At 44.5% G+C, this 144179-nt stretch overlaps 4 protein-coding genes across 5 annotated transcripts in view; 2 read left to right on the forward strand and 2 right to left on the reverse strand.

The window, feature by feature from the left end:
• Window positions 1-6758: 6758 nt before the first annotated feature.
• On the forward strand, window positions 6759-35682 carry scn4ba (sodium channel, voltage-gated, type IV, beta a). The gene is made up of 5 exons (XM_078559024.1): window positions 6759-7023; window positions 26679-26857; window positions 29315-29534; window positions 31751-31880; window positions 33750-35682. The coding sequence occupies exons 1-5, from the start codon at window positions 6936-6938 to the stop codon at window positions 33835-33837; spliced, it is 705 nt and encodes a 234-aa protein (XP_078415150.1). The 5' UTR covers window positions 6759-6935; the 3' UTR covers window positions 33838-35682.
• Window positions 35683-44832: 9150 nt separating this feature from the next.
• On the reverse strand, window positions 44833-95718 carry tmprss4a (transmembrane serine protease 4a). 2 transcript variants are annotated; one of them, XM_078533048.1, is made up of 13 exons: window positions 95597-95711; window positions 69301-69385; window positions 67307-67417; window positions 65670-65822; window positions 65456-65585; window positions 63991-64092; window positions 62106-62146; window positions 60572-60731; window positions 59682-59851; window positions 58350-58445; window positions 54798-54940; window positions 49948-50097; window positions 44833-46813 (listed from the first exon to the last, which is right to left on the reverse strand). In XM_078533048.1, the coding sequence occupies exons 1-13, from the start codon at window positions 95672-95674 to the stop codon at window positions 46802-46804; spliced, it is 1431 nt and encodes a 476-aa protein (XP_078389174.1). In that variant the 5' UTR covers window positions 95675-95711; the 3' UTR covers window positions 44833-46801. The 2 variants fall into 2 exon arrangements, with proteins under 2 accessions (XP_078389174.1, XP_078389175.1); XM_078533049.1 differs by lacking the exon at window positions 69301-69385 and having other exon boundaries at window positions 95597-95718.
• Window positions 95719-115727: 20009 nt separating this feature from the next.
• Window positions 115728-133926, forward strand: LOC144671079 (small integral membrane protein 35-like). The gene is made up of 5 exons (XM_078533055.1): window positions 115728-115836; window positions 122325-122426; window positions 123577-123690; window positions 128251-128284; window positions 133308-133926. The coding sequence occupies exons 1-5, from the start codon at window positions 115833-115835 to the stop codon at window positions 133462-133464; spliced, it is 411 nt and encodes a 136-aa protein (XP_078389181.1). The 5' UTR covers window positions 115728-115832; the 3' UTR covers window positions 133465-133926.
• A 7994-nt stretch (window positions 133927-141920) lies between these two features.
• Window positions 141921-144179, reverse strand: part of LOC144671009 (interferon alpha/beta receptor 2-like) — a 19108-nt gene continuing 16849 nt past the window's right edge. The window contains exon 7 of the mRNA XM_078533050.1: window positions 141921-142582. Coding sequence (XP_078389176.1) covers window positions 142004-142582 — 579 coding nt within the window. The 3' untranslated portion in view covers window positions 141921-142003. The remainder of the gene's footprint in view (window positions 142583-144179) is intronic.

Here is a 144179-nt window from a genome sequence, read left to right on the forward strand (position 1 = left end):
ATACTTCCAAATTTTGTGTTGCCTGCAAATTTTAAAATTGTGCCCTGTACATCAAAGTATAAAAGGATCAAGAAAAGCAGTGGTCTTGGTACTGACCCCTGGGGAACCTCACTGTACACCTTCTTCTAATCTGAAAATTAATCATTTACCACCACTGTCTGTATCCTGTCGTTCAGCCAATTTCGTATCCATACTGTCACTGTCCCTTTTACTCAATGGGCTTTGACAAGCCTATTATGTGGAACTTTATCAAATGCCTTTTACGAACATACTAATTAGGAGTGGGAGTAGGACAGTCAGCCCCTTCAAGCCTGCTCCGCCATTTAATAAGATCATGGCTGATCTGATTGTGGCCTCAACTCCACATTCTGTCCACCCCCGATAACCTTTCTCTCCTTGTTAGTCAAGAATTTATCTACCTTTGTCTTAAAAATATTCAATGACCCCGCTTCCACCGCTCTTTGGGGAAGAGAGTTCCAAAGACTCAAAACCCTCTTTTTGCAAGTCCGTAGACATGACATCAACCGCATCACCCTCATCAATCCTCTCTGTTAACTCATCAAAAAACTCAAACTGTGAATCTTTGGAATTCTCTATCCCAGAGGGTTGTGGATGCTCTATCATTGAATGTATTTAAGGCTGGGATAGACAGATTTTTGATCTCTCAGAGAATCAAGGGATATGGGGAGTGGGCAGGAAAATGGAGTTGAAGCCCAAGATTAGCCACGATCATACTGAATAACAGAGCAGGCTTGATGGGCCGTGTGGTCTACTCCAGCTCCTATTTCTTGTGTTCAGACAGGTCACATAAACACGATTTGCCCTTAACAAACTCATGCTAGCTTTTCTTAATTAGCCAACACTTATCCAAGTGGCTGTTAATTTTGCCCCAGATTATTGTTTCTAAAGCTTCCCCATGACTGAAGTTAAACCGACTGGCTTGGCGTGGCTGGACAAATATAGACATGTGCAGGGTGACAGCGCTACCTCAGGTCACAGCCAATACTAACATAGATTTTAAGTTACTTTTTTTTTAAACTTATTTTTGAGTGCATTCCATCACTTACATAAATATTTTAACAACAATTCAGAACGACAAATCCCAAATAGGTGCTCTTTAAATCCTTCACATTCTCCTGAAAGTGCAGTGTCCAGAATTGGGCGCAATGCTCCAGTTAAGATCAAACCAGGATTTTATGAAGGTTCATCACAACGTTCTTGCTTTTATGCTCCGTGCCTCTATTTATAAAGCACAGGGTCCCATATGCCTCTGAAATCACTTCCTCAACCCGCCCTGAAACCTTCAATTATTTATGCAAATATAGCCAAGGTCACTCTGTTCCTGCACTGCCTTTGGATTGTACCATGGACAGACTGTGGGCTCTGCCCCAGATTTGGGTAGAGAGTAAAAATGCATAGCTTCACCACTCTGAGAATAATAGCAACTTTGAGGCATGATATTAGTATTGGAAGTGTTAATCAATTTAAAATAAATAGCCCGAGTGCGGCCAATAAAGAATTAAAGAAAAGAATTTCAGATGCCTGTTGCTGCATCATTGCTAATAGACATAGGAACATGTCTGTTACTTATATCACACCTTGTAATTTCAGCCATTTTGGGTGTTTCTGGTTGAGTTTATTTAAGTCTATTAAGTTAAACTGCCTATAGTTACTCTACAAATGCGGACCAGATTAGAAATGATTGGGTAATTTCCCCCATCAATCACACCCAGAGACTGCGCTGCTTTAATGATTGACGTGATACACGTAACTTTGCATTATGTAACTCCACTCACTGCATTTTGCTGGAAAAATAACCCTGCTTTTACTGGGACACATTGCTGTAGTTTTGGTTATATGTTCTGTTTGCTGTAGTTTGTAGAGACTCTTTTTAAACAGAATGTCTACTGAGTAAATAGACTGTTTGCTGGGAGTCCTGCCATAAGTCCCATCAACCAGCAACAATACCTTGCAATTAGATAGTGCTTTGAGTCTGTTAAATGTCTCAAGGAGCTTCACAGGTGCATTATCAAACAAGATGTAACAGCAAGTCACATAAGGAGATATTAGGACAGGTGACCCAAAACTTGGTCAATGAGATACAGGTTTTAAGGAACATCTTAAAGGAAGAGAGAGAGAGAGAGAGAGAGGCGGTGAGGTTTAGCAAGGGAACCCCAGAGCTCAGGGCCTAGGCAGCTGAAGGCACAGCTACCAATGGGACAACAAAGAAATTTGTGATGCGCAAGAGACAATGATTGGAGGAGCGCAGAGATCTTAGAGCTGTGGGGCTGGAGGAGATTACAGAGTTAGGAAAGGGCAAGGATTTAAAAAGAGAGATGTATATTTTAAAATCGGAGTGCGTCCTATCTTTAACTCATTGGCTAGCATGTGTTATCAACACTCACTTCATTAAATTAATTTCAAATGAATTGTGCTCTGTTGGTTAGGTTTATCTGTTAATTAAGCTGGTTTTGACCTAATTGGGTAGTGCTGGTTAAGTTTACAGGACCAGCCTCTCAGCTCTCCCTGGTAAAGTGCCAGATATGTATCAGTCTTAATTCAATGGGTAGCATTCTTGTTCCTGAGTCAGAATGGTGTGGATTCAAGTCCCACTCCAGAGACCTGGGCACATTCTAGGCTGACACTCCAGGATAGAATCGAGGGGGTGCTACACTGCCTTTTGGATGAGACATTCGCCAATGCCCTGTCTGCTCTCTCAAGTGGATGTAAAAAATCCCATGGCACTTCCAAGAAGAGCAGGAGAGGCCTCCCAGTTATCCAGCCCAATCCCCCAACCAAAATCATAAACAATTGATCTGGTCACTATTGATGTTTGTGGGGTCTCCACCTCACTTTAATACAGTGTGGATAACGGATTGCTTTGATAAGAATTGAACTGCTATCATGAGATAGTCTTTGAACATAACACCCATTGAGAATCCAGGAATGTGACCGTTCTTTTTAAATCACAGCCCAGTCTAGTTACACTTCAAAGCGCAAAAGTGAGATGAATTTACTGAGAGTGACAAGTGCAGCTGCACACTGGCACTGACCTTTACATTCTCACATGCAGGACGTCCTCCAGGCATGATCCCAACAAAGCTGTCTTCATATTGGCACCAATGCAATCCCTTTTTGATTGATGCAACTCTCTAACACTTCATTAGCTTAACACTTCATTAGCTTAACACTTTAGTTTAATTCTTCTTCTCCTTATCATTTTTTATCTTTCTAGGGCACTATGTCATACACTCCCACATCACTCCACACACTCTGTGACTGTTTGTGGATCAAAATGTTGAGAGTGGAGCCTTGAGCACATCAACTAGCACTGAATTTCAGGCTGGGTTTGTGTCAGTGTTATATTGAGCTGGAGATATGTTGATTTTTGCATTATTGGACTAGTCTGTACCCACTGCACTAGATGCTAGTGTATTCTTGGGCATATCTTAACTGGCACCAAGTCTCGTTCACCTTTCACCCCGGTGTTCACTGACTCCCAGTCAAGCAATGTCTTGATTTTTAAATTCTCAACCCTCCCAACCTTTCTAATCTTCTCCAGCCCCACGGGATCCCTGCGCTCCTCTAATTCTGGCCCCTTGAGCATCCCGATATTAATCATTCCACCATGGGTGACCGTGCTTTCAATTGCCTAGGCCCCGAGCTCTGGAATGTTCTTCCTCCACTTCTCTGCCTCTCTCCCTCACTTTCCTTCTTTAAGTCACTCCGTAAAGCTGACCTCTTTGACCGAGTTTTTGGTTATCTGACCTGATATCTCCTATGTGACTGTGTTTCATATTTTGTTTTATAATGTTCTTATGAAGCACCTTGGAAATTTTTATGACAATAAAGGTGCTATATAAATATAAGTTGTTGTTGCTGTTGTATAGTTTTGTGTTATTGAGTCATTAGGCTAGTGTACATTGGGCTAGGGTACTACAGAACTGGTGCATTATTGGCCCTAGTGTGATATTCGGGAAGTGTACCATGTGGCTAGTTCATTCTTTATTCAAACAAAAATCCCCGGAGAAATGGTTGGAAGCTATCACTTTTTTATATATATAAGAAGATAAATCAGGAACTCATTATCTCATTCTGAAGCAGCTGATCTCCTGGAACTGCAACTACTCATGACAGAGCGAGAGCATCAAGATAGACAAAAAGCTCAAGGGAAAATGAGTTGAAATGCATGCTTATAATTTAATGATGCAATTAGGCAGTTGCATTTCTTTTATAGTAATTTACTCTCAGAATTTAAAAGCACTGCTGTTTATATAAACATTCACACATCCTGGATGAACTGTGAGATTACCGAAGGAAGTTCTAAAGAAACATTTCTTTAACTTGTCTAATTTTTGGTAACATGAAATGTTGTTTGATGAAGCAGGAAATTTGAAAATTAGTTTAACTTTTTTTGTAAGCTTTGTTTATTTTTAGGATTTACTCCGAAAAGCCATGTCCTTGATCGGTGGATGTGTCCCAATCTTTATGTAGAGATTTATTTATTGAGTGCAACGTGGGAGAGAACAAATTTATTTTTCCACCTGAAATGAAAACACTATTTACCTATTCTTCAGAAACGAATACAAAAAAAAATCATTTCACCGTCTTTGGAAAATCTCGTAACTTCTTCCTAAATTCTTTCAGTGAAGATCTTCATCCTTCTCTCACTACCATGGTTACATAAATCCTCATACGACAGAAAAGATGCATTTTGATGACCCCCATTTTAATGCACAGATTAATTTAAGTAACAGTGGTGTACAAACACATTTATGTATTTATTTAGCTATGTACCTACCTGCAGTGGGTAATGAAAGGACCATTTATTTATTTTCTGCAAACCAACCGATTACATTGCTTTGAGAAGATGAGGAATAGGAACAGGAAGAGGCCAGATGGCTCCACCAGTCTACACCACCAAGCAATAAGGTCAAAGCTGATCATGGAGGGGGATGGGTTGTCGCTGATGGGGGTGGAAGTGGTGATGGGGGCTCAGCTGTGATTGGGGAGGGGTGGCTGTCTATGATTGGGGGAGGAGGGTGCTGGGTTGTGACTGGGAGAGAGGGGGGGGTGGGAGGCTCAGGCCATGACTGGGGGAGGGAGATGTTCTAGAGACGGCACTCCTTTTCCTCCTTACTACGCCTCCTCTGGATCAGTATCACACCACTACCCCCTCCCCCCCCCACCTCCAGAAGCTGGTTTAACTCAATGGTCAACTCATCACTCCCCCCCCCACCGCCTCACCTCCCCACCCCCCCCCAGCTGGGGGCTCTGACAAATATTGCAGCCATTAACCTGAACCAGACTGTTTATTTAAACAAAAGCCCAGCCTCCATCCTGTGGAGGTTCCTTCTCTGAAGAGCAGGTTACCACTGGGACACAGGGAGAAGGGGGTGGGGTCGAGGAAGGGTGGGGTGTTAAGTGACAACAACAGCAAATATTTATAAAGTGCTTTTGATGTGATGAAACACCCCAAGATACTTCATGGAAGCAAATCTAAGACAAAGCACGTCACCGAGCCACACCAGGAGATATTAGGTCAGAAAGCTTGGTTATAAGGGTAGGCTTTAAAAAGGGGGTCTCAAAGGGGGAAAGTGAGATAGAGAGGCAGAAAGATGTAAGGAGAGAATGCCAGAGCTTGGGGCCCAGGCAACTAAAGGCACGGCCACCAATGGTGGAGCAATTATAATTGGGAGTGCACAAGGGGCCAGAGTTAGAGGAGCGCAGAGATCTCAGAGGGTTCCTGGTTTGGAGGAGGTTACAGCAATGGGGGGGAGGCAAAGTCATGGAGAGATCCAAAAACAAGAACGTAACCGCCCCCAGTTTAACTGCCCCAGGCCGGGTTTGAGCCAGGCTAGTGGAGAGGGTGAAAATCAGAGGCTGACTGTCTAAACTTGACACCTGATGGATGGTCACTTGGCAGGAGTGTCAGGTGGCGGCTGTGGAACTCTAACCCAGTAAGGGCTGGTGTCTTCAGGCGAGCAAAGAGAGTGAAATGTGAGTGATGCAGCTTTAGGGTAGTTTCATATCCTGTAGCATGTTCCTGAGACAGGGAAGCTGAGATGCCGGAACTGTTCATTTTATATAGCTTTCTATTTTAGCATGGCACTAAAATGAGGGAGCTGAGCACTGTTACCCGATACTATTAAATTCACAGTGACACTGGGCTAGAGGTTACATTTCCTAACCTGTACTCGAACCTTAATGATCGCCGCATAATGTTTAAAAAAACATTAGAATTATACTCAAGTTTCCTCGGCTCCCCCTGAATGGATCTTAACTCAGCGAGTTAGTCAGAAAACAAAGTTCAGAAAGTTTTTAAACTTTTAAAAAGTTTAAAATATTGAAAGCTAACATTTTACCCAGATCCGGAGCATCTACGTTTCCAAAGTTATTTGTTGTAAGGCTTTTTTTTTTATTATTAATCGCCAGGTCTTGAAGACTGTTGTTTTGCTTGGACCCGCTGGGTGATGACGAAGGCAGTTTTGTGACTGCAATGCAGAATTTGCAGGAAAAGGAATAGGAGGATCGCTGTTCACTCCCATCCCGGCTCCAGGACCAGTCTTCCGCAGTGTGTGCGGAGATTGAGAGAAAGAGAGAGAGAGAGAGAGAGGCAGGGAGAGGAACCAGAGCAAGTGGGAACACACTCAGATACCAAGAATGCTGCGCAGATACGCAGTGCCTCCTCTCCCTCTGTTATCACTCACAGTGCCAGCATTGAGGTGCTAAGTACAGATCCTTTCTGCTAAACCCAGTGAAGCTTCTTCTGGAACTGCTCATCCCTTCCCTCCCTCTCCCTCTCTCGAGTTAACAGCCGCCAATTTCTTCACTCCCTCCTCCAGCCCTAATCAATTTCCCTCCTCCTCCTCCTCCTCCCCCTCAAAAAAAAATCCAGTCATCTCAACTGCAGCCATTGCCTCAACTCCCCCAGAATGAAAGCTGAGAAAGTGCCCTTGGACTTCCATGGAGTCGAATCAGCAAAAATCTCCCCGAGGAGACTTTTAGTGGCCATTCTAATCGGTAAGAGAACAAACCCCAATTGATCATGTTTTGTGATGACTGTAAATCAGCAATAACTTTTATCAGTGATTTATTTACCAGGTGGGTGAATTTCATGATTTTGAGTTTCCTGCATCTGCAGAGAACATGTTTTGCATAAATCTTAATGTTTATTGCTTAACTTTTTACTTGCTATTTCCTTCTTTTGTAAGTGGTCTTTGGTGTTGGCATTTTGACTCTTCGCGGTTTTCCCCAGTTTCTGGCCGATTTTAGTTTTGTGTCTGGCTCAATTTTCAGTTCTTTCCTGGTTGAGAGGGGGGGGAAAAAACGCACTAGACTGATTCTTACAAAACAGCCTGTGTTTTTGTAACTTTTACTGAAGTTTAGATGATACAGTTATAATGGGTTTTGGATATGTCAGGGCTGGTTGGTATCTGGTGCTGTGACAGTTGCCAAATGTGTTTACTTGGGAGTTTGACTTTACTTGGGAGACTAGAATCAGAACCCGTCCCGCAGCAGTTCCGAAAATAAACCAATGTCAGCATTTTCACATTCCTCTGACCGCACGGTGGCTGAGACTCGTCCCATCTCCCAACCTCTGTCCTCATGACAGTGACGGTCCAAACCCAAACCCTGTTTATCTTAGAATTTTGATTTGAGATGTCAAGGGACAGTGGGAGTTTAACACAAAAATAACCCTGATTGAGGTTGGCATTGAGATTTAAGGAAAGCGTAATTTCCAGGTCGAGAATTTAGATTGGAATCAGACAATGTCAATAACTCGGGAACGATCCTATTGGGTCAAAATATAGGTAGACGGGAAATCCCAAGCTTTTTTTCCTCCAAGATTTAGATTCAGAAGTTCACATCTCCATGAGGATTCTTCATCAGTTTGTGCCTCTTGTCCATGCACCAGGTGCCATCTTGGACATGGCAAACCACTACCCGCCACCATGCTAGGAAGAATGTAAAATATTAATTAGTTTTGTTCATCTTTAAAAGCATTTTCACTTGGGTCTGTTTGATGCGTCTTTGATCATGTATGTTAATGACTTAGACTGTGGTGTGCAGGGCATGATTTCAAAATTTGCAGATGTTATACAAGTTGGAAATGTCAACTGTGATGAGGACAGTCTTGAACTTCGAAAGGACATAGACATGATGGTGGATTGGGCAGACAGGTGCCAGATGAAATTCAATTCAGAGAAGGGTGAAGTGATTCATTTTGGCAGGAAGAATATGGAGAGAGAGAGTAGAGACAAAGGGAGAAACTCTAAAGGAGGTGCAGGAACAATTGGATCTCAGTGTATATGTACATAAGTCATTGAAGATGGCAGGGCATGATAATAAAGCATATAGTAACTTAGGCTTTACTAGTATGGACATTGAGTACAAGAGTAAGGAAGTCATGTTGAACTTGTATAAGACACTAGTAGGTCACTACTTAGACCCTGAGGGGTATGGACAAAGTAAATAGTGGGAAACTGTTCCCACTCAAGACAACATCAAGAACTAGAGGGCACGGATTCAAAATAATTGGCAAAAGGAGTAGATGTGATGTGAGAAAAAGTTTTTCCACCCAGAGGGTGGTTGGAGTCCGGAACAGAACTTCCTGAAAGGGTGGTGGAGGCAGGTTCGATCGAGGTATTCAAAAGGGAATTGGATTGCTACCTGAAAAGAAATAATGTGCAAGGTTACGGGGTTAAGGGAGGGGAGTGGGACTAGGTGGAATGCTCTTTCAGAGAACCCGTGTGGACTCGGGCTGAGTGACCTCCTTCTGCACTGTAATGATTCTGTGATTCTGATTGTGATCAGAGTCACATGGCCATCTGGATCAATGCTTGACTTTTCAAAGTGTCCAGTTTCCCAGTGGCCTCATTGTGAACTGTGAGGACGATAGTGTTGAACTTCAAAAGGACATAAACAGGTTGGTGGAATCATCAGGCAAGTGGCAGGTGAAATTTAATGCAGAGAAGTGTGAAATGATTCACTTTGGTAAGGAGAACACAGAGAGACAACATAAAAAAAAGAGTAAGGGTGTACACAGAATCAGAGGGACCTGGGTGATTATGTGCATAAATCATTAAAGGTGACAGGACAGGTTGAAAGGGCAATTGATAAAGCATATAGGATCCTGGGCTTTATTCATAGGGGCATAGAGTATAAAAGCAAAGAGGTCACGTAAAACTTGTATCAAACACTGGTCTAGCCTCAATTGGAATATTGTATCCAGTTCTGGGTGCCACATAATGTGAACACATTAGAGAGAGTGCAGAAAAGATTCACTAATATGGTTCCAGGGTTGGGGAACTTCAGTTACGTAAATAGATTGGAGAAATTGGGACTGTTTTCCTTGGAGGAGAAGGTTGAGAGGAGGTTTGATAGAGGTGTTCAAAATTTTGAGGGGTCTAGACAGAGTAGTTAGGGGGAAACTGTTCCCATTGGTGGAAGGATTGAGAACCAGAGGGCAGAGATTTAAGATAATTGGCAAAAGTAGCAATGGTGACATGAAGAAAAACTTTCTCAGGCAGCAAGTAGTTAGAATCTGCCTGAGAGTGTGGTGGAGGCAGGGTCAGTCAAGGTATTTAAGAGCGAATTGGATTATCTGGGAAGGACAAATGTGCAGGGTTACAGGGCGAAGGTGGGGGAATGGCACAAAGTGAATTGCTCCTTCAGAGAGCCAATGCAGACACGATGGGCTGAATGGCCTCCTTCTGTGCTGTAATCATTCTGTGCAATTCTAAATAAAGCCTCTGTACATTACATTGATTCTCTAGTGGTCTCATGGTTGTGGCTAACCTCTGGTGATATACAGATGATCTTTTCAGATACCTGAGACTTGAAAGTCCAGGTGAGGGGTCTTCTACCTGTGACCTGAAGGTTGTGCATGACCCTGAATCCTGGCAACCCAATTCTTGAGGCTCAGAAACCTCAGGCTGATTAATACTTATATTGCTTATTTGTTGATGACAAAATTCTTGTCCTTGTTTTCAAATAAATGTCATCATGGCATGACCATCTCTGTCATGTCCTCTGGCTCCACAACCCTCTGAGACTTCGACATTCCTCCAATTCAGATCTCGCATGTGATCACTCCACCATTGGTGACTGTGTCTTTGGCTGCATTGGCCTAATCTCTGAAATTTTCTCCCTAACCCTCTCCACTTCTAACCTCAATCAAGGTGCTCTTTAAAATCTAATATTTCAACTGTGCTTGTTCTAATATTTCCTTATGTAGTTCGGTGTCATATTTCATCTGATTATCCTCATGTGAAGTGCCTTGGATCGTTTTATTACACTGGAAGTGCTGCATAATTTCTTGTCTGTTGTGTTAGAATTTTGAGAAGCTTGGCATTTGGAAAAGACTTTTGCTACACTAATGGATAAATCCTAAATCAGGACACTGAGATCTGCTAGAATCAACAATTGCAGTAAAAGAGGAAGAGGGATTTGAACTTGCAATGTGAGCTCTAAGCCACAATGTTTCAGGAATAAGTGAGCATACAAAGATCTATGAACAACACTGCGTTGCAGTGTGAGTGCCCATTGATGCCCACCATCCCTGGGGAGAGGCAGCGATCGTACCATGTACCATTTCCCAGACTCTACATAAACACATCCAGTGATATCGTGGACTCTTTAACAATGTTACATTTCAAAAGAAAATTGGATAAATACTTGAGAAGGAAAAATCGCAGGGCCAGAGGGAAGAGCAGGGGAATGGGGCTAATTGGATAGCTCTTTCAAAGAGCTTGCACAGGCACGATGGGCCGAACGGCCTCCTTTTGTTTTGTAAGATTCTATGACGTGGAATGGAGTGGGCAGGCACAACCAAGAGTTTATGCATATGTATCATTTCAGCGGAAGTCACTGAGCGCTGATCAGGAGCAGAAACCCTGGTTTATCTTTTTGCCCATGCCTAGTCCAGCAACAGTGAGGCTGATTGTAGATTAACAAACAGCATAGAGCAGGCAGGCGTGGCATCTGGTGTTTTGAAGGTCTGTGTGACTTAACCTCACCTGAAAATGGTGTACCTATCCAGTGAGACTAACCTTGGCAATGTCCCTTTAAGAGCATTTCATGGAATATTAAAAGGTGGTGAGGTGATGCAGACAGAGCGCTGGTTTAGGAAGCTAGGTCGGGAGAAAAAAGCCACCTTCCTGACTGTGAACAGAATCTGTTGGCAGGACAACATGATTCAGCTTCCAATTGCGATGTAATTTTGCTAATAGTGGTTAGGGTTGGTGCGCTGACAGGAGGGAGACTCATAGAAACTGCCTTTCTGAAAAATTTCAGTTGCAAAAGATAAAAGCCTAACTATCAGTGCAAATATAGCTGGATCCCATCCGACTCTGACTTGCACCTAGATTGATGTGATAGGATCATTGGACTGTGGCTTGGACTGAACAAGGTGTGTAGGAGAGCGGTTGCTGACTGTGGGTTGTCTGGAAGGCTTCAGTAATGGTGTTCTTACATTATTGAAAAGAAAGACAGAACTTATATTTATATATCACCCGTTGCAAATTCAGGATATCCAAAACACTTTACAGCCAATGAAGTATTTTTGAAGTGTAGTTAATGTTGTAATGATGAAACACAGCAGTCAATTTATGCACAGTAATCTCCCAGAACAATAAGATGATAACAACTAGAATGATATTAGTTGAAGGATAAATGTTGGCTGGAACACTGGGGATAACTGCCCTGATCGACTTCAAAATAATGCCACAGGATCCTTTACATCACTTGAGAGGGAAGACAGAGCCTCGGTTTAACAAAAGACAGCATTTCTTGACAGAGCAGCACTCCCTCAGTACTGCACTGCAGATGTTATCCTGGATTTTTGTGCTTAGGTCTATGGAGTACGACCTGAACCCACAAACCTCTGGCTCTGAGGCAAGAGTGCAGAGCCACAGTAGACTCCTCATGAGCAGCCGCGTTAAGAGACCAACGTGTGTAATTCAGGGCATCATCAAAGGGTGAAAAGGGCAGGATCCACAAGGAGGCTGGTCAGAATGGAATGAATTATGGGTTGCCAGTTAAGTGAGATGGTGGTATAGTGGTAATATCACTAAACTAGTAATCCAGAGGCCTGAGCTAAAGTTCTGGAGGCATGGGTTCAAATCCCATTCATGGCAGCTGGTGGAACTTAAATTCAGTTAATAAATCTGGAATAAAAAGCTAGTCTTGGTATTGGTCACCATGGCAACTATTATTGATTGTCATAAAAACCCATCTGGTTAACTCATTTCCTTAGGGAAGGCAATCTGCCATCCTTACCCGGTCTGGCCTACATGTGCACTCCAGACCCACAGGAATGTGGTTGACTTCACAAGAAATGGCCTGGCAAGCCTTTCAGTTCAAGGGCAATTAGGGATGGACAACGAATGCTGGCCTTGCCAGCGATGCCCACATCTCATGAAAGAATAATGAAAAAGAAAATGGTGACAGGGTAAAACTTGAATTTTGAAAGCACTTTTGGAGGAGGTGTAAGGCGAGGAGAGGAATATGAAGGTAGATCAATATAGTGTCATTTGATTTTCTGTGGGGATCAGGGAGGAGGTTAAATGGTTGGGGCATGGGGAAGATTCCACACTGGGGGAGATTCTGTGCTGGGGGAGGGTTCGTTGTTGGGGGAGATTCCGTGGTTGGGGGAGATTCTGTGGCTGGGGGAGGGTTCTGGTTGGGGAAGGGTTCTGGCTGGGGGAGGGTTCTGGCTTGGGGAGGGTTCTGGTTGGGGGAGGGTTCGGGCCGCATTTGTTAACCATGGGTGGTTCAACCTTTTCATTGAGTCCTTCTTTTTGACCGGTGCTGGTGTATAAGTTGTATTTATACAAAGGACACAGCAACAATGATATGTTGGATGTAAGCTTCGCTGGCTGGGCCATTGTCCTTGAGAAGGTGGTGGTGAGCTGCCTTCTTGAACCGCTGCAGTCCCTGTGGCATAGGTACACCCACAGTGCTGTTAGGGAGGGATTTCCAGGATTTTGACCCAGCAACAGTGAAGGAATGGTGATATATTCCCAAGTCAGGATGGTGAGTGGCATGGAGGGGAACTTGCAGGTGGTGGTGTTCCCAAGTCTCTGCTGCCCTTGTCCTTCTAGATGGTAGTGGCTGTGGGTTTGGAAGGTGATAGTGTGTCAGCAAATAAGGCCCATGCAAAGACTAATAGATTTAAAAAAAAAACACCCTTCATCTGAACGCACAAAGCATTCATAATAGGATAAAATGAACTAGTGGCACAAATGGAAATAAATTATTTAGATCTAATTGCCATTACAGAGACATGGTTACAATGTGACCAAGGTTGAGATATAAATACTCTATGGTACACAACATTTTAAAAAGACAGACAAAATGGAAAAGGAGGAGGAGTAACCCTGATAATAAAGGATAACATAAGGACAGTAATGAAAAAGGATCTTGGCTCAGAAGGCAGATAGGTGGCAGATGAAGTTCAATGCGGAGAAGTGTGAGGTGATGCATTTTGGTAGGAAAAACATGGACAGACAATATAAAATAAGGGGTGAAACTTTGAAGAGGGTGCAGGAGCAGAAATACTTGGGTGCATATGTGCACAGACTATTGAAGGTGGGAGGACAGGTGAAGAGAGCAGTTAACAAAGCATATAGTATTCTGGGCTTTATTAATAGGGACATAGAGTACAAGAGCAGGGAGGTTATGCTGAATTTATATAAGACACTCATTAGACCTCAGCTGGAATATTGTGTACAGTTCTGGTCACCATATTATAGGAAGAATGTGAACACATTGGAGAGAGTGTAGAAGAGGTTTACAGGAATGGTTCCAGGGATGAGAAACTTCAGCTATGAGGATAGACTGGAGATAAGAAGGCTGAGGAGATTTGATAGAGATGTTCAAAATCATGAGGGGGCTAGACAGAATAGATAGGGAGAAGCTGTTCCTGCTCATTAAAGGATCAAGAACGAGAGGGCACAGTTTTAAAGTGATTTGCAAAAGAAGCAAGTGTGACGTGAGAAAAAGCTTTTTCACACAACGAGTGGTTCGGGTCAGGAATGCACTGCCTGGAAGTGTGGTGGAGGCAGGTTCAATTGAGGCATTCAAGAGGACATTGTTTCTATTCAAATAATCATCCAGTATGCAAAGGTACAGGGAAAAGGCAGGGAAATGGCACTAGGTCATAATGCTCATTTGGAGAGCCAGTGCAGACATGATGGGCCGAATGGCCTCCTTCTGTGTCATTAAGATTTTGTGAGGTTTCAGGAAGTAGAATCAATATGGGTGGGGATTAGGAATAAGAAGGGTCAGCAAACGCTGGTAGGACTAGTTTATGGCTCATTGCTATACTACTGTAGTTATACAATTGGACAGAGCATTACACAAAAAATAATTGTAGCTTGTAGCAAAGGCAATGTAACATTCATGGGAGTTTAATCTTCATATTGAGTAGACAAATCAAATTGACAACGTTAGTTTGGAAGAAGTGTTTGTAGAATTCTTTCACAACAGTTTCCTGGAACTAACGTCATGGAACCTACTTGGAATAAAACTCTTTTAGAAGCATAGAAACTAGGAGCAGGAGTAGGCCATTCGGCCCTTTGAGCCTGCTCCGCCATTCATTATGATCATGGGTGATCATCCAAAGATCTAGCATTATGCAATGAGGCAGGGTTAATTAGTGATTTCATAGTAAGAGATCTGCTGGGGAGAAAGTGATCATAATACAATTGAATTTCATACTATGTTTGAGAGTGACAGACCTCAGTACCAAACAAGAATGTTAAACTTAAACAAAGCCAGCTACAGTGTCATGAAGCTATTAATGTATATAATATTATTGGAAAATATTTTTCTTTTAAAATAGAGGTTTAGTCTGGGTCTTTCTTAATTGGATTAAAGCATGCTAGTCTGGGAGCTTTGATGTGTACTAGTTTTGCTACGTAAGAGAGATAGAGTGTATTTGCATTTTTTGAATAAAGCATTTAAGAAGTGGGTTGAAATCTGGCACCTAGCTAGCAGAGACCAAGCAATATGTTTATATTACTAATAAAATTGGCACTATGAAAGGGGTTTTATTGTTAGAAGAGATTGGTGATGCAATGAGAATTTACATTCAATGGGCTGTGCTAGGTATAACAAGACAACTGTTTTGTCTGTGCAGAGCAGAGGCAGTGTGAGATCAAAAGCAGCTGTAAACCTTCAACTGTCTCCACAGGAACCAAAGTGAAAAGAACCTCATTTTGAATTTGTAAGGTGAAAATGCTTTGCCTGGTGCCTGGCTAAGTCTATGGGTTGTTGTTACCTTAATGGAGGTTAGTTTGGGAATTTGTTAAAAGCTGTGATAGTAGCAATTTGTAGCCATGTGTATATATTTTAACCTGTGTAAATTGATAAAATGTTTCATTTAGTTTAATGTAAAACCTTGAGAACTGATGGTCTGATTCCTGAGATTAGAGTCGCATCTCAAACATAACCACTTAGAAATATAGGTTATGACAGTTGTTTAAAATTTCCCTCTGGGATTTTAATTTAAAAAATCTGCTTTACCAACTGTTTGGTCATAACAGCTGGGCGTGGTTTATTAGATAAATAGACTAAAAGGTATTGCAGTAAATAAATAGTGGGAAACATTTAAAGAAACAATGCTGAAAAGAGAGACATGCTGTTGAAGCTTTTTGTCTTGCACTCATTAGGACAGATGTGCAAGAATACTAATAGTATAGGGAACAACAATTTATACTGAATGAGAAGAGAGCACTGAACTATTTCCTGCATTATTACATCTGTCTTTTGTGAGGGAATCATTTTTTAAAAAAATTTTTGTCCATGTGTTTTTGTAAGTTAGCACCTGTGGGGGTAACCTCTGGTAACATTTAAGGGGCAGAATGTACCCAGCCTGGTTACATTGGACCCTTTCTAGGAAGAGGGATAGAACCCTGTTGGGAGATATTAACAGGTCACACAGATGAATTCAAGGGACAGAGTGAACATCAGCCCATAGGGAACAAATGAAGAGGAGAGTTGACTCCATGCAGTTGGAGTGCTGCTATTGACTCCATGCTGCTGAGGGAGCTGAGGCTCAGAGAAGCCCTGTTTGGGGGGGGGAGCGGGTGTTGTTGGGAATGGTGCGTAGTAGTGGTGGCAGTGATAGCTCCATGAAGCTGGCTGTTAGGGAAAAGGACAGCCTACGAGCAGCGGGGTTCTACTCGGAGTAGCTAGAGGGCTGGAATTGTGCTGGTGACTTGATGCTAGGGTGCAGCCTCGGGAATCCAGTGGGCAGAGTCGCTAGACAAGAGATTGAGCAACTGTGAAGCGAGCAGTCATATGAGGCAGTCTGAGTTGGAGCACCTTTGGAGGAAAATCAGAGGCTAGTTCTTTGAAAGAGAGGAGCTGAAATCCCTCAGGAGGAAGACAGAGTTTTAAAGAATTTTTATGACTCAATAATGCCTGGGTAGGTTGCTGAGAAAATTTGGGGTACCTGTCTTGGTTGTGCCTGCCAATTAATGCACAGCTTATTGTGTCTACATCGAGAGTTTGTCTGTCAATTCATGTTTACCTCATGTGAATTCTGGATATTAGAGTGTAAAATAGGACATAATGACTGTTGCTTTATTAACTCATGTATATAAAAATTTCTTCTGTTTGTTAAAGCTATGGAATCTTATGGCTTTATTCCCTTAGTGAGTAGTGATCAGGATCATAACACTTTCCAATAAGGTGTTTTACCAAGGCTCTGTCTATCCTCTCAGATGGACAGAAAAGATCCCATGTGCTATTTTGAAAAGAGCAAAGGAGTTCACCCCACTGTTCTGACCAATACTTATTCTTCCACCAACATCACTAAAATAAAAAGTGCAGATTATCTGGTCATCATCACCTTGTAGGAGTTGTGGGAGTTTGCTGTGCACAGATTGGCTGCCACATTCCCCACTTTACGACAGTGACTAAACTTAAAAAGCAATTCATTGGTTGTAAAGCATTTTGGGTTGCCCTGTGATCATGAACACGGCCATATAAATCTAAGTCTTTCTTTTCTATTACTTCATAAGAAATGTCTTAAATCTATTAAAGGACAAGACCCTCTCAGTGAAAATGGTGCAATTGGAAGGACAGTGATAAATTAACATGAGAAATATGGGATTTGGGCTTTGTCAGCAATTTCCACCTGTCTTTTGGCAGTGAATTCATTTATTGGAGCTGACAGAAATCTATAATTTAACAGCATTTACTGGTTTATATAAAACCCTCCTCACAAAGATCAATCAATCTCAGTTTTTAAATTTTCAGCTGACCCCCTCCCACCGATCCCCCACTCCCCCCCCTCTCCCCCACTCTCCCCCCCTCCCCCTCCTCCACTCCCCTCCACCCCCCCGCCCCCCAGCTTTTCGGGGAGAGAATTCCAAATTTCCGCAACGCTTTTTCACTGATCTCCTGCCTAATGCATTTTGTAACTTTTTTTTTGTGTAGTGCCTGGAGATCCAGTTTGTGGCTCAGGTGAATTTAATTCCTGGGACTGAAATGCGAGTCAGACCATCAAACACGTGCTGTTTTATGCCCCTTGAAGACTTTTCCAGTTCCCAGTGCTATTTGTGAGCATCTGGCACCAGACAGGCAATATACAATCACTGTTCCAAAACCAATCCAATCAAATCCTCAGAAATAGATAACATTCCACTTAACTGAGCTGAAAAATAACTCTGTACACTTACGCAGTGACTAATGCTGTCAGCTGTAGCTCAGTGGGTTAGCAGTCTTGCCTCTAACTCAGAAAGAAGGTTTTGGGTTCAAATCTCACTCCAGGACTTGAGAACAAAAATCAAGGCTGACACTCACAGTGCAGTACTGAGGGAGTGTGGCCCTGTCAGAGGTGCTGATTTCAGATGATATGTTGGACCTGAGGCCCTCTCTCAAGTGGATGTAGAAACTCAATGGCACTATTTCAAAGAAGTACAGAAGAGTTTTCCCAGGTAGACCCGCCCAATATTTATCCCTTGATCAAGACAAAAAGAGTATCTGGTCAATGTTACACTACAGCTTGTGGGAGCTCGCTGTTACGCGAGTTGATTTCCACCTTTCCTATTTTACAACAATGACCACACTTCAGAGGTACTTAATTGGCTGTAAAGTGCTTTGGGACGTCCTGTGGTTGTGAAAGGTGCTATAGAAATGCAAGTCTTTTTTCTTTTGAACAAATAGTAACTCTGTATAGTTACACAGTGACCGATCCTTACCCTGAATGCACAGAAACTCTGTACAGTTACACTGTGAGTACCCCTTACTCTGAATACACAATGGGCAAAATTCTCCCATCCCTCCTGTGGCAGGTTTCAAGGCGGGCGCAAGCAGAGAATCCAGCGACAGGCAAAAAGTTGCAAACCCACCATTGTAAGGAAAGGTTGCAATTCTCCCGATGGTGTGTTCATGGCGGGTCAGTTATCCAGTCGGCTTCTGCTGCGAATGCCATTTACATCCATGAACATGTCATGAATGCTCATTAAATCAGCGGCTCGCCAGAATCCCGTCACGCCTCCCAATCTCGCATCACCCCAGCGGGAATTTACTTCGGCCACGAAACCCATTTGAAAAAGGGCGGCGTGCACAAGTCAGACCTCAGCTCATTGGTAACTTCGAGTTGAGTGCAACGTACATGGCCTGGCCGCCATAGAGCTGCACCGGTCTCGCTGCGATGAATGCCACGCAGCTGGGGCTGTAGGCTTGGTCTGCGCCTGCTCTTTGCCCATGCTGTCCCGAGGGACACCGCTGTGCTATGGTCCTCGTGCAGGCCTCCACTTTCGGATACTAGCAGGGGCGGGCTGTGAGGGGAAGGTGAGGCAACGGGAAGGGAAGGCTGTGGAATGGCCTTTAGGGGAAGAGCGAACATGAGGGGGGGGCAACAAGGAGGGAAGTCTGTGGGATGGCAGGAAGGGTGAACACGAGGGGGGCCTTTCTGGGGTTGCCCTCTAACCTCTTGTTGCCGCAGGAGTTGCTTAGAAAGAAAGGAGGAAGGCCTCCTTGCGATGAAAGCTACTGAAAGCCAATGGCTTCATTAGCACAGGTAAAGGGCAGCTCAGAACTCAGAGGCTTCACATCACAGTCGCTGCATCTCAAGAGGAACACAGAGGAATGGTGAATTGGAGAATTTGGGAATTCAGGCAATAGTGAAGGAGGTGCAGTTGTTCATATCTGGCATTCCATCAATGAAGGCCTGTCACGTGGTCACCAGATGTGAAGCTCCTAACGGGTTAAAGGGCATCCACTCATTGGCCATGAGCAACTGATTGGTCATTAATATCACATCAGAGATTGGAGCGCTGAGCTAGGTTGGGTCACTCATCTCACCAACACTTTAGCATCCCACACAGGGCTCAAGATTTTACATCTGCGATGCCATCTTGATAACCTCGATGTGTGTTAGTGTCTCAGGGACAAGGCAGCTTCAGCCACCTTGCAAGTAGGGCAGGAAAAACTATGGACCCTCACAGTCTCTGAATGTATTATCCTCCGGGTTTTGTTTTCTTGCCCCTTGAATCATTAATGTCTTCAATGTTTCCTTTCAGAGAGAAGACAAAAGCAGATATGGATCCAGGGCTCAATGCTGCCTTTGTCAGGGTCCGAATGCAATGGAGGAGGCGAAGGAGTGAGAGGCGACTCTGCACACAGCTCCAACAGGACGGACATGGACAAGCGGAGCCAGAGCATGAACAGGAGTGTCAGGAGGAGAGATCCAGACAATGGGGGCGACTCGCCAGACCGAGGGTTTATCATAGAAGAGTCTTCTATTTACAAATGAGTGACAGGCAATGCCGTGCATGTCTGCACTTGTCCCAAGATCTGGTGCCTCACATACGCCACATTCTTTGTAAAGGCCTGATGCCACGTAGAGTTGGAGGGTATCCCCTGCCAGTGGCTTTGAAGGTGAGCGCAGCGCTCAATTTCTTTGCCTCTGGGTCTTTCCAAGGATCAACAGGGGACCTGTGCGGCATCTCTCAGTCTGCAACACATCGATGCATAAAGGAGGTCACGGATCCCCTTTACAGGAAGGCCCATCATTATGTCAGGTTTGCTCTGGATGAAGATAGCCAGGCTGTGAGATTCACCGGCTTCACTGCCATCTCAGGCTTCCCAAGAGTTCAGGGTGCAATAGACTGCAACCATGTGGCTATACAGGCTCCATGGCAGCAGACCCTAATGTTTATAAACCGCAAGGGCTATCATTCCATCAACATACAACTGGTGTGTGATCACTGGGAGCACATACTGCACGATTGTGCACAGTACCCTGGGAGTGGCTGTGACTCCTACATCCTGATTCACTCTCAGGTGCCTGAGATTTTCAAGGAGCCATTACATCTGCAGGGATGGTTGCCTAGGGATAAGGGGTACCCACTGAAACGTTGGCTGATGACACCAGTGCGTCGTCCTCAGAGTCATTCCAAGGAGAGGTACAACGCTGCTCACAGCTCCACACACTCCCTTATAGAGCAGACCATAGGGCTTCTAAAGATGCACTTCAGATGCTTGGACCGTTCAGGTGGCTCACTCCAAGACACTTCCGACAGGATTTCCTGCATCATCGCAGTGTGTTGCACCCTTCACAATCTGGATGTGCAAAGAGGTGACCCCCCTGCCAAAGGATGGCCTGGTGGAGGATGAGAGCTCATCGGAGGATGAAGTTCCAGAGGCCCAGGAACCTCAGGAGGCTGCTGAGGGTCAGTATGTGCGTGATCATGCCATGGAGGAAGGAAGACGTGGGAGACATGCCCGTGATACGTTAATGGCTGACAGGTTCCAGGAAGAGTAAAGTTAAGTGAGGAAATATGGCCACATCTCTCCTAGGCCTCAATGCCATTTACTTTCACCTCAGGGGATGTCCACCCATTACAGCGAGGACGAGTCCTACATTCACACTTGTGCATTCTGGCCTCAAGAATGGCCAGGCCATGATCTTTGCTTTGGTCCGTGGGACCCTGTGAGTGATCTCACTCTGGGAACTGAGTCCACTTAGGAACAAGATCAATGCGAGAGAAGACTTGAAGCATTTGCCACCATCTAATGATGCAATTACTGCTGAGGCTGAGATGTGGACGTGCCTGGGGGTCTCCTCCTCCCGTGCATGTCTTCTCTTCTGCCACTACCACTGAAGAGACACAAATGCTGCTACAATATCAATGCTGATGAGTTGCCCTCACTCAATGGTGTTCCTTGAGGAAGAAGAGTTAGAAACACTTGCATCACACACTTCAAATAAAGATTTAAACACATCTCCCTGACATCAATAAGTGTGAGGTGATGCACTGGTGCAGGACAAACAAGGCATGGGAATACATGATGAATGGTAGGACCCTGGGAAGTACCAAGGATCAGAGGGACCTTGGCATGCATGTCCACCGGTCCCTTAAGGTAGCAGGACAAGTAGATAAAGTGGTTAAGGAGGCATATGGGATACTTGCCTTTATTAGCCGAGGCATAGAATATAAGAACAGGGAGGTTATGCTGGAACTGTATAAAACGCTGGTTAGGACACAGCTAGAGTATTGCGTGCAGTTCTGGAATCCACATTAAAGGAAGGATGTGATTGCACTAGAGAGAGTGCAGAGGAGATTTACCAGGATGTTGCCTGGGCTGGAGAGTTTTAGTTATGAGGAGAGATCAGATAGACTGGAATGTCCTGAGAGGAGGCCCCCGGGGTTCCAGCTGATGCTCATCCCCCCTGTGGGTGTCCAAGGGCCCCACCCTGACTCCTGCAGGAGATGGTTCACCTGGAGGGGAGTCAAGTTGCCTCGTCCTCATGTCACCTACATCCTGATGGTGCCCACCAGAGTGTGTGTCCATGGAGTGCAGGGCCGAATGCAAATCCGGCTAGACCTGCTGGATAAAGGTCTCCATGGTGATCGCCAACCTTTCCATGGTGACCTTGAGGCGTTCGCATGTCAGAGCCATTGACATCAGGCAGAACGCAGACAGACTCCTCCATCGTTTGCTCTGGTCTGCTGAGTGACTGTCGAATCTCTGCCTGATGTTCCGCCGCCTGTTGTTGTATCTCCAGCATAGATTTGGCAGCTGCTTCCAGAGGCTCATCATCTGACTCGGACTGAGAGGGTGGCTGGTCTCCAGAAGCCCTCTGAGTGCTAGAGACCTGGGCTTGTCCCTGGCTCTGACTGCTGCGGGACATGTCAGTGAGGTGTTCCCCAGAAAGTGAGCCCAAGCCTAACCTACGTCTGTGCCCCACCGACATGTGTGTCTCTGAGCTGGTGGAGGGTGTGTGTGAGTGTCATGATGGTTCTTCCGGAGCTTCCTCTTCGGATGGAGTCTGTGGGCTCACATTGGTGCTGGACTGGCTTGGGGGCCTTGATCTGCTGGTGCCTGGAAAATAGAAAATAGAGTTTCAGTTAATGAGCATGAGCTAGATAAGACTGTACTGTGAATGTTGGGATTTGATGAAGTGATGGAGCTGTAATCCGTACTGAGTTGCTGTGAGAGGCCGATCTCCCCTTCCCCACAGGAGCGATCCCTGTCCTCCCCAGCCTCCTTAACTGTGGGGGCAATGATGTTGGCCGTCTCTCCCCCGGTCTGCGCTCTCTCTCGCGCCTGTTGTGCGCCAGCTTGGCCTGTATGAAGCAGAAAGAAAGGCAGGGGATGAGAAGGGATGAAGCAGAGGTTGGGTGAGATGCATGTCCCCTGTGTGTGGGGAACCCTCCCCAAAAGGGCCAGAGGATGGAGTGTGAGAAACATGATAGTTGGGATGGTGGTAATGTGAAAGTCTCGGTGAGAGAATGAGTGTTGATATGTGTCCCCCGCTAATGGTTGTGTAGGATCCCTGAAGAGAGGAGCAGTTTGAGTGCATGATGCCCTGATGAGAGTTTGATATTGGAGGGTGTTGAAGGATGACTTACCCTGGAGGAGCAGATGAGCTCATTCATCCACTTCCTGCACTGGGTGGCATTTCGGGAATGGTTGTCAGCCACACTGACCTGCTCCACATGGCCTCCCAGGCCAGATAGGTAGGGCTGCTGTGCTTCCTACAGCCACATCCCTGGGATACAGCACATGCCTTTGTGCCTGCACCCCTCTGACCAAGGTCCGGAGGTCCTGGTGCACGAAGCAGGGTGCTGCCTTCTCCAGGCAGTCGGCCTTCCTCTTCTGGCTGCCAGACTTCCCTGGTGGGCTGGAGAGAGTGAGATTGTGAGAGTCGGACTGGCCTTTGAATATGGCGCCCGTACCTTTGAACCCAGCAGCTGACGGCAGTCACACGAATCAACTCCCAACCTGCCAGGCGATTCGGACTGATACGCGCCTTTGCATAATTAATAAGGCTCCAAGCGCAGAATTGGGCGCGAGTTCCTGCCATTCCAGACAGCGGGGTGAGGGCTGCCAAAACCATTTGCCTCCGCACTTAGTCTCACTTATGGAGAATTCTGCCCCGTAACTCTGTACAGTTTCACAGTGAGTACCCCTTACCCTGAATACACAGAAACTCTGTACAGTCTCACAGTGAGTACCCCTTACCCTGAATACACAGAAACTCTGTACAGTCTCACAGTGAGTACCCCTTACCCTGAATACACAAACTCTGTACAGTTTCACAGTGAGTGATATTTACTGTGTTGATTAAATATGCACTGATTCTCCAAAGTATTCATCCACCATCCACATATTTGCTGTTCCACCATCGCCTCCTGTCCTCCAATACCACCTTTGATCAGAGAAGCTGAGGAATTATCATGTCCCAAAGAGTATTTGATCATCCCAGTCTGTCCCTCTACCTAATCTTCTGATCTGATTTCTAATCAAATAGCTCCCATTGGAAGGAGTTAATTGACTCAACCCTTCTCTGCTTCTACAGGGAGATTGATCCACAACTGCTGCTCCGTGTGGAATTAATTCTTTTCTGAATTTCAGTTTCTCGCTGGCTACACAATGAAACAGTGACTGGAGAAACCAGCAATAGTGAATTGCCATCCAAAATCCTTGTCTAACATTCGAAATCCTTGTTCATCTTCCCAGATCCTTGCCCATCATTTCAGACCCTGTCCAGCTTCCTTTGCCTTGGAATCAGTTGAACCTTGCTGTACTTTTTCAAGTTCCCCAAAAGTACTCGCTGACAGTGCAAAAAATACACTGAGGCACTCAGCTTTTCCTCTACTGCGCTGCCCCCACCAGCTCACACACACAGCGTTTACAATCACTTCACTCTGTCCGTAAACCAAATGCAATAATTGGCTCCACGCACAGGGGGCAGAATTCTCCACTCGGCGTGCGGGTGCGCGCCCGACATGCTCGATATTCCGACACGCATGATATTTCAGTCAGCGAGCACGCGCGAGAGTCCACAGCGCGAGAGTCCACAGCGCGCTCGCTGACAAGAGACCTGTTAAGGCCATTAAAGTATCAATTAACATGGATTTTTCGCTACTCGTCCAACCCTACGGTTGGCGGGTGGGTGAATCTGCCGGGCGGCCTTTGCATTTTTCAGGAAACCTCATCCAAGGGCGGGATGAGGTTCCTGTGATTAAATTTTTTTAAAAATCTGTGCATAGAATTTTTACACCATCCACGCTTGGGTGACTCATTCTGTTGCATGGACACTTTTTCAGGGTTTTAAATTCTGCCTTTATAGATTTTAAATTCTCTCTGCCTTCAGGGAGCTTTCCTTCCGCGCTCCCCCACCCCACGCCCTCGCTGACTGCAGCGCCCGCCCTCCTCCCGTCCCCACCCCGGCAGCGCTGAGCCTTTCGGCGCGCCTTTCACACTCGTCAGTCGGCCAGCCAGCGTGAAATCACGGCCGGGGACGTTGGCGGGTGGCAGCCTTTTCCCCCAGCTGCTCCCGGACCCACCAATCGCAGCCGCCCGCTGACCCGAAAATTCTACCCATGACCTGCTGAATCTATACTTATTTAGGGTGAGAAAGGGAGGACCAAGAGAACCAGCCAATTTGATAATAAAGAGAAAAGTGCCCAAAGTAGACAGTAGGTTTGCCAGCATTGAGAAAGGGCTGCAGGTGAACACAATAACTGGGAATGCTGCATCAATAGTGACAATTTATGTAGTGCCTTTAACACTGTGAAAATGTCCCAAAGTGCTTCAGATAGACTTTTGACGCCAAGTCACTTAAGGAGATATTAGGACAGACCACCAAAAGCCAAAGGGGTAGGTTTCTAGGAGTGACTTTGTTAGGGGGAAATTAAATATATATATTAAAAAAGGAGAACACAGTAAGAATTTGCTGAACATACTTAAAATGTCCAGGCAGCCATTGATGCTAAACCTATTGACAGCTGAGGGTAAGCAGATGGACATTGCACACACAAACAGGCTTTGAGCTTTTGTGTGATTTACACAGTTTCAAGAGATGAGCTAATGTCCAGTCACAGGCAGGACAATTCCAGTGGTGCAACGATGCGGTGAAGCCTTGAGAGCTGGACTGGAGACAAAACATGACATAAAGTTAGATTAAGTGTATACTCCTCTCTCAGATAGGGAAGGGGCAGATGGTTTAGCTTAAGATATGGGAGGACATACAATAGACAAAGAGGGGGCTTTGATGAAACACAGACAGTCTTGAGTTGTGAGAACCAAGGTCTTTGCGTACGTGTTTTAATTTTGGTTGGATAATATAACTATGTGTACATCCTTTAGAATAATTGGTTAGCAAAATCACATGTTTATGTACTCAATAGGATAGTTTTAACATGGGTGTGTGTCGGTTACCGATTGGATGTATTCAAATGTACTTAAATGTATCGTGATAAGAAAAAGTACAAAAGTAATGAAATGTAATCAGTCTGGGATCTGGCTCTTCATTCTTAGGAATGGTTGCAGCTCCCTTGCATAAGCTTGAATAAAACCGGTTAAAGGAAGCCTGAGTCTCTGTGGTCGCTGTGTGATCGGGGATTGTATCATCTCCTCTTCAACTGGCCTATGTGGTAGTTGCTGGATTGGAGGGGGCACCTTCTTCAGACTTAAAAGAAGGAAGAAAAGCAAAGAGGGTTTAGGGAGACGACTTCGCAGCTCAGGGCCTGGGCACCAGGAGACATGTCTGCCAATGGTGCGGTGCTGCAAGAGGCAAGACTTGGAGAAGCATGGGGTCAGGGGGTTGTGGGGCTGGAGGAGATTTCAGAGATGACAAAGGGCAAGGCCATGGCAGGATTTGAAAACAAGAGTGAGAATTTTAAAATCAGAATGTTGCTGGGCCAGGAGCCAGTGAAGATCAGGAGTGGACACAGGAGTGATGGGTGAATAGGACTTGGGAGTTATGGAGGAACAGAGTTTCGGATGAGCTCAAGTTTACAGAAGGCAGGTGACTCACCAGGAGAACAATAGTGTTGTCGTGTCCATCGGGTAATGCAGATATTGATGAAGGTTCAGAATCATTATCCTAAGAGGTTGTTGGGTAAATTCACTGCAGGCCAAATAAAATCAGTGTAGATTGACACTTCTGATGGCATTCAGAGACCCCCATCCATTTGGGCATGCCTGGGTTTTGAGAAAGGACAGGGATTGACCTTGGTTGGATACTTCCATTCCCCTCGGATTCCTTGAATTCTTCTAATTCTCACTGGGCTTGCAGCTGAGGGATGGTCACTTTGAGTGAATGGATCTCAATTTCAGATACAGCAGGGGTGAGTGGCGAAACCTCAACTGTTGACAAAGGATTGTGATATTTGATTTTTTGACTTGACTGTTTTCCTTGGCAGGTTTTGTTCTATTTCAAGTCAATGTAGCGATTGAAGTTAACATTGGAAAATTGCCAACGATTGAGGTATTGAATGGCACCGATGTCATACTCCCCTGTACCTTCTCCAGCTGCATGGATTACAAAGACTCCAGCTTCTGGTGGACATTCCAGAAAAACAGGACGGAAAAAGCAAAGGAAGTGAGCATTGCAACTTCACATTTCCCCCTTGCAACCACCACTCCCTGGCAAGAAATTTGCCTCCACCCTGAAATTTCTGTGGGTATTTTTGGGCGGTGGAGCTCCTATCGGTAGCCACTGTGTAATACCAAGGGACCCCAACTCCATGATCCAGTCTCCATGTCACCTGTCTCGCCGTTGCAAGACTGCCTTTTAGAATCCTTCACTTATCTCTGCTCCCCCTCTCCATACCCTCACTGTGTTAAAATGAAGACCCATTACCTGAATACATTTTGTGGAGCTCCTTACTTTCTTCTATGTTTCTCTTCCCTTAAGTCCAGCACTTGGTCTTACCCAGGCATGATTTATGACTTATCTCCTCATCCTCCTATTACCATCCTAGGTAATGTGTGCTGGCCGGTGATCCTGGGCTTTTCATCTGGTTCCTCGATAAAATAAACAATCTATGGAAAGCACGTTTGCCAATTTGGGAGATTTTTAGGAATGAGACTGAACTGGATGGGGTGGTGAGGTGAAATTCATCTCAGACAGTAGCCAATGGAGAGCACACTTTTGACTCTACCAAATTTTCTATCCCATTGGTCCCTCTGGGCTGACTAATTGTACCTCAAGCACATTCATTTGAAACAAACATTAAAATTGCAGTAATAATTCTACTCAAGGAAAGGAAGGTAGGAACAGAGGGTGCCATTCAGTCCCTTGAGCCTGTTCCATCATTCAATGGGATTATAGCTGATCTGTGATCTAACCCCATAAACACCTTTTCACGGTATCCCTTGATACCTTAGCTAAAAATCTTCAATCTCACATTTAAAATTCACAATTGATCAAACATCAATTGCCATTTGTGGAAAAAGGAGTTCCAAACTTTTTGTACCCTTTGTCTGTAGGAGCATTTCCTAACTTCACCCCTGATAGGCCTTGCGTTAATTTAGGAGTAAATTAGGAGTAGCTTTATTTCTGGCATATTAACCAGACTAAGATAAAAATGTAATAAACAGCTTTAAAATCAATGAATTTTGAACATTTTCCTTCTGTCCGGTTCACCCTCCAAATTTTTAACATTTCAAAGTAGATTTATTTTAATTTTTAGATCAAACCCATTGCTCCTGACATTTTTTTTGTCTAAAAATCACTTTGGAGACTGCCTCTTTCCTTTCACTCCGTCTTTGTTCCTCCTGTGCCTTTTGATGGATGTTGGGTGTGGATAAAGTAATGCAGCTGAATAGCCTCCTGACTGTCACTGGGTGAGCTGGCCATTCTTCAGTGAGCAGTTGCCAGCATGGAAACAGAGACAAAGGGGCAAGATTTCCCCATGGGCTTTGAGACCCCTTTGTTGGGAGAAAATGGAGGCCCCATGCCTCTGACAGCAGCGAGACAAGCTCAACAGCCCCCCTGGAGTAGACCCCTAATTGACTGCCTCTGTTCCCATCATCTACTTGTGGGCGCTCGATGCTGCTAGCCAAATCAGAGAGCCAGCGGCCCTGAAGCCTTAGCTGCCCCCTCAGGAAGAGGTGGGTGCTGCTGAGGCATGTTGGAGACCATGGGGGCACCTCAACATGGAGGATGCATGAATTTAAAATAAAAATTATGACGGCTCAAGCTGCAAGGCCTCTCTGAGTGGAGGGGAATCCTCTCCGGATGAATTGTTTGGGCCACAGGCCCAAGCGGCTGCAGCCCACTCACCACTCATAGAACCTTCAGCCATGGTGTCTCCCCGGTCTGCTACAGGGAAGCCACCTCGATTGAGCTGGCAGCCTCCCCATGCTGCAGGCATGGGATCGGGGTTGGGGTTTGAGGGGCATCACTCAGGTGGTGGCAAAATGTTGTGAGGCTGCAAAATGGTCGTTGGCATCTTAATCAGCTGCCCACCTGCATATTGTGAGGAGCTAAACCAACTCTCACTCGCCCTGGCCAAAGTGCCCCGGCAGCAGGAATCTACTGGGGTGAGGTCCCAACAAACCTCCTCTCCATTTTCCCTGCCCCGCTGCCACCATGTTCAACTTGGTAAAGCTGGGAAAATTCAGCCCTAAACTTTTTAACAGAAAAGAAGAGAGAGCCAACGTTCGGCTGAGATGATACGCCAAGGCCCTGTCTACCATCTCACGGACATAAAAGATTCCTCCCACCACACCTCAAAGAAGAGCAGGGGAGATATCTCCAGTGTCCTAGGGCCAATATTTAAACCTCAGCAAACATCACTATAACTAAACTATTTCACCATTATCACCCCACGGGTTGTGGGAGCTTGCTGTGCACCAGTTAGCTGCCACATTTCCTACCTTACAACCGTTCCAAAAATATATTTCATTGGCTTTGAAGTGCTTTGGGAAATCCTGGGTTTCCATAAATACAAGTCTTTAGGGTTGGGTAAAGGGGCAGGTGGATGGCAGAGAATAAAAATGTTTTTTTTTTCAAAAAAAAATGTTTTCTAACTATGATTTTTTTTCTGTACAGATTATTCAAATTAAGCTAAACGATAAGAGGCCCCAGGTCACGTTACCTGACGAGGAGAGCAGGGTTACGCTTGTTGGGGACATTAAAGATAAGAATATTTCCCTTTTGCTGACAGATGTGGATTTTGAGGATACAGGATTGTACACTTGCTTCTTTAAAAACCCACAGGAAATGAATCAAGAGGCTAATGCGACTCTACAACTAATTGTTGTCAGTGAATGTGAGTGTCCTGATATTACTGAAAGATTTCCCATGTAAAATTTCTCACTAGTGGGAGACATCAGAACCCTCCCCCCACCTTTAACAACGGCCACCCCCCCCGGATGAATGAGTCTGCCTCATTCTACCTCAAGCAGGGTTCGATAGGGGAGATGTAGAGGAGTGGTTGGGGGGGGGGTGGGGGGGGGTGCGCGGTGGAGACCAGAACTAAGGGTTCCTAAATATAATAGTCACTAATAAATCTAAAGTAAATCCCAAGGCAACTTTATACTCAGATGTTAATAGTATGTTAATTATATTGTTCAGATACATAGGTATAGATCATTATTTTAATTAAGTACCTGGAGCACTTATAAAAGAGAGACTTAGGTTCCTTTAAAACTCTGTTTTCGTTACAGTGCCCTTTATGGGGCTATCAATTGGTCCAATTGGCTTTTTAATTGGTTAATTAGTTAAATCGGTACTCAAAAGAGTATAAAGAGAGACTTAGCTCCCAAAAGAGCATTTTATTTTAATTCGATAAGATACCTTTATTTAAAAATAATCTCCTTTGTTACCATGCCCCATTAAGAGGCTGTCAATTCAATTCAATTGTTTAATTTGTCTGGTTTAATTCATGGGTACTCAAAAGAGTACAAAGAGAGACTATGTTTGAGGCCTTCCCTGACCAGTGGGCATCACGGGAGCTGTAATACTTCCTCAGTCCCCAAAATGACATTTTAATTTAACTTGATAAGATTCCTTTAAAAATTGTCTCCTTTGTTACAGTGCTCCTTCAAGAGGCTGCCACTATAATTTGATTTTGTTATTGGTTTTCTTTCCCCTTGTTAGATAGGTTTACCAGAAGAGTATAGGTGACTGCTGGGACACTGGGGTAGTGGGTAGGAAGCAGATATATGTAATGTTCTAATTCTGTGGAGAAACCTACTGTCAAGAACAGTGTTAGCGTCTAGTTTCATACAACACCAACTGGCTTTGGATGGAACAAACACCTGGCAATGGTTGCCGAGAGAGAGTGGAACTCGCTATCAGATGAAGTAAGCGAGGCAAATAGCATAGATGCATTTAATGGAAAGCTAGGTGAGTGAATGAAGGAGAAAGGACTAGAAGGTTTCGTCGATCGGGTGAGATGGAGGAGGCTCGTGTGGAGCAAAAGCACCAGCTCATTGGACGGATGAGTCTGTTCTTGTGCTGTAAATTCTATGCAATTGCCCCTCAATCCATTCTTTCTCCTGAGACACACCACAGCGTCTCTGATGCTGACAGGGATTCTTGGGATGCAAGTGGAGAGTCAGGGTTATAATTTTATAGCTTTATCTACAGCCCACACTCCGTTCTAGTGGGGGAATGTAATAGCAGTCTTGATCTGTAGAATGGATCTTCACCTCCTACCCCTTTCAGAATATCCCTGAGAATTCAGTCACCAACTCAATAAGCAGACTCTGATTAGATGTTAAAATATTGCATGTTTGGGTTTAGATTAAAGTTACTTTTGAAATATTTGTTTCCCATTGTGTAGCCTCTGTATCCCACTGTCTTTCTGTGTCTCTCTATCCCTGTGTGTCTCTATTCCATCCACCATGTGTCTCTCTATTCCACCCCCCACCAGACCCACTTGATGGTGAGGCATAACATTCCCCCTATCTGTTGATATCCCCACATGTCTCGATATCCCCGCATGTCTCTATATCCCACTGTTCCCCTGTGTTTCTGTATATTCCCTGTGTTTCTGTATATCCCAGTATGTGTCTCTATATCCCCATGTGTCTCTATATCCCACTGTTCCCCTGTGTTTCTGGAAATCCCAGTATGTGTCTCTATATCCCCACGTGTGTCTCTATATCCCACTGTTCCCGTGTTTCTGTATATTCCCTGTGCTTCTGTATATCCCAGTATGTGTCTCTATATCCCCGCGTGTGTCTCTATATCCCACTGTTCCCATGTTTCTGAATATTCCTGTGGTTCTGTATATTCCAGTGTGTGTCTCTATATCCCACTGTTCCCCTGTGTTTTTATATATCCCAGTATGTTCCCGTGTTTCTGTATATTCCCTAGATGTCTCTATATCCCCATGTGTGTCTCTATATCCCACTGTTTCTCTACATTGTTCCGCCATTTGTTTTCACTGTTATCCCACTGTACCTTAGCTATTTTATTATGTATCCATCTAGTGATTTCCATTGTACTAATTTCTAAAACTTTCCCTTTGTGTTGCAGTGGTAGAAGTGGACAATACACTGACATTGATCATTCTCTCTGTTGTCGGAGGGGTGATAGGATTCCTCATTCTAATATTTATTATTAAAAAGCTTGTAAAATTTATAATTAAGCAAGTTGGAAAGAAGAAGTAAGTAAGATGCAAATATACAGAAGATTATTATTTTTTAAAAACATTTTAAAGCAAAAGTTTGTAGAATGAGAATATCAACTAGCTGATTAACTGTATGATTAACTGTAACATGCTCTGATATACCTCATACCACTCACTCGAATAGTTGCCTTTAGCTTGAACATCGTTCTCTGCATTATCCTATATTGATTTTTTTTTAAAAAACAACAATGATTCAGTCATTGATCAGGAGACACTTCAACAATGGCACATGTCCTATCATTCTGTGTAGAGAGAGCATTTCATTCTTTGGTTATCTAAGGACTGAACAAGATACAATTCACAGTGTGTACTGTTATACATATATATATATATACTCTGCTAATTCTATGCAAGTAAGAATAATAAGATCCTTCATATGATCACTAGAAATATTACTCATGTCTGAGTTTTCAGCTTTGTAGTAATACACTTTCACTTAACAACTCATTTCAGTATTGAATTATAATCCATGTATGACATGCATATGTCCATATGACAGAGTAACGAGGATTGATTGTGCACTTCCTGTTGATGTCTAGAGCCTAAATGATTTTAGAATTGAGCCATAAAAACCTTACCTGATCAGGTAGCATCTGAACAGCCTTGTTTAAACCATGCTTCTCAGTGGGAGCGGTGGTGTGTCATATCTTCAGGGATTTGTGGCTTGTCAACAGTCTTTCTGATTACGAGCTGACACTTTGCATGCAATAATATTACTCTTGCCCTTCAAGTTTATACATTATTGCATCACTCTCGGATTTCCCACTGCTACATTCAGGCATAATATTTTTCACCCTCTTCTGCTCCCCCAACCCCCACCCCTCACCAGACACTTTGAGTTTGTTATTTTTTATAATGTCAGGACTTGGCTAAAACTGTAAATGATTTACTTGCTTAATTGTTAAATTCCCGATGTGTGCATCATTTTAATGTCTGACATGGTCCATTGGAGGGCAGGATCTTCCTGTGCCAAGTCACCCAAATCTGAATCCTGACCACCCCCTCTCTTTCCTCACCCAATCCTTCAGCCATGGCTCCACCCCTCCAGTTAATTTACCCCCTTTATCATTGTTTTTTTCCCCTGCTTGTACCCCTCTCTGCTGTGTCTCCATGCGCAACACTCTCGCCTCTGAGTCATGGGGTCACGTGTTCAGGATCCTCTCCAGAGACTTGAGCACAATATCCATGCTGACACTCCAGTGCTGTACTGAAGGAGTGCTGCACTGTCTGAGGTACTGTCTTTCAGACGAGGCATTAAATCAAGGCGCTGTCTGCCCTCTCGGGTGGCCCTAAAAGATTCCTCGGGGCTACTTTAAAGAAGAGCTGGGGAGTTCTCCTTAGCAAACCTGGCCAATGTTTATCCCTTAATCAAAAGCACTAAAAAAAACAAACGATACGGTCATTTTTACATTGCTGTTTGTGGGAACTTGCTGTGCACAAAAGGCGCTGTCATGTTTCCTACATCACAACAGTGACTAAACTTTTTAATTGGCTGTAAAGCACTTTGGGAAATCCTGAGATTGTGAAATGCAAGTCCTTTCTTATTTTTTTTGAAAATAGGCCCAGGATTTCCTGGAAGCTGTTTCCACTGCATTGCGGTACCTTCACCATAAGAGGTGACGGACACGTGGCCCTTGCCGCTCCGCTCAGTGGAAGCTACGATGTCGTTACGCTGCAGTTACCGCAGCGCAGTGAAGGGCAGCTTCTGAGGAAATTCAGGACCGAAGCGTTTTAACCGATTGATGCTGCATTTGCTTGTTTGTATCCCCTGTAAGAAAAAGTGTTTACTGTATAACACCAGTGGGTAGCTGGTTCTATTCATGGTGCTTGCTGTGGTCTCTTTAGGAAGGAGTGCCTGGTAAACTCCTGTGCCAACACTGAACGTGGACATTACGGTTCCAAAACCGACCTCAAAACCCCAACAAAGGCTTGAAGATTGCACCGATTTTAGCATCAGTGCTTAAAGACATGTGCCGTGCCTATACAAACACTAGCGGGTACACACAGTTTATAAGGTAACCTTACTACACCTGCAACAGGATGGGGGAGGGGAGGGGGTGGATCGTACACAGACTGCACGGGAGACTTGGGCCATCAGTGCGACCGTTTTGAGACACCACAGTTATGGACTTAAATTCATTTCCGACTGCCCAGCTCACACGTACTGTCTACCTCTCCCTTCCCCAATCCTCGTTACTGTCATATCATGCTCTGAGATGCTAGGGCATGCAACTTATCTGCCTTGCAGCATGCACATTCTGATCATACAGAGATTGACACCAGCTGTGTAGCACCAGACTTGTATCGCATGTTGCCTTTTACCCAGTGTGTTACTGGCCTTTTTGACTCCTTCTTATTGGTTTGGTGTCCCCTAGAGAACTATTGGCTCTCCTGTACATCAACTGAAGTCAACAACTAGCTAAACCCCACTAGCGAATCATCACTTCTCTCCTGACTGATCCAAAATTGTGCTGGGCAGCCCCAGAGGCTGGTGTGAACTTGAAGTGACTCTGGAACAGCTCTATCACTGTGCTGTTGGAAAGATATTTAGGGACTTCTTCTGTTTGCAGAGAGGTAACTAGCTAAACCAGGAATATGATGATTAGATAAGCTTTTTACCATTAATTTCTGGTAGCTGCTTGTAGGGAAAAATTTCCAACTCATCTTGGCTCAAAACCCTGAAACTCCCTTCCTAACAGCACTGTGGGTGTACCTACACCACAGGGACTGCAGCGGTTCAAGAAGGCAGCTCACCACCACCTTCTTAAGGGCAACTAGGGATGGGCAATAGATGCTGGTCTAGCCAGCGATACCCACATCCAATAAATGAATTTTTAAAATTAACTGGGATTCATGTACAGCTAACTCATTTAAACTGGTCAGCTGATCATAGTTACAGCTGTGGTTAACCAGTACAGGACTAATTCCTACTGTCAAGTGGAACTATCAGGGTCATTCCAGGTGTATTATAAGGGTTCATCTCAGGAGAGTCCACTCTGAGCCTGGAGCATGGGTTCCGTGAGACTGTAGATTGGGCACCAGCCACAGATGCCAGTGTCCCTCACTCACAATGTTCCTCATTCTCTAGTCATTGAACATAACTGGGAGTCGAGTGTTGTAAAGGTTACCCTGTAATAGAAACATAGAAAGTCTTACAGCACAGAAGGCCATTTGGCACATTGTGTCCCATTTTCCAGCTCTTGGTCCATAGCTCTGTAGGTTCAGGCACCTCAAGTGCATATCCAAATCTTTCTTCAAATGCAATCAGGGCTTCTGCCTCAACCACTCTTTCAGGCAGTGAGTTCCAGACCCTCACTACTCTCTAGCTGAAAAACTTACTCTTCAAATCCCCTCTAATCCTGCTATCAATTAGTTGAAGCCTATGCCCCCTGGTTATCAATCTATCTGTTAATGGAAATGGTGTAGGTTTTGGGTGGCAGTGCCAAAAAGCCCCAGTGTATTGGCATAGTTGCCACTCACACCTCAGCCAATTCATTGGCACAAAACCACATCATCAGCGTAGGCACAGAAGGAGGCCATTCAGCCCCTCAGGCTTGCTCGGCAACTCAATTAAGTAGTGATTGATTTGTATCTGTAACTCCATCTACCCATCATTGCTGCATCACCTTTGATTCCCTTCCCTGACATTAAAATCTCCATTGTGACAATTTTACCTGACCCCCCCAGCATTTACAGCATTTTGGGAAGAGAGTTCCAGATCTCCACTACCTTTACGTGAAGAATTGCTCCCCGATTTCACTCCTGAATGGCCTAGCTATAATAATCTGGTTATGTCAGTTCCGAAGAAGAGTCATATTGGACTCAAAACATTAACTCTGTTTCTCTCTCCACAGATGCTGCCAGACCTGCTGAGTTTTTCCAGCACTTTCTGTTTTTATTTCAGATCTTCAGCATCTGCAATATTTTGCTTTGACCTAGTTACCTTCCCCCTGCCCTGGATTCCCCGAGCAGGGGAAATAGTTTCTCTCTATCTACCTTATGAAATCCTTTATCACTTTAACGACCTGGGTCATAGCTCCCCTCAACCTTCCAAACCCAAGGGAATACAAGCCAGGTTTATTGAACCTGTCCTCAATATTTCAATCCTTTTAATCCTGGTATCTTTCTGGTGCATGTGCACCGCACCCCCCACCCAAATCCAATATATCCTTCCTGAGACACGGTGTCCAGAACTGAACACAGTTACTTCAGACAGAGCGTGACTAAGGCTCTGTTCAACTGAAGTAGAATATCCCTTTGTATTCTGACCGCCTTGAGATGAAGGCCAACATTCTTGCTCGGCAACTCAATTAAGTAGTGATTGATTTGTATCTGTAACTCCACCTACCCATCTTTGCTGCATCGTCTTTGATTCCCTTCCCTAACATTAAAATCTCCGTTGTGACAATTTTAATTGACCTCCCCCCCACCCCCACCCCGACTCCCCAGCATTTGCAGCATTTTGGGAAGAGAATTCCAGGTCTCCACTACCTTTACGTGAAGAATTGCTCCCCGATTTCACTCCTGAATGGCCTAGCTATGATAATCTGGTTATGTCAGTTCCGAAGAAGAGTCACATTGGACTCAAAACATTAGCTCTGTTTTCTGTTGGTCTTTGTGATCATGTCTTGTATCTGCCCACTTTAGATCTTAGATTAATTCCAGCTCTTCCCTTGTAATAGGTACCACAAACCCCGCCCTTCCTGCTCAAAAAATTGATTCCCTTCTTAATACAGATAAGTTGGATATATTTTCTTTTAAAAGTCCCACAAATGCATTGGAATGGGATGTCTGTTCTCTCATTGTTGTTTGACATTCTCCTTCCTCTTTGGTTCTTTTATCTGTTTTTCTCTGGTGATTTTCCATTTTTTTCACCCCCATTCCTGCATTGTGGTCATCAGTTAACCAGTTAACTGGATATCTTATCAAAGCAATTGCGATCAGTGAATAGGCTTGAGGTGATGGAGAGGGGAGTGTTTGTAACAGGATGTTGGGAAAGGAGAAAAGAGACCCTCACTTGGAAACATTGGGAAAATGGAGCTTATGGATGTTGGTGTGGGAAATTTGGGTCCTACAGATCATGGCTGATTGTGAACACATCAACCTTAACATGGCTGATCTTACCCAGGCTAGTGATATTAACGATTTCAATGCTGGGTGCCAGGATGGGTCAATGAATGAATGGATGGATGTAGAGGGAGTTCCTGTTCGCCCAACCCTCCTCTCTCTGCTACCACCACCCCCGTCCCCCAACAATTGTTTTGAGCCCCTTGCAGTTAACATTTGACTTCATGGTCTATTGAACCTGCAGTTGATGTGACAGGAGCACAGTAAAAGAAATGGTTCTCTTTAGGGGAAGTCCACCATCAGGAAAGAGTCTGCCTGGAAAGAATCTGACAGAGGGACATGCATTGGTGTACAAATTGTGATTTTTCTGAAACTGGGTGACTGTTATTTCAGCTTTCCATTAATGCAACAGCAGGGCTGACACTGAGTGATACTGATGCTCTCTGGTGTGTGCTGATATCAGACCAGATAACAGAATATTTATTAGAATTTCAATCAAGGCTAAGTAATATCAAGTTAGGGTAAAGATTCAAGGAGAGGACACCTTCTTCCTCACTCCAGGTGATCTTTCTGGCCTCTTAATCTCCCGTCTGTGAACAAATGAGGATATTTGTGGGATATTTGCACAGCTTGAAGAGAATCCCTTGGCAGTAGGACAATGGAGCAAGGGGTCGCAAGGCAAGGTCAAGACCAGTGTCAGAGTTCATCAAGCAATGAGAATGGACTACTGGTAGGGTGGTAGATTCAAAAACCTTGGAATCATCAAGAAGAATGGTGGATGCTGTGATGAGGTCCTTCTGGATAGAAGGACCAAATGATTGTCCTCATCTAAATCTATCTCGAGGTTCTGGTGTTTGAAGAGGGAATGGTTGCCTTCTGATTGAGATTGGCTTGCATTAACTGTGCCACCACTGAAAAACACCCAATTAGCTTTTCAGAAGCACATGATTGATGATCGTCCAAAGCCATGTAGCACCAGATTGTAAAACCAGATGTGAATGGGGGGTGGGTTCCACGGTACCTGAGCTAATGATAATTATCCAGTCTAAGACGTTAATTCAGTGGTGCCATGTCTAAAGAGGAAGATAATGCAAGGGCTGTGAGATGAACTCACATCAGGCATCTACCCTTGCATGCCTATACTGGAGTGAGCTTTCCCCAGTGCCAGCACACATGCAGCAGGTGTCAGTCAAAGCTATGAGTCATGGTTTACACCCTGAGTGTGTATGGTAGTTTAGCTACTTATCCTTGTGAACTCATTGCACAAATGTTACCCTTCCACCGCCCTCCCCCCACCCCCACCCCCCACCCCCGATCCCACAGAAAGATGTCACAACAGCAGGGACAACTGTGGACCCTTTCTCAACTAGAAAGCACTCAGCTGAGGTCTGCCTGCTCATAACAGTTTGAAACGGGAAGGGATCAAATGATGGACCACCTTCACAAGGCACGTTCAGTGCCATCTTAACGCATTAAAGAGAGCAGTTGGCAGAGTTTTGGGGAGATGCTTCTTCTTTTACCACTTTAGACCTAAGTACAATTTTTCTCAGGTGATTCGAATTTTACCCAGGGAGTAGTGAGAATGTGGAACTCACTCCCACAGTGAGTAATTGAGGTAAACTGTACAAATGCACTTAAGGGGAGGCAGGATGAACACATGAGTGGCAGGGTGGGGGTGTGGAGGAGAGAGGAATAGAGGGTATGTTGATGGAGTTAGGTGAAGAAGGGTGGGAGAAGCCCCATGTGGAGAGCAATTGGCCTGTTTCTGTGCTGTAAAAGCTATTTAATATAAAGGAGATGAGACACTCACAGATACAGAGAAAATATTCCTCCTCATTATCTTCCTGCCTAATCATCCCTTGATTCAAATTGATGAGACATGTCATGCAAAATTTGACAAATCATACTGGTTGTAGGTGATTGGCACTGGAGTCAGACCTCAGCTTTACGGGTAAATGTATTTATCTAGCAATTTGTACCCAAATCAGAAGGTAGACACACAAAATCCTTGCACTCCTTTAGAGGCAGATCGATCCTGCTCTTCAATAGCAACTTTGCACACAAGAGTGAACAGTCAGTTTTAACCCAGTGTGCACCATAAGAGACCAGAAAAAAAAAAGAGGCTCATCACTGCTTTATCATTGCAATTATTTAAAAGCGCATAAAGATATTTGAAACAATATTAAACTCTGGGAGAATTTGCACACGCCCGATTGCTCTGCATGTCCAATGTTATTAACTAACAGATGATGCTACTCAGGATGCTACCTTAAATATAATGTTAGTAGCTCTTTGCTTTTTTGCTATGAATTTCAAAGGCATTTAAGGGGCAAATTATTTGAAACTTGATCAGTTGGAGACCTGAAAGATCACTTAAGATTCTGATTGTCATTTTTCTTAGGTGAGTGAAAGGTGCTGGGAATAATTTGCAATTGATTGGGGATTTTCAGAACAAGGCCTTAGGAGGAAGTGATGTCGCTGTGGACAGAAAGTTGAGCAATAAAAGCACTTCTTGTAATGGAGCTTGTTAAACTTCTTTAATTCTAACCAATAGTAACTAGCATTGTGAATGAACTTGTGAAGGAAGATATTCTCTCTACTGCAGCAAAACCTCCTGTTTCCACTTGATATACTTCTCATCAGGAAAAATGATGGTGGGATGTACCATTTTCTATCTCCACTTGGATTTTTCCATTATACACAAACAAGAACACTGACAATCAAGAAGTGACTTTCAGTTCTGTAATAGCGAGAATTTGGGGATTAGATTCCCCTTTACAAAATAGTTCCACCAATAATTGTTTCATATTAAAGCAGTGAATGAGCTCAGCTCCCCATTCATCTCCAAACTTCTCTGGGGCTGCTCCTTCTTTTGGGGGATTGGAGGCCCAACCACGCAGTCAAACAGTTGATGAACATTTAGATGCTTGGATCTGCCATAGAAGCCAGCATTTCTCACAGGTTGAATGCAGGTCTTTGCATGTTCTCACCATGGGTGAGACCACAGGTTCATCACTCCCTTGGTGCTTCCAGTTGATAGGGTTAGATAAAAGTGACTAAAAACTCCTTTGAGCATGTCTTTCTGTCATAGCAACATGAGCTGTCACTGTGAGCGTGCACAGACTATACTGCACAATGCCGGTGCTCGATTCATGATAATTCATCAGATATTTTGCTATGAATTAATCACTCCATTGGCACAGCCTGAGCTGCAAGCTGCAGACTCAAAACCTTCCCTATCAACTTGAGGTCGGCCAATAAGATTTTGGAGAGTTGCCTCCTGGAACCTCTGTTGCATGCCTTTGGGTTTCAGGTTTGGTTGGAGAGTCTGTGCTGTTCCTGGTTGAGCCTTTAGACTGGGTCAGTCAGCATTCCCTCATTCCCAGTTCATTCCCCTTCCTGCCAACTTAAACCTTGAGTTTGCACCCCCTTCCCATCCACAGCTGGGTGAACCCACCTGCTCCATTTCCTGTCAGTGATGCTTCCATTGGATTGGGACTGGTACCTCAAAACAGGATGCTGCTTTTTGTCATTGCAGCCATGGTCTCCACTCTCCTGCTGTATGTAGACAGCCCCTAGCGTCAAATATCTTCCTGAAGCACCTGATAAACCCTGGAGGTGAGCAGGAAAGTCCAAGCGATGCTTCCATCACAAGAAAGTGATGTAACAATACTATATCGTCATACCGAATGTCAGTAAATTTCCCAAAAGGCAGTGCCCCTTGGAATTGGTTCCACCCTAATGCCATTTGCTTTTTATGAATGAATGGGCAGCGGAGTCTCATTGGATAACTGCTCTAGTAAAGTGATGATGCCATCAACCGTATACCAAAAGCACTTCTGAGGCAAATAAGCCACAGAGTCATGAATAACCATGGTGTCATAGCAACGGGCATCTGTTAGACAATCAGTGCCAAAACAACCAGTGTCCCTTAGTATATCAGAATGTAATAGTGAGGCTGGTCATTATCAGTATATCTCTGAATGTGGTTCCTATAATAATTGGTGCCCAAATATCAAATACTCCTCATCTGTAAAACCTCAAGCATTCTGCTTTATTTTAAAGAAAAATCTTTAATGATTCCAGTCACTCCCTCAATACGTTGGTCAAATTTAAAACCTTGTATCTAGAGAGAGTAATTTTAATCCAACTTGCTGGCTGCAATTAGGTAGAACATTGATTTTTTACACCCAGCCAAATATTACTCAATGGCTTTAAGGCACAGTAAAGTCAGATGGATGTAAAACTAACACTGTACCTAATCCTATCAGATTCGCGACAGCAGGTTGGGATAAAGTTGCTCCCATCAGATTCACTGTTGTACTCGATTCTGTGGACTTCCCACTCAGCAAATTAATTGCCCGCAAAGCTTTTACCCTGCCATCAGAGAGAACATTCCCCCCTCCCTCTCTCAGGGCCATCAGCTCTTGCTGGGATCCACGTTTTCAAACCCAATCCCAAAACTGCCAGTTTTGGTCGAACTTGCATCTGATTTTGATCAGCCTTATTAATCATCACCTCGGTGCGAGCAGGAAGCATCTTAAAAGACACTCGGGACTGCCCTCTGGGCTGGCTGGCGGAGGAAGGTTGGGGACGGGGAGAATCTTTTCCGTCAGGATGAGGGGTTGGTGCCACATTGAGTCAAAACTACAAACTAGCGATGAATAGTACATGGTACATCACAGCACCTGATGTGACTGACCGAGCTATATCTTTAGATTAAAGTATATACTTGATGTCTTTAATAAAAAAAGCCTACTCACAGTACGAGGGTGAGAAAGAGGAACTGAACGGTTAGACTTTGTCCCTCTATTTGTGGAACCTAAGTTTGAACCTGCTCCAGGTGAAGTTCTTTCCCTCTGTTAGGCATTGAAACAGACATCTCAATTTGGAAGCCTGGGTTATAAGAGAGCTGACAAGAAGAGGCACTTTCTCACTTCCCCCACTTAGTGAGATGTATTGGTTCATAGAATTCCAGAACACAGATTTGGTCATTAATTAAGAAATCACAAGATTGGGAATCTGCACCGGTGGCAGGCAAAGTAAGAGGTGTTGCTGGGAGCTGGATTTGAGCTTGTTCTTGAAGTTTTCACCTGGGAATGCTGCCTTGACTTCAGGTTCAAGGAGTAAATGACATCCATGTCACTGGAGTCACCCTACATGGTGATCAGCACAAAACTAACCAATGTGGAGGTGATGGGTGGTGAATGACTCCCAGTGACACCCTAACCCTGGGGAAAGGATTTATCGCCAACTCTCAGGTGATTGTGAAGTTTAAGATGCTTCTTGATGTCACTGAGTACACACCCATGATGTAACCGACTTGTTATTAGAATTTGCACTGATGTGACTTTGCTGAGCGAAACTGTGATGCCAGTTACCTCACTATAGTTCTTAAAATGCTACGCATGTCAGATGTTCAGTCACAAGACGCCCAAGATCTTGGGCATTAGAAGAGAAACAGCAAGAGTTTAAGCAATATCCATAGACCCTGTGACCAGCTACCTTCCTGAAGATTCTCACCTCCAGGGACAATGTCCTTTCAAACCCTGCACGTATAAGTTGTCCAAAAGCCGTGTCCCTGAAGACTAATCACTGGAGGTTCCGACTGCTTCAGTCAAGTCAACCCGAGGTTCCTCGAAAAAAAATTATACAGTGGGTTGTCTATGTCATTGGCCCAGGTCTTTAGGTTTGAGACAGGAGTGTTATACTGCCTGTTACAAAGTAGACTGTAAGAGATATAACCTTGAACCCTGGTGGTCCAGTTTGGTGGTCTCTATGTACTGCTTCATAGCTAATACATTTCAGGATGAAAACAATCGAGGGTTTTTATTTTTTTTGAAAAAAAAGAGGTTTAGCAATTTTTGGAAGTAAATCTTACTCCAAGGGCACTCCACCAGCTAATCAACGTGGAGGCTGGGGTGAAGAAATATCTTGTATTTTACTGGGTTTTTAAGCTTCAGAGACTTGCACTAAACGGAAGAGTGTGACCCACTGATTGTATCATGTGGTGTTCTTTGTTATGTGTTTCAAAAGTTTTTGTGACCCAATCATTGAAAATTTTTCCTACGTAGAACTTGGGAAGAAAACACTGGGGTTTCCCTGTGTTTTGGAAATGAGATTTTTCTTTCAGAGCGGTCAGTCAGTCAGGGAGGACATGAGCTCCAATCAGGCAACAATCCCTCCCATACCCAACCCTTGATAGGCAAGTCAAAAGATTAAACCTTGAAAAAAAGATACATTCTCACCGTTTAAAGGGGACCTGGTGGTCAATTTTACTTTATTCAGGTTTATCTTGAGATGAATTTAAAATGGTAAATCAAATAACTTTTGCCTTTTACGTTAACCTCTTAAGGCATTAAATATAGCTTGAAACAGAGGGGTCACTGTGCCTGAAGCTGAAGGGCCGTCTTTGCTGGTCAAAGACTAACCTGACTTCAGCACGCCACCACCTGGAGCTATTGTGTTGCCCCTCTCACTCGGCAGGTCATACTGCAGGAGGGACACTTTGGATATGGAGGTAGCAGGGCAGATGCAGTGTCTCTCAAACTCTCTGACAATGAAGTTTGCATTGCCTTTTTTGATTTAGATGCCAAATATAAACTTTGCATGTGTTGCCAATGTGTAAAAGATTGACATACTAGATTCTATTTAATTTTTGTATGCTGGTAATAGATTTATTTTATACTGAAAACAAGATCCGTCACAAATCAAAATAAAAGCATTTGAATCTAACTTCTTGTATATGCTTTGGTCTCATTTTTCTCTCAATCTGTGACCATTGGGGACTGTTCCCATCCTTTCTTGGATTTAAGCCAATGAATGGAAAGCCAATTGCTCTACTGCTTTGAATTTTTTTTAAAAAATCCAATCACAGAAATGCTGGCTCCGACATCCTGATTGCCCCTGAGATAACGGAGTGGCTTGCTCAGCCATGTCAGAGGGCAGTTAAGAGTCAACCACATTTCCGTGGGTCTGAAGGCCATAATCAGATTAGTGAACTTTCACTCTTCTGAAATGAGTAGATGGCCAATGCCAGTTGTGGTGCAAAGGCAGACACAGCAAGACCACCCCAAGATTCAACCTCTGGCCACTGAGGGGAGAACTCCCCTGTTCTTTAAAATAGTACCATAAGATCTCCTACACCCACCCGAAAGGGCAGGTGATCCTCTCATCTGAGACACGCACCTCTGACACTGCAGCGCTCCCTCAGTACTGGCACTGGGAGTGTCAGTTTGGATTTTTTTGTGTCTAATAAGCCCACAACCTTCTGACTTAGAGGCAAGGGTGATGCCCACTCATACACATGGCCGAAAGGTTACCCCACCTGAAACATTGGGCAGGATCTTCCGCACCCACCCGTCACCGGGGTCTTCCGGTCCCGCCAGACAAGACAATGGACTTCTGGCTGGGACGCTGCCCTCGCCGGCGGTGAGCCCCGCCCACCACAGAGCTGGAAAATCCCAGCCATTAACTCGGTCTCTCTCTCCACAGATACCATCGGACTTGTTGAGTGTTTCCAGCATTTTGTTTTTATTGTAAAATTAATGTATTAGGTTATCAGATTTCCAACACCAAACTGCAGTCTGTAAGTGGCTCAGTATTTCCAACCTGGGTAATTTGAAGGATTTTGTAGTGGCCGAAGGAGTGTGCCGAATTTTCCTCCTCACTCCTGGCCCCAATAGGGGTGGTTGGTCGGGGGTTGGGAGGGGGTGCGAGGGGAGCTGTCATACTCTCAGTTCCTTCCCCCTGCCCCTACCATCCCCCCAACTTCCCAAACACAGACGCAGGTTTACCCTGTAGGATGAAGAATTCTCCAATCTTCCCTTCATCGCAGACCCGCCATTTATTTACACAGATCTGAAAAAACGGTCAATTATTTATTTAAAAACCAATCTGAAAATTCAGGTACAAAGGCATAAAAAGGACAAAAAAAAATGTTGACACAATTTGGTTCCAGCATTCAAGGTCAAAACTTCAGTCACCTGATGTGTGAGGACCAAGAGAGAAAAAGCAGTGAATCGTGGAAGCCTTAAACCCTTGTCCTGGTGATAAGGGGAGCGTATCAGCACAATGAAAGAGAGTCAAGCACAAACCTGACAGCAACTGACCTTGTATCATCCCAAGGGGCATCAGTCAACAAACAATGAAAAATGGGGCAGTATCAGACTGGGCAGTGCCCTTCATTGTGCCAAATAGGCCCCATGTTCAACAGACATTTCTCATCCCCATTTTAGTGCATAATTTAATAAGAATATGTCCTTTACCTCAGTTTCACATCAATTGTAAGGAAGGATTGACCCTGGTTCAAGTATAGCTGCCTCAAAAAAACCAGAAAATATTCATTTCGAAAACTCTCCCTGCATTTTACTGAATGGAAAACATTCAAAAATCCATAAAATCATGTACAATACACGTGGCAATAATAATTGGCATAAAAACAAATTAGATTCACCCTGAGCCTATGAAATCATCAGGTTTATGCTCATTGGCATATTGTCAGTCCAGCTACACTCAACTGTTTCCTACACTGGCAGTCACCTCTAGAAATTGTACTGAAACCCAGCCCCGGCCTCCTCCCCACGTGAGATGACTTTGGCCGGCCTCAGTCCGAAACGACACCACCCAGTCCCCTCAATCTCACTTAGAATAGGTGCAATCGAAGGCTGGTGTAGGAAATGGACGGGGCCATAGAATTAATCTTCAGGCTGGGCAGAACGAAGAATCTTCCCTTGTGCACCCAACACATCCACACCTGGAAGGTCGTGCCCGATGGAAGGAGAAGCGCAGAACAAGGTTTACCCAGTCATGTCCCAGGTCTGGGATGGCTCATTGCTGACACCAACAAAAGGTGCCTGAAATGGGTTTGGGTGTCATTTCTGAACACTAACATTGCTCGTCTCCAGTGTATATCAAACACATAAAATATAGTTCTCTCTCTTTAGAGTAATGGGTTTGAAAGTTGGGGTCTGCTAAGAGATTCGAGGGGATGAGGGATCATCATAGCACAACAACATCCCAAAAAACTAGGCTCAGACAGAAAGCACGTTTCTCCCCCCAAACCCCTCGCCTCACTGCTTTATATATATTTTTTTTTTTAAAAAAGTGTAAACATACAAGTCTTATATACATTAAATGTAGTGGAGCAGGTTAATAAGACAAATAACAAATTGAAGATAAGGCACTGGCCTTCATATGTGTACCAATCAAACGTTCCTTTCCATAATCCGATTGTTGATTGGTCACCCTGAAATCTGCTGTGCAAAAATCTGGTTGTTATCCAAAAGTAGCCAATCAGAAAGAATCAAAAAAATCTAGTTGTCCAACTGGTCACTTTTGGTCGAAAAACGAAAGAGTTTTTTTTTCGGGGTGAGGGCACTTTTTCCACTTAGAAACGTGGAAGTTTGACCCACTGGGAGGTGCCTGGGTATGACTAACAATCGTGGCAGTCATTTCCTAAAAAAATAAGTTAGCAAACCCCACCCCCTCGTCCTTGACACATTTCAATATCGATGCCACTGTGATTGTAAACAATCTTCAAATTTAACACAGGTAGACAATTAAAAAAAGGTAACCATGAATCTCGGGCATTTGCCCAAATCTAGTGCCCAAGCTCCATTACAAGAGGGTTGCTGAGGCAGCCGGTATCTGGGATTTTTGTATTCTTGCATTGCAAACTGAACGGCAAAGGGCAAGACAACCAAAGCAATTCAAAGGCAAATCACTGGGTCCCTCCCAAGTCTTCAATAAAGTGCATGGAGTAAAGGTCTCCCACAAATCCAGGAAACTACGCCCAGGCCTGAGGTGGACTTCCACAAAACCTCTCGTCCTCACTGTTGCATCTAGAAAAAAAATATATAAAAATGCAATTTTTTTTTTTTTTTTACATACATGAACTTGCATTGCTATATTTAACAAGGCCAATTAAAGTATGCAAACCAAACACTGATGTTCATTTCCAGAGGAATAAAATTGAAATGTAGAGAAGTTAGTTAAGCTTGTATCAAGCTTTGGTTACATCATACTTCCAACACACGGTTCTGACTTCCATGTTATATAAAAGAGGCACTGGGGAAGGTGCAAAACAAAAAAATTGCAAGGATGATATCAGAACTGAAATGTTATAACCGTTGGGAAAGATTGAACAAGCTGGGACTCTTTTCTCTATAAAAGGTCTTTTAAACTATCACAGTGTTTGATTGGATGGATAGGGAGAATCACTTGTGGAGGATATAAACATAAAAGTGTCACAAATAGGGAATTCAGGAGAAATTTATTTACACAGTGTGGTTAGAATGTGGAGCTTGCTACCACAGGGGCTAGTTAAGGTACAGATACAGGATAAACATACGAGGGAGAAAGGAATAAAGGGTGCGCCAATAGGATGAGAAGAGGAGGGCTGGGAGGAGGCTCAGGTGGAATATAAGAACACTGGTACAGACTAGTGGGGCTGAATAGCCTGGCTCTGCGCTATAAATTCTATAATATGGAAATATTTCTACAAACTAGGAGGATAGGTCACTCAGCCCCTCAAGCTTGTTCTGCCATTCAACAAGATCATGGTTGATCTGACTGTAACCTCCACTCCACATTCCTGCCAACCCCCAACAAACAAAGGGGTGAAAGGTTATCAAGAATCTATCTAGCTCTTCCTTAAAAATAGTCAAAGACTCTGCCAGCACGTTCTTTTGAGGAAGAGAGTTCCCATTATCCGTCTTAAATGAGCGACCCCTTATTTTTAAACAGTGGCCCCTAGTTCTAGATTCCCCTCGCCTCACTGGGACAGGTGGTGTTTGAGGGGTTGGGTAGATGGGTTGTTTGGAGGTTTAGGCGCTCCCTCTGATGCCTCGACTTCACCTCTGCGTGCACCCGGCATTCTATATATAAACCACCCCCCCAGCCTCCGATTAGACTCCAGACTGTAACTCACCACAGGGTACCTATTATTCTATATATAAACCCTACAAACCTCTCAATTAGATCCCAGCATGTGATTCACTCCTGATTATCCAATTTATAAACTTTGGGGGAATTTATGGAGCCTACAAGAGTGTGAAACATGGTGTGCAGAGTGAATTCATTAGGCAGGGTGTGAAATCTCAGTTTCCCAATAGTGGGTTGAGAGGCAGAGATAAAGTCAGCAGGTGTGTCAAGCCTCATGCCACCCTATAACGGGCTCAGACTTTTAATATATTTGCATGCATGCATCAGTCTGTGGGTAAGGTCAGCAGTTTTCCTTGTTTAACTCTATGGCATATGGGAAGGGAGCAGGACAATGGCAGCTGGCATGGAGGCAAGGGTGAGTCAGTGGTGAGGGGGTTTATGGAGGGAGTAGAACAGGGATCCAGGAGAGGACAGAGGGTGGGGTTGGGGGCATGGAGGAGTGAAGTGGGAAAGGCGTCATGTCCTGAGGGGGAGTGGGGAGAGCATTCATTCAGTCAAGGTAAGAAAATGGAGGGGCTTAAAAAGGGAAGCATCAGTACTGTCAAAACGCGTGTCCATCTTCTCAGTGTTGACTGGCAGGGTCCTTACAGGACTTTGAGTTCACCAATGTTTCAGTTAGCCCTGCTGAGAGTGATCTCCTTTACCATGCACAGAAGGGAGTCCCAGCTGAGCCTGCAAGTTCATCCATGTCCCACAGGGTGGCGAGTACAACACTGGACACGAACATGAACATTCAATAAAGAGTAAAAAAAACCACAACATTGTAGAAGAAACAAAGAAGGAAATGTCGCTAATTCCCCTGTAACCTGCAATGTGTGCCGGTCATGAGGCGTGCCAGTACATTTAACTGTCTGACTAATCTAGTCTCAATAAATAACAATGATGCACACACACATGTAAAATGAAACCAATGTAATGTGAAATATTTACTAATGAAATTTAATTTTGAAGAAACACCCATGCCACCTTTGTACTCTTTTAAGTTTCATGCTAATGGCAAGGAGTTGTTCAGTAAAGTTTTGACAGTGATGCACAGCCTCCCCCTTTGACCAGAAGGCTCTTTTATAGCCTGCCCATACCTGCTGCATTGGCAGTCGACAGCAGGTTTCACCAATAAAAAGCTTCCCTCGCCATTGAACTGCCCGTGACCTGCATGCATGCCACCAGTACTTAATGGGAAACAGCAAAAGGGAGCGTGTAAGTGACGCACAGTCACGACGGCAGGATTGACACGGTTGTTTCTGCCTCTGTTTCTAAACACTAGGAGAGTCCTTCAAACATCCCATAATATAAATATCTGAAAGACTTGGAGTGTAGAGGGTAGATGGCAGTAAGCAGAGCTGTAGTGCCCTTGCTCTCCCAGTCTCTCTTGCTTATTGGTAGATTGATTTGCCGATCTCTAATCTAATTCAACTGACTTTCAGTTGAGTATTTTCCTCTTATACTTGTTCCATTCTTGATGCAGCCACTGGGTGGCAGGAAAGCACTATGAGGAAAGCATAGTCAACACGGTGGGGTGGCAGAGAGGGGACGAGAGAGAGAGAGAGAGAGAAAATGAGTGCGAGTGTCGGGGAAATACGAGTTTGTATTTTGATTGAGGAGTAGATAGTGATCAGGAGCAGGAATCCTGGCTGTTTATCTTTCCCTTGCTCCTTGGCCTTGGGTCAGTGAAGCTGATTGTGGGGTTTGCTGTCACCCAGACAGAGCACAAACCAGAGATGAAACCACTAAGTCTGAAAGGTACCAGTGTGTTGAGCGTATTAGGGGAATTCTCTAATAATTTGTCCCCTCCTTCATCATTTTACTAATTTCGTACTGAACACAATTTACAGAGAAAAGCAGAACAGTGGAGGGGTGTCTGAGTGTGATAGTGCGGAGTGTATGCTGGATGTTGTGTGCTGGGTGTAGTGGGAATCAGGGTGCTTGTTACTGAGTGTGGCGGAGAGTGAGGAGTGTACTGGGTATGGTGGGGGTGTGGGGGCAGTGTGGTGTGGTGGGACTGAGTTGGGAACAATGCCCCCCTCATACTTACACTCATGACATGGTAGATCCAATCAAGCAGTGCAGTCACATCACTGTAAACTCCCGGACGATTGGGACGGGCACATCCACTGCCCCAGCTCACGATCCCAATTTGCTGCCAGTGCCTAAAGTAGTAAACTAATGGGCCCCCACTGTCCCCCTGAAAAGAAACAGAATGGCAAATTCAACAGGCCATCTGATAGAACCTCACAAAGATGTCAGCATCACATACAAACATGTACGGCCGGAACATTTTTAAAAATTATTTGTACGTGGGATGTGAGCGTCGCTGGCTGGGCCAGCATTTATTGCCCATCCCTAATTGCCCTTGAGAACTGAGTGTCTTGCTAGGCCATTTGAGGGCATTTAAGAGTCAACCACATTGCTGTGGGTCTAGAGTCACATGTAAGTCAGACCAGGTAAGGATGGCAGATTTCTTTCCCTAAAAGGGCATTAGTGAACCAGATGGGTTTTTTCTGACAATTGACAATGGTTTCACGGCCGTCGTTAGACCTTTTTAATCCCAGGTTTTTCATTGAATTCAAATTTCACCATCTGCCATGGTGGGATTAGAACCTTGGTCCCAGAAGAATTACCCTGGGTATCTGGAGTACTAGTCCAGTGAAAATACTATTACCCCACCACTGCCTCCTCTGTAGCGGGAACAGGGGAGGCCAATCAGCCCCTTGAGCCTGTCCCATTGATCTAAGTTTAAGTGGCTTTTATGTATCTTAACTCCAGCAACTAGCCTTTGTTCCAAAATAGATTTCACTTAAAGTCCATTGGCTTCTTAATTCCAATGTGATTGCAAATTAATAGACTGCGGGAGCTACATTGAGGGAGCAAAAGTGTCTAAAAACTATCATACAAGGCAATGGGCCTAGTGCTGGAAAATGGGATTAGAATAGTTAGGTAAAAACAAAAAGCTAAAAGCTACTGCGGATGCTGGAAATCCAAAACAAAAACAGAATTACCTGGAAAAACTCAGCAGGTCTGGCAGCATCGGCGGGGAAGAAATCAGTTAACGTTTCGAGCCTTCATGGCCCTTCGGCAGAACTGAAGCATAGTTAGAAGAAGGGAGAAATATAAACTGGTTTAAGGTGGGTGGTGGGGGGTGGGGGGGGGAGGGGGGGAGAGACACATTGAGGGTGTGGTGATTGTGGAGATGAGCAGATAATCAAAAGATGTCACAGACAAAAGGGTCAAAGAGGTGTTGAAGGTGGTGACATTTGTCTGAGAAAAGTGCTAATTAAGAATGGAAGACAGGATATTCAAAGTACAGCTCTAGTGGGGGTGGGGTGGAAAGACTAACAAGGTTTTAGTTTAGATTTAAAAATAATGGAAATAGGTGGGGAAAGAAGAATCTATATAAATTATTGAAAAAAAAGGGGGGGGGGTGGGGGGAAGAAACAGGGTGGGGATGGGGGGAGTTTAAGATCTAAAGTTGTTGAATTCAATATTCAGCCCGGAAGGCTGTAAAGTGCCTAGTCGGAAGATGAGGTGCTGTTCCTCCAGTTTGCGTTGGGCTTCACTGGAACAATGCAGCAGGCCAAGGACAGACATGTGGGCAAGAGAACAGGGTGGAGTGTTAAAATGGCAAGCGACAGGGAGGTTTGGGTCTTTCTTGCGGACAGACCGCAGGTGTTCCGCAAAACGGTCGCCCAGTTTGCGTTTGGTCTCTCCAATGTAGAGGAGACCGCATTGGGAGCAACGAATGCAGTAGACTAAGTTAGGGGAAATACAAGTGAAATGCTGCTTCACTTGAAAGGAGTGTTTGGGCCCTTGGACGGTGAGGAGAGAGGAAGTGAAGGGGCAGGTGTTGCATCTTCTGCGTGGGCATGGGGAGGTGCCATAGGTGGGGGTTGAGGAGTAGGGGGTGATGGAGGAGTGGACCAGGGTGTCCCGGAGAGAACGATCCCTACGGAATGCCGTCAGGGGGGGTGAAGGGAAGATGTGTTTGGTGGTGGCATCATGCTGGAGTTGGCGGAAATGGCGGAGGATGATCCTTTGAATGCGGAGGCTGGTGGGGTGATAAGTGAGGACAAGTTCTGTTTGTCCTGGCAGACCGATCGTGTCAGCCTGTTCCTGCCCCATGGAACTCATTTCTCGTTACCTTGACTCCCTTCTCTCTCCTCTTGTCCAGTCCCTTCCCACCTACATCCGTGATTCCTCTGACACCTTATGTCACATCAACAATTTCCAGTTTCCTGGCCCCAACCGCTTCCTCTTCACCATGGATGTCCAATCCCTCTACACCTCCATCCCCCACCAGGATGATCTGAGGGCCCTTAGCTTCTTCCTTGAACAGAGGCCCCAACAATTCCCATCCACCACTACTCTCCTCCGTCTGGCTGAACTTGTTCTCACACTGAACAATTTCTCCTTTAACTCCTCTCACTTCCTCCAAATAAAAGGTGTGGCTATGGGTACCCGCATGGGCCCCAGCTATGCCTGTCTCTTTATGGGGTATGTGGAACATTCCTTGTTCCAGTCCTACTCCGGCCCCCTCCCACAACTCTTTCTCCGGTACATCGATGATTACTTCGGTGCTGCTTCATGCTCTCGTCGGGACCTGAAAAAATTTATTAATTTTGCTTCCAATCTCCACCCCTCCATCATCTTCACATGGTCCATCTTTGACACTTCTCTTCCCTTCCTTGACCTTTCTGTCTCAATTTCTGATGATAGACTGTCCACCAATATCCATTACAAGCCTACCGACTCCCACAGCTACCTCGACTACAGCTCCTCACACCCCGCTTCTTGTAAAGACTCCATCCCATTCTCTCAGTTCCTTCGCCTCCGTCGCATCTGTTCTGATGACGCTACCTTCAAAAACAGCTCCTCTGACATGTCCTCCTTCTTCCTTAACCCAGGTTTTCCATCCACGGTCGTTGACAGGGCCCTCAACCGTGTCCGGCTCATATCCCGCGCATCCTCCCTCACGCCTTCTCCTCCTTCCCAGAAACATGATAGGGTCCCCCTTGTCCTCACTTATCACCCCACCAGCCTCCGCATTCAAAGGATCATCCTCCGCCATTTCCGCCAACTCCAGCATGATGCCACCACCAAACACATCTTCCCTTCACCCCCCCTGACGGCATTCCGTAGGGATCGTTCTCTCCGGGACACCCTGGTCCACTCCTCCATCACCCCCTACTCCTCAACCCCCACTTATGGCACCTCCCCATGCCCACGCAGAAGATGCAACACCTTCCCCTTCACTTCCTCTCTCCTCACCGTCCAAGGGCCCAAACACTCCTTTCAAGTGAAGCAGCATTTCACTTGCATTTCCCCTAACTTAGTCTACTGCATTCGTTGCTCCCAATGCGGTCTCCTCTACATTGGAGAGACCAAACGCAAACTGGGCGACCGTTTTGCGGAACACCTGCGGTCTGTCCGCAAGAAAGACCCAAACCTCTCTGTCGCTTGCCATTTTAACACTCCACCCTGTTCTCTTGCCCACATGTCTGTCCTTGGCTTGCTGCATTGTTCCAGTGAAGCCCAACGCAAACTGGAGGAACAGCACCTCATCTTCCGACTAGGCACTTTACAGCCTTCCGGGCTGAATATTGAATTCAACAACTTTAGATCTTAAACTCCCCCTCCCCCCATCCCCACCCCGTTTCTTCCCCCCACCCCCCCCCCCTTTTTTTTCAATAATTTATATAGATTCTTCTTTCCCCACCTATTTCCATTATTTTTAAATCTAAACTAAAACCTTGTTAGTCTTTCCACCCCACCCCCACTAGAGCTGTACTTTGAATATCCTGTCTTCCATTCTTAATTAGCACTTTTCTCAGACAAATGTCACCACCTTCGACACCTCTTTGACCCTTTTGTCTGTGACATCTTTTGATTATCTGCTCATCTCCACAATCACCACACCCTCAATGTCTCTCTCTCCCACCCCCACCCCCCCCACCCCCCCACCCCACCCACCTTAAACCAATTTATATTTCACCCCTCTCCTAACTATGCTTCAGTTCTGCCGAAGGGCCATGAAGGCTCGAAACGTTAACTGATTTCTTCTCCGCCGATGCTGCCAGACCTGCTGAGTTTTTCCAGGTAATTCTGTTTTTGTTTTAGAATAGTTAGGTACTTGTTTGACTGGCGCAGACTCAATGTGCTGTAGGCCTCTATGACTCTATGACATTCAGTATTGCACTTGCAATTTCTCCCTCTTTTTCTGAAAGAGTTGGTATCTTTTTGGTTACAGTCCATGATGCCCAGGGCTAGCTCACTCAAGCGGCCATTCTAGAGTGATAACACTCTAGAGGGAGACGGTCAGCAGAGCACCGGGACAACGGTGTGAGGGGGGTATCACAGCCAGGCCCCATCCCACCCACAAATCAATTGGACATGCACCTGACAAATTTCCATCTAGACAAGAGAGAGTGACAGTGCATTTGGTAGGAGGTATAAGAGGGTCACTTACTGCATGGGGGCAAAAAAACAGCTAAATGCTGAGAGATGACCTGAAGGGTTTAAAACGATAAAGGGGTTCGATAAGGTAGAGACAGAGAAGATGATATTGCAGCTTACAGCGGAATTCAACACTAATCATTCTTACATTTTTGTTCCTAATGAATCTACTAAGTAATTCAGTAAAAACTTAGATGAGTTAAGGTGAAGACGACTTATATGGATCAAATATCCTGTTCACATGCTGTGGGCTTTATATGGTGTTCAAGCACAGAGACACTGGATCAATAACAGCATTGTTGGACCATCTTGTCTACTTTAGCAGTAAGTACAGTTTCTCCCACCACTGCTCCCTCAACTCAGAGCAGGACTCAAGGCCTCTCTGTATAACTTCCTTCCTCTTTCAGGGATCCGTCTCCAGGCCTATCCCCGTACCTGACATGCATCCACTTTGCCAGCCAGGTAACCCGCACACAGCATACGGTCAGTGATCTGCCCACCGTAATACTGTCTCCTGTTGCAAACGTTCCGTTCAATTACCGACACATTAGCCTGTTGAAGTATGGTTGACACTTTACCTGTTATACGTATAAAAAAACAAAATGGGAAAAAAAGATCAGAACAGGAGATTGCAATCAGTTAACAAAAACCCACACTGACAATTCGGTGCAGTACTGAGAGAGTTCCGCACTGTCGGGGTGCCATCTGACAGATGCGATGTTAAACCGACACCCTATCTGCCCTCTCAGATGGACATAAAAGATCCAACAGCACCATTCTGAAAAACAGGCGTGCTTTCCCCAGCCTCCTGGTCAATATTTATCCCACAGTCAACATCACCAAAAAAAAAATCTGCTCATTATCACATTGTTGTTTGTGGAACTTCTAAATTGGCTGCCATGTTTCCTACATTGCACAGTGACTACAACAAGCATTTCAAAACGATCTGTGCTCCTCCATAGAAAATAGGAGCAGGAGTAGGCCATTCGGCCCTTCGAGCCTGCTCCACCATTCATTATGATCATGGCTGATCATCCAACTCAATAGCCTGCTCCCGCTTTCTCCCCATACCCTTTGATCCCTTTCACCCCAAGAGCTATATCTAACTCCTTCTCGAAAACCTCAACTGCTTTCTGTTCTAACGAATTCCACAGGCTCACCACTCTCTGGGTGAAGAAATTTCTCCTCATCTCAGTCCTAAATGGTCTACCCCATATCCTCAGACTGTGACCCCTGGTTCTGGACTCCCCCACCATCAGGAACATCCTTCCTGCATCTACCCTGTCTAGCCCTGTTAGAGTTTTATAGGTTTCTATGAGATCCCCCCCTCATTCTTCTGAACTCCAGCAAATATAATCCTAATCGACCCAATCTCTCCTCATAAGTCAGTCCCGCCATCCCAGGAATCAGTCTGATAAACCTTTACTGCACTCCCTCTATAGCAAGAACACCCTTCCTCAGATAAGGAGACCAAAACTGGACACAATATTCCAGGTGTGGTCTCATCAAGGCCCTGTACAATTGCAGCAAGACATCCCCGTTCCTGTACTCGAATCCTCTGGCTAGGAAGGCCAACATACCATTTGCCTTCTTTACCACCTGCCGCACCTGCATGCTTACCTTCAGCGGCTGGTGTACGAGGACATCCAGGTCTCATTGCACATTCCCCCCTCTCAAGTTATAGCCATCCAGATAATAATCTGCCTTCCTGTTTTTGCTACCAAAACAGATAACCTCACATTTATCCACATTATACTGCATCTGCCATGCATTTGCCCACTCACACAGCTTGTCCAAATCACACTGAAGCATCTCTGCATCCTCCTCACAGCTCACCCTCCCACCCAGCTTTGTGTCATCTGCAAATTTGGAGATATTACATTCAGTTCCCTCATCTAAATCATTAATATATATTGTGAATAACTGGGGCCCCAGCACCAATCCCTGCGGTATCCCACTAGTCACTGCCTGCCATTCGGAAAAAGACCTGTTTATTCCTACTCTTTGTTTCCTGTCTGCCAACCAGTTTTCTATCCATCTCAATGCATTACCCCCAATCCTATGCACTTTAATTTTACACGCCAATCTCTTATGTGGGGTTTTGTCAAAAGCCTTCTGAAAGTCCAAATAAACCACATCCACTGGCTCCCCCTCATCAACTCTACTAGTTACATCCTCGAAAAATTCCGGTAGATTTGTCAAGCATGATTTCCCTTTCGTAAATCCATGCTGACTCTGCCCAATTCTGCCACTGTTTTCCACATGTTCAGCTATTAAATCTTTTATAATGGACTCTAGAATTTTCCCCACTACCGACGTCAGGCTGACTGATCTACAATTCCCTGTTTTCTCTCTGCCTACCTTTTTAAATAGTGGGGTTACATTAACTACCCTCCAATCTTTAGGAACTGTTCCAGAGTCTATAGAACCTCAGAAGATGACCACCAATGCATCCACTATTTCTAGGGCCACTTCCTTAAGTACTCTGGGATGTAGATTATCAGGCCCTGGGGATTTATCGGCCTTCAATCCCATCAATTTCCCCATCACCATTTCCCTACTGATTTCTATCAGTTCCTCCCTCTCACTAAACCCTGTGTTCCCCAACATTTCTGGTATGTTATTTGTGTCCTCCTTTGTGAAGACAGAACCAAAGTATATATTTAGTTGGTCAGCCATTTCTTTGTTCCCCATTATAAATGTCCCTGTTTCTGACCGTAAGGGACCTACATTTGTCTTCACCAATCTTTTTCTCTTCACCTACCTATAGAAACATTTAGTCAGTTTTTATGTTCCCTGCAAGATTACTCTCGTACTCTATTTTCCCCTTCTTAATCAATCCCTTGGTCCTCCTTTGCTGAATTCTAAACTGCTCCCAATCCTCAGGTCTGTTGTTTTTTCTGGCCAATTTGTATGCCTCTTCCTTGCATCTAATACTATCCCTAATTTCCCTTGTAAGCCATGGTTTGTCACCTTTCCACCATCTTCGAATAGATGACCTCACATCTAATAGTAACCACTGCGATACCTTCCATATTCTTTTGTGTAGCCCCAGCCAGTGACCCATGCCAACATTTTACTTTAGTGCCAGACAGGAATAAACAATTGTTGCAGTTCACCCATGCGCTCTTTGAACGTTTGCCGTTGCCTATCCACCTCATCCCTTTAAGTAACGTTTCCCAATCCATCATAGCCAACTCGCGCCTCATACCATCGTAGTTTGCTTTAAGATTCAGGACCTAAGTCTCAGAATCAACTACGTCACTCTCCATCTTGAAGAAGAATTCTATCATATTATGGTCGCTCATCCCCAAGGGGCCTCGCACAACTAGATTGCCAATTATTCCTTTCTCTTTACACAATACCAACTCCAACTCAGGTCTCTTGTATAACACTGATTTCCTTCACCCCACCATTCAGCTGCCTCAGTCAAAAGGCCAGAATTCTTTTCCTAAACCCCTCACTCTCTCCTCCTTTAAGACGCTTCTTAAAACCTACTTTCTTGGCCAACCTCCCCTTATAATGTTGCGGTGTCAAACTTTGTCTGATAACAAGCTTGTGAAATGCCTCGGGACATATTACTAGGTTAAAAGGCACTACATAAATGCAAGTTGTTGTTGTGCTTTCAAGCAGCCAATGGCCAGAGTTTGGGGGCGGGTGCTCATGTGACAAACCTTCCAGCATATGGCCGACCAGAATTGGCAACCCCACCATTTAGAAAAACCTCTTCTTCATAATTATTCTAGTTGGCGGATAAATCCCAAACTGAAATGCCAAAATCTGTTAAGTGTGACCAACTGGAGATTCCTGAGAAGTTATCGGTTAACGAGAGTTTAACACTTCACTGCCACAGCTCCCCAAGACCAAATACTGCCCACAAGGACACAAAGTTCAGTACCCCTGGAGCAGAGCCTAGAGAAACCCCTCTTTTTCCACCATCTTCGAATAGATGATCTCACATCTAACGGTAACCACTGCGATACTTACCATATTCTTTCCTGTAGCCCCAGCCAGTGACCCAGGCCAACATGTTCTTTCGAATTGGAGAGTCGTAGTTGGGTAAACAAACAGGACGGATGTAATCTTGAACAAAAAAAATATGGGAGAAGAATTATTCAATAGGAAGAGATCAAGTTCATAGCAAGATAAATGATTGTAGGCTCAGGGGTACCATCTTATCTTGGACAGAACCAAGTGTGATCTGGGTCAGATAAAGGCAGAAAAAAATCAGCCTTTTTTTTTTAAAAAAAAACCAAATTCTCAGGATGTGAATGTCACTGACAAGGTCAGCGTTTATTGTCCAACTGTAATTACCCCTGAGCAGGTGGTGGTGGTGAGCTGCCTACAACTGAGTGGCTTCCGAGGCCATTTCAGAGGGCAGTTAAAAGTCTGCCACATGGTGGCGGCTCTGGAGTCACATGTAGGTCAAACCGGGTAAAGACGGCAGATTTCCATCCCAGAAGGACATGATGAGATTAGCATCCAGTGGCGGGATTTGAACATGTGTCTCCAGAGCATTAGTCTAGGCTGGATTGCCAGTCAAGTAGCATTATCACTGTTATTGTACCCCAGTCTAATAAAACCAATATCTAAATGACCAAGAGAGTGTATAAAGCTTTTCGGGGAAACTCTCTCCTTTCCTAAGTCCTTGTCCCATACGTAGGGTAAGTTTGCTTCATTAGCAGGTATCCTGTTCCGGGTCCCAGCCAGTACAGGACGGGCCAAGATTCCTCCTCCAGCCTGTGTTAACCTCAGCCAGGTTGGTAGTAGCAAGTGGCACATCAATATAACCGCGCCCCAGTGAGAGCCAGTGCGCGCGGAGCCCGCGCCCCAGTGAGAGCCAGTGCGCGCGGAGCCCGCGCCCCAGTGAGAGCCAGTGCGCGCGGAGCCCGCGCCCCAGTGAGAGCCAGTGTGTATGGGACCCGTACCCCAGTGAGAGTCAGTGTGTGTGGGACCCGTACCCCAATGAGAGTCAGTGTGTGTGGGACCCGTACCCCAGTGAGAGTCAGTGTGTGTGGGACCCGTACTCCAATGAGTCAGTGTGTGTGGAGCCCGCGCCCCAGAGAGAGTCAGTGCGCGTGGAGCCCGCGCCCCAGTGAGAGCCAGTGTGCGTGGAGCCCACGCCCCAGTGAGAGCCAGTGCCAGAGTCAGAGAGGGATAAACCTGCAGGACAGCAAGGGAGAATTTTGCAGAATGCTGCACTGAGACAACTGTTTTTAGTGGGGAAGGTTTCAGCAGGGAGGGGTTATCAGCTAGTTAAAAGTCAAATGCAGTTCATAAGTTAACAGCGCTCACTTTTGTACTCAGGCTGGGCCTTACCTGTGAAAGGTAAAGGTGTTCTCACTTTAATGAGCGCAATGTCGTAGTCACTGTTCTGTGGGTTGTAGTTTGTATTTGTGACAATTTTCACAATAGAAAAGCTTCTTCCTCCAGAGTAGAGGGTCTCACTCCCAGCAAACGCCCTCCAGCTTGCAATCTGATGATACTCCCTGGAATAAACAACTCCAATCAGTAAATGGTTCCAAAAAGCAAAACAGTTTAAATGGTTATTTTGACATTGGGACTGATGAGACAGTATAGAGAGAGCTTTACTCTGTATCTAACCCCGTGCTGCACCTGTCCTGGGAGTGTTTGATGGGGACAGTGTAGAGAGAGCTTTACTCTGTATCTAACCCCGTGCTGTACCTGTCCTGGGAGTGTTTGATGGGGACAGTGTAGAGGGAGCTTTACTCTGTATCTAACCCCGTGCTGTACCTGTCCTGGGAGTGTTTGATGGGGACAGTGTAGAGGGAGCTTTACTCTGTATCTAACCCCGTGCTGTACCTGTCCTGGGAGTGTTTGATGGGGATAGTGTAGAGGGAGCTTTACTCTGTATCTAACCCCGTGCTGTACCTGCCGTGGGAGTGTTTGATGGGGACAGTGTGGAGGGAGCTTTACTCTGTATCTAACCCCGTGCTGTACCTGCCCTGAGTGTTTGATGGGAAGAGTATAGAGGGAGATTTACACTGTATCTAACCCCGTGCTGTACCTGTCCTGGGAGTGTTTGATGGGGACAGCATGGACAGAATGATTGATGGGATATGGGGGTGGAGTGGAGCAACAGTCAATCAATTGGGAGGCAAGGTGCGATGTTGGGGTGGGGTGGTGGGGGGGTATGGTGGAGGAAGCAGGGTGATGGGGACGGAGAGCATAATTGCTTAGGCACTTACTCTGGGAAACAGTGTGCAGCAGTCATGATCCACTGGGAATTGATTATGCTCCCGCCACACAGATGCTGTTTTTTGTATTGGAGGCTGACCTGCCAGGGCCATTCATCGATACTGGCGTCCATACCGCCCACAATCCGGTCACTGGCAGTCCGTTCACAGCCTGAAACATTGAGACAAAACATCCAATAGGTTTTTCCTCCCTTCCAGTTGGAACAGAACACAATTCTTCAGGATTATCTAAAAATCCAAACTAATCATTGGAACATCAGAATGCGTAGGAGCAGGAAAAACCTTGTCCAGCTGCCCTTTCTCCCTTTATTGATTAATACGAGAGAAAGCAGAAATGTGGCCAATTGTCTTTTGACTCAAGTTCATTTATTTTCCTGAAAACGGATTCGACAACATTTATCCTGTTTCGAAGAGGCACCATTACCTCATTTGGACCAGTCGTATAAACACTGCGGCTACAAGAGCAGGTCAGAGGCTGAGAATTCGGCAGAGAGCAACTCACCTCCTGACTCCCCAAAGCCTGTCCACCATCTACAAGGCACAAGTCAAGAATGTGATGGAATATTCTCCACTTGCCTGGATGAGTGCAGCTCCAACAACACTCAAGAAACTTGACAACATCCAGGACTAAGCCGCCCGCTTGTTTGGCACCTCATCCACCACCTTAAACATTCACTCCCTCCACCACCAATACACAGTGGCAGCAGTGTGTGTACCTTCTACAAGATGCACTGCAACAACTCACCATGGCTCCTTCAACAGCACCTTCCAAACCCACGACCTCTACCACCTAGAAAAGCAAGGACAGCAGGCGCCTGGGAACACCACCATCTCCAAGCTGTTGTCTAAGTCACCAACTATCCTGGCTTGGAAATATCTGGCTGCCCCTTCATCAGCACTGGGTCAAAAACCTGTTAACTGGCTAGCCATCAGCACTGTGGGTGTACTTTCACCACACAGACTGCAGTGGTTCAAGGTGGCAGTGCACCACAACCTTCTCAAGGGCAAATATGGATGGGCAATGACCAGCCTACCATGACATCAGCATCTTGTGAATGAAAATACAAAAATAAAACACAGGGAGGGATGAAGTGAGTCGCACCAAAACTGTTATTGCAGCTCAATGAGTGCACAAAACTTTATAAAGAAACATTTGTCAGAAAATGATGGTGAGTGTGGCATTAAGTGTACTGAAGAAGCCAAGTTAAGGAGAGTGACCAAATAGTGATGGTTAGACAGAACCCTAGGAACTAAAACAACAATATGAACATCCAAGAAGTCCATGGGTCAGTTGACTCATTGATAAGAGATGGATCACCGTGTTTCATCAACAACTCCATCATTGCATCTTGCCTCTACCAGGCTGGTAGAAGGAGGAGAGCAAGATGGACTTTGTCTTTCTAAGTCTTACAAATTCCTATCTTCCTATCCTATTTTCCACTAGAAAACTGTTCAGTAACTTTACCAAATGCACAGACTCTGAAGAATTCAAATTGAAAAATGTTAAAGGAATATATGAACTTACGTGCACAGACCAAAGAGACAATCTTCTCGGAGTAGCAAAACCTGAACAAAAAGTAAAAGGAAACAATGGTTCAGGGGGCCAGTTTATTTTGCAGCTAAGCCTTAACTTTATGTAAGATTTAATTTTGTCTTCCGGTGTTAGGATGATGACCGAGCGCCAGGGAGAGATAATTAAATGCTGCAATGATACAGACAGTTAATTGAGAAAGCTTACAGCAACATTCCTGATTTTAGATTGCAAGTTATTTAATATCTGGAGAATTCTTTGGATAAGTTCTTGTGATCTCATGCCAGCAACCACAAAAACTCTGGCCATGTGTTTGATATAGGCCCGGATATCTGTTTAAAATCATGAAGGATTTTGATATAGAGTAGATAAAGAGAAACTACTTCTGGTCTCTGAAGACCAATATCCAGAGGGCACAGATTTAGTGATTGGCAAAAGACCCAGTGGTGATGAGTAAAAGCATCTTAAATGAAATACGTGGTTAGTGTTTAGAACGGATAAAGCAATGGGAGCGGATTCTATAATAACTTTCAAAAGGGAATTGTATGAATACTTGAAGGAGAAAAACTGTAGGGATATGGGGAAGGCCAGAAAAATGGGATTAACTGGATTACTCTTCAAAAGTGCTGGCAAAGACCCGATGGGCTGAGTGGTCTCCACCTGTGTTGTGCTATTCTACAATCCTGGGATGAAACCCCCCCCCCAAAATCCCATATAAATTCATCTGGGACAATCTCAAAATTCAAACGTGACATGACCCAATTGTCCAAGACGAGAACAAATCCAAAAAATAAATGAATAAATCCTCCATGATTTTAAACACAAATCCAGGCTTATATCAAACACAAAGCAAATTTCTTCAAGGGAACAGGATGTTTGCTGTGAGGAGTGTCATACTGGTGCAGTAAGGGCTGTCTTCCTGAGATTGGGGATCGGATTAGGAATTGCAACTCTCCAGTGCTCAAGAATTACAGATTAATCTCCTGAACACTGCTACACAAGCAAAACCAGCAAAGAAGTCACAGGAATATTTAAAAATATTATGCGAGATTTTCTTTTATCATCATCTTTAAATGCTTTCATTAATTATAACTGAGCACATTCAAGAAAGAAATTGATAAATTTTTGGATATTAGGGGCGTCAAGGGGTATGGAGAGAAAGCGGGATTATGGCGTTGAGATAGAGGATCAGCCGCGATCATATTGAATAGCGGAGCAGGCTCGAAGGGCCGAATGGCCTACTCCCAGTTTCTATGTTTTTATGAAAATATTGGAGATGGGATAAAAGGTTTGTTGGGCTGAAAGTTAAGTATTATCTAATCAGAAGATTGGGAATAAGAGCTTTTCAATTAGCATAGGAAGGCAAGGCTAAGTGAATTTTCCACCTGTTACAAAACCTGTCCAATTTTTATTGACCTCAAAAAGAATGAGAATCAGGCAGGTTCTATAAAAGGAAGCCGATCTCCTCCCTCAGATCAAGGAACAAACTACTCCACTTGACCTCCACGCAATTGTTCAAAGTACCTCATACCATCAGAACATGTTTGCAAAGCTTAGTCCAGGTCTGAATTGTAAATGGCTTGTTCCCAGAATTTACAGGAGGTTCACAAATAAAGATGTGAACCTCCACTTGGGCCCCATTCCCAAAACCAGATTTCTTAATCTCTGGAACGTAGAGGCAAATTCCATTTGCAAATCAGAATCTAACCTACCTCAACAAAGAAATCCCATCTACTCCCATAACCAGCGCCAAACCTTGCCCTGCTTTAAGACACAAGTGAACCCCATCACCAAGGATTGATAAGCCTACTCATCATCACCTCTGCTACACATCAGTTCATTGAGCAATATAGAGTTACCGTAACCAAATTCTACTCACCCTTCGATTAACGTATCTTGAATGGAGGTAGGGCTGGTGACTTTGTTGATTATCTTGTGCGAGGGCCAAAGATTAATTTCCACGGGACTACCTACAGGGTGGCTGCAGAGCAATAACACTGGTTAAATAAACCCTTCCAAGTATAGTCAGTGTGCCATAGCCACTATGGTATTGTTTGCAGAAGCTGCCTGTCATGTTTTTACAATCCAGGATCCAACTTGATGTTGTTTAACAAAGTTACTGATGCTTGGAAGCCAACACTACAAACTCAGGAACAGTGTGACATGCTGCTTGAGGCTGGTTTTTGCAGAGCTATGTTGCCGCTTGGTGTAGTGAGGGTGGGTGAGTGGGGGAGAAAAGGGGGTGGCGGGTGGAAAGTTTGGGGACCCAATTTGCATCTCCCTGTTGCCCAGCTTCTGCAGCCTTTCCTCCTAACTCAGTTTTCTAATGCCAGTTCCTTGTGTACAGTCACCCTTTACTGTCTCCTCTCCAATGCCTGGGGATCTATGGTTCCCAGTGCTGTACCCAGTAGTGCAAGAGAAGTTGAACCAGCATTCTGTACAAACTCTATCATCCCCTTTCATTTGTGCTTGATCTCGAGTTATAGAGCCCAAGATCCTACATGTTCCCTTTACTGCTGTCATGCACTGTGCCAAAGTCTTCATTGATCTACCCACCAGGTTCCTCAGCCCTTGCTCCAGAGTCTTGACGACGACGATGACATCATCATCATTTATTCTGCAACATGACTACCTACATTAAACATCTGTCGCTTGTCAACTCTAATTTATCCTGGTCTTTCTGTATTCAATCAGATTGTCCCTGGTATGCCGCACCTCCCAGGTTGGCTTCACTTGCAAGAGGTATGTAACAGCTGGGTTCGGTCTGCCTGTTGAAGTGAATGTTAATGATTGAGATCTTCTAGTGCCCTTCAGCACCACTAGAAAAAAATCTCAGCTGCTCACCCATCTTGTTACAGGACCACGCTGCACATGACATGTCCACCGGATTTGAGGTGCTTTTAGATGCACCAAGACGAAGCACTGTATAAGTGCAAAGCTTTCCTCCAGCCTTGGCTATACGGACTCCAACTTGTGGCCCAATCAATAAAACGTAGGGTAAGTGGAGGAGAGAAAGAGTGAGAAAGACTAATACAGCTCCATTCATGACCTCAGGATGTCCAAGTGCAAGAGTCAATAAAATATTTTAAATTTCAGTCAAAGTCATAATGTTTGCGCACAGCACGACCACACAAAAGCAACAAGTTAAATTAGAAGATTAAGTGATGTCAGTTGAGGGATAAAGTTTGGTTCAGGGCATCAAGGGTTAAGCCCCCTGCTCTTCTTCAAAGTAAAAGCCGTGGGATATCTTTTATATCCGCCTCTGAGGTCAAGTGGGGGCTGGGTTTAATGTCTCACCCGAAAGGCATTGGGAGAGAAGCAGATTTGAAGATTCTTTACTGTACCTGGAGTAACCTAGCTGGCTGCATGCTACTTCTGCAAGTTTAGGTCTCCAGCTGTCGTAACACACGCTCGTCCATTTCTGGGTTTTTGAATCTTTCACTTGTAGAATGGAGTCGAGCCCATATACACGCACTGAAAGGGAACGTAACAGGCTGTCACTGTCCCATTGGATGAAGGATAACATTAAAAACACACAGAAGACGACTCTTTGCTTACCTGGGAATTGCCCTCGGAATGTGACGTTTATCACACACTGAAGCTCATCTTCACCTTCGGAACAATCCAAGATTCCATTGCACTGCAAATCGCGAGGAATGAACTTAAAGGTTTTTGAACAGAAGTAATAATATGTGTCGATGGCAACCTTCACTGCAAAGGGAGACAATGGTGCAGGTTAAACATCAGCTGGCTTGTGGCTGCACCAGTATTGGTCCATGGGCAGCTCTCCTTAATGTTGTCGACTCAGATGAAAATAACGTCCAGTAACTTATTTAAGAAGGAACACAGTTGAATTAGAAGCAGTCCAGAGAAGGTTCACATGACTGATTCCTGGGATGAGGGGGTTATCCCAGAAGGAAAGGTTGGGCAGGTTGGGCCTGTATCCTTTGGAGTTTAGAAGGTTGAGGAGTGATCTTATTGAAACATAAGATTCTGGAGGGGAGATCTTTTTTCTCTCAGAAGTCATGAGTCTGTGGAATTCTCTTCCCCAGAGAACAGTGAAGGCTGGGTCATTGAATATTTTTAAGATTGAATTAGACAGATTCTTGATTGACAAGAGAGTCAAAGGGTACAGAGGTAGGAAAGAAAGTGGAGTGGAGGCCACAATCTTATTGAATGGCAGAGCTGGCTCAAAGGGCCAAATGGCCTACTCCTTGCTCCTAATTCATAGGTTAGATAATGATTCGCCATCATGAACCTGCACAATGAGCTTGAATGAGACATTCAGGCCATGGGAGGTTTTGCAGGAGTCCCAGACTGGGAGGTAGCTGAACTTCAAGCCCTTGATGACATCTGATAAGGAGATGAGAGCAACACCAGAAATCAATTCACTGCCTTGGACTCAGAGGAGTGGGGGGGCACCTAGCCAGGATTCCTTCTTCCAGTTACTTTCCAGTGCAGGCAAACAGCAACAAGTACAGGATAGGGAATAACTATTTCACCTGGATATGGAAGATCTTTGTTGCTGGTCTCATGTTCTGACCTTTTCTTTAGATTTTGCTCATTTCAGAGAAACAGTGGCTGGAAACAGGGTGGAATTCCTAAGCCCTCTTGGACTAAACTCATCACTTCACACCATTATAACTGACAACCTTCCATACAAGGTTAATAACGACTCCTATCTCAGCTAAAGAACTGAAAATCCCATCATCTATACCAATTTCAGGACTCAAATCCTAAGAGGTGATAAAAGGTGATCAAAGGAGTTGATAGATCAATGGAGTGGAGGTAGAGATCAACCAGATCTAATTAAATGGCAGAACAGGCTCAAGGGGATGAATGGCCTCCTCCTTTTACTGTGTTCCAGTGACAGGAGCAGATTTCAGCTGGACTTGGCATCCCTGGGTGGGCAAGGGGGTGAGAATTTCTTTGTTTAAATCCACACCAATGCCGATCATTATCCTATTGGAAAATGCACTTCTGTGTTGGTGGGAACCAGGCAGGGGTTAGATCAGATGATGCCCCACATGGACTATTATCCAGTGGACGTTTGTTGGCCCACACTCGCCTGTGAGCAACAGAAGAGGAGACACAGGACCACAACCCAGCATTTCAAACAGGGGACTGGAGAGAAAGTAGAGCACGAGGAGGAGGAATACTTTATACTAACTTTTTGAACAGGAAAAACAACTTACCAAAATAAATGGCGACTCCAAGAATTGCTATAACTGCAAGGACTATCAGCACAGTTATAATTATCTTCTTTTTTGACATTTTGCTTCTGCATGGAAATCTGGCAGCCATTTCTGGAGATTAGAAAATATTATTTGTGTGGGGGTCATTGATCTATCCCAACATCCGCTGACTGGAGAGAAGGAAAGAGTTGGAACTGAGTGCTCGAGCTGCTAACTGGACGTGTTGCTGGGGTGCATCTCAACACTTCTAGAAATGTGTTTGTGGAAACAAGGGCCTTGGGCATTGGTAAAAAAACTTTCAAATGCTTTAAATAAAAAGGACAAAGCCACAATATTCTTCCCCCTCAAAGGAAGAACAGAGTTGTGGGGGAAGTGGCAACAAATTCCTTGACGTTTCTCCAAGAGGAGGAGGAGGAGGAAGGTGAGTGCCTCAGCTTCAGAAAAGGAAAATCAGAAGAAGAAAAAATAAACTTGCATTTACATAGTGCCTGACACAGCCTCAGGGTGTCCCAGAGTGCTTTTCAGCCAATTTAAGCGCTTTGGAAGTGTAGTCACTGTTGTAGCCAATTTGTGCACAGAAGTCTCCAACAGACAACAATGTAATAATGACCAGATCATCCATTTTAGTGATATCACTTGTGGGATAAATATTAACCAGGATACCAGGGAGACTCTGCTCTTTGAAATACTGCCATGTGATCTTATACATCCACCTGAGGTGGCAGACGGAGCCTCAGTTTGTCATCTTTTCGGAGAGTCTGCACTCAGTACAGCACTGGGAATGTCAGCCTAGATTTTGTTAAGTCTCTGGGCCCACAGCAATATGACTCAGAGGCAAGAATTCTATGAGTGACAGCACAGCTTATAGACCTTGGCATGCTCATATGATGTGTAATGACTCATGGACGACGACAGCAAGTCCCTTGTTCTTGAGACAATGTTATTTTAGAAAATGAAAAGCTCTTATTAAGATGTCAGACTTAGGACTAAATTGAAGTCTCACAAGTGAAATGACATGCACCGACATCACATGTTCCTGGGATATAGTGAACAGGTCTCTAATGAGAGGTAGACATGCTCTCCTGCTATTTGTTAAAGGAATAATTTGACCCTCTATCCATTTATTTTCCCAAATGCTCTCCTTTCCTAAAAAGGCGGTGATATCTAAGATCCAGTCTGACAGATGTCATCCCTTACTGCAGCTTCATTTTATTCTGAATGAATGTCTGATTTGGTCCAATTATAATGTACCTTCACAAATCATACAGAAGCAATCATACAGGTTAACAAGATCATATTTTTAAAAATGACCAACAGCATGAACGTTTATTCCTAGAGAGAAGAAATTTAAAGCAGAAAAGTAATGGTGAATTTGCGTCGAACCTTGGTTAGACCATACTTGGATGAACTGTGCAGAAATAGCTTTACCCATGGATTGGTGAGAATGCGGAACTTGTTGCCAAGTGGAGTAATTGAGGCAAATCACATAGCTGCACTTTAAGGGGAAGCTGGACAAACACATGAGAATGAAAGGATATGTTGATGGAGTGAGATGAGAGAGGGGTGGGAGGAGGCTCATGTGTAGCATGAACATCAACATGGATCCACTGGGCTCAATGGCCTTTCTCAGTGCTGCAAATTCTATGCAAAACAAAACTCTGGGTTATTTGCCCAATTATGCCTTTTCCCCTTTGCCCCTCTGCCCTCCAGAATCCCAGCAGTAATGGGTCCATCATGCCCATAGTTTATTTGATCATTCTGTCCCTTTCTCCTTAAATCCCATTTCCAACCAGGAATCTCTCCAGGTCCTTTGTGAAGGGGTTCAGCAGCTTAGCCTCAACTTCTTTACTAAATCTAAAGGTGGAGCCTGAAGAGGATAAACAACTTCTCTCAATGAAGTACAAAGCAAAGAGAGTTTCAGGTCCAAACAAATCCCCCGGTGGCACATGGGATGATATGAAAGTTTGAATATGTAGAAGAGTTGGTGTTTAAACCTGGATCCGCTGGAATAGTTGGACGCGAAGGTTTGAGGCTAACAAACTCATCCGTCTCCTCCCTTGATGTCACGCTCTCCCGTGCCTGAAAAAAGGTATTCAAGAGGACACAGTCAAAAAAACTTTCCAGTGTCAACTGGAACACAACAAAATCTGACTCAGGGACTGCCTGGAGTTGGCCGAGTGCGTCAATGCTAACACCACGTACAGTTCATAGTAGGAAGATAAAAGGATGGGAAAATACTGAAAAGCTGGAGAGCGGAAACAAAACTAAAGGGTTAGAAAAGCTCAGCAAGTCTGGTGGCATCTGTGGAGAGAGAAACAAGAGTTAACATCGAGTCCGTAGGACTCTTCTTCAGAGAGGGAAGATTGCTGATCGGGTGAGGTGAAGTACAGTGGAAGGAAGCTTGTGTGGAGCATAAAGACTGGCATGGACCAGCCCAGCCAAGTGGTCCCTTTGAGGAAAATGCGCCATGAAATTCACCAGGTTCAATAGGTCAACACATTCAGGGTCCCTGCGAGTTCCTTTAGGAGTATGAGAAGTCTGATAATCTCCACAATATATGTCAAGCTTCTGTATGCAGCAATGATGGCTCAAGTTTCAAGTTCAAAGCTCTTTTGGTTACAGCTACCTATGAATATGTTTTCCATAAGCTGGGTCATCTCAGTTAAAATCCTTAACGTCACATTGACTTAACACTGTATGTGTAAGGGTGTAAGGTAAGATCCCAGGGATCATGAGTTCAAATCCCACAATAAGAAAGTCAATAAATCTGGTCATTTAAGGACAATTGTTATGACTGTTGGTAAAGGCTGAGTTGTTTAAATCCCAGAGGGAAACATGAACAACTGTCATAATCTATATCTTCAATTGGTTTGAGATGCAGCTCTGAAATCAGAAAAAAACCAAGCCTCAAAAGGTTTTTTATATAAGTGAAATTAAACATTAATTAATTTATCAAGGAATTAAACACATATATATGTCTACAAATTACTACCATAATAACTTCTAAACAAGTCCCCAAATTATTCACTCCAGGTAAACCCTCACCCAGGCAACAACAACCCATAAGGGAGAATTTTCCCCCCATCGGGCGGGCTGAGTGGGAGCGAGCGTGGGCAGGCGCGCTGCCGATCACCGTCCACGATCAGCTGCGTGCTGCCATTTTACGTGGGCGGGCCAACTGAGGCCTGCCCAGTGTGACACGTACCTGGAAGCGCTCAGCGCTACCTGTGCGGGTGGTGGTGGGGTGGAGGAGGAGGGAGAGTCAGGGCCTGCGCTCTTTTGCTCACGCGCGCAAAAGAGCACAGAAATCTCCTTGAGGCATGCTCCAAACGTATTTAAAGACAGTGTCACATGAGCTGGGACAGGCTTATGAATTTTAATGAAAATTTTTATTCAATTTATAAATCCTTCATGAAACCTCATCCCGCCCATGGATGAGGTTTCATGAGAAATGTGAAGGCCGCCTGGGCTCTTTGCCTGCCCCCCACCAACCTTAAGATTGGACGAGCAGCCCTGACAATGACTTTAATCAGGTGATTAATGGCCTTGACAGGCCTTTGACAGGTCGGCAGGCGCGCAGCCAACTCCAGAGCACGCCTAAGCTGAAAATTGGAATGTCATGCGGTGATGTCAGGGCGCACGCCAACACGCATCAATTTACACGTTAGCCTTCCCCCGCATGCCGAACGCAAGATTCAGCCCATAGACTTTAAACAGACAGCAGGCAAAGCACATTTTATCTTACGATTTCAAAATAAAGTTCCTTTCAATTTGTTTCCTTTTCAGACAGTAGTCGGGTTTACAGGCTGCTTAGATATTACATACCTCTGACCTGCACTCTCAAACTCCTCTCGGGTTATACCTAGCCTTCCCTTTGAATGTAAGTTCTCATTGCATCGCTAGGTCTTTGAACTCCACCTCTTCTAACAATAAAACCCCTTTCATAGCATCAATTTTATTAGAAATAATTGCTTGGTGTCTCCTAACTAAATGCAAAATTTTACCCTTCATTCAAAAAATGGAAATGTACTCTTTACCTTACTGTTCACCTAATTAACATCTCAAAACTACTATACAAAGCACCCAGGCTATCTGGCTTTAATCCAATTAAGTCACAGACACAAACCCTACAACAAGACCAATTTAAAAATAAATTTCCAACAACATTATATACATTAATATCTTCAAGACACTAGCATCAGAAAGAAAGTGACTATGAAAGCTGTCAGATTGTTGTAAAAAGCTAACTGGATCACTGATCCTTCAGCCAAAAGGAACAAAAGAACGCTATTTGGTCAGGCCTCCATATTAGTCCAATTCTGCATTATCTCCTTGACTTGCAGTGCTCTCTAAAATGGGGCAGCTTGCTACTCAGTTGTCAGTACAACAAGGGTTAACAGTTAATACAACTTTCTACCAGCCCCACCCACCTCCCTATCTACTCTCCTCCTCTGGCTCCCAGTTTCTGTAATATAAATGATCAATTTTCACTGGCTGGTGACCAGCTACTATAAAATGAAAGTGGAGAACTGTTCATCCAAATGGAGTGATCTCATAACTCACCCTCCCCAGCCTCCAGTGAGGCTAACTCTTGGGGTCAGCAAGGATTGGCCGGGTGGGAGGGGAGTGTGTGTGTGTGTCGGGGGGGCGGGAAACAAGGAGAAAGAAATCGCAGGTAATTTCAGGAAAACTGAGTAAAGAAAAAAAGTGATCCTCACCTTGTCGAATAGATCATTATTTAATCTAACCCACATTCCCCAGCTACACCAGCCACCTCCTCACTCAATAAATCGACAGTTAGTTCTTTGACATGTTATAGGAACTTAGCAACAGAAGGCTGTTCAGCCTCTTGAAACTGATTCACTAGTCAATTAGATCATGGCTAATCTGAATCTTAACTCTATTAACCCTCCTTGGTTTCATAACCCCTAATACCCTTACCCAACAAAAATCTATTAATCTCTTAAACATTTTCACTGATCACCAGCATTAATAGATTTCTAGGGGAGAGTTTTCCAGATTCCCACCATCCTTTGTGTAAAGTGCTTCCTGACATTACCCCTGAATGACCCAGCTCTGATTTTAAATTTATGCCTCCTTATTCTGCAGCCCCTCCCGCCCCCCACACCCCAACCCACCAGTGGAAATAGGGTCAATTCCTTTAATTATCCTCAACATCTCAATTCGATCACCCCTTAATCTTTTATACTTCTATTTTTAAACAAAACTCAACAGGGTAAGTAGAACAGGCAAGAACCACCCCCCTCAGTCCACAGAGCCTGAGTGCACTTAGAGAAAAAGCACAAGGATATGGTAGGATAGAGGACAAACTGGGCAAGTCAGAAGACAAGGGTCCAAATCCCACTATGACTGTTTAAGAATTTGCAAATCAGTTTTAAAACAAAATCTAAAAACATGTCAATAATAAAGCAGGTATCAATAAAAGTGACCATGAGGCTGTTAAATTGTGACTAAAATTCCAACTAGAGATAGGAAAACTACAGTCCTTAGATGGTCTGGTCTGTAGGCACTTCCAGCCCCACTCTAACATGGCTGATATTTAACTGCCCTCTGACATGACCTAAGCAAGCCACTCATTGTGTACCACCTCCTCAAGCAGCAACTGAATGGGGGAGATGGTGGCGCAATTGTAATGTCACTGGACTAGTAATCCAGAGGCCCAGACTAACGCTCTGGGGACACTGGGTTCAAGTCCCACCATGGCAGCTGGTGGAATTTAAATTCAATTAATAAATCTAGAATTAAAAGAATTGATTGCTGTAAAAACCCATCTGGTTCACTCTGGTTTATAAGTTGTTGACTCTTAACCCCCTTCTCAAATGGGGATGAGCAACAAATGCTAGCATTTCCACATCACAAGAAGGAATTGGAAAAGCAACTCGGACATTGGAGTCCTAATGAGCCTGTCTCTGTAAATAGTCAATGAAGGTTCGCTAGTTTGCAACAACATATTTTCCAACTCTCTTCTATTGAAGGCACCCAGAGCCTGGTTGTGACATTAATACACAGATCTAGAAGCAAGCAAAATGAGGAAGAAATCCATATTTACAGGTGTAATCCAGGAGGTCACTGCAAAAAGGTTCCCCTTGTCCCAGCACCGTCATCCCATTAAACCCAGGTCCCATCTCCACATCGGAGGTTGGAATAGTACCATGGGATCTCCCATAAGGTGAGCCGACAGCTCTGCTCAACATTTCACACACAAAGACACACCAAGGATAATTAACTCTATATGGCTACATGCCAAACAGTTGTCTCGTTTGCTCTCTTTTCTGTCTATGTCCCTGTCTCCAAGTGACAAAGTCCTAGTTTCGATTAGAGCATCTGGGGTGTGAGATTATTGTTCCATGGCCCTGTCATCTTTATTGCCCATCAACATGTTCCCTCCTCCCTCCATTTAATTGCGCTGTCACCACTCCTCCCCTTCTAAACCTGCCAAAAATCTCCAGCAATTAAGCACGCCAATTGCACTCAGCTATTCAAATTACTGCTTAATCCAAAGAATACATTTCATTCCAGCAAGGTTTCAAATTTCAAACGTCTGCAATATTTTGCTTTTGTCTCAATTGTCTCCTTCCAGTCACACACGGGGTGCCCTTCCCTCATTTCTTTTTCCAGTAAGTTGATGACTGTATCGGTGCCGTTTCCTGCTCTTGCCCCGAAATGAAAATTTCATCAACTTTGCTTCCAATTTCCACCCTGATCTCACCTTCACCTGGGCCACCTCTGACTCCTCCCTTCCATTTGACTTCCATCTCCACTCCTTGGGATGGTGAATATTGGTAATTAGCCTTTGAGCCCAATGACTAGACTTCCTTACACCCATTTCCTGTAAGCGCTCTGTTCCATTCTCCCAGTTTTCACATCGAATCAGTTCTGATGATGCAAACTTCCACACCAGCATTTCCGATACGTCTTCCATTTTCCTCAGCTGAGGACTCCCCCCTCACCATGAGTGAGGAGGCCCTCGATCACTCCATTTCCCACACTTCTGCTCTCACTCTTCCGTTTGCTCCCAGAACCATGATAGGATTCTCCTTGTCCTCATCTTCCAACCCCCCGACCCCCCCCCCAATATTAAAAAAGAGATCATCCTTCAGCATTCCCCCAACATCCAGCTTGAGGCCACCACTGAAATCATCTCCCACTCCTCTCCATTTTCAGCACAGGGGCCACTCCCTCACTGACGCTCTGAGCCACTTGTCAATTACCCCAACATCCTGTCCCCTTCCCACAGGACCTTTCCATGCAAGCCGAATTCTGCCCATGGCGTGTGGTATTGGTGGGGGTGGTTGGGAAGCCGACCACACCTGTGATCCACAGCACACCCCGATTTCACACGAGCGGGTCAATTAAGGCCCACCCAGCGTGACGTGTGAGCAGCGTGGGGAGGTATGCAAGCCAGCCCAGCGCACACTTCACACAGGTGCGCAAAAGGGTACTGAGTAATCTCCCCGAGGCACTGGGGCTACCTCAGGGAGACGAACAAAATATTGAAAACATTATTAAGCAACAGAAAAATTTAATAAAACATGTCCCGCCATCTGACTCTGTCACATGAGCAGGGACGTGTTTTCAATTCAAAATTAAAGTTTTTATTTCGTTCGTGTTTGCTTTTGGAAACCTCAACCCGCCCGTGGGTGAACGGGCAGTGAAAAATTCAGGACAATTGTTAACTTAATGGCTTTAAAATTGTTGGCGGGCGCGCTGCTGGCTCCGGCATGTGCCCACCGACCGAACTATCCCGTGACTAAGTGTGGATGTCAGCATGCTCGGCCGACATCAACGCGCGTCATCTCATGCTCGGTTGGGTCAGGCGAGCGCCCACCCTCCGAGCTAAAAGTCCTGGTCCAGGAGATGCAACACCTGCCCTTATGCCTCCTCTTTCCTGACTGTCCAAAGGCCCAAACACTCCTTCCAGGTGAAACAGTGATTTATGTGCACTCCTTTCAATTTGGTCTACACAGTATTCACCGCTCACAATGTGATCTCCTCCACACTGGGGAGACCGAATGCAGCCTGGGTGCCTGCTTTCTGGAACATTCCATTCAAGTCCACGTTACCCTGAGCTTCTAGTCACCTGTCATTTTAACCTCCACTTTGATCTCACGCTGACATCTGTCCTTGGCCTGCTGCAGTGTTGTAATGAAGTTCAGCATAAGCTTGAGTAAAAGCCTCTCATCTTTCAATAGGCACTTTATAGCCTTCCAGACTCAATTTCAGATCGTAATCTCTGCCCCCATTTTGTTTCGTTTGCTTTGCAGGTTTCGATTTTACTCTGATTTTTACTTTGACAGTAGCAGTCCGTCATTCTCCCATTCACAGCTTTCATTTCTTTCCTTGTCCCAATCCCGCTCCCCTTGGCCTTACATAACCAACTCCTTTGTCATTCGACCATTTAATCTCTCCTGCCTTCCACCCTATCACCCTGATGTTCTTTACCCATGTTGTTTCCCCCCATCCCTGGCCAATCCCCACTTTTACTTGGTTAAAAGCTACTACATTTATAACTTTTCCCCCAATTCTGATGAAAGGTCACCCACCTGAAAGGTTAACTCTGGTTCTCTCTCTCTCTCTCTCTCCCCCCGATGCTGCCAGGCCAGCTGAGTATTTCCAATATTTTGTGCTTTTAATCTCACGTTTCTGTGCTCTTTAATTGGACGTCTGAGTCTCTGTTCATTGCAATTCTGCTGAAGTCTCTCATCGTCAGGTGGAAGACTTTATTCCACTGTAAATCCTAAACCCTACTCAAATTACAATCTGCATCTTGGTATTGCTCACTAAAGGTAAAAACAAAATACTGCGGATGCTGGAAATCTGAAACAAAATCAAAACTTGCTGGAAAAACTCACCAAGTCTGACAGCATCTGTGGAGAGAAAGACAGTTAACGTTTCGAGTCCAGGTGACTCTTCTTCAGAACTAAAGAGAAGTAGAAATGTGGTGAAACGTATATTGTATAAGAGAGGGGGGAGTGGGACAGATGAAGCTGGATAGAAGGCCAGCGATAGGTGGATCATCCTGCTTTCTACTCTTAATGTCACCATTAGCACCTCCTTTAGCCAGTATCACCACCATCAACACCCCTTCGACCTTTTGTTTATGATATCTTTTGCAATCTCTCCTTTGCCCCCACCTATCACTGGCCTTCTATCCAGCTTCACCTGTCCCACCCCCCTTTAAACAGTATATATTTCACCACATTTCTACTTCTCTTTAGCTCTGAAGAGTCATATGGACTCGAAACATTAACTCTGTCTTTCTCTCCACAGATGCTGTCAGACCTGATGAGGTTTTCCAGCAATTTTTGTGTCTGTTCTTGGTATTGTTCCCTCTGCTCACAGTTCTCACCTCACTTCGGTGAGCAGTACTTGCCATTGAAACTCAGACAACGATATCAAGTGAGTGGGAGCAGAGTCCTTTGGGTCTGTCTGAGGAGCAGGGATAAGGAGGAAAGGGGAGTGAACGAGCCAAGGCTCTTACTCCTCAATCAGTGTCCCTATTGTTAGGAAGTGGGCACAAAGATACACTCCCACATCAAAAGAACACAAGAATTAGGAGCAGGAGCAGGCCATTCAGCCCTTCAAGCCTGTTCCACCTTCCGATAAGATCATGGCTGATCTGATTGTGGCCTCAACTCCACTTTCCTGCCTCTCACCCATAACCCTCGACTCCCTTGTTGATCAAAGATCTAACTAAGCCTTCAACATGTTAAATGACCCAGCCTCCACTGCTCTCTGGGGAAAGAAAATTCCACAATTGGCCCTCAAAAAAATAATTTCTCCTCATCTGTACCTTAATGGGAGACCCCTTTTTTCAATATAAATGGTTTTCCCTCGTTCTAGAGTCCCCCACAAGGGGAAGCATCCTCTCAGCATCCACACTGTCAAGTCCTCCCAGAATCTTACACGTTCATTAAGATCACCTCTCATTCTTCTAAATTCCAATGAGTATAAGCCCAACTTGTTCAACCGTTCCTCATAAGATAACTCCTTCATCACAGAATTTTAACAGTGCAGGAGGCCATTCAGCCCATCGTCTCTGCACCAGCTCTCCAAATGAGCATTATGACCTAGTGCCATTGCTCTGCCTTTTCCCAGTACCCATGAACATTATTTGAATAGAAACAATCATCTAATGCCCTCTTAAATGCTTCGATTGAGCCTGCCTCCACCACACTTCCAGGCAGTGCATTCCAAACCACTCCTTGTGTGAAAATACTTTTTCTCACGTCACATTTGCTTCTTTTGCAAACAATTTTAAATCTGTGCCTTCTCGTTCTTGATCCTTTTACGAGTGGAAACAGCTTCTCCCTACCTACTCTGTCCAGTCCCCTCATGATCTTGAGCATCTCTATCAAATCTCCTCTTAGCCTTCTTCTCTCCAAGGAGAACAGTCCCAACCTCTCCAATCTACCCTCACAGCTGAAGTTTCTCATCCCTGGAACCATTCTGGTAAACCTCTTCTGCACTCTCTCTAATGTGTTCATATCCTTCCTATAATGTGGCACCCAGAACTGTACACAATATTCCAACTGAAGTCTAATGAGTGTCTGATATAAATTCAGCATAACCTGCCTGCTCTTGTACACTATGCCCCTATTACTAAAGCCCAGGATACTATATGCTTTACTAACTGCTCTCTCTACCTGTCCTGCCACCTTCAATGATCTATGCACATATGCACCCAAGTCTTTCTACTCCTGCATTCCCTTCAAAATTTCACCCCTTATTTTATATTTTCTGTCCATGTTCTTCGTACCAAAATACATCACCTCACATTTCTCCACATTGAACTTCATCTGCCACCTATCTGCCCACTCCACCTACTTGTCTATGTCCTTTTGAAGTTCTACACTGTCCTCCTTAGTTCACAATGCTTCCAAGTTTTATATCATCCGCAAACTCTGTAATTTTCCCCTGCACATCAAGATCTAGATCATTAATATATGCCAGGAAAAGCAAGGGTCCCAATACCTACCCCTGGGGAACTCCACTATAAACCTTCCTCCAGCCCGAAAAATAGCCATTGACCATTACTCTCTGCTTCCTATTTTTTTAGATAACTTTGTGTCCACATTGTTACTGACCCTTTTATTCCATGAACAATAATTTTTCTCACAAGTTTGTTGTGTGGCACTGTATCAAATGCCTTTTGAAAGTCCATGTACACCACATCAACAGCATTACCCTCATCGACCTTTTCTGTTACCTCTTCAAAAAACTCCAGCAAGTTAGTTAAACATGACTTCCCCTTTAGAAATCCATGCTGGCTGTTCCTCATCAACCCATATTTTTCCATGTGACTACTGATTCTGTCCCGAATAAATGTTTCTAGCATCTTGCCCACCACTGAAGTTAAACTGGCTGATTTGTAATTGCTGGGCTTATCTTAACAACCTTTTCTGAACAAGGGCATAATGTTTGCAATTCTCCAGTCCTCTGGCACCACCCCTGAGTCTAGGGAAGACTGCAAAATTATGGCCAGTACCCCTGCAATTTCTACTCACTTCCTTTAATATCCTTGGATGCATCTCATCCGGTGCCAGTGTCTTGTCAACTTTGGTACCGACAGTCTATTCAACACTTCCTCCTTATCAATTTTGAGCCCTTCTAGTGACAGAGTTTCCTCATCTGTCACCATGGCCTGGGTAGCATCTACTTCCTTGGTAAAGATGGATGCAAAGTATTCATTTAATACCTCAGCCGTTGCCCGTTCATCCTTGTGTAAATTCCCTTTTAGGTCCCTATTCAGCCCCACTCCTTCTACCACCATTTTACTATTTATATGCTATAGAAGACTTTGGGATTCCCCTTTTATGTTGGCTGCCAGTCTTTTCTCTTCACTTCTCTAATATTATTTTTCACCTCCCCTCTGAATCTTCTGCATTCCTCTTGGTTCTCAATTGTATTTTCTACCTGACACCTGTCATAAGCGCACTTTTTCTTTTTTATCTTAACTTCAATCTCCTTTTTCATCCAGGGAGCTCTGGATTTGTTTGCCCTACCTTTCCCTCTTGATAGAATATTCCTTGACTGTGCCTGAACCAATTCTTTTTTGAAGGTAGCCCATTGTTCAGCTACAGTTTTTCCCATCAATCTTGCGTTCCAGTCTATCTGACCCAGCTCTGTTCTTGCCCCATCGAAGTCAGCTCGTCCAGTTAATTATTTTTACTCTGGATTGCCTATCGTCCTAAAACGTACAATACAATGATCACCGTCTCCTAAATGTTCCCCCACTGACACTTGATCTACTCGACCCACTTCATTTCCAAGAACCAGATCCAACAGTGCATCTTTTCTCGTGTATTGGGCACGCACTGCTGTAGAAAATTCTCCTGAACACAATCTAGGAACTTTTGCCCCTCTCCACCCTTCACACTACCACTGTCCCAGTCTACATTTGAGTAATGAAAGTCACCCATTATAACTAATCTATAATGCTTGAATCTCTCTGTAATTTCCCTGCAGATTTGTTCCTCTGCGTCCTTCTCACTATTTGGCGGTCTAAAGACTACACCGAGCAATGTAATTGCACTCTTTTTGTTCCTTAGCTCTAGCCAAATTGATTCTATCCTTGAACCCTCTGGGAAATCCTCTTTCTCCAGCACTGCAATGCTCTCTTGAACCAATACCACCACCCCATCTCCTTTCCTAACCACCTTGCACCCAGAATTCAGCCCAGGAATCAGCCGAGTGAACTTTCTCTGAACTGCTTCTAGTGCAGTTATATCCTTTCTCAAGCATGGACACTGCACCTATACACATTACTCCAGATAAGCCTCACCAAGGCCCTTTACAGCTGTAGCAAAACTTCCCTACTTTTATACTGGATTTCCCCTTACAATAAACGCCTGCATTCCAATTGATAATTGCGATTTGGATATAGTACAAGTGGGTGCCATGGGACTGCTGTCCCCAGCACACAGGGGAAGGAAAACAACAATAGTTCCTTTACATTACAACAACGACTTAGCTTTACCAAAAAATAAATTAAGCACTTCATTGGCTGTGAAGCAGTTTGGTGATGCCCCAAGTAGTATTGGGTCAATGGGACTAAATTGGATAAAAAGTAGTGCAGTGCACCATGAGATTACAGGTAGTAACAATAGGAGTTAGCCCGGGACACACAAGTGACTCTTTCTTCGGTAAAAGGGTGAATCACACCGACCTGGGCTCACAGTGTCACTATTCCACATGACTTCAATTCTTGCAATCAGTTCTCTCCTCTCGGTTCAAATTCTTAATCCTATTCACACATTCGGGAAGCCCTTGGGGTACTTCTCTGGAGGGGCTACGAGGCAAAACTTGTCCGATTTATTCCCAGCGACATTCACCGCTACAGTCAGTCTCTGAATTTTAATTACTTGATATTCCCAAACCCCCAGACTACACAAACTTTGTCCTCACTCTATTGTAATAGAGACTCATTACGCAGTCGCCTTATTCATTCCTAGTAATGTAACCTCCAAGGTTAACGCCTCCCAGCGTCTTAATTTTCCCTTAGAACACACAACCTTTAAACAAACAAAAAGTGTTGTAACTGAATCATTACTTCCTCATACAAAAACAAAAAATGCTGGAAAAACTCAGCAGGTCTAACAGCATCTGCGCAGAGAAAAAGAGAGTTAACATTTGGAGTCCATCTGACTCTTCTTCAGAGCTATGGAGAGTTCCATTTCCATTTGTGGAAATGATTATAAAGTGGTGCCCGAGAGATTTTCACCAGCACGTATGTCGGTTTTCCCAATATTACGCACTAGAAAAACCATTTGCAGACATTTTCACACATCCTCATCGAATTTTTGTTTTATATAAAAATGAGTTGACATTACGTACATACCAATACCGATCCCACAATTAGAAGCAGTTCTCACCTTGAACTAATCACACCAAACTCCAGCAGCTGTAAACCTGCAGGAAAGTGAACCACTCCCAGTCTATGTACGATAATAAGCAGGAGGCCAGCGTCAGAAATTCATCCTTTTACCGAAGAAAGGGGTTTGGCATTAACAGGCCAATAAAGGTGAGAACCTTTATCTTTTCATAGGCAGGCCCTAACAGAAATGAAGAGATTAAGAGATTGCGCCCGCAGTGATAACGAGCCTGTTCCTGTACAAGGGAACGCAGCATTGATCATACCTGTACGGTAATCATCTCAGGACTTTGCTCAATGCACTCTGTATGCCACCTAACCCATTTATTGCATTACTTTCCAACTTGCCATCAAGCTGAACGCCAACGATTGAGGGGAACTTGAATTCAATAGAAAGCTTGCGCAAATTGAGAAAAAGAGTTTGAGTTTCTCACTCAATTCCACTAGTTATGTCAACTGAGTCATAGCATGACACAGCATAGGAAGCCATTCAGCCCATCATGCCTGTTCCAGTTCTTTGAAGGAACTATACAATTGGTTCCACTACCCAGCTCTTAAGCCTGCAAATTTCTCCCTTTTAAGTACATATCCAATTCCCCTTGGAAATGATCAAAGCTTGCTTCCACTGCTATCTAGGCAAGTGCATTCCAGTTTATACCTCCCTGTGTAACAAGCTCTTTGCTTATACTCTAGTTCTTTCATCAAGTAAGTTAAATCTGTGTCTTCTGGTTACTGACCTTGGCATCGTGGCTAAAACCAGTGTAAAAGATCAGGGAAGTTTAACTGCAAGTTAACTCAGCCCAAAGCCAATCACAATCACACCCTTTTTGTTTTGCAACCTTTTATACCAGCTCATGATCCAATTTGCCTAAATCAGCACCTTCTTTAGTCTTTACCACCATCATTAACATTCCCTTTGTCTTGTGTCCATGACATCTTTGTCAATCTCAACTTAGCCCCCACCTATCGCTGACCTTCTATCCTGCTATACCTCTCCCCCCACTTTAAACAGTATAAAACCCTTCACATTCCTACTTCTCTTTAGCTCTGAAGAAGAGTCATACAGGCCCAGAATGTTAATTCTGTTTCTCTCTCCACAGATGCTACTGAGCTTTTCCAGCATTTTCTGTTTTTATTTTATATTAACTCAGTCATGTCCTGTCCTGAGGTCAAACTTGAAATATTCTACCAGTTTGGGAAGGTTCTTCAAAATGCATTCGTTTTCTTAGCCGCACAGGCACCAACTGGCAAGCTTTAAAAGATTTGTCAGGTTAAAATATTTTGTAACTAGTAAACTAATTAGTGTACACCAATGAGATTATAGTTAGGTTTTTTTTTAGTTAAGTTACTCATTCTTATTTTTAAGAATAGAACCCACTTCGCCCCATTAATAAACCACCATCAGATTACCACATTTAAATACTTTTAAGTGGAAATCGATAAAATAAACAATTATGGTTTATTACCCTGCGCTGGTTTGTGGAAGATTAAATTTGTGGTTACCCAACAGGTCAATTTCATGCCAACTTTGGGCTCAATTTCCCAATTGTGCTTTAAGCAGAAAGTTTAGTTAAATTTCCAGGTATTTTTCCCCCTCCCCCCTCCCCATGTCAGGAGTTGGCAGACCACCCTCCTGGCCTCCGTACCTCCATAATGGAGTTGCAACATCGAAACAACTAAAGGCTCGAGTGGCCAACCACTCCAGGATTGACTCCTGGAGTCCCCCAGCAAACCTCCACATCATTACTGGGAGCAACACCCAGGAGAAAAAATCACAAGGGTTTTGTTTTCTTCATTTTCTTTAAGCGGTTTCATTTATTGCTTGTGGAAGGGGCAGTAGAAACACAGGGCAGAATGGAGTTTGGCAGGCAGGCCCAGGAGTGGCCGGGAAATGGGCCAATTAAGGCCGACCCAGCATGAAACTCGGCTCCTCACTGGTCGGGAAGGGTCGAGCAGGGACTGAGGCCCGTCAGCCGCCAGGTCCAATGGCGACCCGGCGGCCGGCTTAAAAATGGCCCAGACAGCCCCTGGAAAACTGCCGGCAAAGACGACAACTTCGGTGTTGTCAGCTGTAAATTATGGCTTCCAGGTGGGAGGTTAGGTGGGCACTCAGCCACCCCACCCCACCACCAGTTTCCTGATGAGTGCCTCGCAATCCTCCCGGAGGTGGAGGCTGCCAGGAGGGACACCCTTTTCCCCCTGGGATGGACGGACGAGGCCACCCCACCTAACAAAAAGAGCTTGGCAGGAGGTGGCAGCGCGGGTCAGCAGCCACGAGGTGCGGCGCACGTGGGTCCAGTGCCCTAAGAGGTTTAATGACCTGCTGCGCTCGGGAAGGGCGAGTACCATGTCGGCATGAATCAGCCTGTTGAAGTGTTAAGGCTCCTCTCAAAGTGCCTTGGATGACAGCGGCAGCTCCTCCGCCTGTGACTGTGGCACCCAACGAGGCTGTGATTGACTGGGGAGATGCCAGCTGTGGCACTGGTCACCCCCTCCCAGGCGGGGCCAGCACAGGCTCCAGTGGCCAGAGGGCGACCGCCAAGGTCATCAAAGCCAAGAGGACAGCAGAGTCAGCCGGCTGCCTCAGAAGCCAGTGCCAGGGAGGGGGGAGAACCAAGATGAAGCACTCACAAATGTAAGTTTAAGGCACCATGAGCACAAGAGGGACTGGTCACGGGCGATCTCCTGTTGTGCAATGTTTTGTTTGCCTGTACTGGTCTGGGGTCGAAGGTTCTGTTAATTTGTTTGGACTGTCAAAATGAGAAATTTTCTTTTGTCGTACCGGCCGGATTATGCTTCACCGTTTTTTTATTTAATGTGGTGCCGGGTACGCCAGTGTGTAATGCTGGACGTGGGTGGCTCAAAACTTTATTGCACAGGCACTGAGTAGACTTTGGGGTCAAAGGAAAGGGTCATTTCAGACACCCGGGATAGAGGCAACAGCACAAGCAGGAGGTGGTAGCGCTTATTTGTCAGCCTAGCTGAAGGTGCGTTGGATCAAGATGCCCCTGGTTTCCTGGAGGTTAGAGGTCTGCCTCTCCATACTCTTCTTCTGACTTACCAGTGGATTAATCACCTGTGGCCTATGGAGCTGCGTCAACATCTTCTTCCTCCAGTGGGTCCCCCCCTTGCCAGTGCCAGATTGTGGAGAGTGCAGCATGCAACCACCATCAGTGACACCCGCTCAGGGGGCTATTGTAGTGCTCCCCCTGAATGGCTCAGGTACTGGAAGCGAATCTTCAGAAGACCTATGGTTCACCCTATCACTGCCATTGTGGAGGCAAAGTTCCCGTTATACCACTGCTCTGCCTCCGTTCTTGGGTGATGGAGAGGCATCATAGCCACGTTTTCCAAGGGATAGCCTTTGTCACCCAGCAGCCATCCATCCAGTCGGGCTGGAGCACTGAAGAGCCTCGGCACCTGGGAGTGTCTCAGGATGTTGGCATCATGGGAGCTGCCTGGGTACCTTGCACAGACTTGCAGGATCTGCATTCTATGGTCACACACTATCTGCACGTTCATGGAGTGGAATCCCTTCCAGTTAACGAAGGCACCGGGCTGACCCGCTGGCGCCTTGATGGCCACATGTGTGCAGTCTATAGCACCCTGGATGCAGGGGAAGCCAGCAATCGCTGCAAAGCCTCTGGCTCACTCTGCCTGGCTAGTCTTGTCCGTAAGGAAATGAATGAAAGTCAATACCCGCCTGAGCAGAGTTACTGTCACCAGCTTGATGCAACTATGCACAGCTGATTGGGAGACTCCACACAGATTCCCCATTGACCCCTGGAAAGAGCCAGAGGCCTGTTGAGGCCCAACCTACTCAACCTCTCTTCATAAGAAAATCCCTCCATACTCAGGATCAACCTAGTGAACCTTCTCTGGACTGCCTCCAGTACCAGTATATATCCTTCCTTAGATAAAGGGGCCCAAAACTATTCACAGGGGCCTGTAGAAGTTGAGGGCCACTATGACCTCCAGAGCCACTGGCATGGGCTGTCCAACCACAGTTGGAGGTGACCTCAGGCCCAATCATCTGACAAATGGAGATCACTGTCTCCCTTGAGAGGCGGAATCTCCTTCGGCATTGCAGCTACCTGAATAAGTCAGAGGTGCATTGCCACCTGTAAATCCTGGCAGGAGTGTGGCATCTCCTGTGGCCCCTAATGCCTTGTACTACCTACTGACCCTGCGCTCCTTGTGCCTGCGCCTCTCCTCCCACAGATCATTCCCCTGGAGGCTGCATTGGGATGCCTGACCTTCTGTCCCTTCTGCCCCTCTCTTCCTCCTCAGAAGAGGTGTCTCCAGTGGAGACCACAATCCCTATTACCAGAGTTACAGAAGCTTGCCTGATATAGTTCATGACTCATAACAAAGATATATCCCAGTGGGGAAGAAGGATTCTAGGAAGGGGATAAAACAACCATGTTTAAGCAAGGAAGTTAAGGATAGTATCAAATTGAACGAAAAAACATAAAATGTGGCAAAGATTAGTGGTAAGCCAGAGGATTGGGAAAGTTTTAAAAACCAACAAAAGATGACCAAAAAAATAAGAGGGGGAGAAAATAAACTTTGAAGGTAAACTAGCAAGTAATATAAAAACAGACAGTAAGAGCTTCTTTAAAAATATATAATAAGGAAGAGAGAGGCCAAAGTGAACATACAACCATTAGAGAACAAGGCTGGGGAAATAATAATGGGGAACCAGGAAATGGCAGAGAAGTTGAATAAATACTTTGCATCAGTCTTCATGGTAGAAGACACTGATAGCATTCCAAAAATACTAAATAATCAAGGGGAAAAATGGAGGGGGTGGGGCGGGGGGGAGGAAATAAATACAATAACTATCACTAGAGAAAAAGTACTAGGGAAACTAATGGGGCTAAAGGCTGATGAGTCCCCTGGACCTGATGGGTTGCATCCTAGGATATTAAAAGGAAGTAGCTGCAGAGATAATGGATGCACTGGTGATAATCTTCCAAGAATCTTAGATTCTGGAAAAGTCACAGAAGATTGGAAAATTGCCTATGTAACACCCTTCTTCAAAATGGGAGGGAGGGAAAAACAAGTAACTATAGGCCAGTTAGCTTAACATTCGTCATTGGGTAAATATTAGAGTCTGTTATAACGGATGTAATAGCAGAGCATTTAGAAATGCATAATATATTCTAGTAGAGTCAGCATGGCTTCTTGAAGGGGAAATCATGCTTGAAATTTATTAAAATTCTTTGAGGAGGTAACAAGCAGGATAGATAAAGGGGAACCAGTAGATGTAATATATTTGGATTTCCAAAAGGCATTCGATAAGGTACCATACATAAGGCTACTTAATGAGATAGAAGCCCATGATGTTGGGAGTAGTATATTAGCATGGATAGAGGATTGGCTAACTAATAGAAGACAGAGAGTTGGGATAGGGGGGTGCATTTTCAGGATGGCAACCTGTAACTAGTGGAGTGCCACAGGGATCAGTGCTGGGGCCACAATTATTCATAATATATATTAATGACTTGGATAAAGGAAGTGAATGTACATTTCTATGTTTTTTAGCTCTGATGAAGGGCCATACGGACTCGAAACATCAACTGTATCCATCTCCACAGATGCTGTTAGACCTGCTGAGTTTTTCCAGGTATTATTGCTTTTGTACTATGGCCAAGTTTGTGGATGATACAAAAATAGGTGGGAAGGCAAGTGGTGAGGATGACACGGAGTCTACAGAGGGATATAGACGGTTAAGTGAGCGGGCAAAAGCTTAACAGATGGAATATAATGTGGGAAAATGTGAGGTTATGCACTTTGGCAGGAAGAATAGAGGGGCTGAATATTATTTAAATACAGAAAGACTGCAGAAAGCTGCAGCACAGAGGGATTTGGGGGTCTTCATGCATGAATCACAAAAAGCTAACATACAAGTTCAACAGGTAATAGGGAAGGCAAATGGAATGTTGGCCTTTATTTTAAAGGGAATGGAGCATAAAAATAGGGAAGTTTTGCTAAAACTACACAAGGCACTAGTTAGACCACACTTAGAATACAGTGAACAGTTTTGGCCCCTTATCTGAGGAAAGACATATTAGCATTGGAGGCAGTCCAGAGAAGGTTAACTAGATTGATCCTGGGTATGGAGGGATTTTCTTATGAGGAGAGGTTGAGTAGGTTGGGCCTCTACTCATTGGCGTTTAGAAGAATGAGGCGACCTTATTGAAACATAAAATTCTTAGGGGGCTTGACAGGGTAGATGCTGAGAGGTTGTTTCCCTTTGTGGGAGAGTCTAGGACCAGAGGACTTAATCTCAGAGTAAGGGGTCACCCATTTAAGACAGAGATGAGGAGGAATTTCTTCTCAGAGGATAGTGAATCTATGGAATGCTTTACCGCAGAGGGCTGTAGAGGTTGGGTCATTAAGTATATTCAGGGCTGAGATAGACAGATTTTTAATCAGTAAGGGAATCAAGGGTTATAGGGAAAAGGCAGGAAAGTGGAGTTGAGGATTATCACACCAGCCATAGTCTCATTGAATGGCAGAGCAGACTTGATGGGCCGAATGGCCTACTTCTGCTCCTACGTCTTATGGAAGGGTCCACACGGTCTGAATCCTCCAGGGTCCTTGAAGATACCAAGGAGACCTGAAATGAAGCCTGGAAATGCTAAGAATGAAGCCCTGATCAGAGATGAAGCTGCCAAGTACCAAACTCTTCACTATTCTCACTGGCAATGCTTCGGACCCTTTTTAAGCTGCCTGCGGATGAGGTTTTGCAGATTGTCAGCTACCTTCCTATTTTGCCTGTGCGACGAGTGTGAAATTGCATAGGCAACATAAAATCGGTGTCAATTGCCTTAAGGCCTTAACTGACCTCTTTAATTAATGGCAGGCGCAGCTCCACCTCCCAATATCGCGCGAGCGCGCAATGACGTAGGGGCACTCGCCCAATGTCATCACGCGCTATTTTGCGCTTTCAGCCAATTTTGTATCCATGGGTAGAATGTCAGGAAACTTGGTGCTGAATCATTGATTTTCGGACTGGAGGACGGTATATAGTAGAATTCCCCAGGGATTGGTGTCAGGACCCTTGCTCTTCCTGAAATGTATCAGTGACTTAGACCTTGATGTACAGGGCACAATTTCAAAATTTGCGGATAATACAAAACTTGGAAGTATTGTGAACCATAAGGAGGATAGTGTAGAACTTCAAAAGGACTGACAGGTTAGTGGACTGGGCGGACAAGTGGCAGATGAAATTTAATGCATGGAAATGTGATGTGATTCATTTTGGTATGAAGAACACAGAGACAATATAAAAGAAAAGGGTCCAATTCTAAAGTGGGTGCAGAAACAGAGGGGCCTGGATGTATATTTGCATAAATCATTGAGTGTGGCAGGACAGGTTGAGAGCACAGTTAATAAAGCATTTGGCATCCTGGGATTTATCAATAGAGGCAGAGAGCACAGGAGCAAGGAAGTAATGTTAAACCTATAAAAAGCACTGCTCTAGCTGAGGCTGGAGTAGTGTGTTCCGTTCTGGGCACCACACTTTAGGAAGGATGTGAAGGTATTTGAGAGGGTGCAGAAAAGATTCGCGACAACGGTTCCAGGGATGAGAAACTTCAGTTACATAGAAATTTTGCAGAAGTTGAGACTGTTCCCCTTGAAGAGAAGGTTGAGAGGAGATTTGATACAGGTATTCAAAATCATGAGAGATCTGGACAGAGTAGATGGCGACGTGACAAATAACTCTTTCACACAGCAAGTGGTTAAGATCTGGAATGCAGTACCTGAGAGTATGGTGGAGGCAGGGTCAACTGAGGTTTTCAAAAGAAAATTGGTTCATTATCAGAAAAGGAAAAAAGTGTTCAGGACTACAGGGAGAAGGCAGTCGAGTGGGGCTAGGTGAATTGCTCTTTTGTAGAGCCACGATGGGCCAAATGGCCTCCTTCTATGCTGTACCTATTCTATGATTCTATTGGTTATAAAAATATTGGAGGTGGGAAAAAAAAGACCCAGTGAAGATTAATCCAATTAGACAACTCAAAGACTACTTCCTTTCCAATTGGGGGATGGTGGGAGTGTGGGGGTGGGGAAGTTTGAGATCAGAGGAATTTGATGAAACCTCCAGGAATACACAATCAGAATGGAAGACCTTACCTTAGAATTAGATCAAGTTTTTCAATCCATATATACAGAGTCCTGGCCTTGAACTCCTTCCCTGTAACAGATGGAAGGTACTGAGGGCATCAGCTCACTGCCGTTGCCAGAAGAACTTGACATTCAGGAGCAGTTTGGCTGAATTTATTTTCCATCATTTCCGCCTACAATAATCCCTCCCCCCACAATCCACCCTCACCCTCACACTTGCGATTTGATGTTGAACATTACATGGCCCTTTAGTTTGTACTTGGGCCGGGTGTTAATTATTAACATTCGCCTGAGTCGTACTGATAACGCCCATGGAAAACAACTCAATGTAAATCGGTTTGTTAATGACCTGGAGGTAAATTGCCTTCCCTCCCTTATCAGTCTCTTCTGTGCCCAGATATGGAGTATACATGCATTCAAAAGGCAAGAGAGTTGGAACATAGAAGTTAAAATTTAATAGCAAAACATTATAAAACCTTAGAGCACACACGAGGGGTTGTTGACCCTCAACACTGGACTCCAGTAGAAGGATGTTGGGAGTTCCAGATTCACGAGGGTGTTGCTTGGTCTGGGGCAATACAAATAAAGGAAGATTTGAAAAATTAGGGCTGTTTTCATTAGAATGGAGGAGATTGGGGTATCAATGTGACAGAGCTGTAAAATGATGAAGGAATGGGACAGGGCTGATAGGAAGCAATTATTTCCAGTCACTGAGGGGTTTCAGAACAAGGTACATAGGCACAAGGTTAAATGCATGAGAATTAGGACAGAGAGCAGAGGAAACTGTGATCTTGTGAGTGCCTTCAGAGGACAATCAAGAGTCAACGACATTGCTGTGGGTACGAGTCACATAAGCCCAGACCAGGTAAGACCAACAACTTTCCCTCCCTGTAAAGGGCATTAGTAAACCAGTTGTTTTTTTTTTCCAAAGCTAAAATCTTCAAGATTACTTTTATTAATACCAGTTTCTCATTTCCAAGATCCTAATGGGCAGGGACACCACTGACCAGATACTCAACTGTGCCAGCCGCATAAAACAGTTACAGGTACAGCGTCTCAAATCTGGCAAAGTCCAAAAACCGGACTTTTTTTTTTTTAGCTGCCACGGGTTAGTTGCTGCAATGGCACAGTGGCGCACCGACTAGTTATTGGCTTCACGCGCCTGTCTTTTCCCACGCTCTGGAGCGTCCTGAGCAGCCCTCGACCCAACCCAGCCTGAACCGCCCAACCCGAAAACCGGCATGGACTCGACCCCGAGGCTGCCGATTTTGCGACGCTGACAACGTCTTTACAACAAAAACTGCAACACATAAACAGACGATGCTGGCGACGCACAGCAGGTCCATCTGCACACACACTGGAGCAATAGGGTCAAGAAGTGGTATTTATACTACAGTGCAGGCTGGGGAAATGCCAAGGATGTGAGTTTGAGCTTTATCTAGGGTCGGTCAGCCTGTCCACGATCGGGCGGGCCCTGGAGAAAAAGCACACACACGCAGTCCTTGCCAGCATGCTCGGGACATTTCATAACAGGTGGGTCACAACCTTCTAGGGATGGCCTGGAGTCTCCACATATTGAGGATTAATCTCCAGCAAATTGCTGCCAGCAAAAACCCAGGAGGGGAAGCAAAGTGGGGACATTAAATAAATATTTCTTGATTTACTTTGAACACTTTCATCTATCAGTTGCACAAACATTGGAGCTGGAGGAGTAACCAATAGTTAAGGTTAACCTAAATGGGCAACAAAGATTCTGTTCACAACAAAAACACCTGGAAAAACTCAGCAGGTCTGGCAGCATCGGCGGAGAAGAAAAGAGTTGACGTTTCGAGTCCTCATGACCCTTCAACAGAACTAAGTAAAAAAAAAGATTCTGTTCATTTTCCAGTTGGTCTTGGGGAAGGTAGGGCACTCAAGAGGGAATAGACCAATGGAAGGATTGTGGGAGGACTTGGGGCTGCTTTGAGTGAGGCATCATGTGATGAAACCTCCAAGAATACACCCAAGCAGGCAACCCTAAGCAACTGGCGGGCACCACCAAGGACTGGGGTATTTGGCGGACATCCTGGATAAGTTTTTGTTGACCTACAGCTCTTAACTCCCAATCAGGTAATGCCTCAATTTTAAAATTTTCACCCTCATTTCCCTGCTCTCCTCCCCACACCTCCCCCGAACAAAAGATAACTCCAATACTGGCCTGATGCGCATCTCCCCATTTTAAATCGCTCCGCCATTGACGGCCATGCCTCAAATTGCCTAAACCCTAAACTCTGGCGTTCCTCCCCTAAACCTCTCCACCTCTCTTTCCTTCTTTGAGACACTCCTTAAAAACCTAACTCTTTGACCAAGGTTTTGGTCACCTGTCTTAATAACTCCTTATGTCACCCGTTACCAAATTTTCTTTGTGACAGCAGCATCTTGGGATGTTTTACTACATTCAAGGCGCTACACAAATGCAAGTGGTTATTTAGTTTCGCAATTTTCTTTCTTTCATCGTCGTTAAGCTCTCCTATTGTGATGCCTCTTTAAAGAGTGACCTGTTTGTTTGGTTTTTGATCGAGGTCACTGGGGTAACTCAGTACCTGCCAGTTAGTCATGTTCTTAAAAAAAGGTATGTGAAGCCAAACAGGTAGTTAATGTTTTGGGTTTCACCGGAAAATAATACTTTTGTCTTTTCAATGCTGACAGACCCGAATTGCCTATTTGGTTAACCCTTTCTGCTCCTCCTCCCTGTGTGATGTATTTCACAGAATACACTGAATCACAGCACAAACTCGCTTGCATTCAGCCAGACTGCCCGCACCACTGTTTCTACATTTTTGAAAACCAAACTAGAATCAGGATTTTTTTTTTTAAATAAAAAAAAAGAGTTGAATCTAATATCTTTTAAACCTTCATGATAAAAACGGTGAGACTGCGACAGAAGATGGACACATGAACTTGGGGTATTGGATTTAAAAGTCAAGGGGAAGACAAGAGACAAAGGATAGGGGGAAGATAGGAAGCAAGGGAGAGCATGAGAGACAAAGAGGGGGAGATAGCAAACAGGAGAGGGCAAGAAGGTGGTCAAGCCAGCAAGAATTCGCATAAAATCTTTTGTAACCACCAGCGATCCCAAAGCGCTTCACAGGTATTGCAGCACCTTTCCAAAGTGAAGTCACTATTGTTTTGAGGGGTAGATGGCAGCCAACATATAAAACAGCAAGGTCCCACCATAAGTGACCAGATAATCTGTTTTGGTGATGCTAGTTGAAGGATAAAGAATGGTGATGATATTGGGAGAATTCCTGTATTCTTCAAATAGTGCCATGGAATTGTTTATATGTTGATCTAAAAGGGAAGGGGGTTTAAGATCAATATATAGCCAAGTCTCTCATTGCAACCTAAATCCATGGGTGTCAGCTGATGGCTCAGTGGGTAGCAGGCTCACCTCAGTCAGAAGGTTATGGATTCAAGTTTCACAACAAAGTCTCGAGCACAAAATTCCAGGCTGACACTCCATTGCAATACCAAGGGAGTGCTGCACAGTTGGAGGCTCAGGTATTTTTTTATATATAAAATGACACAGTAAACATGCCCTCAAATGGGCATAAAAATCCCACTAGGGCATTATTTTGAAAAACTGTGGATTTCTCCCTGGTCTCCTGGTCAATGTTTATCATTCAACCAGTAAAACGCAGATTAGTGTTTTAAAATCACATTGCTGTTTGTCAGACCTTACTTTGTGCAAATTGGTTGTCGCATTTCCTACATTGCAATAGTGACTACCCTTCAAAAAGCACTTTATTCACTAGAAGTGCGATAGATAAATACAAGTATTTTTGGCATTTTTTTCCTCAGACTGCTAACACTGATCCATGGTTAACAAGCACAGAATTTAAGTTGGCTTCAGGGACAGTAAACAGACAATATGCAGCTCAGGGGGCAAAACAAATTGTGATTACAGAGTAACAGAACAGAGCCAGGCTCACCTGTCGTTCAAAACAGTGTTATCCCCCTCCCTCATTCTTCCAGTGTTATCCCCCTCCCTCATTCTTCCAGTGTTATCCCCCTCCTTCATTCTTCCAGTGTTATCCCCCTCCCTCATTCTTCCAGTGTTATCCCCCTCCCTCATTCTTCCAGCCATTCTGCTCCCCTGCTTTTTCTGTTTTGTTTGAACCTGTCTCCCAAGCGCCAGGTCTCAATTCTGGGCCCACACTCAAAACACTAACCTGCTGTTCTTCCCAGCTAGTTGCTTGCAGTGTTTGTGCCGATTCCCCACTTATGTTTACTTCCTGAATCAGTCACTGTCCCACCTATCCCCATAGGGCAGTGACAGACCAGGTGTTTTCCTGACAGTGCAGTCATACTGACTAGCAGGATAAAAACAGAAAATCTTGTATTTATATAGCACCTTTCACGCCCACCATACGTCTCAAAGCACTTTACAGTCAATGAAGTACTTTCTGACGTGTAGCCACTGTTGTAATGTAGGAAACGCGGCAGCTACTATGCACACAGCAAGATCCCACAAACAGCAACGTGACAATGGCCAGATAATCTGCTTTTTGTGATGCTGATTGAGGGATAAATGTTGGCTACGACACTGTGGAGAACTTGCCTGTTCTTCTTCAAAATAGTGCCGTGGGATCTTGAGGCAGATTAGGTTTCAGTTTAACATCTCATCCAAAAGGCAGCACCTCCGACAGTGCAGCACACACTCAATACCGCACTGGAGCATCAGCCTTGGTTCTTGTGCTGAAGTCCGAGAGTGATGCCAGGTTCCAGTCACCAGTCTGGCTAGCAATTATTGGATCAGAGTTGGAACTGCAGCTTTTAGCCTCAGTACCCATCAGAGGGTGAGGTTGATGTAGAAGGGTAGGAAAAGGAAGAAAAATAAAATCAGCCAGTGCTGCAATGCTTGATCACCATGCAGTGATTCCAACTTGTCGTGAGTGTGTAGGGGCTGGCCCATCGGGAGTGAGAATGGGATCACACTGTGCTGCTATGCTTCATGATGGAATAGAGAGACAGAAACTACAAGGGGAGTCTGTGCAGCCCACCCTCTTTCACTCACGTACCTGGGTTCACACCCGAGACAGGTAAGCAAGACTTTGGGACTCATCAAGATTCAAGGGGTACAGTTGTAAACTGAGATATATAACCTATTAAAATGATTAAAGAGGAAACAGTTGACCCCAGCCAGCCAGACTGATGCTATTCCTGGCCTCTTAATACCGAGCGCAAAATGAGCCAGAGCTGTTTTTATAGAATCCTTAGAACAGAAGGAGACCATTTGGCCCATCATGTCTGTACTGGCTCTTGACAAGAGCAATACATCTCATCCCATTTCCAACACCCACCACCACCACCACCACCACCACCACCACCACCATAGCCCTGCAAACTTCTCTCTCCTCAGATGCTTATCAAACTCCTTTTTGAAAGTCATAATTGATGCTTCCTCCTCCACACTCTTACAGGGAGGCGGTGGTGTAGTGGTATTGTCACTGGGCTAGTAATCCAGAAACCCAGGGTAATGTTCTGGGGACCCGGGTTCAAATCCCACCATGGCAGATGGTGGTATTTGAGTTCAATAAAAGTCTGGAATTAAAAGTTTGATGATGACCATGAAACCATTGTCAATTTGGTTCACTAACGTCCTTTAGGGAAGGAAACCTGCTGCCCTTACCTGGTCTGGCTTACATGTGACTCCAGACCCACAGCAATGTAGTTGACTCTTAAATGCCCTCTGAACAAGGGCAATTAGGGATGGGAAATAAATGCTGGCCTAGCCAGGGACGCCCACATCCCATGAATGAATAAAAAGGCAGTGCATGAAATTTGCCTCACCCTTGCTGTTGCTTCTTTTCCAATCATTTTGTTCTCTGCCAACGAGAACACTTTCTCCCCATCTATTCTGTCCAGGCCTCTCGTGATTTTGAACACCTCGATCAAATCTTCCCACCTCCTCCTGCCTTAGGAAAACAACTCCAGCTTATCCGGTCTATCCAGGTACCCGAAGTCCCTCCTCCCTGGGACCACTCAAATTTTTCCGCGCCCTCGCTAAAGCCTTCGCATCCTTCCTAAAGTGCTAAATGCTTTTAAAACATGAACATTAACAACTGCAACGGTCCAAGGTGAAACAACACAGAACACGCCCTGCAGTGATTCAGAGTGAAACAGGCATGTGTTCCAATAAACTTGGGCTAATTTAAAAAGAAAACAAACAATTAAACAATCCAACCTGTGGTGCAGAGACAAATGAGAAACTTCTCACTTACCTTTGGGGACTTTTTAACCATTGTTGCAGCCACAGAAGCTGGAACCTTAAACTTGCTCAGTGAGCAGGAAGTGCTCATTCTATGAAAGCAGCAAGTGATGTCAGCTGATCCAAGAAAACCCAGGTGAGCAGAGAATGCCGAGTGAAACGATAGCACATTGGAGGATCAGACAGATCAGTGTCTCACAGAAATATGTGCATGATGACATACGTGTAGATGGTTTATAAATAGAACAGATACAGCCAGTCACAGGACCACTTCAGGGCCTGTTTGTGGCACAGCGGGCAGCATTCTTAACTTTTGAGTCAGAAGGTTTGCGGCTTGAGGAAACTCTCCACAAAATTCAGGCCGACACGCCCAGTGCAGCGCTGAAGGAGTGCCGCACTGTCAGAGATGCCATCTCCTGAATGGGAGGTTAAACCATGCCCCCATCTGCCGTCTTAGAAGGGCACAAGAGATCCCACAACACGATTTCAAAGGAGAACCGGGGAGTTCTCCCCACTATCCCAGCCAATATTAATGCCCCTTAACCACCGTTGCTAAATAGATTATGGGATCCTTGCCGTCTGTGGGAGCTTGCTGTGTGCAATGTTTCCTAAATTACAACAGATACTATGCATCAAAAATACTTAATTGACTGTAAGGTGTTTGGAGACATGCTGCGGTTATGAAAGGCGATATAGAAATGCAAAGCTTACTTTTTTTTTTAAAAAATGGATACAAGGGAGTGAGTTACAGGCTGGAATCTAAATCAAGGTAGTTTATATTGTAACCAAGGCGTCATCACCATGTAGGTCAACGATATCACATACCAAAACATGAGGACAGTTGAATTGTATAATGTTAGATTTTGAGATGAACCCCAGCTGTACAAGGCTGTGCTTTACACTGTAAAACGAGGCCATGGTGAGACTGAGGTCAGAAATTACATGAAGAACGTTAGCAATATAGAAGCCTGTACACCAACCCTTCCCACCCACTCCTCTCTGACATGAATTAATCTACATTTAGAATCGGCCGAGTGACAATGTAGAGAGAGAGAGAGAGAGAGTGGGAGCCCAGTCAGCGACAGCAGTGAAATGGTTAACGCCACTGTCTGGTCGACAGAACACAAAACCGGTCCATCCAGAAATGTTTGCCCTGCGGACGTGTCTGTACCCAAAACAGCTAGTCCCTGATCAGAAACAGAGTTTAATTCCCTGTTCTTCCCCCTCCCAGCGCCACCCCCGCCACCCCCACCCCACCAAACCCTCTTCCCATTGTTCTGCTCCTATTTAAAAACACTGTCCCAATCTATCTCCCAGCCCTGGAGGAGGGTTGAGGGCTGAAACATTTGACTGCTGTCGTCCCACCAATGTTGGCAGACCCAGCTTCCCACACCCCTGTTTTCAATCGTCCTCAAGTTGTCTCACCACAGTTCTTACCCCGAGGTGGTTGCTAGACGCACTGCGTTGTGATAGGCAGAACGACTATTTTGGCTTGACGGCAGCATCTTTACAGTGGCAGATGTCACTCGTCTTATTGGCAACCTTGTAAATAGGGCCCGAGCCATTTGCTCACCATGCAAGCTTGATGCTGAAATAGGGGCATCAAAGGCATCCTGCAGGATAATGGCTACCCTGATCGGATCATTTTGTGCTGTATGTTGCGCAAACTCATGAACCGGTCTAAGGCCCTGAAAAGTGCCCTGTCTACCTCAGATTACCATGGAAGGGCAGGGTATCCCAAAAATTTGAGCAACAGGTGAAGCCAGCTGTTTCAATCTGCTACTATGCAGTAGCAACAGGAGTGATATTCGCCACTAACAGGATGCTGCCATCAAGACAAAAAGACGTTCTGCCTATCGCACAAATGAGTAACGTGGTATTTGAATTTCAATGCCAGTCTGATGCTAGATATGTTGACCGTACATCCCAAAGACTGGCAGATCGTATCAAACAGCATGTCCCAGCTGCTGTTCACAACGGGCAGGGTACAGACTGAACCCAACCAGCCCGTGCTGGCAAAACTCAAAACCGTGTCCAACTTTAGATGTGATTCTGCGATTGGACAACAGTTACTAAATAATCCGCAGTGTGTCAAGAATTACGCTGACAACCATTTTAAGATTGCCAGTCGGACTTGCAGTGTGGCACATTTGCGTGTATTGGAAGCTACACATTTTAATGCATTTTTCAGACAGAAAGGACATTTATGTTGCACCTGTTTCAGTTAAAACAAAATAAGTGACAGCCATTCGCTGACTTATTCCTCAGGCAAATCTTGACCAATCAGGATAAATCTACCTGGGTTAAATTTCAAACAATGCTTGGCAGTTAACTGTCAGTCACCATCACTGGTGCATTTTCTATGGCAATTGCCACTTGCCAACCGATCATCCCTCTCTTCACACAGTATAAATTGTTGTTTTCCCCTTGTATTGGTATTCTTGTGAGTTCCTACTAAGTGCAAGGGGCAAAGCTTAGACATGTCTCTTTTTTCAGCAATACTGCATAGTAGCAGCGTGAAATAGCTAGCTTCACCTGTTGCTCAAACTTTTTAGATACCTTGCCCGTCCAGGGTAATCAGAGACAGACAGGGCACTTTTCAGGGCCAAAAGTGACAGCCTTAGGCCCGTTCATGAGTTTGCAGGATATACAGCGCAAAAAGATCCGATCAGAGTAGCCATTATTCCGCAGGATGCCTTTGATACCCCTATTTCAGCATCAAGCTTGCATGGTGAGCAAATGGCTTGGGCCCTATTTACAAGGTTGCCGATAAGACCAATCTTATAGCGTGTGGAACTGTAAGAATCCTAACGTGAATATCAACCAGTAGGCTTGTGGTAGACGGTGGTGGAGAACCCCCTGGCAGATTTCTCAACTAGTACATCAAGGAAGGGGAGTTATTTGACTGCTCCATATCAAAGGTGAATTTGAGCACAGGATGGCAAGTGAGATGGTAGGTACATAGACCATATGTCCCAAAGATTAGCAGATCAGATCAAACAGCATGGACCAGCTGCTGTTTGCAATGGGTAGAGTACAGACTGTACCCAACCAGCCCGTGCCTGCAAAACTCAAAACACAGTGTCCAACATTAGATGTGATTCTGAGATTGGACAACATTTGCTAAATGATCCTCAGTGTGCTAAGAATTTCGCTGACAACCAATTTAAGATGGTCAGTCAGGCTTGCAATGTGGTGCATTTGTGTGTAGTGGAAGCTACATATATTAATACACAAGGCCCTGTTCTTTGCAGACAGAAAGAACGTGTACACACATTATGTCTGTTTCAGCTAATCAAAATAAGTGACAGCCATTCGCTGGTTCATTCCTCAGGGCAATGCCTTGATCAATCAGGGTCAAGCTGCCTGGTTTAAATTTCAAAACAATGCTTGGCAGCTGTCAGTCACCATCATTGGTACATTCTCCATGGCAACACCTCTACCAATCATCACTCTCTTCACATACAGTATAAATTGTTGTTTTCCCCTTATATTAGTATCCCTGCGGTGTCCTGATGAGTGCAAGACAAAAATCTTTGACATGTCTCTTTTTTCAATACCCTAATTCTGTACAACCAAACGACTATCTGAATGTATCTATACTAGTCACTTCAACCACTCCCTGTGGCAGCAAGTCCCACATTCTCACCACACTTTGGTAAAGTGCCTTGGTTTCTTGGTGGCTATCTTATATTGTTGGCCTCTAATTATGCTCTTCCCCACAAGAGGAGACATTCTCTCTGAATTCACTCTATCAAAACCTTTCATAAATTTTAAATATCATCCCTCAGCCTCACCCCATCCCATCCCATCCCACCCCCCACCAAGAGAAAAGAGGCCCAGTCTGTCAATCCTTCCCTGTGGTGCAAAGACAAATTTTCTCTGCGCCCTCTCCAGTTCCCTCTATATCCTTTTTATAATATGGCAACAAGAACTGCACGCAGTAATAAGCGTGGTCAAACCAAGGCTTAATAGTCTTTAAAAACCTTCCCATTTTCATCCGTTTTTTTCCCTGGAGAAGAGAAGCCTGAGAGGAGTTTTGATAGAGGTATTGAAAATAACGAGGGGGCGAAACTGTTGCCACTCGTAAAATGATCAAGAATGAGAGGACACATATTTGAAGTAATTTGCAAAAGCAGTAAAAGTGATATAAGGAAAAGCTTAAAAACAAAAAACTACTGCGGATGCTGGAAATCCAAAACAAAAACAGAATTACCTGGAAAAACTCAGCAGGTCTGGCAGCATCGGCGGAGAAGAAAAGAGTTGACGTTTCGAATCCTCATGACCCTTCGGCAGAACTGAGTAAAGTTAGGAGAGGGGTGAAATATAAGCTGGTTTAAGGTGGGGGGGGGTGGGTAGGGGTTGGGGGGTGGGGTAGGGGAGATAAGTTGTGGGGGGGTGGTGTTTGTAGGGACAAGCAAGCGGTGATAGGAGCAGATAATCAAAAGATGTCACAGACAAAAGGAACAAAGAGGTGTTAAAGATGGTGAGATTATCTAAGAAAATGTGCTAATTAAGAATGGATGGCAGGACACTCAAGGTACAGCTCTAGTGGGGGTGGGGTGGAAAGACTGACAGGGCATTACAGGTATAGATTTTAAAATAATGGAAATAGGTGGGAAAAGAAAAATCTATATAAATTATTGGAAAAAACAAAAGGGAGGGGGAAAAAACGGGAAAGGGGTGGGGATGGGGGAGGGAGTTTAAGATCTAAAGTTGTTGAATTCAATATTCAGTCCAGAAGGCTGTAAAGTGCCTAGTCAGAAGATGAGGTGCTGTTCCTCCAGTTTGCGTTGGGCTTCACTGGAACAATGCAGCAAGCCAAGGACAGACATGTGGGCAAGAGAGCAGGGTGGAGTGTTAAAATGGCAAGCGACAGGGAGGTTTGGATCTTTCTTGCGGACAGACCGCAGGTGTTCTGCAAAGCGGTCACCCAGTTTGCGTTTGGTCTCTCCAATGTAGAGGAGACTGCGTTGGGAGCAACGAATGCAGTAGACTAAGTTAGGGGAAATGCAAGTGAAATGCTGCTTCACTTGAAAGGAGTGTTTGGGCTCTTGGACGGTGAGGAGAGAGGAAGTGAAGGGTCAGGTGTTGCATCTCCTGCGTGGGCATGGGGAGGTGCCATAGGTGGGGGTTGAGGAGTAGGGGGTGATGGAGGAGTGGACCAGGGTGTCCCGGAGGGAATGATCCCTACAGAATGCCGCCGGGGAGGGGTGAAGGGAAGATGTGTTTGGTGGTGGCATCATGCTGGAGTTGGCGGAAATGGCGGAGGATGATCCTTTGAATGCGGAGGCTGGTGGGGTGATAAGTGAGGACAAGGGGGACCCTATCAGTTTTCTGGGAGGGAGGAGAAGGCGTGAGGGCGGATGCGCGGGAGATGGGCCGGACACGGTTGAGGGCCCTGTCAACGACCGTGGGTGGAAAACCTCGGTTAAGGAAGAAGGAGGACATGTCAGAGGAACTATTTTTGAAGGTAGCGTCATCAAAACAGATGAGACGGAGGCGAAGGAACTGAGAGAATGGGATGGAGTCCTTACAGGAAGCGGGGTGTGAGGAGCTGTAGTCGAGGTAGCTGTGGGAGTCGGTAGGCTTGTAATGGATATTAGTGGACAGTCTATCATCAGAAATTGAGACAGAGAGGTCAAGGAAGGGAAGGGAAGTGTCAGAGATGGACCATGTGAAGATGATGGAGGGGTGGAAATTGGAAGCAAAATTAATAATTTTTTCCAGGTCCCGGTGAGAGCATGAAGCAGCACCGAAGTAATCATCGATGAAGGAAAAGCTTCCTCGTGCAGCTGGTAGTTAGAATTTGGAATGAACTGCCCGAGAGTGGCGGAGGTTCAACTAAGGCATTCAAAAGGGAGTTAGACTGTTATCTGAAAAGGAAGAATGTGTAGGGTCACGGGGAGAAGGCAGGAGAATGGCACTAGGTGAATTGCTCATTTGGAAAGCCAGTGCAGACATGATGGGCTGAATAGCCTCCTTCTGCACTCTGCAATTGTGATTCACTATGTTTACTTGTGGTGGAGGGGGAGTGGGGGTCTCCCAATGCCTGGGGAAATGTTCCCACGTCCTGTAGAGGAAAATTTATTGTCAAAATTGACCAATCGCTTTACCTTCCCAAAGTAACAGCTTTGATTCTAGTGAAAGAGGTTAACAAGAGTCCCTCTCTTGAGACCGTGGGTGCTATATTAAAGAAGACGGTGGCATAGTGGTCATATCACGGTATTTGTAATGCCCTGAGGACATGGGTTCAAATCTCACCATGGCAGCAGGTGGAATTTTAATTCAATGAATAAAATCTGGAATGTAAAATTAGTCTGAGTGATGGTGACCATAAAAGAGCCACCTGGTTCACAAATGTCCTTTAGAAAGGAAATCTGCCATCCTTACCCTACATGTGACTTCAGGCTGACAGCAATGTGGTTGACTCTGCAATGGCTGAGAAAGCCACTCAGTTCAAGGGCAATTAGGGATGGGCAACAAACGCTGGCCTTGCCAGCAACACCCACATCCCATGAAATAATAATATACAAATTAAACTTGTTGTTGGATTGTTCCCATTCTTATTACCTGGTGAGTGTGGGGATAACGTTTAACAAAAGCTGCCCAACCAATAGGATTTTGCAATACCGACCTTTCTCCTCAACCCAACTCCAGCCAAGAAAGTTACTAGATCGCACCTACGCAAATATCTCTCTACCACATCTCGGAAACAGACAGAAAGGAAATATCTTGTGCTCTTTTACCTGTCGTCTGTCCTTGGTCCCTTTGAATAGATTTTGCATTGCGTTCCCTGCAATGGAGTTTCTGCTGTTGAGGAATAGGTGGAGGCGTCTCAAACTCTCTCCCTCTCACTGCGGCGATAACGCACGTGCCCTTAAAATATTTAACCGACAGGGAGAGAGGTGGAATTAGCAAACAGTTTCCTTTATGGCAGCTGTAAAATCTACATGCCGATGGAAAGAAATGAAAGCACTTTTTTGGAGGGAGAAGGGAGTGATTAAAGAACTGGATGAAACTATTTGGCCACGATCTCTAGAGTGAAAGGCCATTTGCCTAGTCTGTTGCTAAATATTAATAAAAGGTTTCTTACAGGTAGTTTTATTTTGGCTCATGGGCATCGCCTTAGAGATCCTGACATTCCCTATTCTCTGACTACCTGCAGAGAGAGGCTACAAGCAATTGAAGTATTGCCTCTGGTGATCAAGAAATGCTCACAGCTGCCTTGCCCTCAGAGGAGTGGATAGATGGGGTAAAGTCCATGGTGCAGGGTACATGGGCTGAGAGAGGAAATTATATGGAGCTGTTGAAGGCCATATAGGATTTGGTCTTCATATGCATTTGTTAGAAATAGGCAGATTTTTTGCATTCCAGATTTTCCTAGACTCCTAATATGCACTTCTTAATTTATCAATAACGTGTAATGATGCCACTGTGCGCTGGATATCATTCCCTCCCACAAAAAGTGGATTATATCTAATAAAAAAATACAAATTGGACAATGAGGTTGTAAGAATCCCTCTCCTCACTAGTTGCAACGAAGAACACTGATGGATCTTTCCTCAGAGGCTGTGACTCCCTGTCACTTCCTGCATGCAGTGGTTTTCCCCTGCATTCTGCTCCAAGAGGACTCTTTCCCCTTTGCTCTTGCATTAGGAAGGGGCTCTGCACCCATTAGGAAATGAACCAGTCACATGATTTGCCAAACGGAGTGGTTATAGTCCATAAATATAATTTCCATTTTAACAAACCTCCTGTTTCTGCTGGCAAATTTCTTTACCACTGACCAGAAATTTGTTACATCAGAGGGGTTTCCCTATCTAGCTGAGGATGTACAGTGTCCAAGTTCCTGTCTGTTTCAGGTACTGAAGATAATAATTAGAATAAGAGGGGAATAAGGGAAGCAGTGTGTATTGGTAGAGTGTCTAAATCACCTCCCAAAATGTTTCATTTGCAAAGAATTGCTTTAAAGTGCAGTGACAATTATTCTGTAGGAAATCTCAGCAGCCATTTTGCATTTGCAACATCCAATGTGCACTAACTAGATAACACTTAGTTAATCTGTTTGGGTGGCAGGATGGAGGCGTCTAGGACAAGGGGACATAACATTAAAATTAGAGCCAAGCCACTCAGAAGAGAAGGTGGGATGTTAGAAGTTAGGGTTAATCCAATCCCAAGCCTGTTGAAAGTATGAAACTAGGCATTAATGCTTTTCTTGATAAGACATTTACAGAATGCTACATTACATGTATCTGCTTTCTGTCTACAACCCATGTCCCCACAGTCTTGCTTTACTCCAATTACTTAATTAAACAGTGCCCTTCACTTGTGTATCTTAAATCTAATTAAGATTCTATTCACATTCTCTCCCAGAGATAAAACAGTAGATGCTGGCTTAATTAAATAATGTTAAATCTGAAATGGATAGATTTTTTTTTAAACTAGCCAATGGTATGAGGGATAAGCAGACAAGGTGGGTAAATGGAGTCAGGATCAAATATGATCTTGTTGAATGGCCTAAGAGGCTTGAAGGGCGAAAGGTCGTCTTGTTGGTTGAAGGAAAAATATTGGCTGGGGCACCAAGGATATAAGTGAAAAAATTGTAGTAGATGACCAGTTGGACCCTGAAGCCTGCCCCGCCAAAAGAACTTGATGTTCATTCAATAATGCCGTAGGTTCATTAACGTTCAGTTAAACCAGAAGAAAAAGCTAACAGAAACCTAAATTTAAGGAGTAATTACAGAAAAGCATCTTCATTAATACAGCATTCCCTTCCTCCTGCATTGGAATCTCTAGTCTAGTTTGCACACTCAGGCCCTCAGTATGGAGTTCCAAACCACAATCTTCTGTTGAGAAGGAACGAGGGCCACCAGCAGAGCTAAGTTAGCGTACTTGATGCATTTACATTTAACAAGGAGCATAACTGGAATGGTCTGACACAGTCCTCTAAAAAGTAACATGGGAATTGAAGGAGAGGGAACAGTGAAATCAGTCAAGATTTAAGCATATTATCCTGTGATTTTAGACTGAAAAGTGGAATTCTGTGGACATCAGGTAAGGACAGGATGTCTGAGTGACTAACCAACCAAAGCTCAATTTGTAGGTGAAGAAAGGCAACATGGATGAGTTGAGAGGGGACAACATCGAATGCCCATTGAACTGTACTCTCAAAGGAAGGAGAGTGGAAGAACAAACTCACTTACCAGTGGCTGTTAGTTAATAAATGTCCGAAAGGAATGAAGTTCACCTTTAGATTTGAACAAGAATTTACTGAGAAAGAGAAACAAGACACAACAGGAATTGAATAATGGTAATTGGGGAAGGAAATATGGTGTTCCATTATTAACTTTACCAGTGAGTGCAATTAGAGTTAATATGAAATGCTGCATAAATAGAATGTGCTAATTCAGCCAATCAACTAAACCAATTAATTAACTAACCAATTGAGTAACTCTAGTTAATAAGGCCACTAAAAAAGCCAAACAAAACTTTGGAGTTCATTTCTAGACAGAGAGAATTGAATAAGTAGAGAAGATAGTTTGAGCTTGTGTAGAACCTTGGTTTGAACATGTTATCCCAGTTCTGGACACCATAACAAAGGATATAGAAACACTGGAGAAGGTGTAAACATTTTCAAGGATTATTTCAGAGAGAGACTAAAAACTATCAGGAAATATTGGACAAACTGGGACTTACTTTCTCTGGGAAAATAAAGAGAAAGGTTGAGGTGATGGAGGGCTTTGTGATTGTAAAAGGGTTTGAATTACAGAAGATGTTTCCACTTGTGAGAAAGTCCAAAACTAGGGGTCATAAGTATAAAACAGTGATGATTAAATCCAATAGGGGCTTCAGGAGAAGCTTCTTTACTCAAAGAGGTTAGAATGTGGAACTTGCTACCATATAGAGTAGCTGAGGTGATAGCATAGATGCATTTAAGCTGGAACTAAATACATGAGAGACTGATAGGGTGTGAGGAAGTAAGGTGGAAGGATGCTCAGGTGGAGCATAACTGCTGGCATAGACCTGTTGGGCCAAATGGCCTGTGTTGTACCTTTCTATGTACTTGTTATGAACATTCCTCTAAAGGAGAATTTCACCCTACATCAGGTTGTGTTGGGAATGTGCAATGTAGCTGGAATGTAGATTGGTGTCACGATCTTAGTATCTTTAATTAAAACATCAGACAGAGAATACAAAAGTTTGTCGGATGAACAAGAAAAAAAACAATGAGAGTTTCGTGCTTGTAAAAGGTGCAGAATTTATACTTTTAACTGAAACTGCACAAATACAATAGAGGTTCGCTCACCCAGTTTCTTCAAAACATTCATTGGCCAGAAGCATTTAGTGAAAAACAAGAGACTGAATGACTGACTCACTGAATTCTGACGTCAATTTGTTGGGAAAATAAACATCGAACAGGTTTGGGCACTTGGAGCCTTGACCGAGATGAGACCATTTCTGGTCAGTGTTTTACTGTAGCCCCTCCTAAATATTCTAACTCCTGATATTATGCGAGATCACGTTTTAGGGGGGGGAAAAAAGTGTAATAAAGGAAGTGTTGCTGCAAAATAACAATTAACGTTAGCTGGGGAATAGTAAACCTGTCTAATTCTGGATTCTATGAGCATACCTGATTTTCATCGCTCCATTGGTAACCATGCATGGGCTCTAAGCTCTGGAACTCTCTCCACCTCTCCTCCTTTAAACTGCCTCTTCATTATCTACCTTTCTGACCAAACTTTCAGTCACCTGTCCCGATATTTTCTCCTGTGGCTCCGTGTCAAATTTTGAGTAATAACATTCTTCTAAAGTGCTTTGAGATATTTTATGAGGTTAAAGGTGCATTATAAATGTAAGTTGTCAAAGATCATTGTGAGATAACCAAGTAGATAAAAAGAAATACCGACAGCCCTGTACTTTAGATTAATTATATGTAATATATTACTCCTCCTTTAGGAGGGGAGACAGTGCAAAGCCCCGAATGCCCTTCAGTTTTCTGCCCAAAGGCAGGTCTGACCCACAGCACTGCAACCTCCACCACAGGTAGGCCGAGGGGGCAGGTCCCAAATCCACCCAGCTGGGGATGGTGGGGAGGGCGGGGGGGGGGGGGGTGCACAAGTTGTGGGGAGGAGGGAGGGGGGGTGGAGGGTGTGTGGTGGTGAAATCGAATACCACGCTGTTGGCACCAATCTGGTTCACACCAGATGTCCAACCAACTGAGCCAGTCATACCCTCAGAGTCTAAAGGGAGGATCTTACAGTCAGCGACTGGGGGCGGGGCCCGCTCACTGAAGCGTAAAATGACGTGGGATGACATCAGGCGGAACTCCCAATGTCACCCCGCGTCATTTCCATTTTCAGGTTGGTGGGGGCGCCGCCGAATCAGCTGTGTGCCCGCCGACCTGTCAACGGCCAATTGAGGCCATTTAAAAAGTAATTGACATCATTAACGGACCTGCCCGTCCAACCTTAAGGCTGGCGGGCAGACCGGGAGCCCTGGCGGGCTTCCGAAAAAGCATCAAACCTCATCCACGGGTGGGATGAGGTTTCATGAGGGTTTTTAAAATATTTAATAAAGGTTTGAGTTAAAGTGATGGACATGTCCCAACTGATGTGACAGTGTCACACGAGGGGACATGTCAGGGAAATTTTGATATCGTTTCGTTAACATTTTTAAATTTGGAGCTGATCTCCCTGAGATAGCATTAGCCTTAGGGAGATCAATGCGCTTTCACGCGCATGCGCAAAAGAGTGCACTCCCGGCTGAGGGAATCCCCACCCCCCGGCCTGCACAGGGAGCGCTCAGCGCTTCCTGGTGGACATCACGCTGAGCGAGCCTTAATTGGCCCGCCCACGTAAAATGGCAGTGCGACACCTCCAACCCTCCATGGGGAGGAAAATCTTTCCCTAAGTTGCTGCGGCTACATGCATTTTTAGACGCATGTTGTAGTGGGGCTATGAACAATGAACGCAGAGGCTCCAATTTTCTTTCCATCACATGGCTGACCAGGGATATCTCCCACTCTTAACTACCTGCCATTGTTGGGTGTTGGAAGAATTTACAGGTTGATCCTGCACCTGTTTTGCCACATTACCAACACAACTTCCTTGGCCATCAAATCCTGGAGTGGGACTTGAACCTGGAGCTTCTGGCTCAGAGGCAGGGACACTACCCACTGCACCACAAGACCCTACGTTGACCCTATGTCATAGGATCATAAAGCACAGAATGAGGCCATTCAGCCCATCGTGCCTATGCCAGTTCTTTAGTGGACCTATCTGATTGGTCCCATTCCCCTATTATTTTCCCATGTTCTCTAAACGTTCTCTGTGCAAGTATTTATCCAATTTTCTTTTGAAAATGAAGATTGAATCTGTCCCCACCGCCCTCTTACACACAGTGCTTTCCAGATCATAACAACTTTCTGGTTTGTTTTTTCTAAAATTTCCCCAAGTTGCTTATGGTTCTTCTGCCAATCGGCCGAAACCTATATCCTCCAGTTCCTAACACACCTGCCACTGGAAGCGGTTTTGCTTTAGCGAAAACACAGAGGTGAAGAGAATGCACGGGTTTTTTCATAAAGAGCAAGACAGCACACATCTCTTTCGTGAGTCAGTGGTGTCAGCATCAGGAAGTATATTCGTCCCTTATTGCTGCTGTAATCTGGTGAATCACTGCTGAGCATGGCACCAGAGTGCTGTCAGTGTCAACAAGTTCTTACTAGGAATTAAATTGCTGCTCCTTTATCATCACTGGGTCAAAATAATGGGTCTCCCTCCCCAGCCGCAATATGGGTGAACCTATACCACACAGGCTGTACCAGTTCAAGGTGGTGGGGGCTCACCACCACCACCACCACCACCACCTTCTCAAAAGGTAATTAGAGCTGCGACAATGAATGCTGGGCCAGCCAGTGATGCTTACATCCCATGGATGAATTTTTTTTTTAAAAACTTGCATCTCGGTCTGAAGGTTGTGGGCTGAAATCCCTAGTTTGGTCCAACAGTGTGCACCCTCTTTCGAATGAGATGTTAAGCTGAGGCCCCGTCACCCCCCTCTGACAATGTGAAAGATCCCGTGGCATTACTTGCAGAGCAGAGGAGGCCCTCTAGTGCCTAACAAATATTTATATCTCAACCGACGTCACTACAACAGATTATCCGGCCATTTGTTGTTTATTGGACCTGGCTATGTGCAAAATAACAGACGTATTTCCCTTTACGACAGTGTTTACCTCTTTAATGTCAATTACCACAAAGCACTTTAGAATGTTTTAAGTTCCTGGAAGGTGTTACGTAAATGCAGGGTTTGTTATTTTTCTTGCTGTCTAACTAATAACTGTATTTTTTTTAAAAAATTCATTCATGGACATGGGCATCACTGGCATTTATTGCCCATCCCTAATTGCCCTTGTTCAGAGGGCATTTAAGAGTCAATCACATGGAGTCACATGTAGACTAGGCCAGACTAGACCAGGTAAGGATGACAGATTTCCTTCCCTACAGGACACTAGTGAACCAGATGGGTTTTTATGACAATCAACAATAATTTCGTGGTCATCATCAGACTTTTAATTCCAGATTTTTGTTGGATTCAATTTTCACCATCTGCCGTGGTGGGATTCGAACCCGGGTCCCCAGATCATTACCCTGGGTCTCTGGATTACTAGTCCAGTGACAATACCATTTAGCACTGACCAATCAGAAAGCTAATAAGAATCCTCCAATCACTAATTGGTCATTTAGGATTGTATGAAGAGAAATGTCTTCACTTAAAGGGTTGTGAATCTTTGGAATTCTCTACCCAAGAAGGAAATAGACGCTCAATTGTTGAGTATATTCAGGGCTGAGAGCAACAGATTATTGGACACTTCAGGGAATCCAGGGGATGGGGCAGGAAAGTGAAGTTGAAGCTCAGTCATGATCTTATTGATTGGGGGAGTAGGCCTGAGGGGCTGAATGGCCTACTGCTTCCATATCTTCTGTCAACAAGCACTCAGTTTTTCAATAATAAAATGACTAATCACCATATGAGGGGTGAGGCCATATGAGAATCATTAATGAGTAAGGTTACTTGTGATATCTGTCCTTATCTAGTTTACTGTAAATCCACACTCTTGAAAGCAGAAACTGGGTGTGTCCTTTGTTTGGTAAATGGCTTCACACTCCACACAAGAAGTTGGCAAACCAGACTGTCACATCTATAACACATTTGGCACAGGAGCACCAAGTGTGGATAATTCCTGCAAAGCATGTTTACTCACCTGTCCCTTGAGCATGTCCGCTTGTTCCTCTGGACATGAAAGATTCCACAGGACTATTGGAAAAAGGCACTCAAGCCCTCCCAGCTACAACTCAAGGAAGACTCAAACTCAAAGAAAATTGTTTGGTGATTGTTTCACCTGCTAATTGTGGCATCTGGCTGTGTACTGATTGGCTCCTCAATTTGCCTACATAAAGGTGTAGAAGCAACTGATTGGTTGCTGAATGCTTTGGAATGTCCTGAAGATGTGAAGGGAACTACATAAATGCAATTTCTTACTTTATTTCAATTAAACTTTGACAGCAGTGTGATAATAGAGCATAACTTCAAAGTGTGAAGAAACTTATTAGAATTGGTGCCTGGGAGATAAATTTGTATCAAAAGTGATTGGCACATAGATTAGAATTTCAGTTGGGAGAAGGAGTGTAGTTTCCTCAAAACATTTATGAACCAATTGGTTAAACTGATGGGAGGTGAATTGAGGGGGTTTTCTGAATGGCTGGGGAATATTTAACCTTGGGACTATGATGAATTTGCTTCCCTTTTTTGAATCAGTATCTGAGATGATATTAGAATCAGTCTTTCACCAATGTCAGTATCCATATAGGTATCAGCCCCTGCAGATGAGTCATAAAAGTACAGAAAGAGGCTAGTTGGCCCTTTGACTCCTTGCTCCATCCCCACGGCCCTCCAAGTTTATTTCCCTCAAGTGTCCATCCAATTTCCTTTTGAAATCAATCATTGTCCACAAGAGTAGTGGAAGCAGAGACAGAGTGTTCCAGGTCATTACCACTCACTGCGTAAAAAAGTTTTTCCTCACGTTCCCCCTGCATCTCTTGCCCCAGTTCTTAAATCTGTGTCCCCCTAGTCCTTGTTGCATCAGCCAATGGAAACAGCTTTTCTTTCTCTGCCTTATCTCAACCTGTCACAATCTTTTACACCTCTATCAAATCTCTCTTCAATTTCCTTTGTCTCTCAGCCTACCTGAGAATGTATCTCTCAGTCTCTGTATCTTCCCCCAATCCCTGCGCTCAGAATTGACTATCAGGCCACTGTAAGAGTGTGTGATAACTGCAGCCTCTACTGGTCAGTGAGTCCAATATGTATAATACAAATTGAAGTTATGAACTCATTGCCATAAAGCCTAACATCAGACGAAAGTAGCTTGCCTCTCCATCAGTAAGCACATTGATAGTTGGATTAATTGCTAATTCCAGTAGCTAGCTAAAGGCAATGACTGTCAACGTTGGCTCAGTGAGTAGCTAAAAGGTTGTAGGTTCAAACTCCACTCCAGAGACTGGAGCGCAAAATCTGGGCTGAATCTTCAATAGTGAGGCACTGCTGCACACTCTGCCTCTTAGATGAGGTGTTAAACTCTATTGAGTGGACATTAAACAATCCTATAGCATTATTTGAAAAGCACAAGATAGTCACTTGGTAGTACAGAAGTTGAGTATTGCTGAAAAAGAGACATGCTGTCAAAGCTTTTCGTTTTGCACTCATCAGGACAGACGCATGATTGCCAAAAGGAACATGTCCAGGCATTGAACCTTTATTGAATCAAACAAAAGCATGGGGGACACTGGTTCCCTGGCGCATCCTCCATGGCAACACCTCAACCAATCAGAATCAACTTTCCAACTGATCAGCGCCCTTTTCTCATGTAGTGCAGATCACTGCTCTCTTTGAAATTTGGTATTCTTGCATCTGTCTTACTGAGTGCAAAATGAAAAGCTTCAACAGCATGTCTCATTTTTCAGCAAAAGTAGGGGAGTTCTCCTAGTCTCACTGCCAATATTTACTCTTCAAATAAAATGCCATCCTTTGAAAAAAAGAAAGACTTGCATTTATATAGTGCCTGTCACAACCTTAAGATATCGCAAAGTTCATTACAGCTAATAAAGTATTATTGGAGTGTAGTCACTATTGTAATGTGGAAATATGACAGCCATTCTGCGCACAGCAAGCTCCCAAAAACAACAAGCTGATATTGACCAGATAATCTGTTTCAGTGATAGAAAAATATTGTCCAGGAGAACAGGGAGAACTCCCCTACTCTTCTTCAAACTAATGCATTGGGATCTTCTCCAGGGTCTCAATTTAATATCTCATCTGAAAGACCTCCAACAGTATAGCACTGCCTCGGTAAAATCCGATGGATATTTTCTTTCACTGTTTCACTTTGACCAAACTCACCAACGAACGGCCAGTCTGCAAGGATCCCAGGATGTATTGAAACCTTGGGTGCAATCACATCATGGTAAAAACCACCTGATAGGTACAGAGGTTTCTGGAGTGCAGAGGATTATGGGTATTGCAGCCACCATTGTTGACCAATTGGTGTAACAGGCAATGGAGGGATTGTGTGGGGGAGGGGTGGGGGTGGGTGCAAGGGTGGGATATCATGTGATGAAACCTTCCAAAACATGGTCCAATCAGCATTGGTGACGCTAACTGCAGCTGATTTTCCATCCAAGGGGGTAAAATGTGTTGACATTTCAGAACTGCATCCCCTGAACCCTCCCCACCAAGGCTTCAGCCAAAGTCATGTGAAAATTGAGGCAGTAGGTGTTCCTGTCAGTGCAGCACTGCTGAGGCCCCAGTGAGCTGCAGCATGGGCCTTTCCCTACGGTGGTACCTCAGTGACCATCCCTCCTGGTCTCTGCACCATAAACTAGGGCGAGAGAACAAAGGCTCAAAACAAAATCAGGCCATCCCAGGAGGTGGCAGAGCTGGTCTCTGTGTGAGCATCTTGGACCATGAAAGACTAGTACAGCACAGAAGGAGGCCATTCAGCCCATCAGGTCTGCACTGGCTCTTTTGAATGGCAATCCAGTTAGTCCCACTCCCCACTCTTCCTCTTCTTACAATTTTATTTCCTTTAAGTGTTTATTGAATTCCCTTTTTGAAGTCTGCTACTGAATCTGTTTCCATTGCCTCGTCAGGCATTTCAGATTCTGATCTCATGGGTTAATTTTAAAGACATATAGTGGGCAGCTTAACCAATATTGTCCAGTTTGCATTTTCAGTCAGATCAAAGCCCTCAAGTTCCATGGTTTACTTCCTGTATCAGTTCACGGGGGAATTCAGAGCAAACGAAATGATAAAATGAGAACCCCTGAATCGGGAAGTTACAAAACCTTTTAAGGCACCAATGGTCATTTTACTCGGTTTATATTTTGTTATGTGTCATCAACAACAACATTTATCCAGCACCTTTAACGTAGACCATCACAAGGTGCTTCTCAGCAGTGTTATCGAGCATGATTTTTAACACTGAGCTGTGTAAAAAAAAAGTATTAGGACAGGTAGCCAAAAGCATGGTCAAAGAGGTAGGTTTTAAGGAGCATCTTAAAGGAGAAGAGAGAAGTGGAGAGGTTTAGGGAAGGAATTCCAGACATAAGGACTAGACCATTGAAGACATGGCCACCGATGGTGGGACAAAGAAAATCGGGAATGCTTCACAAAGATTGAAGGAGTGCAGAGATCTCGGAGACACCTATGAGGCGCATTGCTTGTCTCTTACACAATAACCCTCAGCCCAGTTCCCTTGGAGTTAAATTCAACTGTCCCAACAAACCCCATTGTTGTACAGCATGGAGGGTCATTGCTGCAACTTCACATCCTGTCTACACAACTGGTGCAGGCATCATCGGAGGCATTCAGTGTCAAACCCTCTGCACATACAAATAAGAGGCGATGAGGACCCCTTTGTGAAACTGGGCCATCGTAAACTCAGCCTGTGCAGAGCCATGTGATCCCAGGCAATGCCAATGCTTTTACCCAGAATAGTGAGAAATTATACAAGGTCGAAAGAGACATAGAGAGAGAGAGAGAGACAAGACAAGCAAAGAGAGAGTGGGGATAGAGAAAGAGGCAAAGAAAGAGCCTGAAGAAAGAGAGGGAGAAAGAAAGAGAGAAGGGGAGAAAATGAGGGAGAGAAAGACATGCAGGACAAAGAGAGACTAAAAGAGTGAAAGACATAGACACAAACGGAGGTCAAAGGAGGGAGAAAGGACAGAAGGATACATAAACGAGAGAAAGTTTCAATCAGTTTCCTTCATTACAACAGTGATTATACTTCAAAAGTTGGTTGTAAAGCAGTTTGAGACTGCAGGTGGTTGTGAAAAGCCAAACACAAGGTTTTCTTTCTTTCAGAGATAATCAGACAAGCAATAGAGGACAGGAGCAAAATAAAGGAGGTGGTGGGTGTTTGGGCCTTGGTGTATTGTGCCAGTGGTCTACCTACCAAATCCCGCACGGCTGCAGTTCATTCTCCTGGTGTCTCAGAGCCAGCAGAATCTCAGAGCTGAGCAAGGGAGTAGCAAACACCAGCACCCTCTAGTTTTCAGTCATATCATTGCTGCAGGACTGACCGACTCTGTGACATGAGCCTGGAACCCTGCTGAGAAATGTGTGTGTGGGGACATCAGGTGATGGGAGAAGGGGAGGAAGGGGCGAGGGGAGTGAAGGAGGGGAGAAGGGAAGAGGAGATGAGTGGAGCAGGGGTTTTCAACTCAACAACTCCCTGCTGGAAAATGTGTATGTGGAGGGGCTGGGAGAGAAGGGGAAGGGGGAGGCGAGGGAGGGAAGGAAGAGGAGAAAGGAAGGGGCAAAGGGAGAAAGGGAGGGAGTGGTGAATGGAGGGAGGGGAAAGGGAGTGAGGAAAGAAGGGGAGCGAGAGAGGAAGGAGAGAGGGGAGTAAGGGAGGGAGGAAGGGGAGAAGGGGATGGGAGGGGGTGAGGGGAGGAGGGGAGAGGAAGAGGAGAGCAAGAGATGGTGAGGGGTTTAGGGAGCAAGGGAAAGGGAGGGGAAAGGAGAGCAAGAGACAAGGTGGTGGTTGGGGTAGGTAGAGGAAGAGAAGTGAAAGGGAAGGAAGCCTTCAGGCTAATTAAAATATTATTTCTGTGACCTTGGTTTAGGTCGGACAACCAAGCCAGGCCCAGAACCTGGGTCCTTGTGTCTTGTATGGGTCAGTGCCACCCCAGGGTGCAATGCACCCACTGGCTGATTGTCATGCTGAATACTGTTCTTCTGAAACTGCCCTTTGATCTTTAATGATGGGCCAGGCATCATTAGTGGTTTTGTTACTGTGTCCCCTTTCGAGGTCTTGTGGCTCAGTAGGGAGAACCCCCTTACCTCTAAGCCAGAGGTTCTGGGTTTAAGTCCTACTCCGGGACTTGTTGGCCATGGAAGGAGTGTTCATGATGTGGCCAAACAGATTGGGCCAGATCTTCTGATGTCAACAGTGGTCAATGTTGAGATGTCTCTGCTTTAGGACCTATCAGAAGTCCTGATATGTGCACAAGTGCTAGATACAATCTACTGACTCTAGACTTGTTACACTGTTCACCTGTAGTGTAATTCAGTAATTAAAAAAAATACTGCCCTGGAATCCAACTCAGCCAGTCACCCTCCCCCACCTCCCAACCCCCCTGGAGTGTCCCCTGGTTCTACTCCCACAGTTGGGTTTAAAGTAATATTCAGGGTTCATTTTTTTTCTATACCAATTAAAGAAAGGTTTGAATTTCTATAGCGCTTTTCACGACCTCAGGATGTTCCAATCACTTCTCAGAAATGGGCTAAGTCTGGGAGAGGAGGGGAAGGGGAGAAGGGAAAGGGAGAGAGGGTGAGGAGGAGGGGTGGATAAGGATAAAGGGTTGGGAAAAAGAGGTAGGGAACAGGGGAGGAATAGAGAAGGGAGGAGAAGGGTCAGATGGGAAGGGAGAAGGGTTGGGATGAAGGAAGCAGGAAGATAGAGTGGGGAGAGAAGGAGGGAGACTGAATGGAGTTTTGACGTAAGTTTAAAGTTTGCCCTAATTTTGTGTCTCTATGAGCTCAGCTGATCTCCCAGTTATTTGAGGCACAGATGCGCTTGACTTGTCAGGAATCAGGACAAACCAGTTCTGGTAGCATTCAGGGTTAAAGTCAACACTGGATCACAGCAGCAAACTCACCTTTGTCCACCCTCTGTCGGAAAAGAGATGGGTAAGACCCAGGGTCTGAGGACCCAGTTATCATTTCCGATATGAAGTACTAATTTCAGGCAGGAGACTGAGCGCATTCCTTTCGTTTTGTCTAAGGATTATGTGAAGTTGGGGGAAATTTTCTATCAGAATCAGGAAGTAATGGAACTGAAAAATATGTTTCAGCTGTTCTTGAGATTTTGTAACATGAGATTGTCACGATCTCTGTGGTCGGTGCGACAATATTTTGCCCCGATGTCCTTATTCTGATTAAAATCTCTGAGTCTACTTTTTAATCCTTAAATTATCTGCTATTACTTCAATTATTACCTTTAACACTAGTGACCAACTGGCCAAAAGGTCAAAGGCCTTACTGAGGACAGTTACTGACCCATGTGATTCAGCTCCTGTTCAGCTACAGCACCCATCAGATGAAAAGGAATGTCCCCCTGTGTGGTTGGGTGCCTCAGCATCAGTTCCCAAATATGTACAGCACACTCACTTAGTGAACCATGTGTGTCTCTTTTATGGTTTTGGTTATCAGGTTCGCTTTGTCTGGCGAACGCTAGCTGCGCCCTTGATATTAACACATTAGTTGGTGTTTGAAACAATCTAGACAGAGACAGCGATTAACTGAACAAACACTGGTGGTTTATTGGAACTAAGAACAGAGCACTTACACCATGTGTGTTTCTACAATCACCTCCAGCTCTAGAATTACAGTTACCAAAGTTGCCCGCGGTGTGTAGTGATTGGTCAATACAGGCACATGGTCAATTAACTACATTCTCTTAAAGGTACATAGCGCTCCACTTTACCACATCCCTCCCCCTTTACTTGAAAGTACAGTTGACAAGCTTCACAGCATCCCAGTTATTTACATGAATAGCTATTTACAAGGTAAGTCTCTCAGGAGGATTCCTCGGACGTGTCGAGTGTCGTAGCTCAACGGCCTCGGCTGGTTTTTCCGATACCCCCTTCTCAGGGGTCAACTGTCCACCAGACTCCTTGGTGGAAGTGGGCAAGTCTGGTTCTTCAACCCCCTTGGGTCCAACAGGCCCCACCGGTACTTCCAAATCGTGTGGCATTCCTTTTACGTGCGGTGCAGACTCCAACTCAAATGGTAACGGCATTCCTTCTTGTGGGAATGTCTCTCTTCTCCAGAGATGATCCATGTGTCATCTAATTATTCGGCCGTTTACCGACACATTATAGGAGAGAGGTCCTGTCACGGCACTCACTTCGCCTAATAGCCAATTGGGCCCATCTCCAAACTTCTTCGCGAGGACTGTGTCTCCCACCGTGAAATTTCTTTCATGAGCATGGCCATCATGTCTGGCCTTCTGGGCCTCTTGGCTTCTCTCCACCCTCCCCCCTAAATTCGGCCTGATAAGAGGTAGGCGGGTGCAGAGACGTCTCTTCATTAGTAATTCAGCGGGGGCGATACCGGTGGTCATGTACAGTGTCGTCTGGTATGAGAACAGGAACCGTGACAACCTGGTGCTGACAGAATCCCTGTCCAGCTTTTTCATCCCAGACTTAAAAACTTGCACCGCCCGCCCAGCCAAACCATTAGAGGCGGGGTGGGTAAGGCGAGGTTTGATATAAGTTATTCCATTGAGGGTTGTAAACCTGTGGAACTGCCCGCTGGTAAATGCAGTCCTGTTGCCTGACACAGGAACCTCTGGTAACATGTGCACTGCAAGAACTCTGTCGCAAATGGCCTGTGGTGGCAGCAGACGTGGGTGACCGGACTTCGTAGACATTTATCCACTTGGAGTGGGCGTCTATTAATAAAAGGAACATTGTGCCCAAGAAGGGCCCCATGTAGTCGACGTGGAGGTGCACCCATGGCTGCCCTGTCCATTCCTAGGGATGCAATGGAGCTAAGGGGGGATGGGGGTAGCTTTTGTACCTGTTGGCATTGAAGACAACTTTTGACTAGGGTTTTGATGTCTGCGTCCACTCCTGGTCACCACAAGTAGCTGCGCACGAGCATCGTCATCCCACCAATGCCAGGGTGCACATTATGTAATTTGGCCTTTGCCCTCTCGGGGGTTCCCCAGAGCAATATGCTGTCCTGGCAGGTGAGCTCATATCTGTGATTGAAATAGGGCTTCATGTCATCAGACTTGGGCTCACCTGACCATCCATTCAAGACCTACCCCCGGAAGTTAGATAAAAGTGGACCTTGGCTTGTCCACTCATGGATTTGTTTGGCCTGGACAGGGGAGGAATCCAAAAAATTTATTACTAGGACAAGTTCCTGGGGAATCGGAACCTTCACGTTGTTACCTGGCAGGGGAGGAGGCTCAGTGCGTCAGCGTGTGTGATCTGACTTCCCGATCGGTGAATGAAAGTATATTTATAAGCGGCCAGTATCAGTGCCCACCTCTGGATGTGAGCAGATGTGATGGGGGTATTGCCTTATCCTCTCCAAATAATCCCAATCGAGGCTTGTGATCGGCTATAATGTGAAAATGGCGACCATGGAGGTATTGATGGAATTTCTGAACACCAAACACAACAGACAAGCCTCCTTCTCAATTTGAGAATATTGTCGCTCTGCAGCACTGAGTGTGCGAGATGTATAACCAATGGGCCGTTCAGAGCCATCCACCATCCGATGTGAAAGTACAGCCCCTACTGCATAAGGGGATGTGTCACAAGTTAAAATCAATTCCTTGGGTCAAAGTGGACCAGTAGGGCCAATGATCTTAACAATTGCTTTACCTTCAGAAACCCATCCTGGTGTGGAGCTTGCCAAATCCATTTATGGTTTTTCTTAAGCAATGTGTATATCGGAGCCAGTACGGTTGGTAGATTTGGGAGAAATCGCCCAGAGGAGTTTATCATGCCTAAGAAGGCCTTTAGTTCTGAAGTGTTTCTCGGTGCAGGTACCTCACGAATATCCTTAACCTTTTCTTCCACAGGATGCAGGCCCTGTGTGTCGACCTTATGGCCCAAGTAAACTCTTTAGCTTGGAAAAGACATTTTTCTCACTTCAAGCTCACCCCCGCTTGTGAAAAGTGTTTCAGCACCTCCTCCAAATTAGCTAAGCTTTCTTCGTCAGTTCATCCAGTGACTAAGACATCATCCAGATAAACATGGGGCAGTCCCTGAAGCAGATTTTCCATGGTACGCTGGAAAATATCACACGGCGATGAAACCCGAAAACATAGTCGAGTATATTGATATAGTCGAGTATATTGAGCCTTCTTCCAACTCTACCTGCTGGTAGGCATCGCTCATGTCGAGTTTGGAATACATGATGGCCCCCTGCCAATTTCAAATATAATTCGTCAACCTTCGGTATCGGGTGTCTATCAAGTTTGGCCACTCTGTTTACGGTTAACTTATAGTCACCGCATAAGTGAACACTTTGGTCTGATTTTAGTACGGGTACTATAAGAACATAAGAAATAGGAGCAGGAGTAGACCATTCGGCCCCTCGAGCCTACTCCACCATTCAATAAGATCATGGCTGATTTTCTTGTGTTTTGATTTCCACGTTCCCATCTGACCCCGATAACCTTTGATTCCCTTGCCTAACAAGAATCTATTTACCTCTGCCTTAAAAATATTCAATGACCCCCACCTCCACCACCTTCTGAGGCAGAGAGTTCCAAAGTTGCACAACCCTCTGAGGGAAAAAATTTCCCCTCATCTCTGCCCTAATAGGGCGACCCCTAATTTTAAAACAGTGACCCCTAGTTCTGGACTCACCCAGAAGAGGAAACATCCTTTCCACGTCCACCTTGTCAAGTCTGCTCAGGATCTTGTATACTTCAATCAAATCACCCCTCACTCTTCTAAACTCCAGTGGAAACAAGCCCAGTCTGTCCAACCTTTCCTCATAAGACAACCCACTCATTCTATTGAACCTCCTTTGAACTGCCTCCAATGCATTTACATTCTTCCTTAAATAAGGAGACCAAAACTGTTCACAGTATTTGAGATGTGGTCTCACCAATGCCCTGTATAACTGAAGCATAACATCCTTACTTTTAGGTTCAATTCCTCTCTTAATGAAGGTTAACATTCCATTAGCCTTCTTAATTACTTGCTGCACCTGCGTATGGGTACAACCCACTCAGAAAACTGCACCAGTTGTAAGATATCCAACTTTTCAAGCCTGTTTATCTCAGTCTCAACCTTGTCCCGTAGAGCATAATGGACTGGTCTGGCTCTGATAAATCTGGGGGTTGTGTGAGGGTCTATGTGGATTTTGGCTTGTAGCCCACGAATCCTTCCTAACTCGTCACTGAAAATGGAAGCGTACTTTTGTAACAATTCCTGTAAGTTTCTCATTCTGATTTGAAAAATCTCGGCCCATTGCAATTTAATCTTTTTGAGCCAGTTGTGACCAATTAAACTGGGGCCCACCCCAGTTACTACTATAAAGGGGTAAATTTGCAGACTGATCACCACAATGCACCAGGACTTGACATATCCCTTTCACTCTTATTTCTTCACCCGTATATGTTTTTAATTTAGTGTCCGATTGTTCCCAACTTAAAGGATGGACTCCTTTATTCAAGTGTCTGAATGTATGTTCTCCTATGAAAGACATTGATGCCCCAGTATCGACCTCCATCTGGATGGGTTGTTCATTGACTCTAATGACTACCTGGATTGGCTCAGTTCTACCCACTTTCAGGTTGTGTAATGAATAGATGTCAGATTCTGCTTCCTCTGGTTCTTCAACAAGGCAGAGTTTGCGATTTCTACCTTTGTTTTTAAAATGCTGTCTCAGCCGATCTTGACAGTGACGCATTATGTGACCATTGGGGTGGCAGAAAAAACATTCGATATTTATGAAATGTCAATCGCCTGCAGGATGCCTGGTTGCATTTCTCTCATTAATGTTGTGGGTTTTCACTGTAATGCTGCTGTTCTTCAATGGTCTGTACATAGTGGGCGTTCCCCGCCTTTCTGTGGAGTCCGATATTTTCACACCTTCTCTTACCGGCCCCTCCCACCCTACAAGATGGACGGCGCCATTTTGTGTGTCTTTTATTGCCTCCGAGTCTCTAACAGCCTCTCCATGGCTGCTGCCAATTCCAATGCCTTACTGAAGTTTAGATTAGTTTCAGAGAGCAATGGCTTTTGAATAGCATCGTCCCCGATTCTGCAGATCAATCAGTCTCTTAACATGTCATTAATTGAAGTTCCAAACTCACAATATTCCATTAATTCCTTTAAAGCAGCTACATGGCCAGCGATTGTCTCTCCTGGAAGCCTGTTCCTCGAATTGAATTTAAAATGCTGCATAGTGGCCGAGAGCTTTGGCTTCAGGAGGTTTTTTTACAATGTTTACTAACTTGTTGAAAGTCTTCGTATCGGGGGTGTGAGGTGACGTGAAGCTGAGGATCAGCCCACACGTTTTTCTCCCGCATGCGGACAAAAGAATCGCCCTCTTCTTGTCCTCCCCCGCGATGTTGTTAGCAGTAAAGAAGAACGCTAGGCGATCGACGTAATGAGACCGGTCATCGGAAACAGGGTCGAATGGTTCAAGATGCCCAAACCCGCGGCGCACTCGATGACTAAGGAGACCGCGCTTTCAAACAGCTTCCAAGGTAGTGACGAAGTAACGTGTCTGGCTTATCGCAGCTTTCTTGATTGTCGTCAATTGATTCGGTTTATCCTCATCGACAGTTTTACATTTTTAGTTATCAGGTTCGCTTTGTCTGGTGAACGCTAGCTGTGCCCTTGATATTAACACATTCGTTGGTGTTTGAAACAATACAGACAGAGAGACCTTAACTCAACAAACACTGTTGGTTTATTGGAACTAAGAACAGAGCACTAACACCATGTGTGTTTCTACAGTTGCCTCTAGCTCTAGAATTACAGTTACCAAAGCTGTGTAACAATTGGTCAATACAATCACATGGTCAATTAACTACATTCTCTTAAAGGTACATAGCACTCCACAGTGTCAGAGTCCAGCCTGGACATATCCTTCTAATGACAAGGGACACTAAGTGCCAATCCTGCCAGAGTATCAGAGCACAAACTATAGTCACTGTTATACGAAACATGGGAGCTAATTTTCACACAGCAAGCTTCCACAAACAGCAATGTGATAAATGACCAGATACCTTGTTTTAGTAATGTTTAGGTATAAATATTGACCAGAACTCGCCTCATGGAATCTTTTAGATCTACCTGAGACAGCAGATTGTGCTTTGATTTAATGTTTCATCAGAAGGATAGCACCTCCGACAATTCAGCACTCCCTGAGCAGTGCACTAGGTATGTTAACCGAGATTATGTGCTCAGGTCCTGGATTGAGACTTGAACCCACAACCTTCCAATTCAGAGATAAGAAAGCTACCCAGTGAGCCACAGCTGCCACCTATGGATTGAGGAGACAGGTGAGGTGCTGTCTACGCACCTCATACTGTGCTCTGGTGTCCACCTGCAAGGTGACAACAGCTCCCAGTGTTATCGAACTATGGGCTGCCACTGTAACCTGGTCTAATTTCTGTCTCTTCTGTTTTGCAGCTAATCCACACGAGGATCGAGCAACAGTCACTCCTTCCAGTGAAATCCTACTACATATCCAGAGACAGGTCACAAGTGTGAACAATACAGAGCCAGGAGACAGTAAGGGGAGAACCATCTGAATCCCATTAAATTTGAGTATACCCTGTGACCTGAACATTTAACCAACTCCTTGAATAAAAAAAAGAAAGAGTTTGTGCTTCTATAACACATTTGACATCCTCAGGATGTCTCAAAGTGCTTTACAGCTGATGAAGTACTTTTTGCAGTGTAGTCACTGTTGTATTGTAGGAAACACTGCAGCCAATTTGTGCACAGCAAACTCCCCCAAACAGTAATGCGATAATGTCTAGATAATCTATTTATTTTCAGTGAGATATAAATAGTGTCAGTGGATCTTTGCCATCCATTTGACAGGGCAGACAAAACTCCTGTTTCCTCAGGAAAATGGCGCCTCTGACCGTGTGGCACTCTCTCAGTGTCAGACGGGATTAAGTCTCAAATGGTCAAATCTCTGGACTTGAATCCATGACTTCCTTCCTCAGAAGTGAGAGTGCATCACACTGGGCCCATGGCTGACACCGTGATGACTGTCAACAGTCAAAAGAAAGTAGGGGAGAAAATTGTTATAAAAAAAGGAAAATAAATTTGGATTGTTGTGATCCCTGCTGGGGTTGAGGCGCATCCCCAGGGAAAGGGAAAAAGGCTTACAAGAGTGAGGTAAATTCGTTGGATTCCTCACTCCCACACCCTCTCCAACGTGTGGACAAGACAAGGCTCAGGAGTGAGACGCAGGTTAGGAAAAAGTTAAATTCACACAAGGGATGTTTCTCAGGCTGGGAAGAAAATCAGAAACACCCTCACAGGTAATTAAATAACATTCATTCATGTGGCAGGATCCAGGGACCTTATGGAATTCAGGAGAAGTTTCTTTACCTTGGGTTTAGACAGTGGAACTCACTACCACGGGGAATGGTTGAAGCAAGTAGTACAGATGTATTTAAGGGGAAGCTGGATAAACACATGAGGGAGAAAGCTGATAGGGTGAGATGAAGAAGGGCAGGAGCAGGTTCGTGAGGAACATAAACACCAGCATGGACCAATTCTTGTCTCTGCGCTGTACAGTCCAAATTTCAGTCAAAGATGTTTTAAAAATCAGAGCCAATAATTAAACCAGGTTGTGAAGGAAGCAAGGAGCGGTCTGTTGGGAGGTTGCTTGAAACCCGTTGACCCCATCTCTGTCCATTTCTAGGCAACAGTGTAAATACACGAGGGATCATCATCGCTGTTTGCCTGCTGACCTTGGCTGTCGTTGTGCTGATCATATTCTTAGTCCAGTACTACAGACACGGATGCTGCTTTCAAAGTAAGTGCAATGCAGATGATTCACTAAATGGAGGGATTACTGACCCTACAATTGAACCTACAAAACATAATTAGGGTTAGTGGCCAGGATTGGAGTTTAGGGTCAGGGGTTGTGTTTAGTGATGGTGGTTAAGTACTCGGTAAGGTTTCCGTCCACAGCCTTCCACTAGGGAATTTTTACAGGTGCACAACAAGTGCAATCGATGGCCACAGTAATTAAAAAAAAAGTTCAATAGGTTTTCCTTAAATGAATCCTTATTGGGACATGGAGATTAAGGTTTATGGAAGATTGTTCCAGTCCTTAATTGTTCTTGGGAAAAAGGGGTCAGCAAAGGAAACACACTGGAGTGTGTACAGTTGGAGCTGTTGGTTATGAATTCTTCGACCTCCGTCAGTTTTGGGCTTAATGCGCTGCTTAGAAATATTTAATTGTCCCTTTAAAATTTTATAGAGACCTGCCAACGTGTGGGGGGTTTTTTTTTGGTTCTGGAGACTGTGTCAGCCTAGTGACGTGACAAACTGGGAAATCTCGTGAGTAATTGTTTGTAACCACTAACCCCAAACCGAACCACAATGCCTAAACTCTAACCTTTCCCATTAACCCTAAACTCTATTCCTAAACCCTAGCCCCATCCACTAACCTTAACCCCAGGAACTAACCCTAACGTTAATGGTTAGCATTTAGGTATAATAGATTAGGATTGGGCCTAGAGATGAGCATTAGAAGCCTTAATTTTTTTAATTAATATTGATAAGGTGTGTCCCCTGTGTTTGACACTATTGTGACTGCATTATGTCTGTGATTCCCAATAAAATAGTAGGATGGGTACAAGGAATCTGAGAGGAATCCAGAATATGAATCCGATCCACATCTCATGTACTTAACAGACTTTTTCTATTTTCTCCCCCCCAACCACACCCCCCCACCTCTACTCCACCTCCCAGTAGGAGTTAACTCTCTATGAAGACCAGGAGAGGTTCAATCTGTGACCTTTGCTGATTTTGCTGAGCTGGTAAAATTTGCTTCAGCGCCAATGAGCGACGGAGGGGGAAAGGGGAAATATCCTAGTGTCCTCAGCCCAACCATCTTCAGCTGCTTCATCAATCACCTTCCTTCCATCATAAGGTCAGAAGTGGGGATGTTCGCTGATGATTGCTCAATGTTCAACATTGAAGCAGTCCATGTTCAAATGCAGCAAGACCAGGACAATATCCAGGCTTCGGCTGACAAGTGGCAAGTAACATTCACACCACACAAGTGCGAGGCAATGACCATCTTGAACAAGAGAGAATCTAAACATCGTCCCTTGACATTCAATGGCATTACCATCGCTGAATTCCCCACTATCAACATCCTGGGGGTTTCCTTTGGTCTGAAACTGAACTGGACTAGCCAGATAAATACAGTGGCTACGAGAGCAAGTCAAATACTAGGAATCCTGCAGCGAGTAACTCACCTCCTGACTCCCCAAAGCCTGTCCACCATCTACAAGGCACAAGTCAGGAGGATGTGATGGAATACTCTCCACTTGCCTGGATGAGTGCAGCTCCTACAACACTGAAGAAGCTGGACACTGTCCAGGACAAAGCAGCCCGCTTGATTGACACCACATCCACAAACATTCACTCCCTCCACCACCGACACACAGTAGCAGCAGTGTGTACCATCTACAAGATGCACTGCAGGAATCCACCAAGGCTCCTTAGACAGCACCTTCCAAACCCACGACCACTACCACGTAGAAGGACAATGGCAGCAGATAGATGGGAACATCACCACCTGGAAGTTGCCCTTAAAGTCACTCACCATCCTGACTTGGAAATATATCGCCGTTCCTTCACTGTCACTGGGTCAAAGCACTGTGGGTGTACCTGCATCACAGGGACTGCAATGGTTCAAGAAGGCAGTTCGTCACCACCTTCTCAAGGGCAACTAGGGATGGGCAATAAATGCTGGCCCAGCCAGCGAAGCCCACATCCCATGAATAAATTTTTAAAAATCAACCATCATTCCCCCTCCAGCTCACTATTCACTGCTGGAGTGGGTGTGTGAGTGATGGACAAGGAGAGAGTCACACTCAGAGTGTGTGGGCACAACTGGGGAGAATGGACATGAGGATGAGGTGGCAGAGTGTGGCTGTGAGACAGTATCCCTGGTTCAGTGAGCGTCAGCACCATAAGAGGGGAGAAAAGCTGGTGAAAAAAGTTATCAAAAATCATTGTGATGGTTTGCGTGAAGGTGTGTGTGTGTGATGGTGTGTATGATGGTGGTTGTGAGGGTGTGTGTGTGATGGTGTGTATGATGGTGGTTGTGAGGGTGTGTGTGTGTAATGGTGTGTATGATGGTGGTTGTGAGGCAGTGTGTGTGTAATGGTGTGTATGATGGTGGTTGTGAGGGTGTGTGTGTGTGTGTAATGGTGTGTATGATGGTGGTTGTAGGCAGTGTGTGTGTAATGGTGTGTATGATGGTGGTTGTGAGGGTGTGTGTGTGTGTGTAATGGTGTGTATGATGGTGGTTGTAGGCAGTGTGTGTGTAATGGTGTGTATGATGGTGGTTGTGAGGGTGTGTGTGTGTAATGGTGTGTATGATGGTGGTTGTGAGGGTGTGTGTGTGTAATGGTGTGTATGATGGTGGTTGTGAGGGTGTGTGTGTGTGTAATGGTGTGTATGATGGTGGTTGTGAGGGTGTGTGTGTGTGTAATGGTGTGTATGATGGTGGTTGTGAAGGTGTGTGTGTGTGTAATGGTGTGTATGATGGTGGTTGTGAGGGGGTGTGTGTGTAATGGTGTGTATGATGGTGGTTGTGAGGCAGTGTGTGTGTAATGGTGTGTGTGAGGGTGTGTGTGTGTAATGGTGTGTATGATGGTGGTTGTGAAGGTGTGTGTGTGTGTAATGGTGTGTATGATGGCGGTTGTGAGGGTGTGTGTGTGTGTAATGGTGCGTATGATTGTGGTTGTGAGGGTGTGTGTGTGTGTAATGGTGTGTATGATGGTGGTTGTGATGGTGTGTGTGTGTAATGGTGTGTATGATGGTGATTGTGAGGGTGTGTGTGTAATGGTTTGTATGATGGTGGTTGTGAGGCAGTGTGTGTGTGTGATGGTGTGTATGATAGTGGTTGTGAGGGTGTGTGTGTGTGTAATGGTGTGTATGATGGTGGTTGTAGGCAGTGTGTGTGTAATGGTGTGTATGATGGTGGTTGTGAGGCAGTGTGTGTGTAATGGTGTGTATGATGGTGGTTGTGAGGGTGTGTGTGTGTGTAATGGTGTGTATGATGGTGGTTGTGAGGGTGTGTGTGTGTAATGGTGTGTATGATGGTGGTTGTGAGGGTGTGTGTGTGTGTAATGGTGTGTATGATGGTGGTTGTGAGGGTGTGTGTGTGTGTAATGGTGCGTATGATTGTGGTTGTGAGGGTGTGTGTGTGTGTAATGGTGTGTATGATGGTGGTTGTGGGGGTGTGTGTGTAATGGTGTGTATGATGGTGGTTGTGAGAGTGTGTGTGTGTAATGGTGTGTATGATGGTGGTTGTGAGGCAGTGTGTGTGTGTGATGGTGTGTATGATGGTGGTTGTGAGGGTGTGTGTCTGTGTAATGGTGTGTATGATGGTGGTTGTAGGCAGTGTGTGTGTAATGGTGTGTATGATGGTGGTTGTGAGGCAGTGTGTGTGTAATGGTGTGTATGATGGTGGTTGTGAGGGTGTGTGTGTGTGTAATGGTGTGTATGATGGTGGTTGTGAGGGTGTGTGTGTGTAATGGTGTGTATGATGGTGGTTGTGAGGGTGTGTGTGTATAATGGTGTGTATGATGGTGGTTGTGAGGGTGTGTGTGTGTAATGGTGTGTATGATGGTGGTTGTGAGGGTGTGTGTGTGTGTAATGGTGTGTATGATGGTGGTTGTGAGGGTGTGTGTGTGTGTAATGGTGTGTATGATGGTGGTTGTGAGGGTGTGTGTGTGTGTAATGGCGTGTATGATGGTGGTTGTGAGGGTGTGTGTGTGTGTAATGGTGTGTATGATGGTGGTTGTGAGGGTGTGTGTGTGTGTAATGGTGTGTACAATGGTGGTTGTGAGGGTGTGTGTGTGTGTAATGGTTTGTATGATGGTGGTTGTGAGGGTGTGTGTGTGTGTAATGGTGTGTATGATGGTGGTTGTGAGGGTGTGTGTGTGTGTAATGGTGTGTATGATGGTGGTTGTGAGGGTGTGTGTGTGTAATGGTGTGTATGATGGTGGTTGTGAGGGTGTGTGTGTGTGTAATGGTGTGTATGATGGTGGTTGTGAGGGTGTGTGTGTGTAATGGTGTGTATGATGGTGGTTGTGAGGGTGTGTGTGTGTGTGTAATGGTGTGTATGATGGTGGTTGTGAGGGTGTGTGTGTGTGTAATGGTGTGTATGATGGTGGTTGTGAGGGTGTGTGTGTGTGTAATGGTGTGTATGATGGTGGTTGTGAGGGTGTGTAATGGTGTGTATGATGGTGGTTGTGAGGGTGTGTGCCCTCTTTGTGGCCTGGCTATCCTAATGATTCAATGTGCCCATCTTTACTAACACTGCTGCGCTTTCTGTGTTTTACAGAACCCAAGCTGACCTTTAGCCAGAATGTTCTCAGGTACAGTACATAATCTTCACCAGGACATTACCGAGCACGGTTTACAACCCACTCACTGGCAGCTCAGTCAGTCAATGTAGCAACTTCATTCCGACACAGCAGAGCAGGTATGCTAGTAATATGTGGGTAACATCAGGAAAGGACTGACTGACTGGATCTCTTCTCTCTTAAAAAGAGAAGGCGGATCAATGACCAATGAGGTCTTTAAAATTATGAAGGTTTTGACAGAGTGGATATGAAGAGACTGATTCCTCTATTCTGGAAGAGGACAGCTCGAGGTCATTAATATCAATACTAAGGGAGAGATGTGATGTGGTGGTAATGTCGCTAGACTAGTAATCCAGAGGCCCTGGTTTATGCTCTAGGGCCATGGGTTCAAAACCCACCATGGTAGCTGGTGGAATTTAAATTCAGTTAGTAAAATCTGGAATTGAAAGCCAATCTCAGTAACAGTGACCATCAAACTATCATTGATTGTTGTTAAAAGCCTACCTGATTCACTAATGCTCTTTAGGGAAGGAAATCTGCCATCCTTACCTGGTCTGGCCTACATGTGACTCCAGACCCACAGCAATGTGGTTGACTCTAACTGCCCTGATGGGCAACAAATACTGTTATTGTCAATGACACCCACATCCCAAGAAAGGATAAAAATAGTTGCCACGAAATCGAATGGGGAATTCAGAAGGAACTTTTTCAACCATAGAGTGGTGAGAATGTGGAACTTGTTTTTTTTTATTTCATTCTTGGGATGTGGGTTTCGCTGGCTGGGCCAGCATTTGTTGCCCATCCCTAGTTGCCCTTGAGAAAGAGGTGGTGAGCTGCCTCCTTGAACCACTGCAGTTCATGTGGTGTAGGTACAACCACAGTGCTGTTAGCGGGGGAGTTCCAGGATTTTGACCCAACGACAGTGAAAAAAACAGTGATATATTTCCAAGTCAGGATGCTGAGTGGCTTGGAGGGGAACTTCCAGCTGGTGGTGTTCCTATGTCACAGCTGCCCTTGTCCTTCTAGATGGTAGTGGTTGTGGGTTTGGAAAGTGCTGCCTAAGTAACTTTGGTAAGTCCCTGCAGTGCATCTTGTAGATGGTATACACTGCTGCTATTGTGCATCAGTGGTGGAGGGAGTGAATGTTTGTGGATGTGGTGCCAATCAAGTGGGCTGCTTTGTCCTGGATGGTGTCAAGTTTCTTGAGTGTCGTTGGAGCTGCACTCATCCAGGCAAGTGGGGAGTATTCCATCACACTCCTGACTTGTGCCTTGTGGATGGTGGACAGGCTTTGGGGAATCAGGAGGTGAGTTACGCATCACACTATTCCTAACCTCTGACCTGCTCATGTAGCCACATTATTTATATGGCTAGTCCAGTTCAGTTTCTGGTCAATGGTAACCCCCAGGATGTTGCTAGTGGGGGATTCAGTGATGGTAACGCCATTGAACATCAAGGGGCAATGGTTAGATTCTTTCCTGTTGGAGAGGGTCATTGCCTGGCACCTGTGAGGCACAAATGTTACTTGCCACTTGTTAGCCCAAGCCTGGATATTGTCCAGGTCTTCCTGCATTTGGACATGGACTGCTTCAGTATCTGAGGAGTTATGAATGGTGCTGAACATTGTGCAAACATCAGTGAACATCCCCATTTCTGACCTTATGATGGAAGAAAGGTGATTGATGAAGCAGCTGAGGATGGTTGGGCCTAGGACACTACTCTGAGGAACTCCTGCAGTGATGTCCTGGAACTGAGATGATTGACCTCCAACAACCACAACCATCTTCCTTTGTGCTGGGTATGACTCCAACCAGCGGAGAGTTTTCCCCTGATTCCCATTGACTCCAGTTTTGCTAGGGCTCCTTGATGGCACACTCGGTCACATGTGGCCTTGATGTCAAGGGCAGTCACTCTCACCTCACCTCCAGAGTTCGGCCCTGTTGTCCATGTTTGAACCAAGGCTGTAATGAGGTCAGGAGCTGAATGGCCCTGGCGGAACCCAAACTGAGCATCAGTGAGCAGGTTATTCCTGAGCAAGTGCCGCTTGATAGGACTGTTGATGACCCCTTCCACCACTTTACTAATGATCGAGAGTTAACTGATGGAGCGGTAATTGGCCGGGTTGGATTCACCCTGCTTTTTGTGTACAGGACATACGTAGGCAATTTTCCAAATAGCTGGGTAGATGCCAGTGTTGTAGCTGTACTGGAACAGCTTGGCTAGGGGTATGGCAAGTTCTGGAGCACAAGTCTTCAGTACTATTGCCGGAAAATTGTCAGGGTCCATAGCCTTTGCAGTATCCAGTACCTTTAGCCATTTCTTGATATCACATGGAGTGAATCGAATTGGCTGAAGACTGGCACCCGTGATGCTGGGGACCTCTGGAGGAGGCCAAGATTGTTCATTCACTCAGCACTTCTGGCTGAAGGTTGTAGCAAATATTTCAGCCTTATCTTTTGCACTGATGTGCTGGGCTCCCCCATCATCGAAGATGGGAATATTTGTGGAGCCTCCTCCTCCAGTGAGTTGTTTGATTGTCCACCACCATTCACGACTGGATGTGGCAGGACTGCAGACCTCAGATCTGATCCATTGGTTGTGGAATCGCTTAGCTCTGTCTCACTTATTGCTTATGCTGTTTGGCACACAAGTAGTCTTGCATTGTAGCTTCACCAGGCTGATGCCTCATTTTTAGGTTTGCTTGGTGCTGCTCCTGGCATGCCCTGCTGCACTTTTCATTGAACCAGGGTTGATCTCCTGACCTGATGGTAATGGTAGAGTGGGGGATATGCCGGGCCATGAGGTTACAGATTGTGTTCGACTACAATTCTGCTGCTGCTGATGGCCCACAGCACCTCATGGATGTCCAGTCTCGAGTTGCTAGATCTGTTCGAAATGTATCCCATTTAGCACAGTGGTAGTGCCACACAACATGATGGAGGGTATCCTCAATGTGAAAGCAGGACTTCATCTCCACAACAACTGTGCGTTGGTCATTCCTACCGATACTGTCATGGACAGATGCATCTGCAGCAGGCAGGCTGGTGAGCATGATGTCAAGTAAGTTTTTCCCTCTTGTTGGTTCCCTCACCACCTGGCACAGACCCAGTCTAGCAGCTATGTCCTTTAGGTCTCAGCCAGCTCGGTCTGTAGTGGTGCTACCGAGCCACTCTTGATGGTGAACAATGAAGTCTCCCACCCAGAGTACATTCTGCGCCCTTGCCACCCTCAGTGCTTCCTCCAAGTGGTGTTCAACATGAAGGAGCACTGATTCATCAGCTAAGGGAGGACGGTACGCGATAATAAGCAGGTTTCCTTGCCCATGTTTGACCTGATGCCGTGAGACTTCATGGGGTCCGGAGTCGATGTTGAGGACTCCCGGGACAACTACCTCCCGACTGTATACCACTGTGCCGTCCCCTCTGTCTTGCCAGTGGGACAGAACATACCCAGGGATGGTGATGGTGGTGTCTGGGACATTATGTGTAAGATATGATTCAGTGAGTGTGACTATGTCAGGCTGTTGCTTGACTAGTCTGTGAGACAGCTCTCCCAATTTTGGCACAAGCCCCCAGATGGTTATAAGAAGGACATTGCGAGGTCGACAGGATTGAGTTTGCCGTTGTCAATTCTAGTGCCTAGGTCAATGGCAAGTGGTCCATCCAGTATCACTCCTTATCCAATTTGGTAGCTGTTTTGATATAACTGAGTAGCTAAAGTCAACCAGGTTGGAGTCACATGTATGCCAGATCAGATAAGGGTGGCATATTTCCTTCCTTAAAGGGCATTATTGAGCCAGGTGGGTTTTTAAGAATGGTTTCATGGTCATCATTAGACTTTTAATTCCAGATTTTTATTGAATTCAAATTTGAGTCCCGGTCTGCAGAGCATAACCCTGGGTCTCTGGATTACTAGTGTAGTAATAATACCACTAGGCCATCACCTCCCACTATGTGGGAATGTATCAAAGGGGAATGGTTGAAGCAACTAGTATAGATGCAAGGGAAAACTAGACAAACGTATAAGGGAGAAAGGAATAGAGGTTTACGAAGGTAGGTTTAGATGAGGAAAGATAGGAGGAGGCTCAAGTGGAGCTTAAACACCAGCATGGACTGGTTGGGCCAAATGGCCTGTTTCTATGCTGTACATTCCATGTAATCCTTTGAAGTTCCAGCTTTGAACCACAGCCTGTTCCGAGCAGGTATTGAGGGGGAAAGGCTTAGGGATGGGTGAGGGCTTGGGGTGGGATTAGGAGGTGATGTACGAGTAGGGGTGCTAGACTTGTCCTTGGCACTTGCGGGTTAGGAAATTCACCATCACTCTTGCCCCTTATGATCCTTGAGCTGATGTTAGGCAAGAACCTTGTGCAAACTCCTTAAAGTCAGGTTTACTGTTGACATTCAAAATCTAGCTACTTGAAGGGTTAGTGAGAGACGAGGTGCCATTGCCTCCGAGCAAAGGGGGATATCTTTAGCACAAGAAACCAGTGCAGAAAAACAACGCAAAATTGTAATACCAGAACTTTAGTCCTTAGTTGATGTTGCTCAACAACCCACAGAATAAAGTCATTGAGCCATTGGAGATAATAATTACTATTACTCATAACTGGAATTGCCCGACATGTGAAACAGGACATTTTTTTATTTGTTCACAGAACATGGGCATCGCTGGCTAGGTCAGCATCTATTGCCCATCCCTAATTGGCTTTGAGAAGGTGGTGGTGAGCTGCCTTCTTGAACCGCTGCAATCCAAGTGGTGTAGGCACACCCACTGTGCTGATAGGGAGGGAGTTCCAGGGTTTCGACCCAGTGCAGCAAAGGAACGGTGATATAGGAACAGCAACATCAGATAATCAGATAGCCAAGAGCAAGTTGAAGATGTATCGCATGTATTATTCTGCTCCTAAGGCAGACCTGTGTGCTCGTAAAGCCTCAAAGCTTAGCTACTGTTAGAAATGGCATCAGCGGGCTGGTAGGGGGAATGTGGGATGGAGGGGAGGAAAAGGACAGATCTTAAATCCTGGATTTTTCCGCAGAGACCTGAAATCAATCCAATTGGAGTTTGACCCACCGTTCACTATCAGTGGGATGATGAACGCTTTGGGAAACCCCAGATCAGACCAACAGTTCCAGTATCACAACATGGAGATTTGTGACGAGGATTTGTACCCAGCCATCGCAGAGCATCATTAAAGGGGGTTCGAAAGAGGTGTGAGATCATCACCTTCGGGGACTGTGGGGAAACAAGAAACCTTATTCCTATTGATTTTTTTTTGTGGTGTTGGGATCTTGGAATGGGGAAATAAAACTTTCTTAAAAATCCCAGGTGAAATCTCAGCTCCTGCTGCTTGATTGGATTTTGCTAAGCTTGAGATTTGTTTAGCAATGGGCAGGGTGTCGTTACATCTCATCCAAACCAGCTCCACAGAATGTGCAGTAACCCAACATCACTCACCACCCTGACTTGGAAATATATCGCCATTGCTTCACTGTCGCTGGGTCAAAATCCTGGAACTCCCTTCCTAACAGCACTGTGGGTGTACCTACACCACATAGACTGCAGCGGTTCAAGAAGGCAGTTCACCACCATCTTCTCAAGGGCAACTAGGGATGGGCAATAAATGCTGGCCCAGCCAGCGAAACACACATCCCATGAATAAAAAAAAAACACGAGCATAAAGAAAAAACTGGCTCATGGAATTGGAGGGTCAGTGTCAGGTTGGATTAAAAAATGGCTTAAGCACAGAATACAGCAAGTGGTGGTAAATGGTTGTTTTTCAGACTGGAGGAGGTAGACAGCAGTGTTCCCCAGGGATCAGTGCTACATCCACTATACATACATACACACATATACACATACATATGCATATACACACATGTGTATATATATATATATATGTTATATATATATATATATATATATATATAAATAAAGAAATGACTGGCATATTGCAATGCAGAGTCAAATTTCAACTAGTTAAAAAAAGACTCCATTATATTCTAAAGAAAAGCTACATGTCGCAAAGCATTTTACAACCAATAACATGCTTTTCCAAAGTGTAGTCACTTCTGAAATGTAGAAAATCCCAAAGCCAATTTGCACACAGCAAAATCCCACAAACAACAAGGAGTTAATAGTCAGATATTCTGTTTCAGAGGCGTTGGTTGAGGGTCTTTCATGACCTCAGAATGTTCCAAATGCTTCACAGCCAATGAAATACTTCTTGAGTTGTGGTCACTGTTCGAATGTAGGAAAGAAACATCCCAGCCATTTTGCACACTGCACCAATAGGCAGGTGATATTGACCAGATATTCTACTTCTTTTAATGATTTTGGTTGAGATTTAAATATTATACCTAGGACACCTGGGAGAAGTCACCTCTTCTTTCAAATAGTGACCATGGGATATTTGATACAGCTCCAGGAGTGTTTGATGGGGATGGTGTAGAGGGAGCTTTACTCTGTATCTAACCCCGTGCTGTACCTGCCCTGGGAGTGTTTGATGGGGACAGTGTAGAGGGAGCTTTACTCTCTATCTAACCCCGTGCTGTACCTGTCCTGGGAGTGTTTGATGGGGACAGTGCAGAGGGAGCTTTACTCTGTATCTAACCCCGTGCTGTACCTGCCCTGGGAGTGTTTGATGGGGATAGTGTAGCGGGAGCTTTACTCTGTATCTAACCCCGTGCTGTACCTGTCCTGGGAGTGTTTGATGGAGACAGTGCAGAGGGAGCTTTACTCTGTATCTAACCCCGTGCTGTACCTGCCCTGGGAGTGTTTGATGGGGATAGTGTAGCGGGAGCTTTACTCTGTATCTAACCCCGTGCTGTACCTGCCCTGGGAGTGTTTGTTGCTGACACCAGGTGCCTGACTGGAAAGTGTTCCCTTTATGAACATCAGCATCCTTGCCTTGATATGCACGTATTGACCAAAAAATAATTAAATTTACAGAAATTCTGTGGTAAATGTTACTTTTTCTTTAGTTGTTGTAATTTTCTGGAAAAGCTGTTACTCATTCTCCTGTGGATCAATTTTCATGTACTTTGTGAAATGAAAAAGCTGAACTTATTTGAATGTGATCATGAGTGGGAGTATGAATGTGTACAATTAAAAACGTTACTGGATGAGGCTCGTTGATCCATTGACATTGTCGTAACCTGAGTGAAAGGCTAATAGAAAGTTGTTATGACACAGTTGTTGGTAAAGGCTGAGTTATTTAAAATCCCAGAGGGAAACTTTAAACAACTGTCATAACCTATATTGTCAATTGGTATGTTTGAGATGTAGCTTTGAATTCAGAAATGAAACCACCAAGCCTCCAGGGGTTTTTATATAAATTAAATTAAACATTTATTAATTTAACAAGGAATTAAATACGTACACGTCTACAAACTACTACCATAATAACTTTTAAACAAATCCCCAAATTAATCACTCCCAGGTAAATCCTCACCAAGGCAACAACAACCCTTAGGCTTTAAACGGCACCAGGCAAAGCACATTTTATCTTATAAATTCAAAATGAGGTCATTTGCAATTTGTTTCCTCTGCAGACAGTAGTAGGACTTACAGGCTGCTTAGACATTACATGCCTCTGACTTTTGCATCTCTCAGAGCCACCTTATCATGTCCAATGGTATGGCCTAGATATGTAACTTGCACTTTTGCAAATTCACTTTTAGCCAAGTTCATCACCAAATTAGCTTCTTGTAATCGAGAAAATAATCTTCCAGATGCTGTAAATGCTCCTCCCACGTTGGATTGAAAACCATTATATCATCAATATAAACAGCACAAATGTTTAGAACCGCAATTACTTACGTCGGTCTTTGAAATGTCGCAGATGCATTCTTCAAATCAGATGGCATGACTTTAAACTGATATAGTCCACTTGGCGTTACAAAAGCCAATATCTCCTTTGCTCTCTCCAACAACGGTACCTGCCAATATCCTTTTAGCAAGTCAACCTTTGTGATAAATTTTGATTTTTTTCAATGCAATCTCAATGCAATCTTCTAACTGTGGTATAGGATATGAATCCACTTTTGTCACCCACATTCACCTTTCGATAGCCTACACACAGTCATTGTGTTGCATCCAGTTTTGGTACCAGCACAGTAGGCAAACTCCAGTTCCTGCAACTAGACTCAATGGTATCATTTTGAAGCATGAAATCAATTTATTTTTGTACTTGTGATAACTTTGCAGGATTTAATCTATAAGGATGTTGCCTTATTGAAGATAAAACCTGTATAGAGGCATCATGTATAGCTAAATCTGTCTTTCCTAATTTATTCCCACAAATAGGTTCGTGTGACTGCAATAGCTTTTCCAAATCACTTTGACACTTTCTTGAAAGGTAACTCAATATCTCATTTGAATTTTCAAGCATTCCCTCATTATCCAATTTGATTAGAGGAAAGTCAATTTCAGAGTCCTGCACTCTACCTCTTTATCATCATCCACCATCACAAATACCTCTTTTTGTTCCTCTTCCCTGACAAAGTACATTTTAAGCATTTTTACATGACACACCCTCTGCTTCTTTCTTCTATCTGGAATATTTATTAAATAATTTACTTCACTCAATTTCTTTTTAACCCTGTAAGGCCCACTAAATCTTGCATTTACTGAATGACCTAGTATTGGTAACAAAATTAATACTTTCTCTCCAGAACAAAACTGCGAGCTTTAGCTTTCTTATCTGCCTTCAATCACTTGCTGTGACACCTTTAAATGTTCCCTAGCCAACACACATGCTCTGTTCAATCTTTCCCTGAAATTTGATATGTAATCCAGGAGAATAGTTTCTGAATTTTGACCCACCATTTCTCATGAATTAATTTTAGTGGTCCCCTTACCTCATGACCATAAACTAGTTCAAAAGGGCCAAAACCAGGCGATGCATTAGGAGTGTCTCTAATAGCAAATAACAGGAATGGAATTCCCATATCCCAATCCTATGGATAATCCTGACAGTACCCTGTCATCATAGTTTTTAAAGTTTGATGCCATCTTTCCAAAGCTCCTTGTGACTCTGGGTGATAAGTTGTTGACTTAAATTGTTTTATCCCCAAACTGTTCATTACTTCCTTAAACAGCTGTGACATGAAATTTGACCCCTGATCAGATTGTATTTCCTTAGGTAAACCATATCTTGTAAAAAATTTAATTAACTCCTCCACAATCTTCTTAGTTGTAATATTTCTTAAAGGTATCACTTCAGGAAACCTGGTAGACACATCCATTATTGTCAATAAATACTGATTTCCACTTTTAGTCTTAGGGAGGGGTCCTACACAATCAATCATGACCCTAGTATAAGGTTCTTCAAATGCTGGTATTGGGATTAAAGGCATTGGATTAATCAGTGCTTGTGGTTTCCCTGTTACTTGACATGTATGACAGGTTCTACAGAATTTGACTACATCCCTATGCAATCCTGCCAAAGAATTTCATGAGCAACCCTCAGAATCTCATTTCTATGCCCTAATGGAATAACAATCTGATGCACCTCACTCCAGCTTTCATTTGCTGAAACGTGATCTGGCCTCCATTTTCTCATAAGATATCTCACTAAAGGTAATAAAATACTGGAATACATTTTGCTTCTGTTTCTGAATAAGCTTTCTGATATAACTGCTTTAATTGCAAATCATTTTTCTGTAACCCCACTAAACTCCTTGAGTTAAACATTTCAGTTGAATTGTCCTGTAGTCTTTCCTCTTGAACAATGTTATCAAACACAGTGCTAGCTAATTGGATTTCAACATCTTCTTATTGCCTTTGAACTGCTTGTCCTTCCTGTTTCAACCTATGTGCCTGTGACCTTGTTACCACGCAATCTGGAAGCAATCCAGGATGCTCCCTCTGTAACCCCTCTGTTGAAAACACTTCTACAGGCTTCTCAACTACCCTAGGCATCACCCACATTTGTGATCCAGCTATAACATTACCCAGAATAAATTGAACCCCTGCAATGGGCAATATTTCCACTACTCCAGCAATAACTTCACCTGTCCTCCATTTGCTCTTTGAATTTACCTTCCACAACTGAATAGATTTAGCATCTCCATGAACCCCACTTGTTATCACCTGCTCCTGCAATACTCCCTCTGAACAACAAATATCACTGTCCCACAACATTAAAGATTTACTAGCCCCCTTGTCTCTTAAAATTTTAAGATCCTTACCTACTCCACCCTGTACACATGGGAAGACTTTCCCTTCACACACAAGGTCTTTAAATGTTTCTGCAACCTGCTCCTCAGAATTCTCTTGGGTAAATTGTGAACACATTCCCACTTCTTTACCTATCACTGATTCTTCCTGTTTTAACTGTACACAAGCCACTAGTTTCTCCTGCGCCTAAACCTCAGAACCCAAAGTACTTTTACTTCCAGAGTTTTTCTGTACCTCAATAATTCCAACAGATTTTCCCAGTAATTTCCAACAGGCTGACTTCAGGTGCCCTACTTTATTACAATGAAAACACCTCAATTTTCGAATGTCACTCCTGCCCTCAGCACTTTATCATCCAGAGAAAAAAACTTCCTGGGAATTCCCAGCCACTCCTCCTCTTCCCTGACTACCCACCTTCCTTTCACTTTCCCACTTTCTATCCTTTTCCGATTTGAAAGGGTAACGAGAAAAATGTTTAGCTCTACGAACTAACCCATAATCATCAGCTATTTCTGCTGCTTGTCTTACAGTTTGAACCCTCTGTTCCTCAAAATGAGTTCTTACTATTGAAGGGATTGAGTCTTTAAATTCTTCCAAAGGAATTACTTCCTTAAGAGATGCATATGTTGTCTCTATTTTTAATGCCCATCAGTCAAAATTACTTTGTTTTACTCTCTCAAACTCAATATATGTTTGCCCGGGCTTTTCTCTCATATTCCTATATTTCTGCCTGCATGCTTCAGGAACCAACTCATATGCACTCAAATAGTCTTTTTCACCACATCGTAATTCACCAATACTTCTTCAGACAGCAAAGCATATACCTCATGCGCTCTACCCAGCAACCTAGAGTATAAATGTGGTCATTTCATCTATTTAGCTATCTTCTAAAAATGAATGAAAGAATGCTTCAACATCTTTTTCCTCAAACTTTGGAAGAGCTTGCGCAAATTTAAACATCTCCCCACTGGGTTTTAGATTAAAGGTTTTTCATCCTCAGAACCCTCCTCAGAACCCGTGATCTCTTTTTTTAACTTCCAGCCTTTTACGCAGGTATCCCCTTTCTCTCTCTCTTCCTCTCTTTCCCGAAATTCCATTTCCAGCTTCCTTTCTTTCTCCTGCCTTTTTCTGCTTGCTTCCTTTTAAATACCATTTCTCTTTCCTTTGCTTCTAATTCAAGTTTTTTCAGTTCCTTTGCTTGTTCAAATTCAAGCCTCTTCAATTCAAACTGAAGTCTCACTCCCTCCAGCTGTGACTCACTAGTGTCAGGTTTCACTTCCAATTGTAGATGCTGTGCTACACTTTTAATTATATCTGATTTCCTAGCGCCCGCAGGTAACCCCAATTTTAGCCTATTTGCCAACTCTGTTAACTTACACTTGGTTATTTTTTGCACCCCAATCAGAGTTATATCTTCTACTCCCAGACAAGACTTGGCAATTGCCAAAGCCATTTTGCAGTTCACCACTTCTTAAAAAAAACAACCTCACCAACTCCTGCATTCAAAGTGCTTCTCGCACTCGTAACCTTAAGATTCACCAATTCCAAACCAATCAAGAAATTACAAATTTTATCCTGCCAAGAGCCCCCAATCGTTTTGACACAGCTGTTGGTAAAGGCTGAGCTATTTAAAATCCCAGAGGGAAACTTTAAACAACTGTCATAACCTATATTTTCAGTTATATTTGAGATGCAGCTTTGGATTCAGAAATGAAACCACCGAGCCTCCAGAGGTTTTTGTATAAATTAAATTAAACATTTATTAATTTAACAAGGAATTAAACACATACACATGTCTACAAATTACTACCATAATAACGTTTAAACAAACCCCTAAATTAATCACTCCCAGGTAAATCCTCACCAAGGCAACAACAACCCATAGACTTAAAACAGACACCAGGCAAAGCACATTTTATCTTATTAATTCAAAATGAGGTCCCTTGCAATTTTTTCCTTTGCAGACAGTGGTAGGCTGCTTAGATATTACATGCTTACAGGCTGCTTAGATATTACATGCCTCTGACTTACTCACACAAAACTCTTTTCTGTATATACCTAGTCCCTTTGAATGTAAATTCTCATTGTATCACCAGGCCCTTTGAACCCACCTCTTCTAACAACAAAATCCCTATCATTAGTAATATAAACATATTGCTTGGTGTCTCCTAGCTAGGTGCAAGATTTCACCCCCAGTCTCTGAATGGTTTATTCAACAAAATGCAAATGTACCCTCTACCTTACTGTTTATCATCTCAAAACTACTACACATCAAAGCACCCAGGCTAGCTGGCTTTAATCCAATTAAGACACACACACACACACTCACACCCACAGACCCTACTACAAGTCCAATTTAAAATAATTTCCAATCACATTATATACATTAATATCTTCATGACAAAGCGTAACTGCAGACATGATGCTTAAACTATGAAGGACAAGAGTTCACTGTTTCCCCCACTGGGAGTTAGTGACCCATGTTATCTGATTTTGTTGACCGTGAAGAGGCAGATTCCACAATGGGGCAAAAATTTCACCTTCATCAACTGTTTCTTTTAAGGATTGCAGCCCCAATTTTTTAATGATTTGTTGTTGTTTGGGGTCCTGCACCTCTCGAATACTGGGATCTTTTTCATTCTCAACGGAACAAATTATTTATTCAATAAAAGCAGTCTTGTGGACTTTAACTCTGGCAGATAAATCCCAAAGTTGGTAAAAATATGCCTCTGTATGAAGAACCTAAAGGCTTAGGGCACAATCCTCAAGGTAAGGAGACAGACAGTAATTTATGGCACAGAAAGCCTGTCAGACTCAATCCAATCAGCAACTTTCTCTCTCTCTCTCTCTCTCCCCATGGCTCTGGAAGTTTATTTCCCTCAAGTGCTAATCCAACTTCCTTATGAAGTCATCGACCGTTTCCACTTTCACCACCTTCGTTGGCAGAGTGCTCCAAGTCATTACCACTTGCTGTTCAAAAACTTGCTGTACCATCAGCTAAATGGGAACAGCTTTTCTTTGTCTACCTTAACCAAATCTTTCTTAATTTTGTACAGCTCTCTCAAATCTCCCTCGAATCTCTTTTGCTCCAAGGAGAACAACCCCAGCTTCTCCAAACTGACCTCGGCACGAAAATCCCTCATCCCTGGAGCCCACTCTGGTAAATCCCCTCTGCACCTTCTCAAGGACGCTCACATCCTTTCTAAATTGTGGTGACACAATGTTGGCTGAACAAAAGCTTTATAAAGTTTCAGTATTCTGACGAAGAGTCAGACAGACTCGAAATGTTAACTCTGTCTCTCTCTTCACAGATGCTGTCAGACCCGAGCTTTTCCAGCAATTTTTGTTTTTGTATAGCTTCCCTGTTTTTGTACTCACTACCTCTGCTTATGAAATGAAAGATCCCATACGCTTTGCTAATTACTCTCAAAATATGTCCAGTCATTTGAAAGATCAAAAAAAAAAGCAGTTAAAACGGAAAATATTTTAATAAATAATTAATTAATTTACAAAACAGGGACATCAAGAAAGTTTGAGTTCAAAAGCTTTTCTCTATAATCCATTGTCCATTAACATAACGTCGTCTAAACTGAGAAAGGCTTTTGAGAAACTTTCGGTTATGTTAACGTCTGATATAGGGATAGAGCAGGGAGACATGTCCTGAACAGTCTGAGCTGGAACACTGCACTCCTCCTGCTCCGAGGCCGCGTTAGTCCTTGGTATTTGCCTCTGATAACCCGAGGGGGTGATGATGCTTCCCTCACCATCGGCAGGTTCACTTGTGGTATCGGGGACGCTTATGGAACAGGATTCCTTGGGCTGAGAGTTGTCCCGATCATCCCCTGGGCTGCCACTCCGCTGGCCGCTTGACTCGGGCGTTTGCTGCATGTAGGGGTTCAGCGGTTCACAGAACGAAGGAATCTGGCCTGATGAGTTACTCCCAATGTCGATCCCGCTGTCCAAGGAAGATGCCTCCTTGATTTTCAGCTCTGACCACAGATCATCCCGTTCCTGAATCTTACAGGGGCCGATGAGAGAGCTGTCAGCAAACGCCTGCTGCACCACCACATCTTCTATCAGGCTCAGGTAATCCATGATGCTCAAGCACTTCTTGTTCTTGTCAAGAGATTTCTGTGAGAGGAAATAAATCACATATGAAGTCTAATCATAGATGTTTTAAAAAAAAACAACTTCCATATAATAGTCATTTGGTAGTGCAGAACTTGAGTATTGCTGAAAAAAAAGAGACATTTTGTTGAAGCTTCTGTCAAAACGATGTTGTGTTCCCTGATGTTGCATTCTTGCAAACTGCCCTGATGAGTGCAAGACGAAAAGCTTTGACAAAATGTCTCTTTTTTTCAGCAATACTCAACTTGCATGTCATGAAATATCACGAGAAGAGGGCATAAGAGGCCATCGATGAACTGGTGGTGGGGGCAGTTGGCAGGGGTGTGGCGATCCCTTTATGCCCGTTTTGGGTACTGTATTGCAGCAGGTGGACACAGGCCGTGTGCCCCTATCCAAAGGCCCGAAATTGAGTTTGGGCCTCACTAACATAATCCCAGTGAGCTGTCTGTGCCTCCACAGACAGCATGTGCATTCAGAGAAGATGAATATCATACTGTGTTATCACCGGTAACAGCCTGAAGAGGTAGAGCAGCCGGGATATGGTGGGGTCATGGTTTTCCTTTCTTTTAAAAGAAACTTTATCTTTTGTTGGTGGCTGTTGAATAGTCCTGAGTGGAATTCACAAGGACATTTATTTTTAATGCAGGTCGAGTATCCATTATCTGAAATCCTCCAGGCCGATTGCAATTCGGATTTCAGATAATTTGGGTTTTCGGGTACCGTATATAAACTTACATCACAATAGCCTAAGCCTGGGCTAGCTATAGTCTAAAGTAAATAAAATAGCTAGAAAATTAAGATGTATCAATGAATAATAAATACAGGGTACCTGTAATAAGTTAAAAACAAAAAACTACTGCGGATGCTGGAAATCCAAAACAAAAACAGAATTAACTGGAAAAACTCAGCAGGTCTGGCAGCATCGGCGGAGAAGAAAAGAGTTGACGTTTCGAGTCCTCATGACCCTTCGGCAGAACTGGTAAATTCTCTTTTCTTCTCCGCCGATGCTGCCAGACCTGCTGAGTTTTTCCAGGTAATTCTGTTCTTGTTACCTGTAATTAGTTTCTTTTTGACACATTCATCACAAAATTCACCAGGTAAACAGTGCAGGCAAATAACTGGACTTCCTGTGCTGAAGGTCAATGAGGTTCAAAAATAAAATGCAGTTTTTGGATGTTTTCAGATTTACAGATAAAGGATACTTGACCTGTAGTAATTTTGTACAACTGTGTGTCCTTCTAGGCCATTTTGGAGGAAGGTTAGGAGTCACATATAAGCCAGATTCAGTAAGGAGGGCAGGTTTCTTTCCCGAGATTACGAAGGATACTAAACAAGATTAAGGAAGCCAGGATGCTTCCAGACAAACCAGGGCAGCAGAATAGGAAGGCACAGGGTCATGGCAAATTTAGGGTAGATGTCTCCACACACGGGGTGATCAGCAGCAGGCTAGGATGGGTGGGTGGGTGAAGCTGGCTCACTGAGCTCATTTAAAATCCAGTTCGATGCTGTTTTGAGGAGATGGTAAGGGTGGGATTTGGGGAAGAGAAGATCAGGTGGAAACCTAATTCTCTAAATTTGAATTTGTGCATTGTTGAAAAAA

Source organism: Cetorhinus maximus, chromosome 2 (genome assembly GCF_964194155.1).
Source record: "Cetorhinus maximus chromosome 2, sCetMax3.hap1.1, whole genome shotgun sequence".
Classification (NCBI taxonomy): Eukaryota; Metazoa; Chordata; class Chondrichthyes; order Lamniformes; family Cetorhinidae; genus Cetorhinus; species Cetorhinus maximus.

What these genes read in the sequence shown, in the direction of transcription:
- scn4ba (XM_078559024.1), top strand. Translation starts at nt 6,936, where the DNA reads ATGAAAGCTGAGAAAGTGCCCTTGGACTTCCATGGAGTCGAATCAGCA. An exon ending in TTTAGTGGCCATTCTAATCG is followed by an intron (nt 7,024 to 26,678) that starts GTAAGAGAACAA and finishes TTTCCTTGGCAG; the next exon opens with GTTTTGTTCTATTTCAAGTC. An exon ending in GGACGGAAAAAGCAAAGGAA is followed by an intron (nt 26,858 to 29,314) that starts GTGAGCATTGCA and finishes TTTTCTGTACAG; the next exon opens with ATTATTCAAATTAAGCTAAA.
- tmprss4a (XM_078533048.1), bottom strand. Translation starts at nt 95,674, where the DNA reads ATGAGCACTTCCTGCTCACTGAGCAAGTTTAAGGTTCCAGCTTCTGTG. An exon ending in TGGAGTCGCCATTTATTTTG is followed by an intron (nt 65,823 to 67,306) that starts GTAAGTTGTTTT and finishes CTCCCTTTGCAG; the next exon opens with TGAAGGTTGCCATCGACACA. An exon ending in TGTCTCTTTGGTCTGTGCAC is followed by an intron (nt 60,732 to 62,105) that starts GTAAGTTCATAT and finishes TCAATGTTTCAG; the next exon opens with GCTGTGAACGGACTGCCAGT.
- LOC144671079 (XM_078533055.1), top strand. An exon ending in CAATACAGAGCCAGGAGACA is followed by an intron (nt 122,427 to 123,576) that starts GTAAGGGGAGAA and finishes GTCCATTTCTAG; the next exon opens with GCAACAGTGTAAATACACGA. An exon ending in ACACGGATGCTGCTTTCAAA is followed by an intron (nt 123,691 to 128,250) that starts GTAAGTGCAATG and finishes TGTGTTTTACAG; the next exon opens with AACCCAAGCTGACCTTTAGC.